At 43.2% G+C, this 142,386-nt stretch overlaps 4 protein-coding genes across 17 annotated transcripts; 3 read left to right on the forward strand and 1 right to left on the reverse strand.

The window, feature by feature from the left end:
* Positions 1–3,065: 3,065 nt before the first annotated feature.
* Positions 3,066–22,407, forward strand: RABEPK (Rab9 effector protein with kelch motifs). 3 transcript variants are annotated; one of them, XM_032865846.1, is made up of 8 exons: positions 3,066–3,099; positions 5,542–5,602; positions 8,465–8,622; positions 11,856–12,008; positions 16,256–16,417; positions 19,031–19,180; positions 21,435–21,584; positions 22,069–22,407. In XM_032865846.1, exons 2-8 carry the CDS (start codon positions 5,550–5,552, stop codon positions 22,359–22,361), a joined length of 1,119 nt encoding a protein of 372 aa, XP_032721737.1. In that variant the 5' UTR covers positions 3,066–3,099; positions 5,542–5,549; the 3' UTR covers positions 22,362–22,407. The 3 variants fall into 3 exon arrangements, with proteins under 3 accessions (XP_032721737.1, XP_032721738.1, XP_032721739.1); XM_032865847.1 differs by lacking the exon at positions 21,435–21,584; XM_032865848.1 differs by lacking the exon at positions 16,256–16,417.
* A 2,264-nt stretch (positions 22,408–24,671) lies between these two features.
* Positions 24,672–29,387, reverse strand: HSPA5 (heat shock protein family A (Hsp70) member 5). The gene is made up of 9 exons (XM_032865850.1): positions 29,296–29,387; positions 28,995–29,214; positions 28,659–28,890; positions 28,096–28,233; positions 27,458–27,570; positions 26,979–27,369; positions 26,566–26,803; positions 26,048–26,215; positions 24,672–25,589 (listed from the first exon to the last, which is right to left on the reverse strand). Exons 2-9 carry the CDS (start codon positions 29,114–29,116, stop codon positions 25,027–25,029), a joined length of 1,965 nt encoding a protein of 654 aa, XP_032721741.1. The 5' UTR covers positions 29,117–29,214; positions 29,296–29,387; the 3' UTR covers positions 24,672–25,026.
* A 347-nt stretch (positions 29,388–29,734) lies between these two features.
* Positions 29,735–36,664, forward strand: LOC116872581 (hypoxanthine-guanine phosphoribosyltransferase-like). Of its 2 annotated transcripts, none has more exons than XM_032865851.1 (2): positions 29,735–30,102; positions 35,199–36,664. In XM_032865851.1, exon 2 carries the CDS (start codon positions 35,291–35,293, stop codon positions 35,969–35,971), a length of 681 nt encoding a protein of 226 aa, XP_032721742.1. In that variant the 5' UTR covers positions 29,735–30,102; positions 35,199–35,290; the 3' UTR covers positions 35,972–36,664. The 2 variants fall into 2 exon arrangements, with proteins under 2 accessions (XP_032721742.1, XP_032721743.1); XM_032865852.1 differs by lacking the exon at positions 29,735–30,102 and adding an exon at positions 33,665–33,687.
* Positions 36,665–40,720: 4,056 nt separating this feature from the next.
* Positions 40,721–120,450, forward strand: GAPVD1 (GTPase activating protein and VPS9 domains 1). Of its 11 annotated transcripts, none has more exons than XM_032865853.1 (27): positions 40,721–40,822; positions 72,277–72,494; positions 73,794–74,637; positions 77,764–77,850; positions 79,243–79,377; positions 79,523–79,712; positions 81,695–81,775; positions 83,311–83,471; positions 86,237–86,366; positions 88,223–88,348; positions 90,351–90,524; positions 92,148–92,288; positions 93,374–93,508; positions 93,979–94,098; positions 98,846–98,923; positions 99,050–99,420; positions 100,782–100,869; positions 101,851–101,931; positions 105,344–105,466; positions 107,225–107,354; positions 108,307–108,416; positions 108,687–108,846; positions 109,720–109,907; positions 110,524–110,737; positions 112,679–112,751; positions 114,058–114,255; positions 115,463–120,450. In XM_032865853.1, the coding sequence occupies exons 2-27, from the start codon at positions 72,310–72,312 to the stop codon at positions 115,601–115,603; spliced, it is 4,464 nt and encodes a 1,487-aa protein (XP_032721744.1). In that variant the 5' UTR covers positions 40,721–40,822; positions 72,277–72,309; the 3' UTR covers positions 115,604–120,450. The 11 variants fall into 11 exon arrangements, with proteins under 11 accessions (XP_032721744.1, XP_032721745.1, XP_032721750.1 ...); XM_032865854.1 differs by having other exon boundaries at positions 86,237–86,303; XM_032865859.1 differs by having other exon boundaries at positions 86,237–86,303; positions 88,259–88,348.
* Positions 120,451–142,386: the final 21,936 nt, after the last annotated feature.

The following is a 142,386-nucleotide window of genomic DNA, read 5'->3' on the forward strand; positions in this document are numbered from 1 at the left end:
AAGATAAGAATAACACCTTATAGGCTTGTACTAAGGTTTAATAGAGTTAGTGTTATATAGAAAGGGCTTAATGATATTATGTACAGAGTGAGTGCAACGTGAATGTTAGCTCTTAGTATTATGTGGATAGGAAAGGCCTTTCTGAAGAGGTAACATTTAAGATTTTAGGAGGGAAAAAGTGTAAGGATGACATGTTCAGAATTTCTTGGAGAAAGAATTCCAAATGAGGAAAAGATGCTATTGTTTTTGGCTTTTTAAAATTATTAATACAGTCCTCTTTAGAAAGCTGGCAATTCACTTTTTAGCTTTGTGAACCTCAGTAAGTGAAAATTAATCCTACTTAAGATACCTTCTCAGAACTGGGAAGGAAGATAAGTAAGGAGATGGACATGACTGTTCTTTACAAATTATAATATGGTTGAAAGAGAGATGACATCAGCATCATTGCTTTCCTTGCTGATAAGTCAGTGAACAGGTAGCTAATGAAAGTGGATGGTATCACAGGTGGCAGTTCTCACATTACCAAATCATCTGGTAAACTCCCCCCTGTAGCCCCACCCCATTCAGTAAACCTCACTCTTGATATACACAGCAGAGAGAAATAAGGAAGCATCCTTCAGAGTGTTGGGTGACCTCTTAGAAGAGGTGATAGACACATTGGTCATTTATTTTGGAAACTGTGCAGAAATTGCTGACTGGAATGTATTCTTAGTTTTCCTTTGGCAAAGGAGGAAATCTAGGCTCCTGGTTTTGCCATTTATGTAGGCTAATCAGTTTAAATTCTCTGGGCCTCCATTTCCATTTTAAAAACAGATCTCAAAAGTTCCTTCCAGGGCGCCTGGGTGGCTCAGTGGGTTAAGCCGCTGCCTTCGGCTCAGGTCATGATCTCAGGGTCCTGGGATCGAGTCCCGCATCGGGCTCTCTGCTCAGCAGGGAGCCTGCTTCCCTTCCTCTCTCTCTGCCTGCCTCTCTGCCTACTTGTGATCTCTGTCTGTCAAATAAACAAATAAAATCTTAAAAAAAAAAAAAAAGTTCCTTACAGCAATTTCTGAATGTAATTTCTAGTATAAAGCATAGAGCTCACAAAGAAAAGTGGTCGCTACTTTGCCCACAAACCTTTTCCAGTTTTTCTTATGTGCAACCCCAGTTTGGCACCCTAAAATGGAGCTAGCCAAAAGACACAGGATGCAACAGAGCATTCTGCAGCTCTGAGCAAAAATCTCCATCTAGATGTGCATGAACATGTGGCAGAGCCAATCTAGTCCTAGTTTTCTTTCCTTTAGGAGAGCAGAATTACTGAGTTACTGACTACTTTTTTTTTTAAGATTTTATTTATTTGAGAGAGGGACAAAGAAAGATAACAAGAGGGAGCACAAGTGGGGAGAAGAGGGAGAAGCAGGCTCCCTGCTGAGAAGGGAGCCTGACACAACAATGGTCCATCCCAGGACCCAGGGATCATGTCCCGAGCCGAAGACAGATGCTTAACTGACTGAGCCACCCAGTTGCCCCCAGAATTACTGGATATTCCTAAAATCCTCTGTGGCAGACAGCATTGGAGATTTTTCCATTAATATGGGAACTCATGAAGACTTCAGGTGTTGGAATCAGGATATTTGAGCTGTGAGAAGAGCAGCAGACCTCAAATTCCACTTTGTCAATAAATTCCTGTTATAATTTCAAAGAATTGGTATTCGAGGTATTACCATCCCCATTTTAGAGATGAGGAAACTGGGGCTCAGAGAAGTTAGTGGACTTGCCAAATGTCAGGGTCACATGGTAAATGCTAGAGCCTGGATTTGAACCCAAGCATGTCAGTCTGGTGGCCACTAGGGTACTATAGCTCTACTCTTGAGGAGCTCCTGTGGTCTCTTTCCTTAGCTTTTCTTCTATTTCCTAGAACACAGCAACTGGTTTCAGTCTTACTAAATGATTGTGGGGCTCCTGGAACATAGACATAGGTGAGCCACGTCTCCATTTTTTGGGAAAGCTGCAGGGGAACTATGGTTATGGAGACCAGAGGTAAGGCAAATGAGCAGTCAGGACTGGTGTCTAAACTTCATTTATAGCTAAGAATAGCATTACACTTGGGGCACCTGGGTGGCTCAGTGGGTTAAAGCCTCTGCCTTTGGCTCAGGTCATGATCCCAGGACCCTGGGATGGAGCCCAACATGGGGCTCTCTGCTCATCAGGGAGCCTGCTTCCCCTTCTCTCTGTCTCTGCCTGCCTCTCTGCCTAGTTGTGATCTCTGTCAAGTAAATAAATAAAATCTTAAAAAAAAAAAAAAAGCATTACACTCTACAGAAGACCAACTCTGTGCTGGCCACTGGGCACTGAGCCCTTTGTATTCATTAGCTCATGTATTCTGCCCCATAACCTTGTGACAGAAATCTTAATAGCTCCATTTTCCCAGATGGGTGACACTGAGGCCCAGAGAAAAGTAACTTCCCCAAGAATACTCTCATTGATGAACTTTGTATTCCTTGCACTTTTTGCACATGTACCTAGTTATTTGTTTTTCTGTCTCTCTGTTAGTCTGTAAACTCCAGGAGTCCAGAGGCCACATTTGGTTCAGTATAGTGCCTGCCATAGTCACTAACGTTAATTATGGAGTCGGCTGTTTAAGGCACCAAAGGTTGAAGTGGCCTAAGGACCACGCAGGGAGATTTCACACCTAGAAAAGCATCTTTAACTCTCCCTTTCAAAAACCGTTTCCAGCAGCCGCTGTAACTAAAAACATCCTAGCCCTGCTGCTAAAGGAATTTGGGTCTTCCAAGTGGATGCCCAGCCCCCGGCATTTCGCTTGTAAATCGTTTCCAAGTAGCCCTGGCTTATTTACACTGCCGGGGAGGAACGGCCCCAGGGACGGCCAGCCACTTCAGTTCCCGAGACTCGCTCGGCCTGGTCGACACTCGGGAAGGGCGAGGAGGAGCTCTCCTGGTACGGTTCACAAGGGCGCGCCCTGGAGGCCGGGTCCTGGGAGCCGAGAGCTGGAGAGCGGTTGGCCGCTGGGCTCTTCCGGGTCTGGGGGAGGGGCGAAGTTGGAAGCCCCGCCCACATTAAGGGCGGAGCCACAACCGGGACCGTCCTTAGCTGCCGCAGGTAATGCGGTCAGGGTCTGGGATTCTCCGGGCGGTGGGTCTCAAGCTATCCTGGGCGGGGGAGGTCCCATCCTCTAGGGTAGTGGGCCCGGGCCTGGTGGAGAGCCCTGGGGAGGGTGCGATTGGACTCCGGCCCGGCGACAATGACGGAAGGGAACCAGCCTGTGCTCTCTCGATCCAGACTCCTGTCCTCTATCGCTGCCACGCGGGGATGAGACTGGGGGATGGGACTGGCAGGGGTGGCTGTAGGAAGTCCCCGCCCATTCGAAGTTTACCCCACTGGGTCTTGCGGACCGTGGCCAGGGGCTTAGGCCAAAGGATGAATTTATCCATTTATCTCCCAGGAATCTCATCCATTTTCTTCACTCATCCCTCAGTTCTACTCTAAGCCGAGTCCATTGGTAGGTTCTCTGGATGAATCTGAGAGGCCCAGTTCTGTTGGAATTTAGTGCAGAATCTAAACTAGAGACCTTTAGGGGCACCTGGGTGGCTCAGTGGGTTAAAGCCTCTGCCTTCGGCTCAGGTCATGATCCCAGGGTCCTGGGATCGAGCCCCACGTCGGGCTCTCTGCTCAGCAGGGAGCCTGCTTCCTCCTCTCTCTTTGCCTGCCTCTCTGCCTACTTGTGATCTCTGTCTGTCAAATAAATAAATAAAACCTTTAAAAAAAAAAACCCTTTAAAAAAAATAAATAAAAATAAACTAGAGACCTTTAAATAGATAATTACCTTCAGGGTGATCCCTGCAATGATGGTGGCCGGATAACCTGCAGAGGGAGAAGGAAGTAACTTGAGGATGTAAATGGAAAGCAACAAATCAGGGAAGGTTACACCGAGAAGGGGGGTGGGGAGGTACGTTTGACCTGAGCTTTGGAGGTTCATTGGGATTTTCCTAGTTGACACGATTGGAAGAGACATTTCAGGTAGGGGAGGTAGCACAAGATACAAGATATGGGGGTGCCTGGGTGGCTCAGTGGGTTAAGCCTCTGCCTTCTGCTCAGGTCATGATCTCAGGGTCCTGGGATGGAGCTTCGCATTCCACCCCCCCAATCCGGCTGTCTGCTCAGCAGGAAGCCTGCTTCCCCCTCTTTCTCTCTGCCTGCCTCTCTGCCTACTTGTGATCTCTCTCCCTGTCAAATAAATAAATAAAATCTTAAAAAAAAGATACAAGATATGAAAGGGACCGCCATGTTAGAAACAACACATACAACAATAGGGCACTATAGCAAGAAGTGTGGAGCTGAGTTCCTGAGAAGAAGGTTGAGTCCAGAAGGCTTTGAAATCCACGCTGAGGCCAGGATTTATCCCAGAGTTCAGTATTTCCCAGCCTTTTAAAATATTTTGTTTGGGGTGTCTGGGTGGTATAGTCTGTTAAGCCTCCAACTCTTGGTTTCCAGCTGGGGTGGTGATCTCTGGAGTGATGGGATCCAGCCCCCCACCTTCAGGTTACACACTGAGTTGGCTTGGGACTTCTCCCTATTCCTCTGCTCCCCTCCCCAAATAAATAAATCTTTAAAATGTAAATAAAATAAAATAAAATATTTTATCTTTTGGAGTGCCTCGCTCGCTCAGTTGGAAGAACATGTGACTCTTGATCTCCGGATTATGAGTTCGAGTCCCATGTATGACATTGAGATTATTAAAAGAAATAAACCTTAAAAAAATAAATAAAACTAAATATTTTATCTTTTCATGAGTGTGAATATTTTATGGCCCCTGAAAAAAAATTTTTGTAAGATTTTACTTACTTGACAGAGAGAGCACGAATATACCAGTAGGGGGACCAACAGGAAGAGGGAGAAGCGCACAAGGAGGGGGAACAGTAGGTAGAGGGAGAAGCAGGCTCCCCACTAAGCAGAGAGCGCAATGCAGGGCTCGATCCCATGACCCTGGGATCATGACCTGAGCTGAAGGCAGATACTTAACCAACTGACCCACCCAGGTGTCCCCCTGAAAATTCTTTTGTATATGCCCCTTCTCCATGAAAATCACAGATACACAGAAAACTTTAACCAAAAACCTTGTATAATTGTGTTAATAAAGTTGTATTATATTTGCCTCCCGAATATAACTTTATATCAAAGGGTTGGTAATGCTTATTCAAATTAATCAGGCCCTAGGAATTGGCACATCAAAAGGAAAGTTTTTTTTGTTTTGGGGTGTTTTTTTCAGATTTTATTTGTTTATTTGACAGAGAGGTCACACGTAGGGAGAGGCAGGCAGAGAGAGAGGGAGATGCGGGATCCCCGCTGAGCAGAGAGCCCGATGTGGGGCTCCATCCCAGGACCCTGAGATCATGACCTGAGCCGAAGGCAGAGGCTTAACCCGCTGAGCCACCCAGGTGCCCAAAAGGAAAGTTTTTAAGGAAGAAACTGACCTGATTTGTTCTGTGTTTTAGGTGGAAGATAATCTAAAATGTCTAAAAAGTGCCTTTCTTTCTTATGCAGAGGACACCATGAAGCTGCTGCCAGTCTTGGAGCCTGGAGACAAGCCCAGGAAAGCAACATGGTCTGTAAGGAAGGATTCAGACAGAGAAAAACAAGAGTTTTTGTTTCATGTTAAGTTGTTTACTTTCATATTTGATCATCTATGAAAAACGGGAGAGATGAAACTGTCTGTAGTTGCTGGTAATTAGACTCAAACTGTCTGGAAAGGTCTTCAGAGGAAAGATAGTGGGGTAATAATTATTGCAGAGCAGATATTGATTTTATTAAAATCCATTTTCTAGGAAGAGTAAGGCACTGACCATCTGGCAGTCTCAGCTCCAACACTGTGTCTTGCCTCAAGCTGTGACTCACTTTTCAGATTTTTAGGGAAGTGGATTGGGATGACACCGGCCTTACTGTTTCTCGGCTGCTGGCTTAACCAACCCTTTATTTAGCTAAGACTGGCCCGCAGGGGCAGCTGCCGTGTAGGTGCTGAAGGTACAGAGGCGAATAGTCTCCACATCCTAGGGGCTGCCTGGCGCAGGTGATGGTGAGGAAATGTGGTCAGCACTGAAGCAGGGCTCACAGAAGTCTGTAGTGGGGAGGCAGTGCTTCTGTAGGACCTTGCTTCCAGGTCGGCTTCCCAGTGTCTACTGGGAGAGCAAGCCAACATACATCTGATCCTGGCATTCCCTGGTTTAAAACCCTTCATGCCTCTCTGATCTCTCTCTCTCTTTTTTTTTTTTTTTAATTTTATTCATTCATTTGAGAGAGACAGAGTGTGAATGCACCAGCAGGGAGGGGCAGAAGAAGAAGCAGACTCCCTACTGAGCAGGGAGCCCAAGGCAGGGCTCAAACCCAGGATCCTGAGATCATCACCCAGGTCAAAGGCAGATACTTAACCCACTGAGCCACCCAGGCACCCCTTGTGCCTCTTTGATCTTAAGATAAAAACCAGAGTCCTTCAAATGGCCCATTGGACCTTGCATGATCTGTCCCTGCCTGTCTTTCCAATCTCACGTACCCTAACTCATCCTTTGTTCTCTTTCTCTTCTTTAACACGCCTTGCACTGCAAACTCTGATACTGGCCTCTACCTGGGTCACTCTTTCCCTCCATCTTTCATCCCTCTCTTTGTCCAGCTAACTTCTACTCATTTCTCAGTTCAAATGATGCTTCTTCAGGAAGCCTTCTCTGACCACCTCCTTCTCCCACCTTTCCTTATACAGGTTAAGGCCCCCTTATGATGTGTCGTCATACAATAAATATATTCCTTGTACTCTTTTATAGCACAATTAAAATAAAATGGATATTTGTGAAATTACCCATTTAATATTTCTCTTCCCAACTAATCCATAAGGGCTCTGAAGACAGGAATTTTTTGTCTTATTCTCCAGGCATCTGGGTGGCTGTGTACACTTGGATAAGTTATTTAATCTTTCGATGTCTTGGGCCCTCAGCTGTAAAAGGCAGATGATGATAATTGTACTGTCCTCCACCTGGGTGGCTCAGTCGGTTAAGCCGCTGCCTTCTGCTCAGGTCATGATCCCAGGGTTCTGGGATTGAGTCCCACATTGGTCTCTTAGCTCAGCAGGGAGCCTGCTTCTCTCTCTGCCTCTGCCTGCCACTTTGCCTGCTTGTACTCTCTCTCTCTGTCTTTGACAAATAAATAAATACATAAAATCTTAAAAAAAAAATAGTACTGTCCTCAAAGGGGTTTTGTGCAGATTAAGGGAAACCAGGGTTGTCAGGAAGTTAGCCTCAGGCATGATACATTGTTGGTAATCATTCAGGTGATAATAGGAGGTGTGAATCTGGTTATTAGAAGAGAGATCTGGAAAAGAAATGGAGACTTGGAAATCACTGATGAATATATAGGTGGGTGGTAACTGAGACCATCAGTGCCGATGAACTTGATAAGGTTAGCAAACGGAGACTGAGAAGCAAAGAGAATCCAAGGGTACTAAGCCTCAGGAGACAGCTCGTGGGGAAGATTCAGAGCACAAAAACAAAAGAGCAGCCAGAAAGATGGGTAGAGAACAAAAAGAAGAGATGTGGGGAACCAGGTAAAGAGAAAGGTACAAGAAGGAGGGAAGAATCAGGACCATCAGATGCCAGAGAGGTCAAATGAGACAGGGCCTGAGAAACAGCTGCAGAATTTTCTTTTCCAACCAGGAAGTTTGAAGTATGTTTTCACAGTCATGTTCAGAATAACTTTAGAGAATGAGATGGATGGGTCCCGTATTTGATTTTTTTTGAGTCCTAGCTCTGGCTTCTATCAGGTCAAGCTTTATGAATAGTCGGGGAAAGCTCTTAAAATCAGCACATTCTGGAGGATATTACTTGACAATGCGTTGTGGGCTTGTGGATAAAGAGCTAGGGCTGTAGGTTCCTATGTGAGTGAGTGCACCTGAAGCTCTAGCCACCATTCATTGAGACCCTCCCTACACGGGTTACAAGACCTTATCTTACCCTTCCCAGGTAAGAACTATTGCCATCCTCATTTTACAAATGAGGAAACTAAGGAGGATTTAGAAAGGTTAAATGACTTCCGAAGGGTCACACGTCTCAAAAGCATCTGACCTGGGGCTTGAACCCAGTCTGCCTGAATTCATAAACCATGCTCACGACTCCCATCTCATGCCAGGACACACCACTGAACTTTTCTGGCTTTCAGTTTCCCTGTCTACCCAGTGGGGACAGTTACTAGTCCAGGGCATCCCCATTAGGCTAACGTGAGATGAAGTAGTGACAAAACTGAAAAGTCCAAGGTTATGTGCAAATGCAAGGTACTGTGATTAATCAGGGAAAAGTGTGTGTGTGTGTGTGTGTGTGTGTGTGTGTGTGTGTGTGTGTATTAGAGCCCTCATCCTGGGGGAGTATTTCACTGGAGTGGAAAAAACACGCTGCTGCCCAGGTCTCCTGAATACATCCTCCTTTGGCAGGTACACCTTGACCCCGCCTGGAGAGAGCCCCTGTGCTCGGGTTGGCCACAGCTGTTCTTATTTACCTCCAGTTGGTGACGCCAAGAGTGGGAAGGTCTTCATTGTTGGGGGAGCAGATCCACACAGGAGCTTCTCAGATGTGCACATCTTGGACCTGGGTAAGACCAGCACCTGTGGGGCGGGTGTCCTGTAGCCAAAGAGCAGAGCTTGTGCTACACTGGCCATGACCAGAGCATTTGTCAGAACACCGGTTCCCACCAGAGAGCAGGGTTGTCCTCTGAGGAAATGAACATCCCTGAGAATTCCCTAAGGTCTCAGCAGATCTCTGGAACACATCCACCCAACCAGTAGCTTCTTTTTTTGGGGGGGGGGGTGCACAGTGTCTGTTTAGAGCCCTAAACATTCAACCATTCCCTCATCAAATAGTCCTCTGGGAGACATAGATGGATCTACCTCGTCTTCCATCCACATATCCAATTAATCACCAAGTCTCAAGTGTCTCTATCTTCATCCGTGTCTGTCCATTTCCCATACTACTACTGCAGTCCGAGCATTATTATTTCTCCACTAAACATTCCAACAGCCTTTTCTCTGGTCTCCCTGTTTCCAAGTTTACCCCTTTACAGTGCATTTTCTATACCTAGCCAGAGAGTACTATCTAAAATACAAATCTGACCATGTCCCTCCCATGTTTCAAGCTTTCCCAGCTCATTTCTTGGCTCTCCCAAACCTGCATTTGCTACACTGAGTATCCTCCAGTTCCTTGGACTTGTCTAAATCTCTGGTCTCCAAGGCTTTGCACATATTGTTTCCTCTGCTTGGAAGGCTCTTCCCTTTCCCTATCACGTAGCTACTATTCATCTTTAAGATCTCAGATTAACTATCACTTCCATCAGGAAGATTTCCCTGCTGCTTCTGGACTAGTTTAGGCATTTCTACTCGTATCTCTCCTCTTAACACTAGTCTCAGTTCCTCATTGCTGGCCGCCAAATATCTGGGGATCTTCCCCCACATGAAGCAATTCTGCAACACCTGCTGAGTGTCCCACAACTCGGTTCACTTCTGACACAATCCACCTGGACTTAACATCAGATCCCTCAGGTGAAGGGCCCAGTCCTATATGACTCTCTCACCCCTTCCCCACTCCAGACACTAACTGTAAGTTCAGGTTGCTGCCTGTGCTTCTGACCTACCAACTTTAAATCAAAGATTCCCATGATCCCCTCCTCGGGTTCCATTAATTTGCTAGAGTGGCTCACAGAACTTGGGAAAATCGTTTACTTACTAGATCACTGGTTTATTATAAAAGGATATAACTCAGCAACAGCCAGATGGAAGAGATGCATAGGGCAAGGAACGGGGGAAGGGCACGGAGCTTCCAGATGCTCTACAGGTGCACGGTCTCCCAGCACCTCCTTGTGTTTACCAACCTGGATGCTCTCCAAACCCCTTCTTCTGGGTTTTTCTGGAGGCTTCTTTACACAGGCATGATTGATTCAATTACTGGCCACTGGTGATTGATTCAACCTCTATCCCCTCTACCTTTCCTAGAGGTGGGGGTGGGAGGCTGGGGCTGAAAATTCCAAACTTCTAATCATATGGTTAGTTCCCTTGACAACCAGTCCCCATCGTTAGGGCTTTCCAGAAGTCACCTCATAAACGTAAATCCAGGTTCTTGTTACATAAGACACCTTTTCAATCTTATAGTTTTGGAAATTCCAAGGGTCTTAAGAGCTCTGTGCCTGGAAGTGACAAAGATCCCATATGTATTGCTTAATATAAATCACAATGTGACAGCCCACCTTCTGTATTTCCACAGTATTCTGTGCTTTCCCATTCTTCTCCCCCTTCACAGCTCTTATCCCATGTGATTGCTTTTTTGTCTGTCTTCCCCACAAGAGTATAAGTTCCTTGGAAACAAGGAACATAGTTATATTATCCAGCATTGTATCCCAAGCCACTATCGTAGTGTCTGGCACAGAGTAGGTGCTTTTTTAAAAATTCAATTTTTTTGTTTTTGTTGTTAGAGAGAGAGTGAGGGCACAAATGGGAGTGGGGTACAGAAAGAGAGGGATAGGGAGAGATTCTTTAAACAGGCTCCATGCTCTGAGTGCAGAACCCCACTTGGGGCTGGGTCTCCTGTCCCTGAGATCATGACCTGAGCCGAAATCAAGAGTCAGACACTTAACCGACTGAGCTACTCAGGCCCCCCAGAGTAGGTACTTTTTAAGTATTTGGGTGGATAGATGAATGGATGGATGAATGAATGAATGAAGAAGGAATGAATGGTAGCCACCCTGGGCTACACGCAATAGGCAGAAGAAAACCAGTGGCCCACATACAAGTTTGTTAGGTCCATGTCACATGGCTGTTATTATTTTGATCTAAGTTGTTCACCAACCAAATGTGCAAAGGTCTACATATAAAAATGGAAATGGTTTGGCTTCTGATAATTTTGGGAGATCTGACATCAGTAGCCCTGCATGTCTACATGGCAACAGTAGAGATGCCCCTCTCAGGGGGGTTCTCATCCCCCAATTTGCCACCTTCCCTCCTATGTAGACATCTGAATTACACCAGGCACTAGGAAATCAAAGGCAAGTGAAATCTCTTCCTGCCCTCAAGAAACTCACTGTTTAGATCACATACAGTTTTGGTGGGACTTAGTACTAGCTTTGTGACCCTGGCTAAGCTGTCTAAACCATTTGGGCTTCAGTGCCCTGTAAAATGGGGATAATGGCTTACTGCCCTTGGCAGTTGTGAGCTTGTTTTAGCCAGAAATCGTTTAGTTGAAGGTAACAGAAATTCTCTTAAACTGGCAGAAAAATAAGGAAGAATCTAAACATAGGAAATACAGCCTATCCTCAGGAGAGAGCAGAAAAAGGAATTGGAAAGCCATCAAAACCCATCTACTTTCTCCCTCACTCTCTCTGGGGAGATCTACTTCTTTATGTTGGTGTTTCTTTTCTCTTCTCAGGACTTTGACTTTAGCTCTTTCTCCACACATGATAGAAGAAATTCAGAAATCTGTTTGAATTCCAGCTTCTCTGGAGGGAGGTTCTGATTGACCTATTTTGGGTCAAGTGACTACCTTTGAACCAATCAGCTGAAGCCAGAAAGTCAAGGTTTTGTAATACAAACAGGTCTTCTGGGATCTCTACCCTGGTGGTTGGGAGAATGGGGACAGTTTCCCTAGAGAAGGGTTTCTGGACTAGGCAGATTACCCCTGAAGTTTCTATTATAGGACTTTTTAGAATTTGACCATATTCTCCTGCAAGTGACCTGATAATTGTTCACTTACGCTTTTGACCATTTTCCCCTCCCTCAAGTCTGCCAACCGATAGAAGCAGTTGGCAGCTCCAATGCAGGGGCTGAGTGAAATGTCTTCTAGGAACATACCGGTGGGATTTGGCCGCTGTGGAGGGCCTCTTGCCCCGTTATGAGCATGCCAGCTTCGTTCCCTCTTGTGCACCTCATACCATCTGGGTGTTTGGAGGTGCTGACCAGTCAGGAAATCGCAATTGCCTGCAAGTTCTTAATTCTGGTAAGTAGCCAAAAGTTATTTTTATTTACCTAAATAAAGAAGTAATTCCGATTCCATTTCCTGGAGCAAAACTCATTTGGATTGTCCTGAATAATTCATTTAACTTTGCTTACCTCATAGAAAATCGGAATTTTCATTTTTTGTATTTTTTTCTTAAAGATTTTACTTATTTATTTGAGAGAGAAAGCGAGAGAGCATCAGAGGGGATGAGGGCTAGAGAGAGAGGGAGAAACAGACTCCCTGCTGAGCAGGGAGCCGGATGCAGGCAGGGCTCGATCCCAGGACCCTGGGACCATGACCTGAGCTGAACGCAGACACTTAACTGACTGAGCCACCCAGGTGCCTGAAAATAGGAATTTTAACATCTAGCAGAATCTGAAAATAACAGAATTACATCCCCCCTACCCCGCCTCATACCATGTACAACCATCAAGTTCTTAAAAGCCAAAACTGGAAGAAACTTCCGAGAACAGCTCTGCCAAGTGGGCAGCCAGGTCAAGGGGAAGTGAGTTTCCTAAAGTCACCAGGGAGTCAGTGACTGAGCCAGCCTAGAACCTGTCACCTAGATCAGGGGGTCTCAAATGGGGGTGACTGTGTCCCCCAGGGGACATTTGGCCAAGTCTGGACACATTTTTGGTGATCAAACTTGGGGTGTGGGGGATTGCTACTGGCATCTAGTGGGCAGAAGCCAGAGATGCTGCTATCCATCCTGTAATCCACAGGACAGCACCCCATTATGCCGAGTTATCTAGACTCAAATGCCAATTGTGCCAAAGTTAAGAAGCCCTGACAGATCCTCCTTTTATGTTTCTTTTAGCCAAATAGTGCAAAGTTCCTGCCCCGCCTCACTGGCAGTTTTATCACAGACAAAACAGTTTAGGAACATCTCTTCTGAGAGAATGTTCCTGAACTTCCCAGGGGAGGTGGACTTGTCTTTTTGTTAAAAATTGTAGTTTAAAAAAAATTGTAGTTAAAAATTTTGGGTTGTTTTCTTTTCATAAACATAATTCATTGTAAAATATTTGAAAAAAAGTATAAAGCGGACAGAAGACATCCACGATTCTATGACATTCAGGGTACTGATAACCTCTCTCTGTGCTTCCTTTCTTTTATTTCTCTGCATTTTTGTAAGCCTGAGTTCATACTATTTCAATTCTACACTATGGTACCTTTTTCCTTTTCATTTCATAGTTACTGTAGAAATAGTTTCCTATTAACTTTGCTTTAACATCACTTTTAATGGCTGCATGATCCTCCATTTTGTGACAACACTAAGTTTGTTTTCAGATTTTTACCATTGTAAATAACAAGGTGTGAACATCTTTGTTCAGAAGTGATTGACAATTATTTGCTTAGAATTCATGCCCAGGGGGCGCCTGGGTGGCTCAGTGGGTTAAAGCCTCTGCCTTCGGCTCAGGTCATGATCCCGGGGTTCTGGGATCGAGCCCCACATCGGGCTCTCTGCTCGGTGAGGAGCCTGCTTCCTCCTCTCTCTCTGCCTGCTTCTCTGCCTACTTGGGATTTCTATCTGTCAAATAAATAAATAAAATATTTAAAAAAAAAAAAAGCATTCATGCCCAGAATAAAAAAGACCGAAGTAAAACACTGTGAACTTAAAGGCTTTTGATCCATGCTACCGACTTGCTGTCCAGAGTTTTCCAACTGCTGCTCTCTCCAGCTCTGATTAATAGTGCATTTTCACTCCTGACTGGCATTGAAATTATCTTTTATTTTTAAGATTTTATTTATTTATTTTTCGTGGGACTTGAACTCACAACCTGGGCCTTGAACATGGGGATTAAACTCACATGGGCTTGAACTCACAGCCCTGAGGCTTGAACTCACAACCATGAGCTCAAGACCTGTGCTGAAATCAAGAGTTTGTTGCTTAACCAACTGAGCCATCCAGGCGCCCCAGGATTTTTTTTTTTTTTTTGGATTTTGTTTTTAAGTAATCTCTGTGCCTAGTGTGGGGCTTGAACTCATAATCCTGAGATCAAGAGTTGGACATTCTGCCAGTGAGCCAGCCAGGCACCCCTGAATTTATCTTTTTATTTTAAAAATATTTTATTTATTTATTTGACAGAGTGACAGAGAGAGAGACATCGCAAGTAGGCAGAGAGTCAGGCAGAGAGAGAGAGGGGGAAGCAGGCTCCCCGCCGAGCAGAGAGCTCGATGAGGGGCTCTATTCCAAGACCCTGAGATCATGACCTGAGCCAAAGGCAGAGGCTTTAACCCACTGAGCCACCCAGATGCCCCGGCAAGAGACTTTTATCTAATTATTTAAATATGCATTTTGTTAACAATGAGCAACCTGAACATTTTTCACATGACAGTCCACTCTTGCCCAGTGCTCTGTCAATAAGATGCTTGCTTGCAGACAGTTTGTCTTCTGTTCCATTGGGATAGTCATAGGTCTTACCTTGTTAAGTTTGGCCAGGATGTAAATTCACTCGGTATCTGGAACACAATTAATGCTCGGTAATTACAATGATTGATGTAGCTATGGCTTAGCAGATGGAATCTGGATTCCCAGCCTTTTGATTTTCAATGATGGTATCCATTTGAATAAAATAAAGAGAATTTAGAAAGCCTCTGTCAGAGGAGTTGATTTTCTACCAGATCCCTTTCCTCTTCTAGAAAGTATAAGTTGACACGATGTCCCAAAAATATGAAAAATGTGAGTCATTAGCTCAAAGGTTTAGGAGTCCTTTGTGGTTATTTGTGCTGGTGTTTTGATGTGGGAGCAACACAATGCCAGGATTTTCTGATCCCAGAGGATGTGTACCTTCTAACTCCCCCTAAGATCCAAAAGCTCTCCAAGATCCATAACTCTCAAGATAATTACATTTTGCTTTAGATAGAGGCTGAGACTTGTTTCATCTCCAGGTTTGTGTTTGAGTTCCATACATATTACAGATGCTTCCTGTGGCACTTTGGGTGCTGAATGAAGACCTTGACAGGGGCACCTGGGTGGCTCTGTCAGTTGAGCATCTGTGTTTGGCTCAGGTCATGATCTCAGCGTCCTGGGATCGAGACCCATGTCAGGCTCCCTGCTCAGCGGGGAACCTGCTTCTCCTTCCCTCTCTCTGCCCCATCTTCCCACTGGTTCTCTCTCAAATAAAAATCTTTAAAAAACAACAAAAAGACCTTTACAAAAGGTATAGAATTTCCTAGGCAAGAAATAATTCCTGGGGTGTTGTGGTGGCACGAGCATGGGACTTTTGACAGATCTGAGTTCAAACTTCTGCTCTGCTACTCACAAGCGCTCTTACCTGGGGGGAAGGGTTTAAATTTTCTGAGCTTCAGTTCCATCGCCTACAAAATGAGGCCGCTTTCCAGCCACCTTCTAGAACTGAGTGGGGATGACAGACAAAATGCTAAGGACAAGGTTTCTGCACAAGGAAGGGGCTCAATCAATGCATCTGTTTCTATAAAACTCATGCTGCATTCTAAAAAGAGAGAAGCTTCTTTGGATCTCCCCCAGGTGGTTCAATTTTATTCTCAAGTCAGAAGAGTGAAAAATACATCGACCTTGGTATTACTGAGTGGAATCTGAATCCCAACTCAGACATTTATTAGCTTTATTTTATTTTATTGTAGATTTTATTTTTTAAGTAAATCTCCACATCTAATGCGCATCTCATATTCACAACCCCAAGATCAAGAGTTGCACACTCCACTGACTGAGGCAGCCAGGCGCCCCTAGCCATGTCACTTTAAACAAATGACTTCATCTGTCTCTGCTTCAATTCCCTTATCTGAAAAATGGAGAAACTAATATTTACTTAGTACGGACTATTTAGAAGGAGCTATTATTATTACTACTGACACTGTGATTGCTTTATCTATTTTCTTTTAATGGCCACATAGTCTGGGAAATTTGGCACATTTGGTTCTAGCCATTAGTGGAGAGAATTTTAGCAGGTGTTGAGCTGCTCTGAATGGGCCCAGGGTAGTCAGCAAAGGAGAAGAGCGTTCAGAGAGGATGTTTGAAGGAAGATGTCTAAAACCAAATTGACCTCATTCTTAATTTTCAGTCTTGGGGGATTTGACTCTATCTGAGAAAATTCTCAGTATCCCCTGTTACCCCTCCTTGATTTCCTTGGCACGAGAACCCCGCCTAGACTTCTGCTGTCCACCTTGGGGGTGGGGGTGTGGAAGGTAACTGTGCCTAGCCTCAGAGTCAAGATATGAGGTCCGTCAGCCTGGATATTTTAGGTGCCTGCCTTTTCTCTCCGGACCAGAAACGAGGACTTGGACCGTGCCTGAGGTGACCAGTCCTCCGCCTTCCCCAAGAACATTCCACACATCCTCTGCAGCCATTGGAAACCAGCTGTATGTCTTTGGGGGCGGAGAGAGAGGTGCCCAGCCCGTGCAGGATGTGAAGCTGCATGTGTTTGACGCAAGTATGGACTGGCGGGTCCCCTAGGGCTGCCACGTACCAGGTCAGAGCCACCCCAGCCTACAGCTTACCTGATGTAGGAGGCAGAGGTTAGAAAATGACACTTTGTCTGAGTGTCTCACTTCTAGATGTCTTCGACGTGTCCCTTACCACAGCAACATGTGCATTTAAAAAGGTATAAATGACCAATTTAAAATATTTAAACAGTGTAATTTATAAAGCAAAAAAAAAGCGAAAGTTTCCTCTTTAGCCTTTTCCTTTCTACTCCCCAAACAGAGGGAAACACTCTTAGCAGCTCCCGACGTCTCCTCCTAGACTTGCCTATGCCTTTATAAATCAGACATATGTGGGTAAATGGACATTTATGACTTTTCTGCGAATTTTGAAATGATACAGAAACCTTGGAACACACACAGGGGATCAGATTATAAATACATTTCTGCGGCTTACGTTTGCAGGGGTGAGGCTCAACCTCTGTATGTGAAAGCATGCATTTTTGAGGCTGCTGAACCTGGACTCAGGACCAGACCTGACACACACTTCCTATATTACTTCTTAATCTCTCTAGGTCTTAGTTTACTGATCTGTAAATAGAGATAGCAATAGGGCCTACTAAAAAGAGCTGGGAAGATTAAATGAGATAATGTGATATGGTGCATAGTAGAGTGGCTGGCGTACAGGGAGCCCTTCAGGAAGATGAACCGTGATGATCCCTTCATTTAATCACACACATGGATGTCTTCTAAGTCAATACCAGTTTCCTTGCAGAGCCTATCCTGTGGGTAGGCTCTGCGTTCATTTTCCTACTGATTGACTTTTTGCTGACAGTGTGACAGCGAGCATATACATTAATTTTTGTGTATGTTACCAACATTTAGTAGACGCTGAGGAGTGGAGTTCCTGGGTGAAAAAGATGTAAGCATTTGGAATTATGAGACCTCTTGCCAGATTTTTACGTAAGGAGCATTTATTTGCATTTCTTCCTCTTACTAGTAGGCATTGATGAATAAAAATTTACAAATAACGTGACCAAAATAGTTTTCATGTGTGTTTTTCAAGAGAGACGCAGCCTTTTTTGAGAAGATGGAATAAGCAAAATTTCAAACTTCCAAAGTAAAATTGGAAGAATGAAGACACATCACAGTATATGACTTTTCTGTTTGCAAATCTTTTAAGGAAGTTTTTAAAGTTTTTAACTAATGTTGGTTTTGAATACATGAAACTCTAAGGATTGAGGAAAAAATGTACACATATATATATGCTTTATATATATTTGTATATATAAAATACTATCACTCCCAAATTATTCACTTCTCAGTGTGTTTACAGTCTTTTTTTTTTTTTTTAAACAGCAGAGATGGGGCACCTGGCTGGCTTAGTCACTAGAGCATGGGACTGGTTGGGCGTAGAGTCTACTTAATAAAAATAAATAAAATTAAAAAATAGCAGAGATAATTCTACATGTAATATTTGTATCCTATATTTTTCATTTAAGCACTTTCCCTGTGATTGGGAGGTTTTCACCATTTTTATTTATTTGTTTGTTTTTAAGATTTTATTTATTTATTTGACAGAGATCACAAGTAGGCAGAGAGGCAGGCAGAGAGAGAGGAGGAAGCAGGCGTCCTGGGGCTCCATCCCAGGACCCAGGGATCATGACCTGAGCTGAAGGAAGAGGCTTTAACCCACAAAGCCACCCAGGTGCCCCTTTTTGTTTGTTTTAAGTAGGCTCCACACCCAGGGTTGGCCTTGAACTGATTCTGAGATTAAGAGTCTCGTGCTCTACTGACTGAGCCAGCTACATGCCTCAGTCTTCAACATTTTTAATAAATACATACTGTTCTGCATGACTGTAGTAATAACCTGTTGAGGCACTGAAGCTATTTTCAGTTCTCCTCTCTTACAAACAATGCTATGATGAATGTGTTTGTGCATAAACCTTTTTTAGATTATTTCAAACTGTATTCCTTCAAACAGTGGGGCTCCATGAACAACCTTTAGACATGCCACCCATAGCAATTCTAACACAAACTCTCATGCACTGAGTACTTCCTCTGAGCCTATGCCTTATGTACATCATCTCATTTAATCCATACTTTAACCCTGAGAGCTAGGTAGTATGCTTACCCCCATTTTACAACTGTGAAAACTAGAGCTTAGGGAATTCGCTGGTATAAGGCCACAAAGTTGTTCAATGAAATGAGCCAGTTTTAACTCCATACCTCGTGTTCTGACTCCTACTCTATACTGACACTTTAGCAGGCCCTGCTACATTTGAAAGTAGTCTTTTTTTACCCCCATGCTTCCAGCAAATCAGTCAAAGATATACTGTGAAGGCCTGTCATGGAAGAAGCAGTCTCATTCTTTTGAACTCTGGAGCAGTTCCAGGCCAAAGCAAAGAATAGTTTCCCAATGCCCAGTAGAAGGGGCAGGCATGTTAGGTAGTGAATTCTCCAGCCCCGGAAGTGTTCAGGCAGAGGTTGTATAGGCTGTGGGAGAAGGGAGGCTTGGCTTGGGTTGGCATGTTGAAGTGAATGACCCCAAGGTCTCTTTGCTGGGAAGTGAAGCTTCTTCTTCCTAGCTTTTTCATCTGATGTCCGTGAATTTACTTTTCTAGACACTATGACCTGGTCACAGCCAGAAACACTTGGAAAACCTCCATCCCCCCGGCATGGTCATGTGATGGTGGCTGCAGGGACAAAGCTCTTTATCCATGGAGGCTTGGCAGGGGACAGATTCTATGATGATCTCCATTGCATTGATATAAGTAAGTAGGGTAGAGTGCATGGGGGTTTGTCTTCTTAAAATTAAATAAAATATGCTTTGATAGAATATAGCGCTGTTCTTAAATGTGGGTAACCGGCCAGCTAGCAGAATCTTGGCTAGATTTCTGTCAATTGTGGCCTGAATAATAATAAATAATAAAACCAATGAAAGCAATCCCTTTCTGAGTACTTGCTATGTACCCAGCCATTAATTATCTCTTATGCTTCCAACAACCCTGCTCCTTCATTAAAATTCATTATTCTTTGTATTCCCTGTCTGGCATTAACCATTAACCCTGTGCCCATGAGGGGCATGGACAACTTCGAATGTGTCTGGAGGTAGCCATGCTAAATAGTTAAAAACACCAGGAAGAGGGGGCACCTAGGTGGCCCAGTCCATTAAGCATCTGCCTTTGGGTCAGGTCATGCATGATCTCTGGATCCTGGGATCGAGTCCCACATTGGGCTCCCTGCTCAAGGAGGGAAGCCTGCTTCTCCCTCCGTGCTCTCCCTTTCTCTCTCCTTCTTAAATAAATCTTACACACACACACACACACAGAAGAAATAGAAGAAAGGGAGAACATGAGAATTGTCTCTAGGGGTCTGAAGGGCTGATGTGTCCTAGAGATCTTGGACTTATTCTGGGTCATTCTTTCAGACTATGAGCTTCCTTAGGGCAGGGGCTATGTCTCTTTTGTTCCCCAGTATATTTCCAGCACTTAACACAGTGTCTGGTAGATTGAGGGTGATGAGTGCATGCCTTGGATGGACAAACAAATGAATATCTTTTGTGTTACTGTAGAATACAAGAATTAGAACAGTGGGCAGAAGGCAGGAGAACTGCTATGCAGTGTTTTGGACTATCTTGCCCAATAAAGGATTCTCTAGGTTGGTGACACCTGAGGCTAGGTGACACTGGTTGGGATTCTTATTCTGGTTAGGCTGGGTGATTCTCCCTTCCAACTCTGAGATGCTGGGCCCCTGCCTTGAATTGACAGATGGAAAAATATCTTCACAGAGGTGTTCCTTGCAGCAGTCAACTGAGGCTTTATTTTTAAATTATTTGTTTTTTAAGACTTTATTTGACAAAGAGAGAGAAAAAATGAGTGGGGGAGGGGGGAAGAGGAGGGCAGACAGAGAGGGAGATATAGGCTCCCTGCTGAGCAGGGAACCAGACACGGGGCTTGATTCCAGGTCCCTGGGATCATGACCTGAGCCAAAGGCAGAACCGACTGGGCCACCCGGGCACCCCTCAACGGGGGTTTTAATGTGTATTTATTTTATTTTTAAAATATTTTATTTATTTATTTGACAGACAGCGATCACAAGTAGGCAGAGAAGCAGGCAGAGAGAGAGGAGGAAGCAGGCTCCCTGCTTAGCAGAGAGCCCAATGCGGGGCTTGATCCCAGGACCCTGGGACCGTGACCTGAGCTGAAGGCAGAAGCTTTAATCCACTGATCCACCCAGGTGCTCCTTAATGTGTATTTTAAAAAAGAAAGTCCTACTCGCTTGTGCTGAGGAACTGCTTCCTGGCAATTTCTCTTCCTTTCCTACCATGGTAATTCTGTAAACCTAAAATGCAAGAATATTGTGCCTCATTTCAATGCCTGTTTGAAAAGATGCAAATATCCTTGCCAAAATAGGTTGGGAGCAGGTGCTTGAGGCAGCACGTTACAGTGTTGAGAACACAGGTTCTAGCATCAGACCTGAGTAGACACACATTCTAGCTGTGCCTCTTGCTAGCTGTGAGGTCTTGGACAAGTGTCTCCGTCTTTGATTCTGTTTTTTCACCATTAAAAAGAGAGTAGGCAAATGTAATATCAGTTTCAGAGGACTGTTGTGAGCAAGCAAAATGTTTAAAGTGCCTAGCCAGCACTCCCAACTTTGCTTTCTAAGGAAGTGCTAGTATTTAAAACGTGCACCCACGTGGAACTTGACTCCTTCTGGGCTCCAAATTAGTAAGTGGTGACACTCACCAAAGATCATATCCTGTTATTCGGTAAGCTCCAAAGACCACTTATGTCAGACCACTTATCTGAGATACTTGCTAAAACCAGGGAGTACTGAGCTCCTCCTCCCTCCCTGGACACCCAAAGAGAATTTGAAGGTCCCTCAAGTAATTTCTGCGCCCATTAAACCTTGCTGTATTACCTCTCAGAGTGCTGAGTGGATCGGTTTGTGCACTGCAGGAGTCTGACAGGGAAGGTGGAATCCATCTTCTAGGTCATGTTGTACCCACTTGCTTTCTCTTGGCAGGTGACATGCAGTGGCAGAAGCTAAGTCCCACTGGGGTACCTCCTACAGGCTGTGCTGCCCACTCAGCTGTGGCTGTGGGGAAACGCCTGTATATCTTCGGAGGGATGACTCCCACAGGAGCGCTGGGTACAATGTACCAGTATCACATAGGTGAGCAGGTGTTCACTGTGGGTCTTTAAACAAATGTTTAAGCAAATGTGACCGTTCTTTGAAAAGTACCAAGGTGCTTTGTTTTTACCCTCCACATCTAAATCCAAAGGAACAAAGGCCAAACTTCAGGGAATGATGTCATTAAAACAGCAGCCATTATTTTTTTGTTTTTTGTTTTAAGATTTATTTAGTTTAGAGAGAGAGAGAGAGACAGCATGAAGGGGAGGGGCAGAGGGAGAGGGATTATCGCAAGCCCACTCTACACTGAGCACAGAGTCGGACATGGGGCTCAATCTCACAACCCTGAGATTAGGACCTGAGCCAAAACCAGGATTCCAAGACACCTAACCAACTGCACCACCCAGGCGCTGTAGATTTTTCTGTTGCTTCCTATTTCTGTTAGGGCTGATATAGCAAATCACTGAGCATTTCTGGAAATTTCTTAACACAGAGCCTTTGTATGTTTGTCTTTTCTCTAACATAGAAAAGCAGCATTGGACCTTGCTTAAATTTGATACTTTTCTACCCCCTGGACGACTGGATCATTCCATGTGTGTCATTCCGTGGCCAGTGATGTGTACTTCTGAGAAAGAAGATTCAAATTCTGTCACTCTAAACTGTGATACTGAGAAAGGGGATTCCAACAACAAAGGAGTGACCAAAGGTGGTGACTCACATGAGGAAAGTCAGACTGACATACTGCTCTGTTTTGTGTTCGGCGGGATGAACACAGAAGGGGAAATCTATAATGACTGTATTGTGACTGTAGTTGACTAATACATGCCACATTTTTATTAAATGACAGACTTTCAGAGAAGTTAAATGAAACTTTAGCTGTTTTATACCTCCAAAATATTTTTTGCACACTATATCCCTCTTGCTCTCACCTACGCAGTAGGTGAGGAAATGGGATAGCCCAAGTGCAAAAACCTCTATTAAAAGGGTTTTACCAGCAATATAGCTTAAGTAAATGTGATTGGAGTATTGATTACAAAGGAGCACCCGGCTGGCTTAGTCAGTAGAACATGCGACGCTTGATCTCAGGGTTGTAAATTCATACCCCATGCGTGTAGAGATTACATAAAAATAAAATCTTTAAAAAGAAAATTGACCACAAAGATATTGAAGAATAAGGCTGTATAAATCAGGGAATGGACATTTACAGGTTGAAGTCTTATCTTTCTAGTATTCAGAGCTGCTCTCCAGAAAGAGGTGCAGCCTGTTGTGGTATTTGGTACTGAGAGCCACTGGGGACAGGGATGAAGAATGGTCCTCGTCTTTCCCAACCGCCGGCTAACACCACAGCACACAGCACTGCAGATCACTTTTCTTTTTTTTTTTTTAAGATTTATTTATTTATTTATTTGACAGAGATCACAAGTAGGCAGAGAGGCAGGCAGAGAGAGAGGGGGGAAAGCAGGATCCCCGCTGAGCAGAGACCGATGTAGGGCCCAATCCCAGGACCCTGAGATCATGACAGGATCCGAAGGCAGAGGCTTAACCCACTGAGCCACCCAGGCGCCCCCTGCAGATCATTTTAAGGTTTGTGTGGAATTTGGCCTGAAGACCTTCCGTATTCCGCTTTAGGCTTGTCCAAATGCTTCCGGGGCACTGTAGCAGGTTCTGGGCCTCAGAATAAAATAATCACGCACGCCCTCAGGTTTCATTTCTGCCACAGTTAGCCAATTAACCTTTCAGCTGGTTGCCCACCTATAAAATACTTATCCTTGAGCAGTATTGATTTCTTATTAGCACCAGAGAGCCTGCCCTTTATGGATCACACAAATTATTCATTTAGATCATTTGTTTCCTCAGGGAGCCAAAGTAATCTTGAACCTCTCTTGATACAAATGACTGCCTTTGATCCACAACTGTAGTAGGGCTTCAAATGGTTTCAGGATCACCATCCTAGATCCCACTCCAGACCACTAATGAGAAATTTCAGAGGGAGATTCTGACGTAGCAGAAGTTTTAAAATACACCTTTGTATCTCCTAAAGTTATGAACTAAGTCCAGGTGTATAAAGTTAACACCCATGATCCGTCACTCATACCAAGTCTTAGAATAGCAGCTGCAAAGCATTGGTAATAAAAAGCCACTAGAAAGTTTTAAAGGGGAGATCGGAAATTTCAACTACATTCAAGACAACTCCACCCTTGGGCACTGTAAAAATGACCCTTGCCTAGGTAAGAATGTTTACCTTTTCTGTCCCTTTTTAAATTTTTTTTTTTAAAGATTTTATTTATTTATTTGACAGACAGAGATCACAAGCAGGCAGAGAGGCAGGCAGAGAGAGAGGAAGCAGGCTCCTTGCTGAGCAGAGAGCCCGATGCGGGGCTCGATCCCAGGACCCTGAGATCATGATCCAAGCCGAAGGCAGAGGCCTTAACCCACTGAGCCACCCAGGCGCCCCTTTAAATTTTTTTAAGATTTTATTTATTCAACAGAGAGGGAGACTGCTTGTGTGAGCACAAGGTGGGGGGAGCAGAGGGAGGTGGAGAAGCCGACTCTCTGGTGGACAGAGCCTGATCTGGGGTTTAATCCCAGGACCTCAGGATCATGACCTGAGGCGAAGGCAGAGCCCAACTGACTGAGCCACCAGGGCGCCCCTCTTTTAAGATTTTCTATTGTGGGAGTGGGGGTAGGAGGGGTGGTCTGGGGAAGGGGCAGATAGCAAGGAAGATCTCAAGCAGTGTGCTGAGCTGGGAGCTGAAAGGGGCTCAACCTCGTGAGCCCGAGATCATAGCCTGACCCAAAACCAAGAGTAGATTGCTTAGCTCACTGTACCACCCAAGTGTCCCTCCCTACTGCCCTCCCTCTTTTTTTTAAAGATCTGAGGAAGAGGGAAGGGGGGAAGGGGGAAAAAGGTGGAGAAGGAGAGGGACAACCCAACCCCATAACAGAGATCATGACCTGAGCAAGTCAAGTCAGACGCTCAACCGAGACATCCAGGTGTCCCCCACCCCTTTCTTAAACTAGGTTAACGTTAGGCAAATTCCCTGAAAGTGTTAAGACCCCAACCCCCCTCCACACAAGTGAGAATTTAACCTTGAAACAAATGACTTAATTAGAAGCTTATCACAAAAATTAGACCAGTGTAAATAACAAACATTTATTGGTGTCACTTATGGTAGAAAAAGTTCCTACACCAGATGCGCATGACCCAATTGTTAAATAGAACATTTCCAAGGTGAACACACGCCCTAACCCAGCTTTTTTTACCCACGTTTTAAGATCGCCAATTCTTCCGTTCCCCCCACCCCAAGACATGTGAGCAACTGCTAATGAAAAGCAGTAAACAGCCACTTGGGCTATATCATTTTCAACTCCACTCCAAGGTGAAGATTCCAATTACATTCGAGACTTAAGTTCTCTCAATTTTCTCCTAACGAAAGTTCCTGAGTCCAGTATTTACAATATTTAAGCACTAGCAGAGCAGTGTCTACAACTCATCTTTGTCTGCTGGTTCCTCATCACCAGTTGGGGGAGGGCCTGCACTTCCATAGAGTTTGCTGATAATTGGCTGAACAATTTCTTCTAGTTCCTTCTTTTTAGCTTTGAAATCTTCAATGTCAGCATCTTGGTGACTTTCTAGCCATTCAATCTTTTCCTCTACGGCTTTTTCCATGGTCTCCTTATCTTCCGAGGAGAGTTTACCTCCCAGCTTTTCTTTATCTCCAATCTGATTCTTTAGAGAATAGGCATAGCTTTCCAATTCATTTCTGGTGTCAATGCGCTCCTTGAGCTTTTTGTCTTCCTCGGCAAACTTCTCAGCATCATTAACCATCCTTTCAATTTCTTCAGGTGTCAGGCGATTTTGGTCATTGGTAATTGTAATCTTGTTTTTGTTGCCTGTACCCTTGTCTTCGGCTGTCACTCGAAGAATGCCATTCACATCTATCTCAAAGGTAACTTCAATCTGTGGGACCCCACGGGGAGCAGGAGGAATTCCAGTCAGATCAAAAGTTCCCAGAAGGTGATTGTCTTTTGTAAGGGGTCGTTCACCTAGAAGTTATACCAAAAAAAAAAACCCAAAAACCAAAAAACAAAAACTTGTTAGTTGTTACCGACAAACATTAGGGGATCTGGATCCTTGTATTTCAGTCTGTTAGAGCCTACAGTGGCAAGGGCAAGCTTATCAAGCTAGAAGTGGGTCAGTATTGATCTATAAGGAGTAGCAAGCGGGACTATTAAGTTACTACTAACTTTTAATTGAATTTCATCTACAGCATTATCAACATTTCTAGAAGCCAGCTCAGAAGTTATTTTTAAAGGCAAAGCGTGCCAGATAGCAAGGTAAGAACTAGATTTTGGGGCTGACTCTACCAAACTCAACACTAGTCATATTAGGGACCCTGTCTGAAAATAGCAAATATTTCTTTCCTTTCTCATTTCAATAGAATATATTAAGAAAACATCCTTCTCAAAAACATACTAGGTCATTCACGAACGTAGGGTATTACCTTCATAGACCTTGATTGTAACGGTTGGTTGGTTATCAGAAGCTGTAGAAAAGATCTGAGACTTCTTGGTGGGCACCACAGTGTTCCTTGGAATCAGTTTGGTCATGACACCTCCCACAGTCTCAATACCAAGTGTAAGGGGACACACATCAAGCAGTACCAGATCACCTGCAAAGGTCAAGTTAACCAAAGTTAAATTCCAATTCAAGAGTCCAAGAGCACTACTAAGCAGTCTCCTCTGGAACTGTGTAACTTTATCTTCTCCAACTTGCCATTTAATGTGAGGTTCTAATGCAGAATCATTTTAGAAGCACTGAATTCAATATAGCCGCTAATGATCTTGAAACTGAGCCAGGTCTTGTCCTCACTCTATCCTTTACTAGCTGTGAGACCCTGTTGCTCATGTTCTAGTACCTTGTAAAGCAAAAGATAGTTACACTCTTCCCATCAAGCTATTGAAGTACCTATCAAGCTATTGAAGTGAAAGTACTATGGAAGATGCTGTGACAGGGACATACCTGTATCTTGATCACCAGAGAGTACACCAGCCTGGACAGCAGCACCATATGCTACAGCCTCATCTGGGTTGATGCCACGGGATGGCTCCTTGCCATTGAAGAACTCTTTAACCAGTTGTTGAATCTTTGGGATTCGAGTAGAGCCACCAACAAGAACAATTTCATCAATATCAGACTTCTTTAAGTCCGAATCCTCCAGCACCTTCTGGACAGGCTTCATGGTAGAACGGAACAGGTCCTGGAATAGAGAACACAATTACTGTGATGATGCCTATTGTACCTAGATATTGTCTACATACCTAAATACAGTACCCTAAACACAAAGTCTAACTAGATCCCATTAGCAAAGCAAAAAAAACCCAAAAAAACAAAAACAAGACACCCCAAAACAAAACAAAACCCCAAGAACATACCATATTTAGCTCTTCAAATTTGGCCCGTGTCAGAGTCTCAGAGAAGTCTTCTCCTTCATAGAAAGACTCAATTTCAATTCTTGCTTGATGTTGAGAAGACAGGGCCCGTTTGGCCTTTTCTACCTCCCGCCGGAGTTTCTGCACAGCTCTGTTATCTTTTCTAACATCTTTGCCAGTCTTCTTTTTGTAGAGTTTGATGAAGTGTTCCATGACACGTTGGTCAAAGTCTTCTCCACCCAGATGAGTATCTCCATTAGTAGCTACGACTTCGAAGACACCATTATCAATGGTGAGAAGAGACACATCGAAAGTTCCACCACCCAGGTCAAACACCAGGATATTCTTCTCCCCTTCCCTCTTATCCAAGCCATAAGCAATAGCAGCTGCTGTACTGTTAAGAGAAAGAGAAAGAAAAAAAAAATTTAGTTAAGTTTACATTCCCCCGATTTGGAAAATATGCCTTTTGAATTAACACTCACGGCTCATTAATGATCCTCATGACATTCAATCCAGCAATAGTCCCAGCATCTTTGGTTGCCTGTCGTTGGGCATCATTGAAATAGGCTGGTACAGTAACAACTGCATGGGTCACCTAAAAGAATAACAAAAGGTAAGTTAGTGTATTTTATCACACAGTTTACCTCTTATATAAGTTGCACTCAAAACATCACTTTAGGGGCGCCTGGATGGCTGGTTAAGCCTCTGCCTTTGGCTCAGGTCATGATCTCAGGGTCCTGGGATCGGGCCCCACATCAGGATCTCTGCTCACCCGCTTCCCCCGCCTACCCCCCTGCCTACTTGTGATCTCTTTCTGTCAAATAAATAAAATCTTAACAAAACAAAACAAAAGAACACCACTTTAGTTTCTAAGACAATTTGTTTGTTAGGTGTGTATAATAATATGTAATTTTATACCCACGGATTTGCAAGCATTACATGGTAATACATGAAAAGTCCTTGATATTTTGTTTGGCCCACAGTAAAACATCCAAGTAATTAAAACTGATATACATAGATGTCATTCAGATTCAAAATTATTAAAACAATGAAGGCATCTACACAATAAATCAAGAATAGTAAAAATAGAATTACTTGACACCGTTCTAGAAACAGTTACCTTCTTTCCCAAGTAAGCCTCTGCAGTTTCCTTCATTTTGGTGAGAACCATGGCAGAAATTTCTTCAGGAGCAAATGTCTTTGTTTGCCCACCTCCAATATCAACTTGAATGTATGGTTTAGTCTTCTTCTCAACCACCTATTTTACAGAACGATCATTACTTCCAGGCACAGAAGCAAGAACATTGAAACTTAAAAAGAGGGCTGTCTGAGTCCCACTTCCTCCCCCATGGTTTGGTTTACTTTGGTCGCCTGGAACCGCATATTGACTAGAAATAGGTTAAGGAATATGGGTGCCTGACGAAGACAAGCCTCCTCAATTTTAATCAGGCTCTTAATCCTAAACGATGGAGACAGGGCAGTTAACGTGTGAAAGGTTTCTGCCGGCCAAGCTTTCTTCGAGCAAGTTTTGTAACTTACCAAGATTACTCAATAAAAGTTACTACAAACACACTATGTCTGTGCCCTTCCTGTTGTCTCCACCATTTTCCAGCAACTTCTTAATCTTAAACACTCCGACCACAGCCGCCCACCTCCGTTCGGGTGAGGAAAACCCCATCGCACCTTGAACGGCAGGAACTTGATGTCCTGCTGCACGGACGGGTCGTTCCACGTGCGGCCGATGAGCCGCTTGGCGTCGAAGACCGTGTTCTCGGGGTTGGAGGTGAGCTGGTTCTTGGCTGCGTCGCCGATCAGACGCTCCCCTTCCGGAGTGAAGGCCACATAAGACGGCGTGATGCGGTTGCCCTGATCGTTGGCGATGATTTCCACGCGGCCGTTCTTGAACACCCCGACGCTGGCAGAGAAAAATCACCAAGAACGCCTGGAATCAGCACCGTGATTCTCACAGTGGCCCAGGAGGCCACGCCCCATACCCCCCTTTCCAGAAACCCCACTCACCAGGAGTAGGTGGTCCCTAGGTCGATGCCCACTACCGTGCCCACGTCCTCCTTCTTGTCCTCCTCCTCGGCCCGCGCCGCGCCGAGCAGCAGCAGCACCGCAGCCACCAGGGACAGCTTCATCTTGCCGGCGCCGTAGGCCAGTCGGTCAGCAGGCTGGCAGGACGTCACAGGCAATCCAGCCACAGGCCACAACACCCGAGCGCACCGAGGTTACTGATCTGAAGGTACAGGGCCCGGGGTCAGCAGGCAAAGCAGACAAGGCGAAGGGCAGGTCCGGAAAGACAGGCCGCGGCGCTTACCTCTCAGACTCACAAAAAAACCCCAAGTTGATGAGCCTGTGATGTCTCAGCCAGCGTCGACCGCGCCGTCGCCGAGGCCGCTTATATACCCTCCCCCCAGCCCCGTCGTGGAGGCCACCGATTGGCGAAGGCCCTGCTCGTTGGAGGCCGCTGATTGGTCCAGGCCACCAAGCTGGCCGCCGCCGATTCGAAGCGGCCTCCTCCGCAACAAACGTCACCGCTCCGCCCCCTCGGCGGACTCATTGGCTGCTGGCCGCACCCGACAGCCACCAATGGGAGGCAACATCCGCTCCAGGCGCAGGCCCCACTGGTTCAGCAGCTGCCGATCCCTCATGCGACCTCTCACCCGGAGGCCGTTTCCGCAGGTAACGGCAGAAGTCCCGCCTTCTACGCTGGGCCCTGGGGGGCAGAGGCTAGTGTGCTGTGCGTGATTCCCTCGAGGCGGTGGGATTTGGCTCTTTTGCTTCTGGTTCTCCCCTGTCTGCTTGTCCCTCCTCCGTCCTTCATCTTGAAGCGGGAAGCGGCTCTTCCTGTTCCCAGCTTCCAACCCGTCCCAGGCAGGCAGGTCTCAGCGTAGATGCTGTGATCACCTCAGAAGAAATTTCTTTGCCCTTTATAGCCGCTACGGTTCTGGGGTGTCGGAGCCTCAGGGCTCTTTGTTGTTCTCCAGCCCGCAGCCCTCGAGCTGGGTCCTGGCCGGAGCACCGCTCGGCCGCAGATCGTGGCTCCTAGCCATTCTGTCGGCCCTGCTCTCCCTAGCCACCTATCTTTATTTATACTAGGCTGTCCACATTGCCCTACCCCACGGTAAGTCACAGGCCTGGCCAAAGTAACTGCCTCCTCGCCCCGAGTCCCCACCCCGGTGTGGCAGCCCTTTCCTGAAGAGCTTACTAATGCCATCGCTCCCACCTTGGGATGTACCATTTTTCTAGCTCTCCTTCTCTGCTCATCTTTTTTTTCTTTTTTTTTTTTCCTTTGTGGCCCCGATTATCATTATCATTTATCATTTGATTATCATTTGCAAGGTCTTCCCCGTCCTTTATTCTTGATACCTTTCTAACTTCACTCTTCCTGGAAAAGGTCAGAGTGTGCTTGAACCCATTTGATAGACAAAGACTTTTTGAGATTGCCCTTACTCTTGTATAACAACCTGTAGCAAAAAATAATAGAGGCTGCTGTTTACTGTAGACTTACTATGTGCCAACCATTGTTTGGTTTCCTATGCCATTCGGCCCTTACAGTTTAATACTTGAATTTCCCGTTTTCCACATGAGAAAATCGGGACTGAAATATTAAATAAGTAGCTTAAAGTCATAGAGCTGGTGAGTGATGCACTTAGAATTGATATCCAAGTCAGCTTGGCTTCTTAGCCAATGCTCTCAGTTTTGTTTTTTTTTTTTTAATCACTTAGTTCATTCAACAAATCTTTTTGGAGGACCTGCTATGGACTGATACAAAATATTTTGAGAGCTTACAAAAATGCATGGGACTTTATCATAGGAACTGATGACTCCAGTATTTTTCCACTAAATGTATTCTTGAGATTCTTGGTATTCATCATACCTTGTCCAAATAGGACTGAAACATCTTACACAGGGTTTACTAAGATGTTCAGCTTAGGAGTCAGTACTCAAGAATTTTTCCTTTCTCCTTCACTGCTTCTCAGAGGTTATGCTGGTGACTCAGGATTGACTATTGAAGTTGCATCACCCGTCTTACAACAGGGCTTGTAATACTGCCGTAATACTGACCCTCTGTAGGTTGCATCAGTCCATTATTAAGATAGAAATTACCATCCAGCCACTTTACAGCTTCATATCATTTCAAACAAACTTTGTATACGTAACATCTATTTCCCTTAAAAGCAAAGCTCTCAGTTTCAGCCTTGTCATTGATAGATGGAGTAATCTTTTGCAACTCTTTTTCCTAAGATTTAGATAAGTGGTATTTGGCTAACTCCCAAAGGGAATGAGTATATTGGTGGTTGTAATATCTTTTTAAAACCAAGTGTATTAGGTATATGTTACTGTATAACCCAAAGTGTGGTCTTTTATGGATTGAATAGAAAAATGCATAGATAAATCTAGTTTCCTGAATGTTAAATGCCAATAATAGTATTGGTGCCAAGTTATCAGTACTTAACTAAGCACTAGACACTTTGCTAAACACTTTATGTGCATTATCTTTCAACTTTTATGAAAGCGTTTTTTTAAACCCTTATTTTAGAGCTAAGGAATGTGGAGAAGCCCCAAGAGGTGAAGAAACTTGCCCAGGAGATTACACAGCTAAAATAGAGAGCCAGGATTTGAGCCTTGGCAATTTGATTTTTAATTTCTGTGGTTTAGATTATTATCCTGAGCTTTGGGTTTATAAGATTGATACCTCATTTAGGGTATAGAGTAGTTACATAGTTTACAAATATTTTGATGAGTGTATCCCATCAAAATCTACAATCTACAAAATCAAAATCTACAATCTACAAAAATCTACAAATGTAGATTTTTATCCAGTAATTTAAACCAGCTCGTTTGACTTAACGCTCTTATGGGTAAGAAAATAGATTTCTATTTCCCATCTGATCTCAGCTAAGCAGAGTTAGGACTGATCAGGATTGGATGTCATTTAGCTCTTAAATCTTCCTTTCTGAAAGGGAATTATAGGCATACAACAGGAAGGAAAAGGAAAAGACGTATGTAATTGACAAATTGAATGTTTAGAACCTGATAACAGAATTTTCCACATCCTCTGTTGGGGAGAACATTCAGCTAAAAGATAAGGTACATGACCTTGGGGAACAAACCTACCAGAGCCTCAGTATTTTTATCTGTTGTATGTCAGGGATTTCTGTCCTATTGGCTTTAGCAGCTTGTTTCAAGGATCAGATAAGATACTGTATATAAAAGTCTGTGGGAAGTTGTAGGGTAATAGGAACGCTATTAATCATGTGACTATACTATGAGAAGAAATTTTAGAAGCTCTTCAAGAAACCCATCTAGTGAGAATGAATTTTCAAGATTTCTTTCAATGGGAAATAATGTGTGGTAATTATGTTGAATTTGACATATTTTTGGAAATATTTTTTAAGTGCTCTAATTACTCTCTTATATGGTTAGATAGATGTCTTTTTTATTAAGAGACTCAGCCCTTAGAACCCTGAGCCTCCCTTTTCTTAGAGCATTTACTTCAAGAAAACTCTGATTGTAGGAGTGCCTGGCTGGCTCAGTCAGTAGAACATGTAGCTCTTGATCTTGGGGTTGTAATGTGAGATCTTGGAGTCCCACACTGGGTGTAGAGGTTACTTTAAAAAAATAAAATCTTAAAAAAAAAAAAAAAGAAAAGAGAGACTGGCCCTTAACTTTTATTAAACAAGTGAGGAGTAAAACAAAAGTATCTTCCTGACACCTGAGCCAGGAACAGTACTAGGTATAAATCATGTAGCTTTTTTGTGTTTATGTGAGCTTTTGAAAGTGCAATGTGTTATGCAATTAGTTTTCTTTGTCTTGACTTTTTTTTTTTTTAAGGATTTTATTTATTTGACAGAGAAAGGGAGCACAAGCAGGGGGAGCTGCAGAGAGAGAGGGAGAAGCAGGCTCCCCACTGAGCAGAGAGCCCAACTAGGGGCTTTTAGGAACCCGGGATCATGATCTGAGCTGAAGGCAGACGCTTAATCGACTGAGCCACAGAGGTGACCCTTGACTTTTTAAAAGAGAATTTTCTGATTAATAGGGAACCCTCCCCACACACAAATGAGAAGCTACAAATAGTGCATCTTCTTCCCTTTTTTTTTTTTTTTTTAAGATTTTATTTATTTATTTGTCAGAGAGAGTGAGCCCAGGCAGAGTGGCAGGCAGAGGCAGAGGGAGAAGCAGGCTCCCTGCTGAGCAAGGAGCCCAATGTGGGACTCGATCCCAGGATGCTGGGATCATGACCCGAGCCAGAGGCAGCAGCTTAACCAACTGAGCCACCCAGACATCCCAATAGTGCATCTTCTTTACTCCCCCTGCTCCCCTGGTGGAAGACATTTAGGAAGGCATGCTGTGTCAGTGTGATTGAGAGAAAAGCACATGAGGTTTGGAAGCATAAAAACTAGTTATAGTTCTAACACTGAACGAGCTATGATTAGGGCAAGTCACTTAATCTCTCTGAGGCTCTGTTAAGTAGTGTGTGAAATGTATACAATTTTGCTTCCTCACAAGGCTGTTGTTATGATAAAGGTATTTTATTGTTTTTTTTTTTTATTTTTTATGGTTTTTTTTTTTTTTTAAGATTTTTATTTGAGGGAAAGCAGGCCAAGCGGTGGGAGAGGCAGAGGGAGAAGCAGACTCCCCTGTGAGCAGGGAGCCCGACGTGGGGCTCCATCCCACGACCCTGGGACCATGACCTGAGCGGAAGGTAGATGCTTAACAAACTGAGCCACCCAGGCGTGCCTGTATTTGATTGACTGAAGCCTTTTCATTTTACAGAGAAAATATTTTAATTTTTCTTCTGTTTTAAATTTTCTGTTGAAGTAAAATAAGCTACTAAGTATAAAGAGCTACCTCTATAGAACCTGAATGATATTTGAGTGACAATATGTATCCTAAATATCTAAATTTTTAAAATAGGGGTGTCTGCCTGGCTCAGTCAGAGGAGTGTGCAACTTCAAGCCCCACGTTAGCTGTAGCAATTACTTAAATAAATAAATGCTTAAAAATAAATTAAAATAGGAAATTATGTATGTGGTTCAAAATCCAAAGGGTACAATGTATAATATACAATGAAAATAAGTCTGCCTGCCACGCTACCCCAGCCTTACTTCTCTACTGGTAAATATAACCACCATCACCACTTTCTTGTGTAGCCTAGAGAGGTTTTATTCATATTCATATGCAGTGTGTGTGTGTGTGTGTGTGTGTGTGTGTATTCCTAATTTAAAAATAGTGATGGAGAATGCTACATACATGGTTCTGTTTTCATCCAGTTAACTATATTTCTTGGAGATTGTCACAAATCCACTGCCTCTTTTTTTTTTTTTTTTTAATGGCAATAGTAGCTACCCTTAATTGGATATTTACTATGTGCTGGATGTTTTACATATCTTAACTTTTTTTTATTATAAATTGCAATGTGAATACAGAAAAGTACATGAAATGCAAGTATACAGTTTAATGAATAGTCATTAATAATATTTGTTATTTAATATGACCATAATTTTAAATATTATGCTATAACATATATAATAAATGCTATAATTATAGAATTATAAACATAAAAATAATTTTATAATTTAATCAATAAGATAAATCCCTAGGTATTCAATGTCCAAATTAAGAGAAAGAATGTTGTCAGCACCAAGAAGTCCTCACTTTTTCACCCCAGCTGATCCTAATTCCTCTTCCATAAAAAAAGTTAACTTTTCTTTATTGTTCCAGTCTTTAGAATTTTACCATTTATCATATTAGCTTCTGTCTTAATGAATTACTATAGCTTGATATCCAGTAGAACATGTTCTTCCACCTTACGAGTGTCTTTTGCTTTTCTTGGTACTTGTATTTCCATATAAACTTTAGAATTAGCTTGTCAAGTTGGCAAAACAAACCTATTATATATTGTTAAGTAAGAAAAGTAAGTTATTTAACAGTATGATAATACTATGCCATTATTTTTAAATACGCTTTACAAGGTCTTAAATCTCAATTTCTATATTCTAGAATTTTTAAAAAATTGCATGAATTTAGTATTTAATATTTATTGGAAATGAATAATTTTGTTTTGAAATGATAAATTATGTTACTTCAAGATGATGAAATGTGGCTATTAAAATTTTTGATACCTATGATTTTCAAAGAGTAAATTTTAAGTATGTTACTTTTTTGTCTACATTTTCTTGTTATTTAAAAAAAAAAATCCTGTTTATCTATCAGGAATTTACTGAGCTTGAAAAACCTTTGAGAACTAAAACTAAAAGTAATACAGAAGAGAACTGCCCTCAGTCCACGCACCAGCCAGCTCCGTTATGGCAACCCGAAGCCCCAGCATTGTGATTAGTGATGATGAACCAGGTTATGACCTAGATTTATTTTGTATACCTAATCATTACGCTCAGGATTTGGAAAAGGTGTTTATTCCTCATGGATTAATTATGGACAGGACGGAACGGCTTGCACGAGATGTGATGAAGGACATGGGAAGCCATCACATCGTAGCCCTCTGTGTGCTCAAGGGGGGATATAAATTCTTTGCTGACCTGCTGGATTACATTAAAGCACTGAACCGAAATAGTGATAGATCCATTCCTATGACTGTAGACTTTATTAGACTGAAAAGCTACTGTAATGACCAGTCAACAAGGGACATAAAAGTAATTGGTGGAGATGATCTTTCAACTTTAACTGGAAAGAATGTCTTGATTGTTGAAGATATAATTGAAACAGGCAAAACAATGCAAACCTTGCTTTCCTTGGTCCAGCAGTATAATCCAAAGATGGTCAAGGTTGCAAGTTTGCTGGTGAAAAGGACTCCTCAAAGTATCGGATACAGACCAGACTTTGTTGGATTTGAAATTCCAGACAAGTTTGTTGTAGGATATGCCCTTGACTATAATGAATATTTCAGGGATTTGAATCATGTTTGTGTCATTAGTGAAAGTGGAAAAGCAAAATACAAAGCCCAAGATGAGAGTTCTGGAAGCATCTAGAGTCCCATTTAAATCAATAGTAAAATGGTTAAATGTTCTAGTTCTGTGGCCAGCTGCTTAGAGGGGCTTCTTGCATGTATCTTCTAAGAATTTTATCTGTTTGGTATGTTTGTTAGAAAAGTCATTTGCTGCATTCCTAAAGTCTTTATTTGCACTATGAGCCTCTAGAGTATCAGTTCCGTTTGGGTGGATTGTTTAATTTACGAATGAAAAATCTCTTCAACCACACCACTGTTGGATGAAAATATTGAAATTGTATTTGTCGGAAACATTTAAAGAGAAGATATATTCATTTTTAATTGGCATTTTAATTTTTATGTATTCAGGAAAAAAACAGAAGTAATTGAATATTGTTGATTATGCCACTGTGTTTAAAGAAGCAGTCAGTTTTTGTATCAATGATAGCATTTAAGAGGCATTGTTTTGTTGGATAAACCATGTGTCCTTGAATTATTTTAGTGTTTCAGTAGTATTAACTGTATTTTTCTGCTTGTTCAGATTATTTCTGGTGAATCTTTGTCAACAGTTTATTTTAAATACAAATCAGTAAATTCCAAAATACCTAAAACAATAAAAGTAATACGAGAGAACATCAAAGGTCAGTGAAAGATAAGTTTAAGATACATTACATTGGGGTGCCTGGGTGGCTCAGTTGCTAAAGGGTCTGCCTTCAGCTCAGGTCATGATCTCAGGGTCCTGGGATCGAGTCCCATGTTGGGCTCTCCACTTACTGGTGACTCTGCTTCTCCCTCTGTGACCTCTATTGCTTTCACTGTCTCTCAAATGAATGAATAAAATCTTATAAAAAAAGATATAATTACATAAAGATATTTCATACGTTATAGTCATAGGTTAAAACGAATACAAGTAATATACCAAAATGTGATGTTGTGTTAACATGACAGCTCCCATCAGTCTGGACATGCCTGATACTGATAGAAAGATAAGGTATTTTTTTGTTTTGCTTTGTTTTGTTAAGGCTTGAACTCATGACCCTGAGATCAAGAGTCGGGCACTTACCAGCTAAGCCACCAAGAACACCTCGGAAGGATGAGGTTTATAGTAGATTTCACTGTGCTGAAGTACAAGTTGCCTAATTTATGACTCTGTTCTACAGGCGTCTTTTTCCTCATTTTCAGTATTCTCAAGTTTCAGGCTTTTATCTGTTGCCCTCAACTTAGCCAATAATTAAACATTCTTTAGCAAATGTTACAAAATCATATTGACTGAATTGCCTGGGCCTTGGAAGAATCCCCAGGTGAATGAGGGGCCCTAAATCATAATCTCCATCAACTTCATAGTATCTCCACCTCTGAGTGCTGCTACTATTTCTGAGCCTGCCAGTGGGGGCCAGTGTAGGACAACCAAGGGCCCAGAATATGGAGTAAGGTTATGCTTGTAGTCTTGTCCTTTGCTTGCAACTGGGCTGTTCCAAAGGGCAAAAAGCATTTTATAAAGAAATACTATCTGCCACCTGTGTCAAATAGCTTCCCTGAATGTGTTTCTGGATTTTTTTGTTGTCGTTTTACAGATTGCCAGAGCTTAAAAAAAAAAAAAGTTTTCCCTTAAATATTTTTTGAACTATGTTAAAAAAAAAATCGTTAGTTCACATTTTATCTTTTTGTTATTCAGAATGTACAGTCAACCTAAATGTCAAACTCAATAGGGGATGCCAGATCAACTATGGTAGGTGATACTATGGAAATAGTGTGCAAAGTTTCAAAGCTGAGGTAGATTTTTATGTAGTGATATGGAATGAAGCTCAATTTATTTTTAAATGAAAAGAACAGAATGGTATGTACAATGTGATCCTATTTGTGTTAAACCCCTCCCCCACAGTCTAGACAGATACCTACCACTGACAAGAGTGTCTCCCTCTGGGTGGAATTGGACAGGAATCAAGAGGATTTTCTTGACTTCATTGTATACATCTTTTAAGGTCAAGAATTTCTGTATTACTTGTTTGAAAATGAATTTTAGAAAAGAAATTTAGTGAATGTAATGGTTCAGTTAGCTTTTAGCATTGAATTTTTTTTTTTTTAAAGAGTTGTACTTATTTTGAAAGAGAGAGAGCATGAGCAGGGGGGAGGGGCAGAGGGAGAAGAAGATCCCACTGAGCAGGGAGCTCGATTTGGGGCTCCATCCCAGGACACTGAGACTATGACGAGAGCCAAAGGCAGATGCTCAACCAACAGAGCCACCGAGGCACTCCAGGAACTTTTTTTTTTTTAAATTCTGAGTTTGTCAGTGCGCTCTGATTCTGCAGCAAAGTAGTTTTATGGAGAGTATGGAGTTAGAAATCTGAAAAACAGAGCTCTAATCAAGATCAGTATGAATTTTGTAACTACGGATATGTAACTTCATGTCCGTGTATACCAGGGAAGGCTGAGAGGCGTAGTGGAAAGAGCTTTAGCCAGGGTTCACTCTTTATTCATCCCATTCATTAAAAAAAGGAACGAAAATATGTATTACATCATAGGTGGTATGTCAGGTTCCAGAGGGACAGTGGTAAATAAGATGGGGTTCTGTGCCCTCCGAGGTCACTTTATTGATTTTGAGCATCTGTTCACCTCTTGAGTTCATTTCTCCATGCGTTAAAGGTGTCGAGAATACCACCTGCCACATATTCCACAAGAATTACTGTTGTAGAGGCACCTGGGTGGCTCAGTCGGTTAAATATCTGCCTTTGGCTCAGGTCATGATCCCAGGGTCCTGGGATCAGGCCCCATATCCCGCTCCCTGCTCAGCCAGAAATCTGCTGCTTCCTCTCCCTTGGCTCCTCCCCCCGCTCATGCTCACCATCTTTCTCCCTCTCTCTCTCTTTCTGTCTCTCAAATAAATAAAATCCTTTTTTAAAAAAAGAATTGCTGTTGTAGTGATCCATTGTTCTAATGTGGGGGTTGTGTTCCTGGGGTGTGCTGTGGGGGGAAAAAGTGGAAAACTGCCTATTTAGTTCAACCTCTTGATTTACAGATGGCAGAGTAGGGTTCAGAATGATTGACCATCCCAGTGCTCTTTCTACAACCCTCAGGAGCTTTTTGCAACTTTTAGGGTCCTTTCTTCCTCTCTCCCATGGCAAGTGTGCTCCAAGCCCATCTAGAGTACTCAGTGTTAAGTGAAAGCAAACCTTGAATGTGTTCAAGTTTTGCTCAGGCTGGGTTTTTCCTTAGCAATCCTGACATGCCATCTTCCTTATTAAAATCCAGCCATCCAGTAACTCCCAACTATCATATCTTACAGTCATGGCCCCTCAACTCGATGAAAACTTTCTCAGGGGTTCTCATAGAGCTTTCTACCTTAGCTTATTATTATGATCCTTAATCTGTGTGAGTTATCCTCATGGTCCTTTGGGCAATGCTTTAAAACAGAGCTTGTAAGTAGTCTTTCAACTGAATTCCTCAACCAGTTGAATGACAATATGATAGTCATAATACCTGACCAGCTAACTGTAGAATGCTATCATGCTAAGAAAATGAGGCAATAAATAGCAAATTTTGACAATTTTTAAGTGTAATACATCAAGGAGGATGACTAAATGAAAGCAATGTAGGAGCTGATTCACATTTGAAATAGCTGGAAAACTGAATATTACTTTTTTTTTTTTTTCCGGTTTGGAGAGCCCCAGTGATGGAGGATATAATCGTTGTTTTCAGTTTTTTGAAAGGCTGTAAAATGGAAAACATTGTATATTGTTCCAGACATCAGAACTTCTAGCACTGGAAGGAGGTAAAAGGGAAGCCGATTTCACCCAAGGCAGAACTTTCTAACCTTTAGAGCTGTCCATCAGTGGAGCGGGCTATCTCACTTGAGATAGCTCCCTGAAATTGGAACTGTGGAAATAGAAGTTGGAAGAGGGGGCGCCTGGGTGGCTCAGACGTTAAGTGTCTGCGCTCTGGTGGGGTCATGATCTCCCGGGGCTGGGATGGAGCTACAGTTCCGGCTCCTGGCTCAGGGGGGAGTCCATTTCTCTTTCTGCCTCTGGCCCCTGCTCCTGCTCTCTCTCTCTCAAATGAATAAATAAAATCTTAAAAAAAAAAAAAAAAAGAGAGAAAGTTGGAAGATCATTACATGGAATGTACAAGAGCGAATTCCTGCCTGGGCAGGAGTTAGACTAATACCCTATAACGTGTCTTCCAATTCTAAAGTTTCTATGACTGTTCAGCTCTGTTAACTTGACGTTTGACTATACCTGAGTTATTTTTGTAAAATAAAATTTTATCAGATAAATCAGCCAACTTAAAAAACTGTATGGTCAAATTCACAGTAAGTAAAAGGATAAAACGAGGACTGGGAAATCAAGTTTAAGACTGAAAATCCCGATACCATTGAAGGCCACTTACAAAACTTTTAACAGAAAGGTGGAGGTGCTGTGTCTGTGCGTGCGCGCGCGCGTGAGTCGAGTCATGTGTCCGGGGCAAGTGACACTTGTAACCGAAGATGTTAATGTTCTAAATTCTTTTCTTTACACGGACTTGCACAGGCGTGTTTTTCACACCCAGCAGCAACCTGCGCAGAAGCAAGGTCGCGGGTCAGTTGAGGAACGGTTTTCCGGAAGGCGCTTCGCGGTACCGCAGACGCCCCCGAACGCTCCAGCGGGTGGCTGACGGTGCGGGCTAAAACCGAAGGGCCGCTTTGGCCGCCCGGGCGAACCACCAGTCCCAGGGGCCCCCGCGGCGCTGCGCACGCGCCATGGCGTGGCGGCAGCGCCGCCGCAGGACGCAGGGAAGCCAGCTAGCGAGCAGTGGCGGCGGCGGCGGCAGCGGCGGTGGCAGTTCGCGGCGACGGCGGCGATTCCGAGGCCGAGTGGCGGTGCGGCGAGACCTGGGTGCCCTCCTTCGTGTGATCCCCGTGGTGAGTGCGCGTCTCCGGTTAAGTCGCGCGGAGTGCGCGGCTCGCTGCCTGGCGGCCGGGCTGGTCTGGCCTAGGGCCGCAGCCTGCGCCTAATGGCCGGGCCACCCAGTGCAGATGACCCCTGGGCCCTGGCCCCTTCCCTCCCGTGTCGGTGGAAGTAGGGTTAGGGGGACACACGGTTAGGCCCAGGGGACAGATGTGGCGGCGCCCGCGGGCCAGGGCGGCCTGGGGCAGACGAGAGGGAGGGACGCGTGGGGGATGGGATGGGAACGGACCGAAGAACGGCGAGGCGGCTTCAGGTGGAGAACTGAGCACAGGAGGCGAGAGGGAGGTGGAATATCTTCTGAGTGACGCTAGTGAAGGTGTCATGCTTCGGGGATTCCTGACAAGCTGGACTCCTGGGTCTGGGGGCAGCCCAGCTTCGAAAAACACACACCCAGTATACTTGGCATCTTTCTACCTGCTGTTGAATGTCTTGGAATTGAGAGACTGGTGGTTGCTTCCATCTCCTTTTTCTTCAACTTCACCTTTTATTGACTGTCAAATTTAAATGGGTGCTGGCTGGGCAAACCATAGAAATAAACAGTGTTCTGTGTATAAGTCTGTGGGAAAACAGGCATGGTGATATGTTCAGATGAGAGCTAGGCCAAGGGAGGAATCTTTATTTTAAAATTTGTGACAGAAGTCAGTTTGAGCACAGCTTTGAACTAGAAAGGATTTTAACCTGGGATTTCACCATTTGGTGGATTTTTATAGGGGATTTTTGAACTAGAATGGGGATAAAATCACATCTATTTTTATTACCTGGGAACTAATTTTTAGTTCTTTCAATTATGAATGTAGGCAACAAACCACAGTGGAATTAGCAATGCCTGTGACTTTGTCACCAATAAAAATTATAAATTTTTTGTATCATGTTTACACTTTTTGCAGATCTCTCAATATCTTTTATGCTTATATATTTTTCGAATTTATAGCATTATTAGATACATTGTTAGATCTTGTTATTTAATGTGATGATAAAGCCACACATATATTAACAAGTCATGATTTTTAAATAACAGTTCCATATAATTGGTTTCTTTCATGATTTCATATATTTAGTTGTTTAAAAGCAATCTGAGGGGTGCCTGGTTGGCTGAGTTGGTAGAGTGTGCAACTCTTGATCTCAGGGCTGTGAGTTCAGGCCCCACATTGGGTGTTGAGATTATAATCAAATCAATAAAATCAAAATCAAAATCTGAGAGTCCATAGGCTTCATCAGACTACCAAAAAGATCCGTGGTACAAAAAAGATGAAGAACTCCTGAGGTAGAAGTAAGTGTTTGTTGATCTATAAATTGGACTGAAAGATATTTGAATCTTTTTTTTTTTTTTAAAGAAAGAAGACAAAGCAGATAGGATTATAGCATAGATAAAGAGGGAATTTTATACACAGAAGTGAAAGAAGATTTGGCTGAGTCAGAGTAATAATTTTGAAAGATAGACTGTAGATACTTCATTCAGGGTCCTGGGGAATCAGCAAAATAGTCTGAGGAAAAAAGGGAAGTGAATACTTTGGCTCTTAGATGTTTGTAGGAAGGCACCGCCTAGTTCTAAGTGGTTGAAGCCTTCTAAGCTCTTGTGTAAGCCTGTGAAAAGAAATTTTAATGTGTGCTGGTTTTCTTCAAATCATATAGGTAGTGTGACTTTTAAAGAGAGAGATACTCTTTTTTTTTTTTTTTTAAGATTTTATTCATCTGAGGGGGAGAGAGACAAAAATGAGTTTGGGGGAGGGGCAGAGGAAGAAGCAGACTTCCCTTTGCGCAGGGACTTGGGCGGAAGTGGGGCTCCATGTGGGGGTTGATCCCAGGACCTGGGGATCATGACCTGAGCCACCCAGGTGCCAAAGAGGGGGATATTCTAATTATTTTTAATCTTTAAGAAAAAAACACATGATCTCTCTTCAGATATATTTTCCTGTTGCTGCTATTCTTTTCTTTTTTTTTTTTTTTTAAGATTTTATTTATTTATTTGACAGAAATCACAAGTAGGCAGAGAGGCAGGCAGAGAGAGAGGAGGAAGCAGGGTCTCCGCAGAGCAGAGAGCCCGATGCGGGGCTCGATCCCAGGACCCTGGGACCATGACCCACTTTAACCCACTGAGCCACCCAGGCGCCCCTCTGCTATTCTTTTCATATATGATAGAAAGTAAACGTGCAGGTGATAGAGTTGGGAGAATTGGTAAATCGTTTTCTCAAAATTCAATTTTGAATTCTTACAGTTCAGTTTCATTTTAGCATCAGACTTCTCACTGACGGATCACTGTTGACATTTCTTTAGAATGTGTGGGACTTGAAATTTGCAACTGTTTGTAAAACACCTGTCAATACCTTGTGTGAGATTTTTTTTCCTCTAAAATAATAGCAATAGTGGGAAAACCATTGCAGCAAACTTTTTTTTCCCTGGAAAAAATAAAGCAGGGTATGGAAAAGTGAAGAAGAGTATTTTATGAAAAGATATTGGAGCTGAAATAGTTTATTCTGAATTGAACTCACCATATGACAAAATCAGTGCCAGGGAGAGATATTGCCTGGTACTTTCTGTGTCCTTATGCTGCCTCCCTTATCATTCTTTGTTCCCTGCCCCTTTATTTTTTTTAATAGCATGTATCTGTCTGATACCATATTATTTGTAAATTAGTTTTTAAAATTTTTGCCTCCCCATTAGAATGTTAGGTCTGTGAGAATAGTGACTTTGTCTTTGGCACAGTGCTGGAATAGTGGCTGGCACATAACAGGTACTCAGTAAATACATGATGAATGAGTAAATGAGTTAATTTATAAGACCTAGGTTATTTATTTCTAGGAATAAAATACCTATTTTAAAAATCTTACAGATAGGGGTGCCTGGGTGGCTCAGTGGGTTAATCCTGTGCCTTCTGCTCAGGTCATGATCTCAGGGTCCTGGGATTGAGCCCCTCAACGGGCTCTCTGCTCGGCGGGGAGCCTCTTTCCCTCTCTCTCTTTGCCTGCCTCTCTGCCTACTTGTGATCTCTCTCTGTCCAATAAATAAATAAAATCTTAAAAAAAAAAGTCTTACAGATAGTATTATGTATGCCGGTTGAATCTGAACCTTTTCATCTTACATTTTTTTGTTTTGTTTTGTTTTTAAGATTTTATTTATTTATTGACAGATAGAGATCACAAGTAGGCAGAGAGGCAGGCAGAGCGAGAGAGAGGAGGAAGCAGGCTCCCCGCTGAGCAGAGAGCCTGACGTGGGGCTCGATCCCAGGACCCTGGGATCATGACCTGAACCGAAGGCAGAGGCTTCAACCCACTGAGCCACCCAGGCGCCCCTTATCTTACATTTTTTTTTTTTTTAAAGATTTTATTTATTTATTTGACAGAGAGAGACCACAAGCAGGCAGAGAGGCAGGCAGAGAGAGAGGAGGAAGCAGGCTCCCCGCAGAGCAGAGAGCCCGATGTGGGGCTCGATCCCAGGACCCCGGGACCATGACCTGAGCCGAAGGCAGAGGCTTTAACCCACTGAGCCACCCAGGCGCCCCTATCTTACATTTTTTAAAAGGCAAATTATTTCCCAAACATCATGCCGTGCTTTCATGGGCGTTTGGTTTCACGTGGCAACTGATCATTTTTAGTACATGCTGCCATGTAGGTTTGATTATCCTGAATGTCTTACAGTGATGTGATAAAAGGAAGGGTCTGTGGATGAAGTTCTTATTTTGTTAAGATTTTTTTACTTTGTGATCCTAGGTTGGTATAAATGACACTGAATTTTTTTTTTTTGACACTGAATTTTTAACATGAGATTGATAAAAAAATTTTTTAATGTCTGACAGTATCAAAGTTAGTGAAGATGTCACTGAAAATGGTAATTTAGAAACTGCTGTGGGATAGTTTCTATGTAGGACAGATTCTAAACAATGTAGGCTTTCAAATTGGTACAGCTGCCTTGAGAGACAACATTTGCAGTTATTTAGTAAAGTTGAAAATGGGCATACCCTACCTCATAATTTCACAGTTTCTGGAAGGCAATAAGAATGGGTGGAGGTGGTGCAAAGGGGATACCGTAAGTTTTCTTTAAATACTAAAAGCAATTATGATGATAACAGTTAATTCTAATACAGGTGCTAAGTCATCTTTGCACCTATCCCTATTTTCTGTTGATTTTGTTTTGAATCCATAACTTTTTTTTTTTTAAGATTTTATTTATTTATTTGACAGAGAACACAAGTAGGCAGAGAGGCAGGCAGAGAGAGAGGAAGGGAGGCAGGCTTCCCGCTGAGCAGAGAACCCTATGCGGGGCTCCATCCCAGGACCCTGGGATCATGACCTGAGCCAAAGGCAGAGATTTTAACCCACTGAGCCACCCCGGAGCCCCCATAACTTTTTTTTTAAAGTAATTTCTACACCCACGTGGGGCTTGAGCTCTCGACCCCGAGATCAGGAATTGCATGCTCTTCTGTCTGAGCCAGCCAGGCACCCTTGAATCTATAACTTTTAAGTATTGTTTCCCAACTCTTTGAAAAATTATAAGCCTACAGAAGAGTTGCAACAGTAGTATAATAATACCTTTGTACTCCTTACCTAGATTCCATAGTTGTTAACGTTTTGCTATGCTTGCTTTATGCACTAGTAGACACATTTCTCCCTGAACCACTTGCAAGTTAGATATAGATACCATCAGGACACTTTACCCTCTAAATATGGGTATGTATTTCCCAAGAACAAACACTTTCTTCCACATAATTGCAATTCAGTTGTCAGCCTCAAGAAATTTAACATGGATATAATATTATTCTTTAACATATAGTACCTATTCAGATTTCCCCAATTGTCCCAATACTGTCCCTAGATCCTTGGTTTTGTGTTTGATCCAAGATGCATTTAAGGGGCTTGCATTGCATTTAGTTGCCTGCTTGAATCTGGACTGGTTTTCCAGCCTTTTGGAGGGGGCGGGATGGAGGATGTATTTCATGGCAGTCAGTATCCAAACGAGTTGTTTTGTAGGATGCCCCTCAATTTGGATTTGTCTGAATGTCTCTGCATGATCAGATTCAGGTTAAACATTTTTGGTTGGAACGCTGTGTAGTTGATTTTAGGTCTCAAGTGTGTCACATCAGAGGCACTAGAGGTCAATTTCATTATTGATGTAAATTTGGTCATTTGACTAAAGTAGTATCTACTAGCTTTATATTGTAAAGGGGCCCTTTTCCCTTTAATTAATAAGTAATCAATAAAGTGATTTTTTTTTTTAAGATTTATTTTTCTAGAGAGAGAATGTGTTCACTTGTGTGAATGGGAGGAGGGGGTGAGGGAGGTATCTCAAGCAGACTCCCCCACTAAGCATGGAGCCCAACACAGGCCTCAATCCCACAACCTCAAGATCAATACCTAAGCCAAAATCAAGAATTTGATGCTCAACCAACCAAGCCACCCAGGTGCCCCCTTTTATTATTATTTTTTAATGTAAAAAAAATATTTTTTTCCCTTTCTTTTAAAAGATTTCATTTATTTGAGAGAGAGAGAGAGAGAGACAGAACATGAGCAGCAGGGAGGAGGGAGAGGGAGAAGCAGGCCACCGCTGAGCAAAGAGTCTGATGCGGGGCTCAGTCCCAGGACCCCGGAATCATGACCTGAGCCGAAGGCAGACACTCACCTGACTGAGCCACCCAGGCGTCCCCACATTATGTTTGTTTTGAACAGTACTAATTTAAGGGCACCTGGATGGCCCAGTTGGTTAAGTGTCCAGCTCTTTGTTTTGGCTCAGGTCATGATATCAGGGTTAGGAGATCCAGCTGAGTGATGGGGTCATGCTCAGTATGGAGTCTGCTTGAGTTTCTCTCTCCCTCTGCTCCCCCCCCACCCCGTGCTTGCTTCTGCTCGCTCTCTCTCAAATAAATAAATCTTTGAAAAAAAACAGCACTGGTTTAACAAAATAGACTTTCAAACCTGCACACAGAGTAATATATGCAGTATGTGTTGGGGCTATACTCAGAATTTTACACTCAGTATTTATTCATTTCTCACTCTTCAGCCTGTCTTCTAGATCAAAATATCAAACATACCAAATATTTTTATATCAAAATATGAAAGTTTCAGAGTCTAATGTGAAATTGTTTACAGAGCACTAATGAATGTTTGAGTGACCGCTGTGCGCACGGCATTCTATCCATAAAGTAACTTGTTCTGGGGCGTGTGGGTGGCTCAGTCGGTTAGGTCTCCAACTCTTGTTTTCAGCTCACGTCATGATCTCGGTGATGGGATCAAGTCCATGTTGGGCTCTGTGCTCAGTGTGGAGTCCGCTTCAGATTCTTTCTCCCTCTCCTTCTCCCTCTCCTCTGCCTCCCTCCACCCCCTCTCCTTTCTAAAGGAAATAAAGAAAATGAGGAAAAAGTACGTTGTTCTGCTATACTTCAGCAGCTGAAGGGACGCATATTCTGTGTCTGGCTAATATGCATTCTGCTCCTGCATTGTGCCTTGCACCGTGCTAGACGCTTTACTTTCACTGACTTGCAAAATCCACACAACTACCCTATGAAGTAGGTTCTGCTTCAAGAAGAAACTGAAACACATAGAGGTTAAGTAACTTGCCAAACTCCTACGGTCTGTGGAAGGTGGGATTCCGGCCAAAACCACCACACATTCCTGGGGCTTGATCTCACAACCCTGAGACCATGACCCGAGCCAAAACCAAGAGTCTGAGGCTAAACCAACTGTGCCACCCACGCGCCCCTGGAGTGATTATTTTAAAACTTTATCTGACTCCATGGGGTGCCTGGGTGGCTCAGAGGGTTAAGCCTCTGCCTTCAGCTCAGGTCATAGTCCCAGGGTCCTGGGATCAAGCCCTGCATCGGGTTCTCTGCTCAGCAGGAAGCCTGCTTCTCTTTTTCTGCCTGCTGCTCTGCCTCCTTGTGATCTCTCTCTCTGTGTCAAATAAATAAATAAAAATAAAATCTTAAAAAAAAAAAAACTTCATCAGACTCCTGAATTGTTTATATAGACGTACCAGGATAAAGGGTAAAGAAGATTTAGATTGGAGATACTACCACGGAATGGGAGAGTGGAAGATCAGGGAATGCTGTTTGAAGGAGGTGGCATTTGAGGTGGCCTAACAAGCACAGATGTAACTGGCTACAGGGCTGTTGGAGAAAGGCTCCAGGTAAAGAATAAGCAGAGCAAAGAAGAGGAATTTGTAAGTTAGATAGAATAGCCAAGTCTTTTTTACTTTTTCTTTCTTTCTTTTTTTTTTTTTTTTTTAAATTCTGGCTAGTATGTTAGGTCTCTGAAATGGAAAAATGGGAGGAAGGATTGTAAGGGTAGCTTGGGATGAAGAAATACTGAAAAATTGAGGCCGCCCAGGTCATAGTATGTGATCATTTGCCTGCAGGTGTATCACTCCCTTCCTAGTGCTCACTACAGTGAAATTGCTCACAGGGAACCTGAAGTCAGTGTTCTGAAGAAGAGCCAGAGAGTCAGCGTGGGGAAATGAAGAATGTGGGCTGTGAAGCCAAACAAACGTAGTTTTAGAATTCTCTGCCTCATGACAGCTGAATGGCTAGGCAGGAAGTTATTTGACTTTTCTAAACCTGATGCCTCGTCTGTAAAGTGGGGGGTCATAGGACTGACTAATGACAGGAGCATATGAAAACTTCGGGAACATGCCTTTCGTTCAGTGATTGCTAGTTATCTTTTGGTGCTCCAGCTCTCTTGCATTCTGTTTTGCCTTGGTACCACATCCTTGACTTTAAAACAAGCCTTGGGGCGCCTGGGTGTCTTGGGGTCGAGCACCGCCTGCATCGGGTTCTCTGCTCAACAGGGAGCCTGCTTCCTCCTCTCTCTCTGCCTGCCTCTCTGCCTACTTGTGATCTCTGTCAAATGAATAAATAAAAATCCTTAAACAAAACAAAACAAGCCTTAGTCTTCTGGTGCCTTCTTGGCCACTATCACAATGTTGTCACTTCTCACTTCACCCAGTTGGTTCTGCTGTGAGTTTGTGAGCTGCTTTCCAGTGATGACCCAGAGCGCTTCCCACCTTATAAGGTGATGCTGCCTCATAATGGCATTTGGAAAAATTACCCCTAATTATTGTAGAAAATTGGAGAGGGAAAGTGGATATATTCCTAATAGTTAGACATTTTCCCTTTATTTAAAAAAGAATTTTTATTTTTAATTTTTTTAGGATTGATTGTGTGGAGTTGGTTACACATTACTTTAGGATTCTTCAAGGTAAAGTATGATTTTTTTTCTTTTAATTTTTAATTTTTTTTGTAAAAGCCTGAAATAAGTGGAATCCCTCCTACTTGCTATGGAAAGACCAGTACTTGAAAGAAATTTTCTCAAATGGTTAATTCACTTTTTTTCCCTTCAACTTCTGTTTTTTTGCTATAATTCCTTCCCTGGAGTTAATCTTTACATAGGCATGAAGGATTTTAGTTAGGTATTTTTTCACTACAAACTGCCTAAACTTGTGTTTGTGGCTTTTGCTCCTTAAGTAATCCTAATTAAGGTATTTTCATTTTTAAAGAAACTAGGACGAGTAATTTCTGTATCATGTATATATTTTATTTTTTTATTTTTTTTAAAGATTTATTTATTTATTTGACAGAGATCACGAGTAGGCAGAGAGAGGCAGGCAGAGAGAGAGGAGGAAACGGGATCCCTGCTGAGCAGAGAGCCCCATGATGCAGGCTCCATCCCAGGGCCCCAGGACCACGACCCGGACCAAAGGCAGAGGCTTTAACCCACTGAGCCACCCAGGCGCCCCTCCTGTATACATTTTAGAAGAGGCTTCAGGTACTGGGATATTTGGTTTTTTGTTTTTATTTTTGTTTTTTTCTTTTTAAAAAAATTTTTAAAAAAGATTTTATTTTTTAAAGATTTTATTTATTCGAGAGTAGAGATCACAAGTAGGCAGAGAGGCAGGCAGAGAGAAGGGGGGAAGAAGGCTCCCTGCTGAGCAGGGAGTCTGATGCAGGGCTTGATCCCAGGACCCTGGGATCATGACCTGAGCCTAAGGCAGAGGCTTTAACCCACTGAGCCACCCAGGCGCCCCAAAGCTTTTATTTATTTTTATTTGAGAGAGAGTGTGAGAGAGAGCATGAGAGGGGAGAAGGTTAGAGGGAGAGGCAGACTCCCCATGGAGCTGGGATCCCCGATGTGGGACTCGATCTTGGGGCTCCAGGATTGTGACCTGACCTGAAGGCAGTTGTATAACCAACTGAGCCACCCAGGCACCCTTTCTTTTTTTTTTTCACATTTTAACTAGGCTTCACACCCAATGTGGGGCTTGAACTCAAAATGCTGAGATCCAGAATTGTGTCGTCTACAGACTGAGCCAGCGAGGCTCCTCTCTTGTTTTTAAATTATAGTTAATTAAAATTTCTTTCTTTATACTTACTATATTTTTCTCATTTTTTGGAATATGTTTCAATATGTATTGTGACTTTGTAAAAAACATTTTTAGTAGGGGAGTTTTTCATTGTTTCTAAGCTGAAACCCAGTTTTTTGTTTTCTTTTTTTAAGTTTATTTAAGTAATGTGTACACCCATTGTGGGGCTCAAACTCCTCCCCCTGAGATGAGAAATTGCATGTTCTTCCAGCTGAGCCAGCCAGACTCTGAAACCCAGTTTTGAACTATTTGTTGATACTTCAAGTTGTCATATTTAATATGTATAAATGAATGGTTGAGCGTATGTTTAAAAGAAAAGCATAGCTTAATGCTAACAGTATAATTATGTATATATTTATATATATTTTATATATATGTGTATATATATATATATATATATATATACACACACACATATATATATCAGGCCAAAATTATCTTTGTATACACCTTTTTTGTATGCCATTTTTAAAATGTAAGGCTTTAAGCCCACTGTTGTAACTGTAAAAGCAGGCAAGATGTCTGCTCATTAATTTGTCTGTCCGAGAGGGTGCTTGCATGGTCTTGCTCCATTGTAATGCCAGTACACCCACGCTAGAGTCTAGCGGGAAGCATGTTGTCAAACATGTTCGTTCTTCCTTTTTTTTCTACTTACTAATTATGTTTTCAGTTTATTTTCGATGAGTCTTTGAAAGAATTAAAAATTGGAAAATTTAAAGGACAAAAGAATTAGTTAAGGGATATTAGCCTTTTTCTCTTTTTACAGAATCACAGTCAGATTATCTTCCTAAGCTGTCTTAATTTTATCCAAATACGTATATTTTTAAAGTTTTTAGGACTTAGGCTAAACTCATCTTTTTTTTTTTTTTAAGGTTTTATTTATTTGAGAGAGAACGAGCAGGGGGAGAAGAGGAGGGAGTGAGAGAAAGGGAGACGCAGACTCCCCCTGTGCAGAGAGCCCAATGCAGGGCTTGATATCAGGCCCCTGGGGTCATGACCTGAACGAAGGCAGACACTTAACTGAGCCACACAGGTGCCCTTAAATGCATCTATTTTTAACACCCTCCGAACTGTCTCCTTTCATTTTCTAATGCAAAACTTTAACCCCCGCTGTCAATTTTACTTCCATTATTTATAAATCATAATACCTGACAAAAATACATTAGATCTAAAAGTCACAAGGCAGAATTGCAGAATGTTTACAAATACAGATTTCTGTATCGAAAAGCTTAAGAAAGAGTAGGTGAATTCTTTTTGCAGAATTATTTCATCTTTAGGACCTCCTTTAGAACCCAAGGAGTCTTTGAGTCCTCTAAAACCAAGTGTTTTTTAATATCTAACTATTCAGGGTTGTAATGGGCCAACTTGAATTCTGATTTTCTGTTCCATCATTAATAACTAGCAGTTATTGAGTTCTTTCTCTTTTTGTAAGCATTATGTAAACTAGTTAAAATTACGAATTTCATAATTCTATGGAGTCATCTTAACAGTTGATTTCTTTTTGAAAAACTATTTAAACTGGGGCACCTGGGTGGCTTCCTTCAGCTCAGGTCATGATCCCAGGGTCCTAGGATCAAGGCCCACATGGAGGGGGGGGTGCTCAAAGAGTTTCCTTTAAGGTAAAACACAGTCAGTGATAATAATGCTGCTTGAAGATTGGTAATATTTATAATTTTATCAGATGCCATTCTGGTAAATGTGATGAAATGAACATGACAGGCTGCTGTTTATGTATCTTCCCTAATTTTTAGGGTGGACTCTTGAAACTCTTGGATCTTGAAACAGGCTTTACCAGTATTACAGCTCAGCAGAAAAAATGCAGCTGAAGCTCAAAGTTCTCTTTCTGTTCTTCTGTTTGGTGGTTTTGTATTCTCACTGTATCCATGGGGGGAGCTGTGTTTATCCAGGGGACTAAAGCTTCCTCAAAGCTTGTAAGGTGGTGAAATCTTTCTCTCAAAATTTCTCAGAGGGTTCTAAGGATTTTAGGTTTTTTAAGAATCATTTGGTTTGGGGCGCCTGGGTGGCTCAGTGGGTTGGGCCTCTGCCTTCAGCTCGGGTCATGATCTCAGGGTCCTGGGATCAAGCCCCGCATCGGGCTCTCTGCTCAGTGGGGAGCCTGCTTCCCCCTCTCTCTCTGCCTGCTTCTCTATCTACTTGATATCTCTCTCTATATATCAAATAAATAAAATCTTTAAAAAAAAAAAAAGAATCATTTGGTTTATCTTAAGCTCCCGGTTTGTATATGTCTTAGTGAGTTGTCATTAGAGATTATTGAATAGGAGGAAATTAGATTTGGTGGTATTTAATTTCAGACTATTAAAGTGATGGAGATTTATCTAATTGTGAAAGTTCCTGATACCCATTTCTAGATTGGGTACATATTTTTGTATTTATTGCCTCCGGGAAATCGAAGGACATCATTGCAGTTCTGCTTATTGGTGTGTAGCTTGTTATTGTTGAACTGTGTCCAGAAGTACTATCCTTTTTGTTGCACTTGAAAACTTTCACTTTAAAAAAAAAAAGATTGTATTTATTTATTTGACAGATAGACAGCGAGAGAGGGAACGCATGCAGGGGGAGTGGGAGAAGAAGAAGCAGGCTTCCCGCTGAGCAGGCAGCCTGATGTGGGGCTGGATCCCGGGAGGATCATGACCGGAACTGAAGGCAGACACTTAATGACTGAGCCACCCAGGCACCCCTCACAGCGTTAATATATAATTGTTTACAGAAGTCGGTCCCTAGTGTTTAAGTAATTGCACTACTTACTGCCAAATTTTTATTATGTTCTCTCTCTTTTTTTTTAAGATATTTATTTATTTATTTATTTATTTGACATAGATCACAGTAGGCAGAGAGGCAGGCAGAGATAGAGAGGGGGGAAGCAGGCTCCCTGCTGAGCAGAGAGCCTGATGCGAGAATCAATCCCAGGACCCTGACCTGAGCCGAAGGCAGAGGCTTAACCCACTGAGCCACGCAGGCGCCCTATGTTCTCATTTTTAGAAATTACTGAAGTCGTGTTCTTTGTTTAAACAAAACAAAACAAAACTGGGGTTAAGTGTCCATCTCAGTTTTGGCTCAGGTTGTGATCTTGGGGTTGTGGGATCAAGCCCTGCTTTGGGCTCTGTGCTTAGCATGAAGTTTGCTTAGAATTCTCTCTCCCTCTCCTGCCTCTCCTCCCCCAACTTGCCTGGGCATGGGTTGCCCTGAGCCAAAGGTAGAGGCTTTAACCCACTGAGCCACCCAGGTGCCCCTCTAAAATAAATCTTAAACAAACAAACAAACAAACAAAAACTAAAAACAATGCAGAAAAGGGGCCCTTGGCTCTCTCAGCCAGAAGAGCATGTGGCTTATTATCATGGGGTTGTGAGTTCGAGCCCCATGTTGGGTATAGAGAGTACTAACGAAAATAAATATAAACTTAAAAAAGAAATGCATGGGGCGCCTGGGTGGCTCAGTGGGTTAAAGCCTCTGCCTTCGGCTCAGGTCATGATCCCAGGGTCCTGGGATCGAGCCCCGAATCGGGCTCTCTGCTCTGCGGGGAGCCTGCTTCCTCCTCTTTCTCTCTCTCTGCCTGCCTCTCTGCCTACTTGTGATCTCTGTCAAATTAAAAAAAAAAAATGCAAAAATTGAAAGCTTTTCTTCCCCACGTATACATACACATACTATATGTTTTGGAATTTTTTCTTTTTCTTTTTTTTTTCCAGAAATTATAGTTAACACTTGTGCTTGCATAGTGCTTTACAGATATTAACTTGTTGCTGTTGTTTTGTGGGGGGAGGGAGAGTGGGAAAGAGTGAGAGAGAATTCTTTTTTTTTTTTTTTTTAAAGATTTTATTCATTTATTTGACAGAGAGAGATCACAAGCAGGCAGAGAGGCAAGCAGAGAGAGAGGAGGAAGCAGGCTCCCTGCTGAGCAGAGAGCCCGATGCGGGGCTCGATCCCAGGACCCTGAGATCATGACCTGAGCCGAAGGCAGCGGCTTAACCCACTGAGCCACCCAGGCGCCCCGTGAGAGAGAATTCTAAGCATGTCCCATGCCCAGTGCACAGCTTGATGCAGGGCTCGACAATCTCACAACCCTCAGATCATGACCTAAGTCAAAATCAAGAGTTGGGTGCTTAACTGACTGAGCCACCCAGGCACCCTGAGATATATTAACTTGTTAAATCTTCACCACCCAAGAACATACCTTACGAATTGGATTCTCTTTTATATACACTTGAAGATGCAAAAACTGAGGCAAGGAGAAGTAATTACCAAAGGTTGCACAGCTAGTGAGTGGCAAAGCTGAGATTTGAGTCCAGGTAATTTTGCTTGAGTGTTGTGTTTTAGATGTGTCTGGGGTCTTACCATGCATAGTGTTCTGCACTGTGCTTTTTTCATGTAATAGTAGGTAATGGACCTCTGTACCTCTGTCTCCTTAGCAATTGTGTAGTATTCGATGGCAGAGGTGTACCATAACTTACTTAGTGTCTTTCGAACCTAATCTTGTTTAATATTGCTGGTTACATTAGTAATGGTTTCAAGTAATACTTTAAAAAGTCAAGGTTTTTGAACTGGAACAAGTAAGGATACATTAGTATTTACTAAGTAATGTATATTTGCTGTCCAGGTATTTTGATATTCTCTCATTGGAGTTACATAATAAAATCCAAGCTTAACCCATAAGCTGTTGGGTATGCATGAATTTCATTATTTTTGCGGTCAGTCTGTCTTCTTTAGTTGTGGAAGATTTGTAGTGTATTGGGGGTAGAATTGACATCTGTTTGGGTTTTATTTACTTTGGCAGGATCTTGAATTTTGGTGTCATAACAATTAGTCTGACATAGTGTTAACTTGAGATGTAGATGCACTCTGGCTTTATAGTACTTGTATTTCAAGGTAGGGTGCATTTCTGTTCCTTGTGCCAGGAAGAGTTGGTACTAAGTCCATTTTTTTTCCTACAATGTTTTACCCTTATTTCAAATATACCAACTGAAGATGTTGACGTATCATCGTTTCCTTTTTTTCCTTAGTGGTAGTTATTTTTTAAGTGTGAGGAAATCTTTTTTTTTTTTTTTAATGTATTTTATTTATTTATTTGACAGAGAGAGAGAGAGATCACAAGTAGGCAGAGAGGCAGGCAGAGAGAGAGGGGGAAGCAGGCTCCCTGCTGAGCAGAGAGCCCGATGTGGGGCTCGATCCCAGGACCCTGGGATCATGACCTGAGCTGAAGGCAGAGGCTTGACCCACTGAGCCACCTAGGCGCCCAGGAAATATCTTTTTAGTACAGTAATAATTATTTCAGGTATACCTGTTAGAAAAATAGTAGATATTTTCAGCTTAAATTTAGTTACTGTTCTTTAATCAGTTTGGAACTGGTTAGAGGTTGCTTGGCTGATTCCTAACTAGCTCATTGCTCGTTATCATTCAGTCCTTTATTGATTAACTTTTTATAAATGTAGACATTAAATCAGACTGCTAAACACCAGTTTGTCTGCTAAGCAGTGGGGGTACCAAGATGACTATCTTCCTACTTCAGGTAACGGAATTTTGTTGAGAAAACAACATTTTGTTGCTAACAGTATAAATGCTGTGATAGAGATGAGGCCAAATGAGAAAGTATGAGAATGGTAAGGAAAGGCTCCTCGGTTTGAGCCAGGCTCTGATGCCTAAGTGAGATTTAACTGGCCAATGACAAAAGTGGGCAAAGGATTCTAAATAGAGGGTATATAGAAATCTGATTTGTGGAAACTGTTCAAAATTGTTATTATCACGTACAGTGTGAGAACACGGGCCCCTCAAGGGCAGACCTTACCCGTCCTGTTCATGAGTGCCTAGCGCATTGTTAGATGATTAACAAACATTTGTTGAATGAATGCGTGAGGGAATTGTAGTAAGCTTACTGTGCTTGTCTGTCCATTTTTTGGAAAGAAATGAGTTCATTATTTTTAATACCTAATGATTTTTAGGTCATATAATTAACAAAACATAAATAATAAACTGTTACTGCACTGAAGGAGGTTAAGTCTTGTAAGGGGACATGCTTAGACAAATCCTTGTAATTCAAGATGGTTATTTATATTTATAAAAAATATTTGCAAGGGATATCTATCTCATATGGATTGGTTGGATTCCTGAAAAGTGGTGGGTAGTTAAAATAATCCTCAAATTTAAAATACTTGATTGATAAAATGTAGGCAGTAACATTGTGGCAGGTAGGTCATTAGTAATTGGCAGTCATGTCCTTTTTTTGCCATATCAGGTTAATATGAATATTATGTAAGCACTGTTGTTCCTATGTAATGAACAACAGAAAAAGTAACTGGCATTTCTGTCAGGGTGTAGGCATCAGTATCTAAAAATGTTTCCCGTGCTTACTCCTTGAGTAACATCATAATTTTTCCCAAATCTGCATCCTACTTGTACTGTTATTTGTCTTTTTTTGTGGACACAATTTGAAAATATTTTTCAAGAAGCTTTATGTTGGGCCATCTGGGTGGCTCAGTCAGTTAAGCCTGTGCCTTTGGCTCAGGTCATGATCCCGGGGTCCAGCCTCGGGCTCCCTCCTCAGCAGAAGTCTGCTTCTCCTTCTCCCTCTGCTGCTCCCCTTGCTTGTTCTTTCTCATCTGCTCTCTCTCCTGCTCTCTGTCAAATAAATAAATAAAAATCTTAAAAAAAAAAACCAAGAAGCTCTATGTTATTACCATAATGAAGGGCTAACACCTCAAAAGCAACTTAAATATAGTAAAAACAAAGCAACGTTATGAAACCTAGCTAGCTACTACTTGCAGAAGTTGCTGGGTTTGGGGCGCCTGGGTGGCTCAGTCAGTTAAGTGTCCAGCTCTTGGTTTTGGCTCAGGTTATGGTTTCAAGGTCTTGAGATCAAGCCCCTCTTGGGGTTTTGTGCTGAATGTGGAGGCTGCTTAAGATTCTCTCTCTCTCCCTCTGCCCCTCTCCCTGCTTGCACTCTCTGTCTCTCTGAATAAATAAATAAATAAATATATTTTTTTAAAAAGCTGCTGGGTTTGAAGCCTGCTATTCTTTAATTAAAAGAAGAGATTAGCCAAGTGTTAGAGAAGTGTTGAAGACAAATTGGCACCTTGCTTAGATTTTCTCCATGATGTAAATAGAAGGACTGAAAGAGACTTGAAAATGGGGTAACTTTTGGGATGCTCGGGTGCCTCATTCAGTCACGTATCCTACTTTTTATCTCTGCTCATGTCTTGATCCAAGGGTCGTGAGTTCAGGCCACACGCTGGGCTCCAAAAAACGATAAAGAAAAGAAAGCGGAGTAACTTTTCTACTTCATGGTTCATTATTATTTAGTGTCTAAAGGAGGAAGGGACTCACTCTGTTGGTGGGAGTAGTTCCCCTAGAGCTTCACAGAGGGAAGAGATTTGGGGGCTGGGCCTTGAAGGATAAATCTGAGTTCATTTGAACATAAGGAAGCTGTGGGCCTTTTGGGGCCTGTATACTAGCATCTGCTCATGTTGGAGACTTTAGGATGTAGTATGGAGCAACAGCTGCTTTTGGGGAAGTGAAGAAATGGTGGGAGATGAGCTGGAAAATGTAAAAAGAGGGATTTAAGGAATTAATCTCCAGTAACTTTTTCTAAACTTTGTTTTATCATATCTTGCATAGAATTTGAGGGAATGTAGGTTATTTATTTAGTCTTGAAGTCCAACTAAACCTGACTTTGTCAGACAGTTTGAAACTTCCAAAGAGAGGGGGACTCGTCCAGATACTGACCCTCATATTAATAGTTTTCCGAAGATTGGGGTGATTACAAGTGGCTTTGACTGTGAATTATGCACTCAGATGGCATAGTGGTAAAAGCTCGGTGAGCCACATGTACCTGGATTCTACTCTCAGCTTTGCCAGTTACTAACTTGACCTGGGCAGGTCCTTTAATTTCCTCTGCCCTCACCTGTGAAATGTCGATAAGAATACCTTTCTGGGTGCCTGGGTAGCTCAGTCGGTTAAGCGACTGCCTTCAGCTCAGGTCATGATCCTGGAGTCCCGGGATCGAGTCCCACATTGGGCTACCAGCTCCGTGGGGAGTCTGCTTCTCTCTCTGACCTTCTCCTCGCTCTTGCTCTCTCTCACTGTCTCTCTCTCAAATAAATAAATAAAATATTTAAAAAAAAAAAAAAGAATACCTGCCTTTCAGGGGTGTTACACAGATGAGAATATCCGTGTTCAAGCCCCTGATTGGTGCCTAGTTCATGACTAGCCTGAAATGTGTGGTAGCTCTTCTTTTCTTTTCTTACCTTCTTTCTTTCTTTACTTTTTTTTTTTTTAAAGATTTTATTGATTTATTTGTCAGAGAGAGAGAGAGAGAGCACATGCAGGGGGAGTGGGAGCAGCAAGCAGAGGGGGGAAGCAGGCTCCCTGCTGAGCAAGGAGCCCGATGCAGCACTCCATCCCAGGACCCTGAGATCATGACCTGAGCCAAAGGCAGACACTTAACCAAATGAGCCACCCAGGCGCCCCAGTTATTGTTCTTTTAATTTCCTAAGCATGGATATATTTTACTACCACCAGTTAAAATTCTCCTCAAGTTCAGCCATTATTATTTATAATGCCTTTTAAGAGAGTTTGCTATTAAATGGAAACTAATGTATAAACAGACTTTTCTTAAACATTCTGGCTAGGAAGTGTATTTGCCTCGGTTCACTTGACCAGGAATTAGTACAAAATGTAATGTGCCTGTGGAACTTTTGTTATGAAGTATCCGTGTTTCATTTCTGATCACAGTAAATGGAGGAAGAGCACGTTTTTAGTATGATAGTTTTTAAACACTAAAATATGTTGGGGCACCTGGCTGGCTCTGTTGGAAGAGCAAGCAGCTCTTGATCTCGGGGTTGTAAGTTCAAGCCACACGCTGGGTGTAAAGATTACTTAAAAATAAAATCTTAAAAAAAATGAACACTATAATGTGTTACCAGCTGTTAACCGATTCTGGAACATCATATGATAGCTGGTAATCCTTTTTCTAGATGGTGGTTGTTGCAGATTGTGATAAATTACTGTGTTCAAACGTTTTCTCAAGTTAGTATACTCTTTTTTTTTTTTTAACTGAATAAAAGTTGCTAAATTGAATTCTTGGACTTTGAAGTGTATTACTTGTGTAATTTTTTTAATTATACTTTATTTATTTTTAGAACAGGTTAAGATTTACAGAAAAATTGAGAGGATAACACAAGGAGTTCCTATATATACCCAGCACCAAGTTGCCCTTAATACTAACATCTTACATTAACATGGTATATTTGTTACAATTAGTGAACCACTGTTGACACATGATTGTTAACTAAAGCTCATGTTGTTTAGATTTCCTTGGTTTTCACCTGATGTCCTCTTTCTGTTCTAGGATCCCATATTATATTTAGTTGTCATTACCTCTGTAATTTTTAATCAGATCATTTTAAATTAGGCACATTAACATATTTGCAAAGCATGCTTTGTTCGCAAATTTTAAAGCCACACTTGTGTGTGGAATTTATGTTGCTAAAAATGCTCTTAGGCTGAAGATTGTTGGCCTTTAGTTTCACTTTTAATAAGCCTTTTACAAGTGTAGTTTCTACAGTCTTAGCAAGTAGTCTAACCTGTTTAGTTAAGACTTTAATGCTTCCCACTTAGTTTCATGGAGAGGTTCATTTTGGTCAGTTCTCTTTGCGACGGACATGGAGCTGTGTCCCCTCGAAATGATAGACATCACCTTTTAATTGACAAGAAGAACGACGCCTTACACTGTGTAGTCATTTACACTTTCCAGTCACTTCATATGAACTATACAACTTAGCATATGAGATGACAAGGACACTCCAGTTTTGGAGATGAGGAAACAGAAACTTAGGTGAAGTGACTAAGTTGCCAATAGATAACACTGACAGTAGGTGTCGAAGCCCAGCCTTAAATGCCTCAGATCTTCTGACCCCAGTTTTGGTATCCTTTTTGCTATGTCGTTTGATGTAGTCTCTAAAATGAGAAAGTAGCAGGTAGTCTTCTCTCGTGTAATATGGACTGTCTCACAAAGTTATTCCTGGATTTATTAGATTAATTTATTTACTTGAAGTCTAGCTGTTTAAAAGTGTAGAACCATTAGATACCTATCATTATCTTGGGATCCCTTTAATTAGAAATTTTCAGCAGAGAAAAAACATGAAACATGATTCTCATTCCATAAAACATTTGAAGTCATCTTTTCCCTAGTATAGAGTCCTTCTCTTGAGTCACAAGAGCTCATTCAGGCGTAGTTGCTAGCATTTGTAATATGTGCATCCTCCTGAGAGCATATTTCCTAGGTCACACATTTCAGGCTCTTCTTCCTCTCCATGCTCTGCATTGGATTAGGTGTGCTTCTTATCAGGAATTGGCAAACTGCTTCTGTAAAGGGCCAGATAGTAACGATTTTAGGCTTTGGGGGCCGTATGGACTCTGGAAGACTCAGGCAACTATTCAGCTCTGCTGTTGTAGCATGAAAACAGCCATAGATTCTACACAAACCAATAGGCATGGCAGTGTTCCAATACAACTTTATAGAATCAGGCCCCCAGCTGAATTTGGGCCATAAGCTATAGTTACAGTCTGCCAGGCCCAGCTCTATACCATAGACACAGAAACCCATTGTGCTTTACTCCTGCAACTAAAATCTTCCCACTGTTCTCTCACTGATACGTTTTCATAACATGAGTTGAAAAGCTTAACATTTGATTTAATGTGCATGGTTTATAATGAATTTTACTTTTGTAGAAAATGTGGTAAGTGAAACTGAAGTTACAGATTTTCAGAGTCTAATTTTTGACTACAAAAAGAAATGATATCCCTTGGAAAATGCTTGCAAATTTCAGGAAAAAATTCTGTTTGTTATTGTTAGATATGTTAGTGCCTAATATTAATGTAAAATCTTTTATTTTACTTATGTTCTTTTTTGCAGAGCAACTTGTGACAATGCAGTTACCAAATATATATGAGCGCTTCTTTGTGTGCTCGTGGTATTCGGGGATAGGGTTACATCCATCTAAAAGATACTCTCAGCCTTTAGGGGACCTGTCATTTTTGCCGGAAAGACAGGATACAGACATCAAAGATGAAAACAAAAAAGGTTTCAAATTAGTAGTATGGATAAGCAGTGCTTTAAGAGTTCAGAGTTGGAATTTATCACTGGGGCCGTACTATATGGTTGGGAAGGAAGGTTTTATTGAGCCAGGCTTTGGAAATGAGAACAAGTAAGTAAGTAATTAAGATGAGGTCTGATGTAAATAACAATGAATATAATACTAGGGCGCCTGGGTGGCTCATTTGGTTAAACAGCTGCCTTTGGCTCAGGTCATGATCTCGGGGTCTGGGATCGAGTCCCACATCAGGTTCCTTGCTCAGCGGGGAGCCTGCTTCTCCTCCCTCTCTGTTGCTCTTCCTGCTTGTGCTCTCTCACTCTCTTTTTCTGTCAAATAAATAAATAAAATCTTTAAAAAAATAATACTATGAAGGTGAATTAAAAATAAAAATGAAAAGGCGGTTTTAGCTGGAACAAGCGATTTTATATAGGAAAATTGTGTGAGATAGGAGTAGGAGTGTGGGTTAAGGCAAGATTGGTCCTTGAATATTAGGCTAAGGAGTTTGAAAACTGTTTTCTGGGAAGTAAGGAATAAATGAAGAGTTTGAAGACCTTTGTTTTTCCTTTAAGTCTTTCATGAACCTTCCAGGTATTATTGTTAAAGTTTTCAGTATTGTGTTAACATTTTCAGTATTTAGTTAACATTTAATGATGATTTCATGCTGTTCACCTCTTCTTTTCTCATCCACCAAAGACTGTATTCCTGTTCTTCCTATGTTATATCTACTCTGGTTATGAAATCTCTAACTAGAGTATGTTACTGAAATACCTCTTATTCATTCATATATTTATTTACCAAATATGGACTGAATGCTTGTGATTTAACAGGTTTTGTTCTAGTCAGTGCAGATTTGTCAGGGAACAAATTGGGCAAAAATACCTCTTTCTGTGGAGAGGAAACATGAATGTGTGACAGGGTAGGGGCTGACATTTTACATAACGTGTCCAAGAAAGACCTCATTGAAGACGACCACTTTTTTTTTTAATTTTATTTTTTTCAGTGCTCCAAGATTCATTGTTTATGCACCACACCCAGTGCTCCATGCCTTCCTTAATACCCACCACCAGGCTCACCCATCCCCCCACCCCTCTTCCCTTCCAGTACCCTCAGTTTGTCTCTCAGAGTCTACAGTCTCTCATGCTTAGTCTCCCCTTCCAGTTTCCCCCAATTCACTTTTCCTCCTTCTTCTAATGTCCTCCATGTTATTCCTTATGCTCCACAAGTGAAATCTTAAGATAATTGACTTTCTCTGCTTGACTTATTTCACTTAGCATAATCTCCTCCAGTCCCATCCGTATTGATACAAAAGTTGGGTATTCATCCCTTCTGAGGGAGACCTAATATTCCATTGTATATATGCATCATAACTTCTTTATCCATTTGTCAGTTGAAGGGCATCTTGGATCTTTCCACAATTTGGCGACTGTGGCCATTGTTGCTATGAACATTGGGGTTCATATGGCCCTTTTTTTCACTACATCTGTATCTTTGGGGTAAATACCCAGTAGTGCAATTGCAGGGTCATAGGGTAGCTCTATTTTTAATTTCTTAAGGAATCTCCACACTTTTCCAAAGTGGCTGCACCAACTTGCATTCCCACCAACAGTGTAAGAGGGTTCCCCTTTCTCCATATCCTCTCCAACACTTATTGTTTCCTGTCTTGTTAATTTTGGCCATTCTAACTGGTGTAAGGTGGTATCTCAGTGTGATTTTGATTTGAATCTCCCTGATGGCTAGTGATGATGAACATTTTTTCATGCATCTGTTAGCCATTTGTATGTCTTCTATGGAGAAATGTCTGTTCATGTCTTCTCCCCATTTTTTGATGTAATTATCTGTTTTTTGAGTGTTGAGTTTGAGGAGTTCTTTATAGATCTTGGATATCAGCCATTTGTCTGCAGTGTCATTTGTGAATATCTCCTCCCATTCCGTGGGTTACCTCTTTGTTTTGTTGACTGTTTCCTTTTCTGTGCAGAAGGTTTTTATTTTGATGAAGTCCCAAAAGTTGATTTTCGCTTTAGTTTCCTTTGCCTTTGAAGACGTGTCTTGAAAGAAATTGTGGCTGATGTCAAAGAGGTTACTGCCTATGTTCTCCTCTAGGATTTTGATAGATTCCTGCCTCATGTTGAGGTCTTTTATCCATTTATCTTTGTGAATGGTGTAAGAGAATGATCAAGTTTCATTCTTCTATACATAGCTGTCCAATTTTTTCCACTGGATTATTTTTTCCTGCTTTGTCAAAAATTAGTTGAATTGCAGGTCCATATCTGGACTCTCTCTGTTCCACTGGTCCATGTATCTGTTTTGGTGCCAGTACCATGCTGTCTTGGTGATCTCAGCTTTGTAGTAAAGCTTGAAATCAGGCAACGTGATGCCCCCAGCTTTGTTTTTCTTTTTCAATATTTCCTTAACAATTTGGGGTCTTTTCCAATTCCAAACAAATTTTGGGATTATTTGTTCCAGCACTTTGAAAAATGCCGGTGGAATTTTGATCGGGATGGCATTGAAAGTATAGGTTGCTCTGGGCAGTATAGACATTTAACAACGTTTATTGTTCCGATCAATGAGCATGGAATGCTTTTTCATCTTTTTTTCATCTTTTTGTGTCTTTGAGGAAGACCACTCTTGAGTAAAAAGTCCTAAAGGAAGTAAGAGATTTGGGTAGAGAGCAAGTGTGAAGGTACAGAGGTGAAAGTATACCTGGCAAGTCTGAGAACACAGATGGAGCAGTAGGAAAGGGGGGCCAATAATAGAGTGATTATATGCCCTTGTTTGCATCTCTTATCTTGATGACGTATTATTAATAGTGCCCACTTTCACTCCTACCTAGTAGTGTGTTGGTTTGAATGGCAAATTATAAGGTCTTCTGGTTATAGAGGTGAGATCAGAGAGGTAAGGAAGGTGGAGGCAGACCATGGAGAGCTGAGAAAAGAAGCTTTTGGAGGATTTTTGGCACAAGCGTGATATGATTTGACTTGGGCTAATAGGGTCATTCTGGCTGCTGTGTTGAGAGTAGAATGGAAGCAAGGACTGAAGCAAAATTAGGAGGCTGTTGCAATGATCCCAGGTGAGAGATACGGTACTTTGGACCAGGGTGGTAATTAACAATAGAAACGATGGTAAGTAGGTATATTCTGGATATGTTTTGGAGGTAGAGTCATCAGGAGTTGATAATCGGTGTAAGAAAAAGAAGTCGAGAATGATGAAAAAGTTTTTTGCCTGAACAGTTGGAAAGATGGAATTACAATTGACTGAGATGGGGAAGCCTGGGATTTAAAGAGGTTTTTCTTTGGGGGAGTGGAGGGAGATGAGTGCAATTTTGGACATGTTAAGTTAGATGCCAGTTAGACAACCCACAGGAGCTGTTGAGTGGGTAGTTGCAAATTTGGATCTGGCATTTAGGGGAAAGGTAAAGTCTGGAGATACTAATTTGGGAGCTGTCAGCATTTTGATGGTTCTTAAGCCATGAGATGGAATGAGATTGCCTAGTGCTGGGTATAGATAGAAAAGGAAAGGTCTAAAGACTGGGTTTAAGGGTAGGGTACCCCAGTGTTTTGAAGTCAGGGAGATGAGTGGGAAGTAACAAATGAGACTGAGACTGAGTGGAGAAGACAGGAGGAACACTGTGAGGGTGTAATGTCCCAAAGTCAAAGGAAGCGTTTCAAGGATAGTGGTCAGCCATGTTAGATTCTTCTGTTAGGTCAAGAAGAGGAAAAATGATAATGTAGCATTGGATTATAGTGTGCTTATTTGTTTGTATATATATTTTTAAAAATTTATTTGAGAGAGAGCAGGGGAGAGGAACAGAGGGAGAGGAAGAGAGAAACTCAAGCAGAGCAGACTCTACACTGAGCATGTAGCCTGATGTGGGGCTCGATCTCACGACCCGGAGATCCCAACCTGGGCCCAAACCAAGATTTGGGCTCAAGAGGGGATCAGAGGAGAGAAGCTGGAGACAGTGATTATAGACACCTCATTCAAACAATTTTCTTGTAAAGGGAGGGACAAAAATGGAGGTGGAAGTTGAAGGGAAGACGTGACATAGAGAGTTTTCTTTCTTTCTTTTTTTTTTTTAAGATGAAAAATAATAGCATGTTTATTTATTGGTGAGAATGATCCATAGAGAAAGAAATGTGGATGGGAGGGGAATAGGGTAGTTGGGATCTCTACAGTAATGTTCTTAAGTAGATGTGAAGGGAAGAAATCAGCATACAAGTGAGGATTGGCTTTAACCTAGAGAAAGGCAGTTCATTCAAAGTAAAGAAAAAAGTAGAGCACAAGTGTGTGTGTGTGTGTGTGTGTGTGTCCCCGTGTACACACACACGTTTATATACTTGTAGTTATTTACAGTTTACTTGCTCCTGGCTTCTTAGTTGACTAAGCTTTGCAGTGACAGAGGCTGTCTCTGTTTTGTTCTGTCCTGTGTTGTTAGTGCTTGGGTACGGGGAAGACATTCAGAAAATATTTGTTGACTTGAATTAAATTGGAGAAGACAGGGACAGCTGGGTGGCTCAGTGGGTTAAGCCTCTGCCTTCAGCTCGGGTCATGATCCCAGGGTCCTGGGATCGCGTCCCGCATCGGGCTCTCTGCTAAGCTGGGAGCCTGCTTTCTCCCTCTCTCTCCACCTGCTTCTCTGCCTACTTGTGATCTCTGTCTGTCAAATAAATAAATAAAATCTTTTTAAAAATAAGTAAATAAATAAATTGGAGAAGATGGCTTTTAACAGCCTTTCCAATTCTGAGATTCTGTTTTGATGTTAAGATCATAGAGGACGGGCGCCTGGGTGGCTCAGTTGGTTAAGCATCCAACTTTTGATTTGGGCTCAGGTCTTGATCTCAGTGTTGTGAGATCAAGCCCCCCCTGCCAGGTTCCACGCTTAGTGCAGAGTCTGCTTTTCTCTCTCCCTCTGTCCCTCCCCCTGCTAGTGCTCTCTCTCAAAATAAATAAATAAATAAATAAATAAATAAATAAGCAAATAAATAAGTACAATCTTTAAAAAAATAACAGAGGAAATAAAGAATTTAAGCTCAGCTAAGAGGTAAGGTTTGGAGACCCCTGTATTTTAAATGATATTTGAGCATAAACTCAGGTGAAATAGATGTAACTAGAAGCCAGATGAAGTTCTGTAAAACCAGTAGATAAAAGGAACTTTAAGGAATCAGTTATTAACAGAACTGGAAGTTAAGGTAGATGTGACTGACAAAATGTTTAGATTAGTCGATGGAGAGCAAGGGCTGCTTTGGAACCAGAACTGAGTCATTGTGAATTTTGATGTAGCTGCTTGCTAGGTATGTCAACACTTTTCTCAACTGTTAAATGAAGTTAATGAGCACAGTCATCATAGGGTTATAAGGATTCAGTGAGGAAAAAAATAGCAGTACCTGGCATGATAAAGTTCTAAATAAATGTTAGCTTGGTGTGAGTAATGTTAGTGTTAGTTCGATATTGATATTGTCATTGTTACTTTTCAGGAAACTAACTTATTTGCAAATGTTTGTACTTTGCTGTTGTGTTCAGTATGGTGAAATTTCCCCACTTTTAGTTATTACGCCTACATTTTATTTAAGCAGTTTCCCAGTAGCTATAATGATTGTGTTATAATGGTGCCTCAGAAGGGCAGAACAACTTCATAGACTTTGCCTTTTACGTTCTCAAACCCTCTTCTCCAACTGTTGTTTTAAGGAGTGTCTGTTATTTGTGTGTGAGAGTATTATTATTATTTTTTTAAGACTTTATTTATTTGACAGAGAGAGAGAGATCACAAATAGGCAGAGAGGCAGGCAGAGAGAGAGAGAGAAGCAGGCTCCCCGCTGAGCAGAGAACCCAGTGTGGGGCTCGATCCCAGGACCCTGAGATCATGACCTGAGCCGAAGGCAGAGGCTTAACCTACTGAGCCACTCAGGCGCCCTATGTGGGGGTATTATTTTATCAAAATGTATGAGCCAGTAGACTTGGGGCTACCTGAATTGAGTTCATTTAACATGTTTGAGCTCTTAACCTGCCATTAGCTATGTTAGGACACAAAGCTGAATTCTTTCCCTCAGTGTTTACAGTCTAGTTAGAGATACAATATCATTATACTTTGGCATGTGCTACATGCATAAAATGGTACTTAGAATGTGAATTTAATTTAGGTAAACTGTGGATGAAAATATAGGTCAGAGTTAATTTATATTTTTAATCTCTTGGATTTTACCCAGTGGTTTACTGACACTTTTTTTTTAGGGGAGGGCGAGAGAAAGAGGGAGAGTAAGAATTTTAAACAGGTTCCACACCCAGCGTGGAGCTGGACACATGGCTGGATCTCACAATCCTGAGATCATGACCTAAGGTGAAATCAAGAGTCGGATACTGGGGGCGCCTGGGTGCTCAGTCAGTTGGGCGTCTGCTGCCTTCAGCTCAGGTCATGATCTCAGGGTCCTGGGACTGAGCCCTGCATCCTTGGATCCCTGCTCAGTGGGGAGCCTGCTTCTCCCTCTCCTTCTGCCGCTCCTCCTGCTTGTGCTTTCTCACTCTCTCTCTGTCAAGTAAATAAATAAAATCTTTAAAAAGAAAAAGAGAGAGAGAGACACTTAACTGACTGAACCACCCAGGCATCCCTGTATAATCATGTGTTTAAAAGTATTATTTTGTGGGGTATGTTTTTACCTGTTTTTTTGGCAGCACTCAAGACTAATTATAGAAAGAAAAGCATTAAAGCATATGATTCTTGAACTTGATGAAAGGAAAAAAATGCTTAACAAGTTTGTCTAGATTTATTCAAAATATTTTTGAAGATGTTTGGGACTCTTAAAGGGTTTAGAAGGTGAATTCTTGTTTAGACTAGGTGGAGCATTACTTTCACGTGTTAATTTTTTTAAGCGAAGCTATATTTGAAGGTTTTAATTTCTGAATTGTATAAATTGGTTGATATTTTGCTGTGTCATTGGAAACATTTTATATTTCCTATCTTGAACAATATTTCGGTTATAATTAGACTGTGAGCTCCTTGAGATTAGGGAACCTGGCTAGGCTCCAGCCAAGCCCAGTAATATGTTCGTTGAATTAAGTTGTAGTAAAGCAGCAAGAAGGGCACAGTTTGAGAATTTCCAAAAAAAAATTTTTTTTAAAGATTTTATTTATTTATTTGACAGACAGGGATCACAGGCAGGTAGAGAGGCAGGCAGAGAGAGGAAGGGAAGCAGGCTCCCCGCTGAGCAGAGAGCCCAACGTTGGGCTCTATCCCAGGACCCTGGGATCATGACCGGAGCCGAAGGGAGAGGCTTTAACCCACTGAGCCACCCAGGCACCCCTTGCAAAATATTTTTATCTTTTTTTTCATTATGAAAAATTTCTGACGTACTGAAATTATTGAAAGGTAGTATAATGGTTATCGTCTACCCTCCACCCAGATTCAACAGTTGCTTGCATTTTGCTGCATTTTAAAAGTCTCATTTTTTTGCTGAACTTTGTACAAGTAAGTTGCAGATCCTAACACTACTTCTACATACTTGAGCATACGTCTCTTAAAAATATGATATTCTCCTAAGTAACCACAGCATTTGTGAGTCATTCTTGTAGAGATCGGGGTAATAATAATGGTGTACTGGCTCTGTCATCTCTCACTTGTGTGGTCCTGGGCAAATTACTTCATATCCCTGAGCCTCCGTTTCCTTAGCTGCAGAGCACTTATCTCAGAGGAATATAATGAAGATGAAGTGTGTAAAGGCACCATTTTCAGTATTTTCCCATACAGTACTCAACTGTGGTGAATTAATACCACACCCACCCTTATTCCCAGAGTTGGAAACTTTTACCTTTTTTTCCTCCCTCATTTGTTGTTAAAAAAATCTTACATTTCTGTCTTGTAACATTTCTCAAACCTGTCCTGTTCTTTCCATTGCCACCACATTTCCTGCCTGTCAACAATTTTAGTCTCTCTTCTGGTCCCATACTCACCTCCTCATCCTTTCCTTAAGGCTGCCAGAGTTTCTGCTCCCAAATAAAAATGTAATCTTACTCATTTCCTGTTTAAAACGTTTCCCATCACCTACAGTATAAGGTCCAAGTTTCTTAACTCCGTCTTCTGTGTACCTTCTGTCTCTGCAGCCCTATCTCTCATTCTGTACATTCCCTTCCTTCCCCCCCCACTGAACACACAGACACCATCCCCCAAACTGTAGCGAGCCGTGGTAGCTGTCTAAATTGTACTCTTTGTTACATACCTCTGTGCCTTTGCTTGGTTGACTCCCCGTATCTGGAATTCTACCCCGCCCACCATCTTCTTTAGCTCTGGCAAATACTCATTTTCTCAACCCCCTCCCCAGCTTGCCTTTTAAGATGAGGTGCCATACATGTTCCTTCTCTTCCCCCTCCATCTCCATTGTACAGTCTTCTAGCATAATTCCCGTAACATTTTTGGACAGCCATTTGCTTGCATGTCTGCTTCATTCTGCTAGGTTAGAAAGTCCTTAAGGATACACAGGTTTTATCCCTTTTTTTATTCCTGGTACCTAATATGTTGCTTGTACCAGGGGTAAAATAAATATAGATATGGAGTCCGTATTTTATGGTTGAAAAAAATCTGAGGTTCAGAGAATATTCTTTATGTGCCCAAAGTAACAGAACTAATTAATGAAACATTTAGATCTTTAAGAGCCCATTTCATTATTGTTGCCCTTAATTGTAATACTTACAGTTCTTAGTCTGGGTACTTAGAGGCCCCGAGAGGATGTTAGAGTTCCCACATGGAAGTCTATAAAGTCATACGTGAATTTTCGGTAAATTGAATACGATTATATATGTCTGTATGTCACCGATTTTTCTTAATGTACCCACATGGTTTTGTTATTAACAGATCATTTTAGTGGACATACTTATGTCTTTTTTTTTTTTTTTAATTTTTTTATGTACTTGAGAGAGGGATGGGGAGGAGCAGAGGGAGAGGGGTGAGCAGACCCCCACCCTGAGCACAGAGCCTGTCACGGGGCTTGATCCCATGACCTGAGCTGAAATCAAGAGTTGGATGCTCAGTTGGCTGAGCCACCCAGACGCCCATACTTTTATCTTTTGAGAGGAGAGAAGGATGAGGGCCTTCATGATACGGGTGATTTGGAATAAAGGCTTGACAGAGTTTGCTAGGGAATTGATAAGGTATAAGAAAGTTGTTTTTTCAAAAGATATGTTTATTTTATTGTATTTATTTATTTTTTTAAAAGATTTTATTTATTTTATTTATTTGACAGGCAGAGATCACAAGCAGGCAGAGAGGCAGGCAGAGAGAGAGGGGAAGCAGGCTCTCCACTGAGCAGAGAGCCCGATGTGGGACTCGATCCCAGGACCCTGGGATCATGACCTGAGCCGAAGGCAGAGGCTTAACCCACTGGACCACCCAGGCGCCCCGATATGTTTATTTTAGAGAGAGAGCACAGTTGGGAGGAGGGAGAGGGAGTCGCAAGCAGACTCTGAACTGAGTACTGAGTCTGACTTGGGGCTCCATCGCATGATCCTGATACCATGATCTGAGCCAAAACCAAGAGCTGGGTGCTCAACTGATCAACTGACAGCACCACCCAAGTGCCCCAAGAAAGTGGTTTTGAAAGCAGTAAGATTCAGGTTAGATGGTAAAATCTGAAATTTTCTTAGTCTTCAGTAATTCATTAAAATAAGAAAGTTTAAAGATATCTAAAAACAGGAGTGCCTGGGTGGCCCAGTCAGTTAAGCATTTGCCTTCAGCTCAGATCATGTTGGACCTCTTAAAAAAAAAAAAAAAAAAAAAAAAAAAAGTGTGGTCTGGCAGGCATTCTAGGTTCACAGGTATAGCTTAAATAATAATGCTTTAAAATATGTGTGCTATTTCTATCAGTTTGTTTAACTACTAGATAAACAAGATTTGTGTGATTTCATTCATTCCTTTGGCAAATATTTGTTCAATTCTTGCTATGAACCAGGTGCTCTGCTCAGCGCTAAAATTGCAGCTGTGAGTAAATAAAACAGAGAAGCCATACTCCTCCCTGGTGGCCCTTACCTTTTAGTGGGGGAACCATACTCTAACCATAGTGAACATGCAAGTAGGTATCTGTAGTATAATGCTAGACAGAGGCAAGTACTTTTTAAAAAGTCCAGAAAAGGGAATAGGAAGTGATAGTTTCTATTTTAGGAGTTACCTAAGAAGGCCTTTCTAAGTAGCCATTTGAACAGAGAGACCTGAGTTAAGTAAGGGTACTTGCCATGCAAAGATACCTGGAGGAAAGCCTTCCAGACAGAGGGATCATCAAATGCAGGAAGCTTTGAGGAAGGGGCATGCTTGGCCTCTTAAGCAAGGAAGCCAGTGCGTCTGGAGCTATGTGAGCAAGGGTAGAATGGTAGGAGATGAGGTTGGAGAAGTAGCCAGGGGCAGATCATGTAGGACCTTTAGATTTCATTCTAAATGTAATTTCATTCTAAAAATTGGATGGTTTCTAGTAAGGAAATAGGGTGATCTAACTTAAGTTTAAAGGGTACTCTACGCTATGTAGAGAACAGACTCAAGTAGTACAAGAAAGGAAGCAGGGCTATCAGTTATGAAGTGGTGATTATAGACCTTTGGGTGAGAGAGGATGATGGACGTGGTGAGAAGTAGATTGGAGATGTATTTTGAAGATCAAGTCAACAGGTTAAGTTGACTGATGGCAGTGTAAAAGGGAGTAGTCAAAGAAACTCTAGTGCTAATAAATAGATACTGGACTTGAAGGAAATACACAAATTTTTACTGTGGCTGTCTTTGAGCAGTGGCCTTCTTACTAGGAGCTTTTTTTTCCCCCCCTTATCTGTATTTACCAGTTTTTCTATCCTGAACCTGTAATGCTTTTGCAAAAAATATATAGATTATTTTAAAATTAGAGTTAATCATAGTACTAAATGTACCCTAATTCTTAATGTATTCTCTTATCCCTTTTGATTTTGGAAAAACAGTCTAAGTTTTTAAACCTTTTTACTCTTAGTGATCAGCCTTTGTACCTTCTCCACATTTGAAGATGGTGAAGCTGGATATTCATACCTTGGCCCATCACCTTAAGCAGGAACGCTTATATGTGAACTCTGAGAAACAGCTCATTCAGAGGCTCAATGCAGATGTCCTTAAGACAGCCGAAAAGTTGTATCGTACAGCATGGATTGCTAAGCAACAGAGAATTAATTTGGATCGGCTTATCATAACCAGGTAAAAAAAACAGGTTTTGAGGCGTTTAATTTTTTTCTGTGCTGACTATAAATAAATGAATCTATTTCCAACAAAGTGCATGCTTTCAGATAGTTTGAATCAACATTAAGGTGAGTCTTTGCCTATTTTGTCTGTTAATTAAGGCTTTTTTAGAGAATTATAACTTAAGCATTAATATTTTGTACCACACCAGTTAATTTTGTATCTTTGTATGATAACCTTTTATTTTGCTGAGAGTAAATTATCTTGTGTTTTTTTCTAAGTAGGCTCCACACCCAGTGTGGGGCTTGACCTCATGACCCTGAGATCAAGAGTCACATGCTCTACCCACTGAACCAGCCAGGCGCCCCTCTACTTTTCTATTATTATTATTATATTAAGATTAAAAATTTTTTTTTGAGTAATCTCTGTACCCAATATGGGGCTCAAACTCACAACCCTGAGATCAAGGGTCATATGCTACACCAGTTCAGCCAGTCAGGCACCCCTTTTCTCCCGGTATTATTTAATACACAGTTGGCCCTTAAACACTGATTTGACCCTGTGGGTCCACTTACACATGGATTTTTTTTGATAGAGTACTATGTATTTTTCTCTTATGATTTTCTTAATATTTTCTTTTGTGTAGCTTACTTTATTGTAAGAATACTGTATATAATACTTATATGAAATAATCTGTTAATCGAGTATATTATACGTAAGGCTTCTGGTTAACAGAAGTCTATTAGCAGTTAAGTGTTTGGGGAGTCAAAAGTTATGCAAGGATTTTCCACTGCACAGGGAGGTCAGTGCGCCTAATCCCTACATTGTTCAAGGGTCAACTGTGTGCATTTCCATGTTTTAATTCTGTCTATCTTCCTGTATATCTACCTCTCACTTTTAGAAACCTCTTTTTCACTGTGTTAATATCTTATTCTTTTGCTTCAGGAACCAGTTTTTAACTCTAAGAAGAGTGGTGGTGAGGTATAAATTTGAGAAAATGAGGCAGATGCAGAAAAGTATGATTCCATTTATGTGAAGCTGAAAAAAAGCAGGACTGATCTTTCATAACAGAAATCAGAATAATGGGTTTTTTTAATATTTTTTATTGAACCTGATTAACTAGGAGGAATTTGTCCTCCTTTGTACTTTTTGGCTTTCGCCTTTCTTCGCATGTTCAGATGCTGGTCGGCTGGAAGATTTGAGCAGTTCGGAGTGGTCTCATTACTAGGACGATAATCAGTCTACATTTCCATGTTTCAGTGGTACCGTATTATTGTTACCGATTTTTATTGTTTTGCTTGTTTGCTCATTTTTTAGTGCTGAAGCCTCCCCTGCTGAATGTTGCCAACATGCCAAGATTTTGGAAGATACACAGTTTGTTGATGGATACAAGCAATTGGGATTTCAGGAGACTGCTTATGGAGAATTCTTGAGTCGATTAAGGGAAAATCCTCGTCTTATTGCCTCCTCGTTGGTTGCTGGGGAGAAACTGAATCAGGAGAACACACAAAGTGTTATATACACAGTTTTTACCTCCCTTTATGGCAACTGCATCATGCAAGAAGATGAAAGCTACCTCCTTCAGGTTTTGAGATACTTGATTGAATTTGAACTTAAAGAAAGTGACAACCCCAGGCGACTTTTGAGGAGAGGAACCTGTGCCTTCAGCATCTTATTTAAACTTTTTTCTGAAGGACTGTTTTCCGCCAAACTTTTCCTCACAGCCACTTTACATGAGCCAATCATGCAGCTGCTTGTTGAAGATGAAGACCACCTGGAGACAGATCCAAACAAGCTGATCGATAGGTTCTCCCCGTTACAACAGGAAAAGCTCTTCGGAGAAAAAGGCTCAGAGAGATTCAGGCAAAAGGTTCAAGAGATGGTGGATTCCAATGAGGCCAAACTGGTGGCTCTGGTGAACAAGTTTATTGGTTATCTCAAGCAGAACACGTACTGCTTTCCACATAGTTTGAGGTGGATTGTGTCACAGATGTACAAAACCCTCTCCTGTGTGGACAGACTGGAAGTTGGGGAGGTCAGGGCAATGTGTACTGATCTCCTCTTGGCCTGCTTCATTTGTCCTGCAGTTGTCAATCCAGAACAGTATGGAATAATTTCTGATGCTCCTATTAATGAGGTGGCAAGATTTAATCTGATGCAGGTACGCTTTTTAATGTGGCATTCAGTTGAAAGTCAGTTGAGTGAGTAGTGTGGTGTGAACAAAATATGATGGCAATATGTTTACATTCTTACTATTCTGTTTCCTCAAACTGGCTTAAATCTTTCTTTCTTTCTTTCTTTTTTTTTTTAAGATTTTTATTTGTTTATTTGACAGTGACACAGCATGAGAGGGAACACAGGCAGGGGGGGAGTGGGAGAGGGAGAAGCAGGCTTCCCGCCAATCAGGGATCCCAATGTGGGGCTCTGTCCCAGGAGCCTGGGATCATGACCTGAGCAGAAGGCAGACACTTAACCACTGAGCCCACCCAGGTGCCCCTAAATATTTGCTTCTTAAGAAATAAAAGCAGTTATGGGGCACTTGGGTGGCTCAGTCGGTTGAGTGTCCCATTCTTGGTTTCAGCTCAGGTCGTGATCTCAGGGTTGTAGGATGGAGCCCTGCTTTGGTCTCCAAGGTCTAATTCCTCTCTCAGCGGGGCATCTGCTTGAGAGTCTCGCCCTTTGCCATCCCCCCACCCCCTTGTGCTTGCACACACACACACACACTCTCTCTCTCTCTCTCTCTGAAACAAATTTAAAAAAAGAAAGAAAAGCAGTTAAATTGGGATTTAAAAATACCGTAGTCACAAAATATTAGTTATGGGGGCACCTGGGTGTCTCAGTCTGGTAAACATCTGCCTTTGGCTCAGGACATGATCCCTCAGGGTTGTGGGATCAAGCCCCGCATTGGACTTTCTGCTCTGCAGGGAGCCTGCTTCTCGCTGTCCCTCTACCTGCTACTCCACCTGCTTGTGTTTGCGCTCTCTCTCTCTCTCTCTGCCAAACAAATACAGTCCTAAAAATTATATTTTGTTAGTTTTTCCTGTGTAAAGATTTATTTGTTTATTTTAAAGAGAAAGGGAGAGTGGGGGGAGGGGCAGGAGAAGGAGAGAAATCCTCGAGCAGACTCCCCACTGAGCTTGGATCCCAATGTGGGGCCTGATCCCAGGACTCTGAGATCATGACCTGAGCCAAAACCAAAAGTCGGACTCCTAACCGACTGAGCCATCCAAGTGCCCCTTGTGTTAGTTTTTACTCTTTTCTTTTTTTTTTATTTGAGAAAGAGAGTGTGAGAGCACAAGTTGGGGGAGGAACAGAAGAAGAGGGAGAAGCAGACTTCCTGCAGAGCAGGGAGCCTGCTGTGGGGCTGGATCCCGGGACTCTGAGGGCAGACACTTAACCAACTTAACTACCCAGGCACCCCTAGTTGATTAGATTTTCTAGAACAGGGCCACCATCCCTTTACCATGATTTCAAAACCAGGATGATTGAAAATATTTATGCATTATCTTTTATACATTGTTTGGTAGCAAAACATGACCTAAACTAACGTGAGGCTATTTATCACTGCTAGTTATTCCTTTTAGGGCTAATGAATACTCAGGTTTTGCTGCAGAAATGTGAATACATTTGATTACAGGATGCGTCCCTAATATTGCCTATGTTACATGTATGTGCTAATCGACCTTTCTAAAATCTTTAAATTTTGAAATTGAAATTCTTCTGGTCCTCAGAGTTCCAGAACGAGGAGTTTTGGATTTATGTTAGCAGTTTTTTCCCCTCTATCATGAGAACTACTGAAATCTTGTTATTTATTTATTTATTTATTTATTTATTTTTGAGAGGAGGACGGGGGAGGGGCGGAGGGAGGGAGTGAGCAAGAGAATCCTAAGCATGCTCCATGCCCAGTGTAGAGCCTGACATAGGGCTGGATCTCACAACCCTGAGATATGCCCTAAGCCGAAATCAAGAGTCGGATGCTTAACTAACTGAGCCACTCATGCACCTCCATGTTATTATTTCTTTTTTCTTTTTTAAAGATTTTATTTAATTTTATTTGAGAGAGATCATAAGAAGGGAGAAGGCCAGAGGGAAAAACAGACTCCCCACAGAGTTTGAAGCCCAATGCGAGACTTGATCCTGGGACTCTGGAATTATGACCTGAGCCAAGGGCAGTCGCCCACCCAACTGAGTCACCCAGGCGCCCCATGTTATTATTTCTTAAGGGAATCTTTTAATCATATCCTGTCCCCCAGAAATACTGTAAAGAAAAAACTGAGTTTATTTAGAATATATCTTTGGATGATTTTTTTTTTAATGATAAGCTTTTTTTTCCCATGGTCATTTCTGTTATGTTGTTATGTTTAACAATTAACTATATAAAAATCCCTGAAGTAAAACTAAAAGATTTTTATCATCTATGAAACACTAAATTTATTCTTAATATAGTGTAGTTCTAGGTTTTTATTTTTATCATTCCAGTAGAGATTGAATCACTTATTGTCAAAATGAGTAAAAAAAGGGAATTATACCAGATATTAAGATGATACTGTATGGTATTAGCTTTCCCCAAAGTGTCTTTAAAGAGAGTAGATTAGGGTTGCCTGGGTGGCTCAGTCGATAAGCGTCCAACTCTTAATTTTGGCTCAGGTCATTATCTTAGGTTTATGAGATGGAGCCCCATGTTGGGCTCCGTGCTGAGTGGGGAGTCTGCATGAGATTCTCTCTCTCCCTCTGTCCCTTCTGCCTCCTCTGCAATAAATAAATAAATAAATCGTAAGGAAAAAAGTAAGAATAAAGTAACAGTTCTCTTTTACCAGTAAGGAACCTGCTGTGTGAATTAACATTTACTTTCCAAGCAGCTCTGTTCTGTAGGATTTTTTTTAAATCTAGAAAAAAAATTCTACCTTAAGTATTTTGTGAACTCTAAAGGGAAATGTACTTAATATTAACTTCAAGTAATTTGAATCAAGTTTTGCAAGTGAATTTTAAAATATCTAAATGTATGAAAAGTATAATATCAGAAACAAAGGTGTTTTATTTTTATTTTATATCATCAGTGTAATGTTAAAGTAAAATTTTCTTTTGTCTATGACTTTTCATCTAAATATAGTAAAAGCTGATGTAGAGAAGATAGACATTTAATTTGGGACCCTACTTTGCATGCCTGGTCAGGTGGTATAAATATTATTATGAAACAGCTTTTTAGACTAGAATGAAAGCACTTTCATAGAGAAGGATCTGTAAGTACCTATAGCCCACGTCTCCCGACCACTGCTCTGGGTTGCAGGTTGGCCGCCTTTTGCAGCAGTTGGCCATGACCGGCTCTGAAGAGGGAGATCCGCGGACAAAGAGTGGCCTTGGAAAATTTGACAAAGTAAGAATACTATCTCATGTAAAATACTGTTTCTAGAAAATATTCCCGAAGTATTAGTGAACTTAACTGTTGTCTTTATTAAGTCTTGTCCTTTAATTTATTGAGAATAAACTAAATATTCTTTTCAGATATGCTTAGTATAGCTATAGAGAATACAGTGTTGGATTAGTAGCATTTAAAGGAAGATGTCAGTAAAGATTACTAATTCTTACTTATTAAACTGTTGAGGAGATGTCACTCTAATGAGAGCCAAAGAGCTATTAAGATTATTTTATTTTAAAAATTTGATAAGGAGACTGGCTTGCTCAGTTGGTAGAACATGCAATTCTTGATCTCAGGGTTGGAGTTCCAGCCCCACGTAGGATGCAGAGATTACTTTAAATATTTTATTTATTCATTTATTTATTTTAGAGAGAGGGAGCATGCACATGCACGCAGGGGGAGGAGCAGAGAGAGAGGGAGGGGGAAATAATTTCAAGCAGACTCCATGCTAAGTGCAGAGCCCCACATGGGGCTCAATCCTATGACCTCAAGATCCTTACCAGAGCAGAAACGAGGCGTCCAATGAGCTGCCCAGGTTTTCCGGGTGTAGAGATTACTTTAAAAAAAAAAAAGTCTTAAATAAATAAGGTTGCTCAGGTGTTTGAGTGTCTGACTCTTGGATTCTGTTTGGATCATGATCTCAGGGTCCTGAGATTGGCCCAGGTCAGGCTCTGCGCTCAGCTGGGAGTCTGCTTTAGATTCTCTCTTTGTCTCTCTCCTTCTGTCCCTCCCCACTGAGTGCGTGTGTGTGCTCGTGCATACACTCGCTGTCTCTACAATGGTTGAATAAATCTTTAAATAAATAGATAGTTTAGTTTAAAAAAATCACTAAAGCAAATCAGTAATAATTATATAATTTTAAGTGTATTTCATAAATATGTTTTATGGCATTGTTCAGTTAAATTAGATTTTAATCATATTTGAGTAGGCTATATATTCAGCCTTATTTAAAATTCAGAGGTTATATAGTGAAATTCCACTTTACCTCTGATCTCTAACCTTTATTTCCTCCCCAGAAGGTTCTTGATGTTCTCAGTTTTTCATGTTTTCTTCAAGAGGTTTATATGTATACAAGCAAATTCTTACATATGTTTTCCCAGTCACCCCATCCGCCTCTTTTCACAAATGGTAGGGTAGTGTGGACTGTTCTGTTTCATGTTTGTTTCATGTACCAGAATTTCATAGAGACAATTCTGTGTCAATTCAAAAAGAATTTAATTTTTTCATTGTTGGGTTTAATAGAATTTTCAAGAAGAAAAACTTTTTGTGTGCTTATCTACCTTAATTAGAAATTTTGTTCCCTTATTTAAAAGAGGAAATATTTCATTGTCATCTTTTCCTGTTTAACAGAGCTGTGTTGCTGCTTTTCTTGATGTTGTGATTGGGGGCCGTGCAGTGGAGACCCCTCCGATGTCTTCCGTTAATCTTCTGGAAGGATTGAGCAGAACTGTGGTTTATATAACCTATAGTCAGCTTATTACTCTGGTAATGGCTGTATTCTTTAATAGGATTTTCTCAGAAGTCATTTATCTAAGCATGGGCAGAGTCATAGATGAGTACATTGTGTGAGAAATAGATACTGTGTTTGAAAAATTGATCTCACTAGCTAATGTCCTTTTACCTTTGCCAGGTGAATTTTATGAAGAGTGTGATGTCTGGAGATCAATTGAAAGAAGATAGGATGGCTCTTGACAATTTATTGGCAAACCTGCCCCAGGCAAAGCCGGGAAAAAGCAGCAGTTTGGAAATGACCCCATATAATACTCCTCAGCTGTCTCCAGCAACCACTCCAGCAAATAAAAAGAATCGATTGCCTATAGGTAAAGAGCATTTCTCATATTTGGGCTTTCCCTTAAATTTAGTGTTTTTAATTGACCTTTATTACCGCTCAGTGTTTTGGAATATGGTTTTAAATAATTTGGGAAAGCCTTTCTCTTTGCGTTTACTGATACCAATACAATTTTTAAAAAATTGTACCAGTTAGTTAAGGTTTATAAGTAGGTTTTAGCTTTATCTAGATGTACTTTTCACAATTAATTGAGATCATGCCACTACAGTATACTTTGTTCATATTTTAGTAACTTTTTTAGGAAAAATTGGAAGTGTCATTTGAAATATATAGCCCTGTCATTTCTTCGAAGTTCTAAATAATACAAGAAAATAATAACTTAGAGGTTTCTGTTGGTAAATATGAAAATGCAGTTACAATTTTTCCATTGTTGTTATTATTAATAATTTTTGTCAGGGAGCTAAAGTATCTTTGTTATTTTATAAAACAAAGATTTCATTTTATTTTGTCAAGCTTATTTAAGAATTGGGTTTAATTACGTTTTATTCACTTAGTAAACATCTGTTATCTATACACACACACACACTCACACACACACTGAACATTACCATGTACTCTGTACCAGACTCTGGATGAGCACTTTATAGATGTTGTTTCATTTAATTCATGCAAAAAGAGTAGGTATAATCACTGTCCTGAATGGGGTGGGGGTGCACCATGCTAGACACTGGGGATACAAAGACCATTAGGATATGCTGTTGCTCTGGTAGTTGCTGGTAGTCTAACTGAGGAGAATAAGAGGAGTCCAGTTGCCGTCATTATACTGTGTTTGATGGAGATAAGTATGCATGGAGGTTTATGGGGCACCCATGTTGGCTGGGTGGTGATGGTGTCAGGAGAAGATCCTGGAGACAGTGAAGCTTATACTTTTTTCTTGAAGGATGAGTGGGGGTTAGACAAAATAGACCAGAGAGGGAGAGAAAGAGTGTTTAAGCCAAGGGAACAATGTTTTAGTGCCAGTTTTGTAATGAAAATGAGGAGCTCAGCTCCAGTTAGTGAACATGAATAGTTACTTTATTTTACACATTTTGAAGAACGGGATTTCATTTTTAAGCTTCTGTGAGCTGATTTGTTAAGAACCGACAGTTTCTTAAAATTAATCCATCTTACATTTAACATAATATGGAATAGTATCATCAACAAAAATATGGCAACATGTTCTTCAAATCTTTGGCTTTCATCATCCCAAAATACCAGTTTTCAGAATTAAAAATAGAAAAGGATGAAGTTTGACACTCAGTGATTTTTAAGAAATATTTTAAAATTTATTTTAGAGAAAGAGGGAGTGGGAGCACACGAGCAAGGCAGGAGGCAGAGGGAGAGCGAGATAAGCAGAGTCCCCACTGAGTGTGGGGCCTGATATGGGGCTCGATTTTACAACCCTGAGATCATAACCTGAACCGAAATCAAGAGTTGGGCATTTAACCTACTAGCCACCCAGGTGCCCAACACACAGTTATTTTTAATGTTAGAGCTTGTTTGCACTTTTCTCTTTTTTAAAGATTATTTATTTATTTATTTGGGAGAGAGAGAGCATGGGAGGGGACAGGTCAGAGGGAGAAACAAACCCCCCACCAAGCAGGAAGCTTGATGTGGGACTTGATCCCGGGACTCCCAAGATCATGACCTGAGCCGAAGGTAGTTGCTTAACCAACTGAGCCACCCGGTACCCATTGTTTGCACTTTTTTAACATGAAGAATTAAGTGATTTTTAGTAAATCAGAAATTGTTTTTCCCTCCATTCTTCACTCCTGTTTGTTAGTTCTTTCATTTCTTGTCGTCTAGAAGTATCATTAAGTATGGGTATAATGAAAAGTAAATTTCAATTATTTGCCCGCTGTTAGTTCATATAGTCCTATGACCTGGTCATTGAATTTATTTCATATTTTTAAAAAATGTGTCCATTATTTCAGAGGGTTGATTTTCTTTCTGTTTAATGCTTTCGCAACCCAGGACAACAGTTAGCAGCCATCACTGCCTGGGATTCCTCAGCCACCAATCTTACTGCTCAGATTACTCTAGTAACCCCATTTGGTGGGTAATAGGCTGTTCTTCCTCTTCTTATGTAACTTTCATTTAAAAAATAGTATATGAAAATGTGCTCCATGTGCATGTTGCTTTTGCTTTATGTAAATTGCTACATGGATTTTGGTTATTTGCATTTTTTGTGAATTAATTTTAAGGTTTGTTGCTTAAGATTCATGTAGTTATTCATGAAGTGGAACTTAAGTTCCCAGTTCAGGAGAAGACAGTGCGTGAGGGTTTATTTAAAGGTGGGAGTGAGCCTGTGTTCAACTTTTGGAAGTTGAAGTGTGCTCTGGATTTTGAAAGTAAGAGCGATTGATGAACAGATCTACAGCATTGTGTAGGGGACTCTTCATTTTCCCTCTCATTTTTTTAAGATTTATTTACTAGAGAGAGAGAGAGAATGCATGCACACACAGTGGGGAAGGGCAGAGAGGAGAGGGAAAGAATCTCAAGCAGACTTTCCGATGAGCGCGGAAGTTGACGTGGGGCTTAATCCCACAGTCCTGAGATCATGACCTGAGCCAAAACCAAGAAACCAAGAGTCAGCAGCTCAACAAACTGAGCCCCCGGGCTCCCCAAGAGAATTCTTTATATTTGTCTTCAAGTAGGTCAGTTTTCACTCAAAGTGAAGTTGAAAGACATTTGTTATTTATAGTGGTTTTGCTTTATTTCTGTACTTTTATTTTGTACCGAAGTAGAATTTGTATTTGGGATTCCAGTTATACTGAATTTTATTGCCCTCTGAAAGAAATTTGAAACTTACCACAGAAGACTTAAACTCATAGAGAAATTGCCAAACTATCTAAGTCTTTCAGTATCCAAAAGTTCTTGTAAGGTGTGTGGGATGGTTATTTTAGAAAAAAAGTATTACTTGTTTTTACTTACAGGTAAAACTTGTTTAAAAAAAAAAAAACAAACCTTGTTTACTTACAGAAAAGAGCTCCCCCAAATAATTAGATTTTTCATTAATTTAGAATGTTTCTATAAAGCAGAAGGGAAACTTAATATTCAAACATAGGGAAGTCTTTTTTTCTGCATTTTTGGAAAGAGATTGGTACATTTCAGGAAAATCAGCGTGTTTTAAAAAACTGATTGTGATTTTGTCAGTGGTTGTCCAATTAGCATATATTACTTTATATGGCTTTCAGATTTCTATAGAAAATTTTCTGACGCTTATGAGTTCAGTGGCAGTTAAATCATAGGAGAAATAGTTGACGGTATTTTGATAAGAAATAAGGTAGTGCTCTTCTTGTCACCCCAAGTCTTAAACTGAGAGATGTGTTTGCTGTTCCTGCAGGTGCACTTGTCTGTGTGTCACGGTCAGGTGCACATAGACCATTGTTTCTATCAGTTTTGAAGGAGAATCTATGTCACTCATTAGTAGAGTAACTGGGAAGATGTAGGGTTTTTTAAAAATTCATATTCTCCACTCTTTTTTTGTGCATGCGCAAATGTCCTAGAAGATACATTTTTGTATTTACTGTACCATTTTCTTCATCTTGTCTTGTTCTCTAAATTATATTTGAAAATTTTTTTATTAGCAACTCGAAGTAGAAGCCGCACCAATGTGCTAATGGACTTACATATGGACCATGAAGGATCATCTCAAGAAACCATCCAGGAAGTACAGCCAGAAGAGGTGTTGGTCATTTCCTTAGGGACAGGTCCCCAGCTAACTCCAGGGATGATGTCAGAAAATGAGGTATGAATGTATTGTTACGTTTAACTTAGAGCCATCAATATTAAGGAATTAGGTTCTTCTTTTTTTTTTTTTTTCTTTTTTCTTTTTTTCTAATTCATGGTCTCTTGCTTCTATGAGTGCATTAAATGCCAAACTCCCTGTGAACAGTTCTGGGGGCCTTTCACATTAATGCATTGATAGCACAATAATTGGTGATTAGGGCTACACCGAAAGGAATTTTCCTCATAGTCTTGAAGAGACAGGAAGCGAGGAAATTGTAGTATGGAAATTGAAAAGACTTTTCCATTGACCTGTAGGAAATGTTTTTTTGTTTCTTTTCTTTCTGATGATATAGTAGTGGTATTCTTGCTTTAAAGAGCCAGACATTCTTTAGAAATATTCTGTTTTTTTGGTCGGTTAGAAAGAAATGGTAGACAGAATTGAAAAGAAAACTAAGAAAAGAAAATATTTTGAAGAAATGGACTTGGGGTGTGGGCATCACTTTTAAGATATTCGTATACAGAAGAGCTTGGAACAGAGGCAAAAAGAATGAAGAAATCAAAAAGAAGCATCATTTTATACTCAACAGGGACTGCTTATTAGTCAAGAAAACCTATTCATGACCTGGGATAAAGGGACTAGTTACAGTGGTCAATGAAGTGATGATAGTGGTTGGTACAGCTGTGTTTGGAACTGTGGCATGACCCTTAGGAAAGAGTTCTGTCCAAGTCTAGAACTCTGTCCATAGACACACACACACAAATGAACTGGCAAAAACTGTCAGAATCAACTTTTTAGGAACTCTAGAATGTAATAAACTTAAAACATATGGGGAATGTTAGACGAGGAAAAGCAACTGCTGAATTTCAGTTAGGGAGAAGTGGCGTTTTACCTTCCCTGCTCAACCTTCCCTGGGTTCCCAGCTCTGGCAGTCCTGAAGGCAGCAGCCTGCATTCTTGTGCAGGGAAATCTCTTCCTTGTGGTATGAGCCTTTTGTTTGCTGTTAATCTTACTGTTCTCTAGGCCTTTAGATAGATTTTTTTCCTGAAGATTCTTTGTACATTGCTCTCACTATGAGTTTAAGGAGCCAAGTTATCTTAAAAATACAAAATGTAAAATTTTACGTCTGCATTTAATTTCAAGCAGATAGGAAAATAATCCTATTTTTATTTATTTGTTTGAGTGGGAGGGTAGGGGAAGGCGCAAAGGGAGAAAAAGAGAATCTTTTTTTAAAAGATTTTATTTATTTGAGAGACAGAAAGCACAAGCAGGGGGAGGGGAGAAGGGGCAGAGTCAGAGGGAGAAGCAGACTCCCGCTGAACAGGGAGCCTGACATGGGGCTTGATTTTAGCACCCTGAGATCATGACCTGAGCCAAAGGTAGATGCTTAACTGACTGAGCCACCGAGTTGCCCCAGGAGCGAGAGAATCTTAAGCACTTGCCTCTACACCCAGCATAGAGCTGTACGTGGGGCTCCATCGCAGAGCTCAGAGCCCTTGAGATCATGACCTGAGCCAAAATCAAGAGTCAGACACTTAACCCAGTAAGCACCCAGACACCCTCAAATTACTCTGTTTTTAAATGGCTTTTTTAAAAGCATCACATGAGGGGTGCCTGGGTGGCTCAGTGGGTTAAGCTGCTGCCTTCGGCTCAGGTCGTGATCTCAGGGTCCTGGGATCAAGTGCCCCATCAGGCTCTCTGCTCAGCAGGGAGCCTGCTTCCCTCTCTCTCTCTCTCTGCCTGCCTCTCTGCCTACTTGTGATCTCTCTGTCAAATAAATAAATAAAATTTAAAAAAAAATGCGCATCACGTGAATAAAGGTACAGAGCCATTGAAAACCCCTTTAATTTAGTCATTTAATGCAGGGCCAAAACAGCACCTACAGGGTTTGGGGTTTCTTCTTCTTAAGTGAGGAGACTGTTCTTCATGTTCTGCCAACAACCTAGGATCCCAGTGGCTGTGATTTCGAGTTCCAGTGTGCTTAAAACATGCTGTTTGACTTTCAGCAAAGCACGGAGTTCTTCATTAGTTTGGAGATATGTGTTTACAGCTGAGTTATGAGGCTTGTGTGGAGTGACAAAGTAATTCTGTTATTTGGAAGTCATCTAACAAGTAGAAACCTTGTAAAAAGGCCATCCACTCTAAGCTAGAGATGGCTGTGAAGGTACACTTCAGCTCCTGGTATGGATTTTGTGGCTGTGTATATGGTGATTGAGGCAAGGTTCAAACTGGATTGATTGAATTCTGGTGCCTACAAGATACTTTGTTCCTGTTTTCTTCCTGTGAAATCAGCTTATCAACTTTTTAAAAAATGTACTGCAATTTTAATGTCATTTTGCCAGAGAAAGAATGCTTTCTGTGCATCTTTTTAGATTTAATCCTCAATAGCTCCATGGTATGTATACTGTTACCATGACTCTTTTATAGATAAAGAAGCTTAAATCACTTACCCAAGACTACATAGTTGGCACATGGCAGAGCCAGAAGGACCGGCCTGCTGATTCCAAAGCCTTTTGATTCTTAGGATCCTACACATTGCTCACGGATACCTGATTGCCAGAGATTTCAGTCTCTGATACCCGGTGATGGAAGGGCGTAGGTTCACTTTTTTTTTAAATTGTTCTGCTTGATCAGTTAACTACAGTAAAAAACTTGATCAGAATCTTGTGAATGGGTTTTTTGTTAAAAATAAAAATTTAAGGTTAAGAAGAACTTAAATATGCATTTGCTGTGTTCTGTTTTCCTATCAGTAACCTCTCATAAACCAATGGCGTTTTATTTTTCAGGTCCTAAACATGCAACTTTCAGATGGAGGACAAGGAGATGTCCCCGTCGATGAAAACAAACTCCACGGTAAACCTGATAAAACCTTGCGCTTTTCCCTCTGCAGTGATAATCTGGAAGGAATATCTGAAGGTGAAGGGTTACTTCATTCAAAGAGTTAATGTGATTCAAGTAATACTTTCTTTTGTGATCTTTAAAGGAGCCTTATAAATTATAATTATACCATCTGTTCCTCTCCCTGAGGAGAGTAATGAAGTTTTCCTCTAATGATCTTGAACAGTTGGCTATAAGGATTGTTTCTGGAATAAACTAAGATTGCAAGAAAAAAATTTAAAAAGAAAAAGATTGCAAAAGACCTTTGATCATATAAAATGGAGAAGATACAGGTCTTTATTGAGACTTGAATAATGCCAAGTTTCTCTAGTATTAATGTATCCCAAAGCTTATGAAGCTCCTTTAGAGGGATAGAGTGCATGTCTAAATGGGAGAAATGGACTTACTAGTATTTTAGGATGTTGTGTATACCTTAAATGTTCTGTGTTTCTTTATTCACACACACACATCTTTATGAAGCAGGAAGATACAATGGAAATGGGAATAACATTAGAAAATTAAAACTGTAGATTGTGTAGTGAGAATTTGTCATTTCATGTATGAGGACAAACTTTTTTTTTTTTTAAAGATTTTATTTATTTATTTGACAGACAGAGATCACAAGTAGACGGAGAGTCAGGCAGAGAGAGAGAGGGAAGCAAGCAGGCTTCTTGCTGAGCAGAGAGCCCGATGCGGGACTCGATCCCAGGACCCTGAGATCATGACCTGAGCTGAAGGCAGCGGCTTAACCCACTGAGCCACCCAGGCGCCCCGAGGACAAACTTTTTTAATGAAGAAAGTTGAGTTTACTATCATTTTAAGCAAAATATAATTTTTCCTTTTTCTCTGACTTTTTAGAACAGAAGTAATGTACATTCATTCTAGAAAATGCAGAAATGAAATTGAATCATTGTAATTTCACCGTTCTACTTTTTGGGCACTTGAACTTATGACCCTGGGATCACAACCCGAGCTGAGATCAAGAGTTGGATGCCTGAGTCGCCCAGGCACCTGTACCATTGTATTAATAACAGCATTTTGGTTTATTTATAGCAAGAGTAGGTGTATGTTGTTTTGTAACCCTTTTTTGTTTAACAGTCTAGCGGTGACACTTCCCTTTCTTAAATAACTTAGGTTCTTAAAGGTTTTTTTTCTTTAACTTCAAGTGGGCATAATTTATTTAAACATTCTTGTATGATTAAACATAAAGATTGTTTTTACTTTCCAAGCATTATAAAAAGCCCTTCGACAAGCAATGTTAGGTGAGTTTTTGAGTTGTTTCCTAGGATAAATTCCTAGAAGCACAATTGCTGGCTTAAAGGGCATGTGTATTTTTAAGGTACAGATGCAGTATTAAAAGCACCCTGGGACACCTGGGTGGCTCAGTTGGTTAAGCATCCCACTCTTGATTTTGACTCAGGTCATGATTTCAGGGTTGTTAGATTGTGCCCCATATTAGGCTCCATGCTGGGCCTGGAACCTTCTTGAGATTCTCTTTCCCTTTTTCTCTGCCCCTCTCCCACAATGAATAAAAAATATTAAAAAGCACCTTAGTAAAAATGAATACATGAATAAAAGCACCTTGGGGCACCTTCGTGGCTCAGTTGCTTAAGCATCTGGCTCTTGATCTCAGCTGAGGTTATGATTGCGGGGTTGTGGTATCGAGCCCCACATCTGGCTCCGTGCTCAGCGGGAGTCTCCTTGAGATTTTCTCTCTCTCCCTCTGCTTCTCCCTGTGCCCCATGCTCGCATACTTTCTCTCTCTAAAATAAATATATACATAGAAATAAATAAATGCACCTTAATTAGTTTTCAGTCTGTTACCAAGGCTTGAGAAGTTGCATGGTGGCTTGTGACTTTTAAAAAACGTACTCACAGTATAAACATTTCTCTAGGTCCGTCAAATCGCTCTAATTCAGTGTCCTCTCTAGACCTGGAAGGAGAGTCTGTATCAGAACTTGGAGCAGGACCTTCTGGGAGTAATGGAGTTGAAGCTCTCCAGCTATTAGAGCATGAACAAGGTAAAGTGAAGTTGAACACATTTGTTCAAGTAGCAAAGAATTTGCCTGGCTTCAGGATAAACTATATGTTTCCATGTAGGTTGGCTGTGTTTAGTAAAAGAATAAATGTAGGTTGCTTATATAACGACCAGAAAACTTGCATTTATTCATAATTCTTTCAGTTAAAAATGTTTAGTTGGGGGGGTGCCTGGGTGGCTCAGTGGGTTAATAAGCCTCTGTCTTCGGCTCACGTGATGATCCCACGGTCCTGAGATCGAGTCCCGTATCAGGCTCTCTGCTCAGCAGGAAGCCTGCTTCTCCCTCTTTTTCTGCCTGCCTCTCTGCCTACTTGTGATCTCTCTGTCAAATAAATAAATAAAATCTTTAGAAAAAATATTTGGTTGGTAAATGAATTATTTTAGGCTTAAGTTACATAGAATAATTAAAATGAATTGCTTGAATTCTGTCATATTTGGCATTCCAATCCTGTAATACTGAAATTTTAAGGGATACAAAGATAAATACTTGGGGTTAAGGGCCCTTGGAATAGGGAGAGGATGGTAAACAAATGTCTGAAAGTGTTCTAAAAGGGCCTTGGCGATTCTGAGTGGGAGATACAGGTGGTTAGATGTGTAGGAAAAAACTTAGTGGAAGAAAATGCTAGCCTTAAAGCCCGGCTCTCATTGCATTGGCAGAAACTAAAGATGGGGCATTCTAGGTGAAAGAATAGAATAGTACAAGCAGCTCAGGGAAGTGGGAAACCATAGTCCTTAACTCAGGAGCTGCCAAGTAGGGGAATGACGTGGGGTAAGGACTGAAAAGTAGAGGGATCCCTGTTGTGCTTTAGGAAGATGAATTTGAAAAAGTTCTTTGGATTTGTTGATTTAAAGATCACTGGTGGCTTTCAAGGGAGTGTTGATGGCAGATTGCAGATCAGCTGGGTCAGAGGCAATATTCTGAGACCTGAGTGCGCAAAAAATAACCTGGGAAACTGACCATTTCCCATGTCTCATTTCTAGGAATCCTTGTGCAGTTCATTTTCAGAAAGGAAAAGAGCATAGCCAGTTGGGATATGTGTGGCTTGAATAAAAGTAGTAGTATATTTTACTGGACTAGTTTGTCATATAGTTAGGATTAAATTTTCTGCAAATAAGAAAGAAACCTAAAATAATAGCTTAAGACAGAAGTTGAAAGAATATCACTTAACAAGCCCTCTAGGTGATTCTGATATAGGTGGTTGGTGTCTACATTTTGTGAACACAAGGTTAATAAATTGAGACAAATTACAGACTATTTTACTCATTAGTCAAGGGAAGAGAGAAAACTCTAGTATCGGGAATGTATTCAAGGCAAACGAAAAAAATATTTTTCTATCAGTTCATTATTGCCAGAGTAATTGCTGTGTAACCAACCACCTCAAAACTTAGTGACTTAAAACAACAAACATTCATTTGTGCTCTCAGGTCTGTGGGTCAGCTGGGTGGTTCTGATTTTTACTAGACTGACTCATGTATTTGCAGTCACCGGTGCTTGGGAAGGGAGCTCTGCCAGTCTTAGTTGGGGGACAGTTGTTCAGTGAGGAGGTGGCTGCTCTAGGATGACCTTTGCTTTGTTCCCTGTGGTCCCTCATCCACCAGTGGGCTAGCTTAAACTTGTTCTCATGGTAGAACCAAAGGTGAAAAAGGGGGCAGAAGTTTATAAGGGTCTTTTGAGGTCTAGCCTTGGAACTGGCCCACTTCTTTACTCTTTTGGCCAAAGCAAGTAACAAAGCCTGTGCAAATACATGGAGAGGGAAATATATCCCAGTTTTTTATCAGAATCACACTGCCCCAGTTAATCTATCAGAAATGGGGGTCCATATGCTGAGCTTTGTTCAGAGAGGGAAATAGTACATCCGTAGGGAGATAATTCAGGGCCTTGGTATTGCATGCTCAGTGTTCATGAGAAAATATGTATCTTTAAAGTTGATTAAAAAAAAAAGCTGTGCTGCCATTTTTAAAGTGCGTAATTTTATTTTTGATAGCTACAACACAAGATAATCTTGATGATAAGCTAAGGAAGTTTGAAATACGTGACATGATGGGACTGACAGATGACAGAGATATATCAGAAACAGTGAGTGAGACCTGGAGTACAGATGTCTTGGGAAGTGATTTTGACCCTAACATTGATGAAGATCGCTTACAAGAAATTGCAGGTAACTGCTGTTCCTCTGGAAGATTGCTGTTTAGGTATTCATACCCACCTACCCTTCATGGGCAGGGACTTCAGCCTCTGACAGACAGACTGGGAAGCTGAGATAACTCTATGTAACAAGGCACTTTTGTCTTTCTTTCTTTACCTAAATATAGGTAGTGTTTTTCCCTACCTGCATTTAACTCCCCCTTCCCTGCCAAAAAGGAAAAAACAGTCTTCTTGTTTTCAGGGCATAATATACATTCTTAGGATATTCTGTTTGAGACTAAACAGCTTACCTGAAGATGAAAATTCTTATAGATTATAGCCATAAAGTCTTTCAGAATAATATAGTACTGAGATTCTCTAAAACTTGAATTTAGTAGAGCACCTGGCTGGCTCAGTCAGTAGAACATGTGGCTCTTGATCTCAGGGGTGTGAGTTGAAGGCCTGTGTTGGTCATAGAGCTTACTTTTAAAAAGAAAAAAAAGAAAAAAGAAAATAATTTTCTTTTGGAAGGATTAATTCAGTTCCAAAAGAGTGACTATAGTTTTTTCTTTCTTTTTTTTAATGTCAAGTGTATTGAGGTTCAATTTACATACTTGAAAACTCACCGTCTTTAGGATACTGCTGTTCTGTGAGTTCTGAAAGATTTCATACAGTCCTATAAGCAGCATGTTCATTTTCACTTTAAATCATGGAACATTTCAGTCAAATCCAAGAGAGAAGACTGAACTCTATGTACCCGTCATTCAGCTTCAACTAGCACACGTATACACGTGGCCGGTTTTGTCTCATCTCTTTTCCCATTACCCTTTTACCCTATCCCCCTGTTATGTTTAGGCAAGTTCCAGACGTTATTTTATTTGTAATTATTTTATGATATATCTTTAAACGGTAACTTTCACCAGTAATCTTTTGCCAAAAGTTTCCTATGCGCTACAATAGCATAATCAGACGTCGCGGAGCATCCTGAACTTGAGTATTTCTAACGCGGGTGTATAATCACGTTTAATCCTTTCTATTTGTCTTTATAAGTAGTGTAAACAGATTTCTTCATTGGTTTTGCATTACTTTGTTTCAGGGGCCAAAGTAGTATATTTCCTGGCAGAAAGCTGTTTGAGCAATGAGCTGTATTTGCAGTTGAATGCGTGCTACAGAGACGTGTATTTTCCTGAAAATATATTTTTTTTCCTGCAAATATATTTTATTGCTCTAAATATGTGGCTAATGTGCCGGAAGAAAACATATTTGGCCAGTATAACTTTGTGTGGTTAACTATCTCCATTTGAGTGTTTTCAGTCCCTGTGAGGACTATACAGTTTAGGTATTTAGGGACACATGTAAAAATGTGCTACAAAACCCAGATGTAAGCTAGTTGAAATGACTTGACCCTAATGATGGATGTTTTCTCTATGGAGAGTCCAAGGTGAACAGAAGGAAACAGAAAAAGGAGCTTGTGCCCTTGTGACCGAAGTGGGAAATTTGTTTTTAGTGGTGCTGTTGATTGAAATTACACTTACTTGGGCTTCCTTCTGGTGGAGAGAGTAGAGATGACCTTAGTTTAGGGTTTGGCCCTTCTCCATTATCACTGCTCTTTCCATCAGGATCTTCGTTAACCCTTTGCTCCCCACTGGTTATACAGGTGCAGCAGCAGAGAACATGTTAGGCAGTTTACTGTGCCTGCCAGGCTCAGGGTCGGTGCTTCTTGACCCCTGCACTGGTTCTACCATATCAGAGACAACGAGCGAAGCTTGGAGTGTAGAGGTATTGCCAAGTGATTCAGGTTAGTATGCCATCGTTGTTTGCTTTTTGATTTGCACAGAAGTTTTCAATATAAGGTATCTTAATTTCTGTACCATGTACATTTTTGTCAAGTGTGACACAACCATCTTACTAAGAATTTCAGGTGGACAGTTAGGGCATTTTCTGTCCATCAAGAAAAAAATGCAGTGTTGGATGGCATAGGCTAAGGTGGCAGGTGCTTTTTGCCTGTGTGTTCAGTTATTTTTAAGTATTTGGCAGCAACTCACCAGAGTTCTGTGTGGGACGCTCAGTTCAGTATCTCCCACTAACTCATCACAAAATAGGAATAGCAGTACAACTTAAACCCTGAGCGGTTGGATGCTTGGTAAGCATGCCTAGATTCATCCCAGAGAGAGCTTGACCCTTTAAAAGATAGCTAATATATTTTTAAAATGTACTGAAATTGAGACTCTCGAGTCTTGAGAATTATTTTGTACAGGATTATTATAAATGTATATAAAGTGTTTTGTACTTTCTCTTTTCTTAAAAATTACATTTTCTCCTTTTTTTGGTATTCTGATTATGAAGATAAAACTTTGCTTTCAATGAAATGTCAACTACCAGAATGCAAATTTAAGTAACTGTATGTCTGAATAACATTCTATCTGATTTACTTGGCTCAAGAATAATTAAGTGATTCTGATATGCTTTATAGTATTAATGGACTCAGATATGCTGCCCTTTACATAAGGAGACAGTAGGATTAGCTTACTGTCTATTGAGTGCCCATAGAAGTTATTTTTTAGAAAATGTTTGGTTTAATGTTAAGATATTTTGTATTCTCTTATGGAGTTTACTTCTTAACCAATAGCATATTTTATGAGATTAGTGATCTACAGGCAGAGTCTCCACCTTTGCACAACAACTGGCCTATACTGGAATGAAAATCACAACCTCAGCTTCTTTAACACTCGATCTAAGCAACTTTGCTAACTGGCCCAGACTTAGAAATCTGTTTACAATGATTTCATTCACATTCTGGTAGCTTCCCTCATGTGGGTCACAAGCTGAAACTGTGGTGTGCTAACAGAATCACTAATGTAGCACCTCATGTCTTCTGTTTAGAGGCCCCGGATCTAAAGCAGGAGGAGCGTCTACAAGAGCTGGAGAGCTGCTCTGGACTAGGTAGCACGTCTGATGATACAGATGTCAGGGAGGTCAGTTCCCGCCCCAGCACACCAGGCCTCAGTGTTGTGTCGGGTATGTCTGTCTTGTTTTAAGGAATAAGGATTGCAAGGTGTGTTCCCACCTCTCCATTTATAAAATTGATAACAAAGAGATATGTTTTATTTAAGAGTTGAGGAATATTCCAGGAAACAAAATTATTTCCATGGAACCTTAAATCTCTGAGAACTTAACGTGTGGCTTTATAGAGCCTGTTGAAGTAATTGGCAAACAGTCTGTGTGTGTTCCCTAATTCTGTTCTTAGTGGCCTCTGCTACTGTATTTAGATACCACATGATACTTGTGATTGTGTTGTACAAATCAAGGTAAGCATATGTAGGCAGTTGTACAATAAAGGATCTGATACCAAACATCTTGCACGTATAGCACTGGGACATAAAAATTTGGAGAATATTTACATTTCTCCAAACTTCATATACTTTTCGTGTGGTTATTTTGTTCTTCTTGCTGTTTATTTTTTACTTTATTTATTTATTTATTTAAAGGCATAAGTGCAACCTCTGAGGATATTCCCAATAAGATTGAAGACCTGAGATCCGAGTGCAGCTCTGATTTTGGGGGTAAAGATTCTGTCACTAGTCCAGACATGGATGAAGTAACTCATGGTAAGAAGGGGAAAAGAGAACGACTTAAAAATGATCACATTCAAACTGGCAATCTTGTAATTTTGCTGGTGATAATATCAGTTGGTAGAGCACTTTGGGGTATAATTTGGCAGTGCATATGTACGGCCTTGAAAATTCATAAACCAGGGGTGCCTGGTGGCTCAGTTGGTTAAGCATCCAACTCTTGGTCTCAGCTCAGGTTTTGATCTAGGGTCATGAGTTCAGGCCCTAAAAGAAAGGAAATTCACAAACTAAATTTGGTTCAGTTAGCCTACTTTAGGAATCAGTCATCAGGAAACAGTTCCGTGTATGCAGAAGGTCTTACGTTCTTTGTAGCATTTACATTGATGTTCTTCATAGCTTCCCTATTGGCAGAAAATGAGAAACAACCTAAGGATTAAAAAATAGAATTGCTGAGTGAATTTTGATGTACCCACTTATAATTTATGTGGCTGTTTTGTTTTTGTTTTGTGGATGTTTTTTTAAAATCCTTTAAAGCACATGAAATAACTTGAAACTCTAGAAATGCTAGAACATAGTATCTCTTGGGAAATCAATGCTGAAGAATTTCATATGTAATAAAACACTAAAAAACCTATCAGGGGCGCTTGGTGGCTCAGTCGCTTAGTGTCTGCCTTCGGCTCAGGTCATGATCCCAAGGTCCTGGGATGGAGCCCGTTTCCCACTCCTCCTGCTTGTGTTCCTTCTCTTGCTGTGTCTATCAAATGAATAAATAAAATCTTTTTAAAAAATTAAAAAAATAGATAAAAGACCTATCATAGAGAAAGCACAGGAAAGAAATACCAGAATGCTGGCAGTGGTTTTATGTGCTGAGTTTTAGATACTTTTTCTTTCTCATAAAAAATGGGTTTGGTTTTGTTTTGTTTTTTAAAGATTTTATTTATTTATTTGACAGACAGAGATCACAAGCAGGCAGAGAGGCAGGCAGAGAGTGAGATGGGGAAGCAGGCTCCCCGCTGAGCAGAGAGTCCCATGCGGAGCTCCATCCCAGGACCCTGGGATCATGACAGAGGCTTTAACCCACTGAGCCACCCAGGCGACCCTAAAAAATGGTTTTTGTTCTAAACGAAGATTTCTCATCCTCAGCAGTATTAACATTTCCGACCAGGTGGTTCTTTGTTATGGAAACGTTTTCAGTGTCTTATAGGCTGTTTAGTGTCATCTCTGGCCTCTACCAGGAGCATAGCACCCTTCTCCTTCCCCTGCAGTTGTGACAACCAGAAGTGTCTCCAGATACTGGCAAATGATCCCTTGGGGAACAAAATAGTCCCATTTGAGAACCACTGTTCTAAATAAGGAGTTTTCAGAGTTATAGTCTCCATGGACCACTAACCTTAAGACCCTTTTGGGAAGTGAGGTGTAATGAGGTCAAAACTATTTTCTTTCTTTCTTTTTTTTTTTTTAAAGATTTTATTTATTTATTTGACACAGAGAGAGAGAGAGAGAGATCACAAGTAGGCAGAGAGGCAGAGGGTAAGGGAAGCAGGCTCCCTGCTGAGCAGAGAGCCTGACGTGGGGCTCGATCCCAGGACCCTGAGATCATGACATGAGCCGAAGGCAGAGGCTTTAACCCACTGAGCCACCCAGGCACCCCACAAAACCCTTTTCATAGTAGTAAAAGGTTATTGTCCTTTTCATTGTACTGACATTTGCACTGATGGGGCACAAGCAGAGGTGGGTAGATTGGCTGGGGCAGGCCTGAGCATGAAGCAGAGCGAGCGGTCACTATATTCTCTCCCAGTTAAAAAAGAAAGTTTTACATATGAGTATCTTTCATGAAGCAATAAAAATTATTTAATCACCTATGAACTCTGAGTACACATCTGTTTAAAATTCTGGAGAAACAGGAAATAGTCCTAAAGCATTTCTTTCCTTTTTTTTTAGATTTTGTTTTTATTTATTTGACAGAGAACACAAGTAGGCAGAGAGGCAGGCAGAGAGAGGGGGAAGCAGACTCCTCGCTGAGCAGAGAGCCCAATCATGACCCGAGCCGAAGGCAGAGGCTTTAACCCACTGAGCCACCCAGGGGCCCCCACCTAATGCATTTCTGCTGCAGTCTGAAACGCGAAGTATCTCAAGGAGAAACACTTAGATGCTTATTGGAGCTGTGAGCTTAACTAGCTGTTTCTTCTCTTGTTTGTCTTTCATGACACACCATTTTTACTTGAAAGAAGGACTGACAAACTGTAGTTACTCATATTTGGGTATTTGGCAGGCATTTCTTGAAAATTAAACAAGGGAGCCTATCACTTCAAGGAAAACAACTGGCAGTGTTTGTTGCCAGTGATAAAATTCAGGCTTTCAGATAAAAATGACAATTGCAGAAAATTTGTATCCACCTTCATGAGCTTGACAGCTTACTGATATTTAAAGACTTTTCTGATGAGATTGGTGTTTTTTTTCTGATGAGAATGTAATTTTTTGATGTTATATATTGAAGTGTGTCAACATGTGAAGATCTACGTATCTAATTGAATCAGTATTTTCCAGGTGATCAATGCATGATGTTATAGAAATCATTTAAAGTAGAAGACAGACCAATTAATTTTAATGTAACAGAGTAAAAGTTCATTGATTTTGTTTCCGATTCCTAATTGTAGCTAACCTTTAAAAACTACTAATCAAGATTTGGGGTCGTATCATAGAAGAATGTGCACGGTTATCTGAGAAGGCTATTAAAATATCTTCCCTTTTCTAACAATATTAATCTGTGTAAGGCCAGCTTTATATACTTCAGTCAAAATACGTATTGCAACAGATTGAAAGCAGAAGCTCATATGAGAATCCAGCTCTGTTCATTAAAGGAATTTGTAAAAATTTAAAACAGTGTCACTCTACTTGTTATTTTTTTATTTTGAAAAATAGTTATTTTTTCATTTAAAAGGGTTATTTGTATTACCATTTAACAGATGTATTTAAATCAATTAATATATAAATACATATTTGTTTTCAGTTTTAATTTATGATATGGTAAGTATTGGTAGATATAACCAACATGTATAGGCTCTTCAGAGCAGTAATTTTTAAGAATATAGAAGTCTCTTAAGACCAAAATTTTAAAACTGATATTCTAAGCTATCTTTCATAATAATGTACTATTTTTATAATTTGAATAGAGGAAGGTAAATATATAGAACAAAAGAAAAATCAAAAAGCATAAAATCAAAGAACTGCCATTCATTAGCATTAAAGAGTTCAGACTCAAAAAGTTTAGAGTAACAGTTTCTTTTTTTTTTTTAAGAGAGAGCACCCTTGATGGCGGGTGTGGGCTGGGGGTGAGGTGGGGAGGGGCAAAAGGAGAGAGAGAATCTTAAGTGGGGCTCAGTCTCACAACCCTGAAATCATGACCTGAGCTGAAATCAAGAGTTGGATGTTTAACTGACTGAACCCCCCGGGCACCCCTAGAGGAACAGTTTCTTTTATATATCTGAAAGTTTTATCCTCTGCATACTTACCTGTTTTAATATTTCTGATTTTATTTGTGGAGACATATGCTTAGAGGAGTCATTTTTACTCCATAGCTGAGAGTAGTTCAAGTCTGTTTTATGATGTAGTATAGTATTAGTCATTTTTGTTAGAAGTACTTTTATAAATTTCATTTGCCTAGAGCAGTATAAGAATTTCAAATTCGGAGCACCTGGGTGGCTCAGTGGGTTAAAGCCTCTGCCTTTAGCTCAGGTCACGATCTCAGGGTCCTGGAATCGAGCCCCGCATCAGGCTCTTCTGCTCAGCGGGGAGCCTGCTTCCTCCTCTCTCTCTGCCTGCTTCTCTACCTACTTGTTATCTCTGTCAAATAAATAAATAAAATCTTAAAAAAAAAAAAAGAATTTCAAATTCTACAACTTTTTATTTATACTCCTTCTAGGTATATGTGCTGCCGAAGCGAGCACATATACTCCTTCTAGGTAATATTGCCATTATCATTATTATTATTATTATTATTATTATTGTTAAAGATTTTGTTTATTTGAGGGTGAGAAAGAGAGAGCACAAGCAGGGGGAGGGACAAGAGGGTGAAGCAGTTTTGAGTCGGGGCTCAATCCTAGGACCCAGGGATTATGACCTGAGCCAAAGGCAGACGCTTCATTGACTGAGCCACCCAGGCACCCCTGCCCTTATTATTATTATTATTATTTTCCTTATTTTTATAGTTGGAAAGAAGGTGAGCCTCAGGGCAGTTGTGACATTCTGAAAATTTTGATGATCTACATATTTTGGCTCTGCTCTTTGCATTAACTATAACACAATTTGGCCATTAAAACTGATTAACATGCAATGCTAGACCACTTAAGTGTCATTAAAATCCATGTATGTAGGTAAAAACATACCATGAATTTGAAGTAATCAGAATATGATATTTGTTAGATTCTCTTTTTTTCTGACATGCCCCTCAAGTTCTGTTAATCAGAAAAGGAAAATTGGGGGGAGCCCCTGGGTCACTCAGTTGAGCATCCGACTCTTGATTTCAGCCCACATTGTGATCTCAGGGTCGTGAGATCAAGCCCTGCATGGGGCTTGCACTGGGTATCGAGTCTGCTAGGGATTCTCTCCCTCTCTCTCCCCCTCTACCCTTTCCCCACTGTGTGTACTCTCTTAAATAATAAATCTTAAAAGAAAAAAAAAGAAAAGGAAAACTGGAAGAATGCTAGAACCCTTTTCACTGTATAGAAACTCTTACTGAGTGATGAGTTCTGATTTGGTCTTACAGTTTGCCTATTTATTTTAGGCGCCCACCAGCTGACCTCTCCTCCTTCTCAGTCCGAGTCTGTACTTGCCATGTTTGATCCGCTGTCTTCACATGAAGGTAAACTAGTCAAATGAGCTTTTTAACTCTTACCCTGGGCAGGAGAACAGAACCAAAACCCTTTGTTGATGCCTTTGTTGAATCAGTTGTATCTCAGTTGCAAACTTCTTTTCCCCTGTGTTCTAGGAGCTTCTGCTGTGGTAAGGCCAAAGGTTCATTATGCCAGGCCGTCGCATCCACCACCAGATCCCCCAATCCTGGAAGGAGCTGTAGGAGGAAATGAGGCCAGGTTGCCGAACTTTGGTTCCCATATGTTAACTCCAGCTGAAATGGAGGCATTCAAGCAAAGGCATTCTTACCCAGAGAGATTAGTTCGCAGCAGGAGCTCTGATATAGTATCATCTGTCCGGCGACCCATGAGTGACCCCAGCTGGAACCGTCGTCCAGGGAATGAAGAGCGAGAACTCCCTCCAGCCGCAGCCACTGGTGCTACTTCTTTGGTGGCTGCACCTCACTCATCATCTTCATCCCCGAGTAAGGACTCCTCAAGAGGAGAGGTACGGGACACAGGCCATCTAGAAGAATTTTGCTGGTTGTGGTCAGCTTTAAAGTTCTATCTGCCAGGTTCTCTTGATATGTTAGATTAACACGGTATATATAAATCTCAGAGTAAGGATGGACAGCAGTCATGATTAAAGATAATCTGTCAGTCTAGTTTGTCCCCAATGGTAACCCATGGGAAACCTATACTATTTTGGTTTTATAATGTATTTTGCATTTTTATGACACTTTGAACTTTTCTCCAAGCAGTTTTGTATCTAATTTCATTTAAACCTCACAGTTTCCAAGATGAGTAATTAAATGATTTGTCTGAGGTCACTTGATAGGCTAGTAAAGGAACTATAGTCTCAGCTCTTTGATGTGTGATTTTTTTTTTTAAGATTTTATTTATTTGACAGAGATCACAAGTAGGCAGAGAGGCAGGCAGGCAGAGAGAGGGGGGAAGCAGGCTCCCCACCAAGCAGAGAGCCCAACGTGGGGCTCAATTCCAGGACCCTGAGATCATGACCTGAACTGAACGCAGAGGCCCAACCCACTGAGCCACCCAGGCACCCCTGATTTTTTTTTTTTTAAGATTTATTTATTCGACAGAGATAGCACAAGTAGGCAGAACGGCAGGCAGAGGGAGAGGGAAAAGGAGGCACTTCGCTGAGCAGGGAGCCCAACGTGGGACTTCCCAGGACCTGGGGTCATGACCTGCGCCGAAGGCGGACACTTAACCAACTCAGCCACCCAGGCGCCCCTGACATGTGATTTTAATAACTCACTCTAATTGGAGATCAAAACATGAACTGTGAAGTTGTCTGCATCTGGGTTTGAGTCCCAACTCTGCGACAGGCAGGCTATAGAACTTTGGGGCAGATAGGGAGATAGCTTTTTTTAGCCCCTTATTTCACGTCTATAAAAGGACTTAATAGTATTATTTATCTCCTAAGGCTACTGTGAGGTTTAAATGAAATAACATGTATCCTCAGCACTCGGTACTTGGCACACAGTCCATACTCAGTTTTGTTATTACTACTACTGTCTCATCTCTGCTACCCCTCTAGACTTCATGTGATTGAGCTTACTCCTTTCAGAAGTGTTTATTGAGTGCCTACTCTGTGCTAGGCTCTGTGTTAAGGTTTTGGTTTACTTGCGATTTGGTTTAATGTGATAGTACCTACCCTTAAGCAGATCACAGTCTGGTGCCTAAAAGGTATACTTCCATGTTTCAGAAGTTTCCTGTACAGCAATAAGAACAGTTTTTCTTTTAAGACAAGAGTGGTTTTTGATTTTCACAGACAAACTGAAATCCTTTCCCTAGTAATTTATCCTGCTGTCCAACTCCAAATAAAGCATCAAACTTTTTCTACAGACTGAAGAACGCAAAGATAGCGATGATGAGAAATCAGACAGGAACAGACCTTGGTGGAGAAAACGTTTTGTTTCTGCCATGCCTAAAGGTAATTTTATACAATATTAGAATTATACTAGCAACGAGAAGCAAAGCCCCCAAATCTCTTCCAGAGAGCCAGTATGTCACCTCATCTGTGAGGTTTCCTGGGCCTAAGTTTGTAGCCGTTTTGAGAGCATAGAAAATGGTTTCACTCAGGTGAATGCTAAAGGCAGACCTTTAGAAATGATAGTTCTTGTTCTTTGCAGGAAGTGGTAGTGGCTTCATAAATGGAAATCAGGCAGGTCATGGTTGTTTAAATATCATACGCCATTAAGAGTAAACGTGGGACTTTTGACTAATTGCTAATAATTACTGCAGGAAAAAGGGATGCTATTGGTAATTAAACATTGAAAATTCATCCTTTACATTCCTGGAGTAAACTTAACTTTTTGTGTTCATTGAGAATGTTTTTATCTTGAATATTAGTGAGTGTTTATTTTGGAAGGCAGTTGTATAAAATTGTTTGCTTTTTGGGGGGGGGGGGGGCGGTGAATAGCCTGGCATTGTAGCAGTAGATACTGAGATTTGAGTTGGCAAAAGCATCTCTTCCTGCAAGGAGAGATCATCTAGGAGCGAGGCTGGGGACTTCTCCCAAAGGCCTCTTCTCGGCACCGTGGCGCTCGGGAGCTGAGGGGCACTGCTTTCAGCTGCACTCAAGCCCCCTTGATGAGAGGTTGAGCTTTGAATGTGGTGTTTTCCAGCAGAGGTGAAGAGGCCGTGATTTTGACTGAGTCCCAATAGATTCGAATTAAATCATTCTTCCTATGGCCAGTGACCCCAGAGCAGATCCTGAGAGCTTCTTTAAGAACCTTCAGTGCTGTTTTAAGAATGGTTATCCGTTGACACTCAGGATTTCTTAGCTTTTAAACTTTTCACCTTCCTTTCACTTAGAAATGTCGGCACACCAGTTAATATTCCAAAATGACTGCTGTCTTCCGAGTAGTGCAGTATGTTATGTGTCACGCTACTGACTTTATTTAATTTCCAGCTCCTATACCATTTAGAAAGAAAGAAAAACAAGAAAAAGACAAAGATGATGTGGGGCCTGACAGATTCTCAACACTCACAGGTTTGTAGACCGTGGACTTCCTGGCTCCTTCATTCCCAGAGCACATATTTCATAGCACTGTTTCTTGGGCGCCGTAAGCGCTGCCTTTTTAGAAGAGTGTGTCTGTGTGTGTGCAGTGGGGAGTGTGTTCTTCATGGCTCTGTGGCTTCCCGGTGGTGGCCGCAGGGAACCTCCGTGTGCTCTTCCTACAGACTGCCACCGCCATCCTCATCCTCATTATCATAACTTCTGTTTCTGATGAGGCCCCCGCTGCTGAGCCTCTAGGCACACCCTACAACTCGAAGTCCCAGTGGGACCATGCCACACGGTGCCTCTTAGGGAAGTGTGGCGATGGTTTTAGTGCGATGCATGCCCCATCTTTGGATCATTGGTCAGATAGCTTTCTCTCGCATTGGTCATAGAATTCTAAATTTATTCCCTTCTGTAGTTCTTGATTATTCAGGATCACAGTGAAATTCCGTTCTACCTAATCATTTCCTTTTTTTGTGATAAAGTGTTCAAACAGTATCATAAATTTATATACTTCACTAATTTTTTACGGCTTGAATCATTTTAACATTGCTATCTGACCCAAGGAAGACACAACTAGGGATTGGGTTCTTACCTTACTCAGCATTTGTGTTTTTGCGGCTTCTGTTTGGCACATTATGGATGAGTATCCTTACAGGAATGAGTTTGAGAAGTAGTGTTAGTGACCCCACCTTGAGTTGGGTAGCTTTGTACTGTTTCTGATGGCTGTAGAGCATCTAGACTGGAAATTAATTTCTCACCTCTTTTTTTCTTATCTTGATTTTCAACTATGTTATCCTACTACATTAAAATGAAGATTTTTACTAAAAAAATGGTATAGGTTTCCAAAGAACATCCTCCTCAAATAGCTCAGTAGTATAGGTAGAATCCCATTTTAACGCATGTTATTCTGGTATCTGGTTGCATGTATTTGGATATATTTCCATGGTGTCTAGCATACATCCCCGCTTTGTCTGGTGCCGTGACTCTCCTGGAATGAAGGGTTTTGAAGAGCAGGAGCTGTGTCCAGGCCAGCGTTCCCTGCTGAGAGCCGTCAAGCCTATCTTACTCAGTCAGCAAATACTTGTTGAACATCTGACTCATGCCAGGCACTGTGCTAAGTGTTGTGGTAATTCAGTCAAATCACATGACCCCTCTTCTTCAGGAGCCTACGGTCTGATTGAGAAGAGTTGGAAACATATACCACATTCCTAGTGTTTATGAGTTCACCGGTGTTTATGGAGTGAAATACTCTTAAGGAAATCTCGTGTTTTTTAAATGTTAAATTAATAATTGGGGAAGTTATAAATTAATTTTTTGCTTGCGTCTTTGGGCAAACGTTTTTCTTGGTTCTTGGTACCTAATCTAGGAGCTAAGGAGAGTAAGTTTTTTTCATAAGGTATTTATTTCATTTTCTTTGTGTTTGATTCAGGCAATTTAGCTTCCCTACTAGTGCAGAAATTTCTGCCTAGTCCTAATTAATGACTTGTTGGAGATTATCATTAAATCAACTTTTAAGTGATATGAAAGGAAATTTCTTAACAGTCTGTCCATAATGCAGTCACCCTATTCTTTTTTTCATGTTCTTTCCCAATCTTTCCATATCAGTACATGGCTTTCTCATGATTGAATTAGAGTATTGTGTAATTTTATATTCTTCTTTTACTAAATGTTAGTTCATAAACCCTCTCCAGTTTCTAGTAGACATGGTTGGTTTTAATAATTTGTATTGGCTCATAAATAACCTGTCATATGATTTGATAACATTGTGAATGTTTTCTTGCTTTTGGATACTTGAATTGTATCCAGTTTTTTTATGATGAAAATATTGCTCACAGCTTCATATATATAGCATATTTTGTTTTCATTACTTTTCTGGGATAAAATTATTAATGGCTTAGAAATAAAGGTTGTAAGCAACGTTATGGCATTCCCTATGGTTAGCCAAATTTTATTGTTCCTTTTTCAGAACGCTCAGCAGCACTCAAAACCAATAGCAAAAAAGTACTTCCCCTCCAAAGAAAGATTTTCTAATGATAGAAAAGTTTTATCGGTTTACATTTTAAAGATCGGATTTTATTAGGATTCTCTTCTCATGCATTCTAATACCATTACAGCAGAAAGATTAAACTAGTTTGGAAATCCTCTTTCTCTACAGTTTACTGCAGTTTTACAGAGACATGGATACTAAATTTTTTTTCCCCATGGAAACAAAAGAGCCCATGAGCACACTGCTGAACCTCTCTGTACCTGCTTTCCTCATCCATAAATGGAGGTGGTAACAGTACCTCCCTGTAGGGTCGTTGTGATGATTAATTGAGATTGTTCATATAAGGTGCTTAGCACAGTTCCTGGCACGTGGTAAGTGCTCAATAAGTGCTCAGTAAATGTTAGCTGCCATTATTATTAGCTGCTATTAACACACACACACACACACACACACACACACACACACACAAAATCTAGTGGGGGTTTTTTTTTATGTGTTTTTAGACTTTCTGAAAAATGGGATTCTACCAGAATGTGGACACTTGTGGTTACCTTCTTGGTCTACATCTCCCTCAGGAGTTTGCGTTTCACTATAGAACTTGATTTTGTCCCATAGATCTGTAGCATCCCTTTGCCTTGATGACTCTAACATCTTAGACTCCAGGAACATATTTTGAGGCACCAATTTTGCTGACAGGATAATGGTCCTGACAGTAAACAGTGCTACATCTGTGATGGTAGTAAACTTTTTCTCTGTGTACCCTGGGTACAATTCCAGCACTTTCCAGCAGTGGCTAGATTCTTTCGGAGTGCCTCTCACACCGTCGCAGGCACAAAAGTGCACTCTGCTAGCAGGTGCACTGCCACCATGAGATTCAGTAAGACAGAGTACTGATACCTCAAGCTGTCAAATGTGGTGTAGAGAGAGAGTCATACAGGAAGAATGGAGGAAGGCATTTTTTTTTAATAATTATTATTTAAAAGGGTTTAATTCTAAATTTGGTACTTCCCCTCCTTTAGCATAGAGATGTCTGCATACATGAATCTGCATATAAAGATGCATTATTGGAAGTTCCATTAGCATGAACTGATAATAACAGTAACTTGAGCAGAAGTGCTTTAGAAACCCATCACCCATCTAGTCTGCACTGAGCTTCCCAACACTGTCATGCAGAATTTTGGCAATGATGAGAAGGTGGAGCTAATCCTCCCAGTTCCGTGCTTGGGCAAGCCCTGAGACCGCGAAGTGGGATGAGCAGGCAGCTGCATGGTGCCTCTTAACACCGAGATATGTGCTCTTTTTTAAGTCTTAACCTCCTAATCCGCCTTTGGGATTATGCTACTGGTGTCGTACTAACATCAGAATTGCTACAAACCAAGGGGAGCTGATTCTCTCACTCTCCTTTCCCTGCAGATGATCCCAGCCCTAGACTCAGTGCGCAAGCTCAGGTCGCTGAGGATATTCTGGACAAATATAGGAATGCCATTAAGCGAACCAGCCCCAGTGAAGGAGCAATGGCGAGCTATGAAAGTACAGGTGATCATCATGATAAAGATTTGAATGCAGTTGACCCTGAAGTGGGGGGTGTGGGGGTGAGTGGGTAGGGGCACCAACCTCCCACATAGTTAGAAATTTCTGTGTGACTTTTGACTCCCCAAAAACTTAACAACGGATAGCGTGTTGTTGACTGGCAGCCTTAATAACATGAACAGTCAGTTAAGACGTATTTTGCACGTTATATGTTATTATATACTGTGTTCTTACGATAAAGTAAGCTGGAGAAAGGACAACGTTAAGAAAGTCATAAGAGAAAAATACATTGACTGTACTGCATGTTTTTATTGAAAAAAAAAAAAAAATTCCACATAGGAGTGCCTGGTTGGTTCAATCAGAGGAGCAAGTGATTCTTGACCTTGGGATTGTGAGTTCAAGCCCCACGTTGAGTGTAGAAAATACTTAAAAACAAAGTCTTAAAAAAAAAAAAAAAAAGAACAGTGTATAAGTGGACCCACACATTTCAAACCTGTGTTTCCCGGTCAAGTGTTCTACCTTTGGTATCACAGTGAGACATGTTTGGAAGAAGTAGTTTTTTAGTGACTACTTTGAGTAGCTGTCAGAAAAATATGGTGTAATCCCTAAAATAAAGAGGAAAGAAAAGCATATAAAAGCATAAATTGTCTACTGCACGTGTTTCTTTAAAAAAAAATTCTTTTTTTAATTTATTTGACAGAGAGAGAGAGAGATCACAAGCAGGCAGAGAGAGAGGGGGAAGCAGGCTCCCTACCGAGCAGAGAGCTCGATGCAGGCCTCGATCCCAGGACCCTGGGATCATGACCTGAGCTGAAGGCAGAGGCTTAACCCACTGAGCTACCCAGGCGTCCTGCACGTGTTTCTGCTTGTATGTTCGTAGACTGTCCCTGGGAGAATCTGGCCAGTAATGTGAGTTGGCTTCAGGGAGAACTCATAGGGAGCATAAAGGGTAGCCAGAGTAGAGGTGAATTTCCCATACATCTTATTTTGAAAAGTTTCAAAGGACAGAGAGTTGACTAGTACAGTGAAGATCCATGTTCCCTCTACCTGGGACTTTATCAGTTGTTAACATTTGGCTGCATTTTCTCTGTATATTTTTTCCTTTTTTTCCTTGAAGCATTTGAAATGATCTCCTAATAAAGATAGTTGTCCCACGTAAGCACAGTATCTTTATGATAGTAATGAATTTTTATTCCTTTTGATTTTATATATAAGTGTATTCTCTAAATTGGTGAATTAAAAACATAGAAACAGCTGCGGGAACCACAGATCTGTTGTGGCTGCATTTGTGAGTCGGTCCCAGCTCATCGTTTGGGCGGTGGGAACAGCCCTAATAAAGAGCCGGGGGGAGCTGAGGGCAGGGTTCACCTCGGCCGCCAGGTAGCTAAGGGCTGTACAGCAGGCTGCTTTCTCCTGGGGCAGGATTCCATGTCTGTAACACGAGGTGGTTACGTAAGATGATTTGTGAGGCCCCTCTTGGTTCTGTGGTGCAGTGGTTCTGATTAAAGCATTATCTGTTAAGTCACAGACTTTCATCGCCTTGGGTTAACATTGGTAGAGAAGGTAAAAGTCATTCTCTTTGTGACACCTGCCCCCGTGATCTGCTGTTAGCTGGTTTAAGCGAGCTTGCTTGCTCGCTTTTTTTGAAGAACTCTGACTGTAAAGCACAGTGCTAATTTATGGTCGAGTAGCTCTGAACACCTCGTGTGAGACTCTTCCAGGTTAACCCACTTCTGTCCTCTCTTGGGGGGTGGGTTTGCACAGAGGTCATGGGTGACAGCGAGAGCGCCCATGACTCTCCTCGAGAGGAGACGCTGCAGAACATCTCGGCCGACGATCTCCCGGATTCTGCGAGCCAGGCGGCCCACCCCCAGGATTCTGCTTTCTCATACAGGTATTTCTTTGACAGGATTTCGAATTTGAGGCTCTGGGCTTTTCATCACCACCGCAGTCACTTCGAGTCAGATGATTCATTAGGCCACCGGGTGACTGTATAGAGCAGAGAGATAAGGACGGAATGCTGTGTCCGGAAAGGCTGCTTCACTCTGGATGCCGTGTAGCAAAGGCTTTAATTCAGGGATGAAAAAACAACCACCTCATGTGCCCGCAGGGGCCACATCAAGTGATTTAAATGACACAAGTGGTCGTCCCTTTGCCCACACCAAGCTTCCCGGCAATGTGAGAAATGCTGGGGGAGACTGAACGGGTGGCAGGGTCAGCTGCCGTTTCAAATGGTAGAGCGATAGGAAGGTCTTCTTGTCAGGCGGTGAGCTCGTCGTCTGCCGCAGGATCAGCCTTTCTCAAGAGATGTGATGGAGGGCCTTCTTGGAGTGGGTGGTGAGATGGCTCTGGGGACTTCTGTGGCCCCTGCAGACCCCGGCATAAGGCCCCTTTTGCATTCTCCTCATAGTGCCCTCATAGAGACTCAGTATATTTTACAGGTCCACAGTCAGTCAATCATTTGACTGATTGTGGTGACTTTACAGAATGAGCCTTGCCCAGGGCATTTCTGGCCTTGCTCCTTGGGTCACTAGAAAGCCTGTTCCTTTAAGTGAGGAGTCAGTAAATAAAAAATTATCTATTATTTATGACCTCTTGAAACACTTGAGTCCTGAGGTAGGATATTAATTTATATGGTGAGTGTTCATAAAGTGTGGCCGTTCTCTGCATAAAGAAATTAACGTACTTTTGGGGCACCTGGGTGGCTCATTCGGTTGGGTGGCTGTTTTCAGCTTGGGTCGTGATCCTGCCATCCTGGGATCAAGACCCGCTTGTGCTCTCTCTTTCAAATAAAATCTTTAAAAAAAAAAAAGAAGAAATTAATGTACTTTTGACTCATTCTTCAGAGACGCAAAAAAGAAACTGAGACTTGCTCTTTGCTCTGCGGATTCTGTTGCTTTCCCAGTGCTCACCCATTCAACAAGGAACGGTTTACCGGACCATACAGACCCAGAGGGTAGGTTTTTCCTGTATTTATAGGTTGAACCATGTGAAACTGCCTGTATTCAACCTATGTAAGCTATGTAGCAGTTCATGTGGTTCCATTAGTATATTTGTATTAGAACCAGGTAAGGGCACTTTGATTCCTGATGCATCATTAAAGTGAGGGGCAGGGCTGCTTAGCTCTACTGATCCCTGGTAGAGCGGAATGGACATCCCAGAGGCTAAGGGCTGGCGTGCAGTGGAAATTGTCGGCAGTAACAATTCTCTCTCTTTTTTTGTTTAGACAATGAAATTGTATGCTTCTTAAAAGTTCAAATAGCTGAAGCAATTAATTTACAAGATAAGAACTTAATGGCTCAACTTCAAGAAACAATGCGTTGCGTGTGCCGCTTTGATAACAGAACTTGCAGAAAACTGCTGGCCTCTATCGCCGAGGACTACAGGTAACTACCCCAGCTCCTGCACCTGTGACCCGGTGGCAAGGATCTTCTTCCCTGTCTTTATTTCACAAGTGAATCTAGGCTTACGGCAGCATCCTGGGCTGTGTTTACCTGGGTGTAGATTTCCGAGGAACACATTTGGATATTTGTCTGGAAATGTAGTTGTAAATGAGCAGCTCTCACGGAGAAGTGCACTTTCCTTCAGCTTTGCACAGAGGCAGTGTTTGCAGAGGTGAGGCCAGGAGAGCTAGGATATCCTGCTCCTTTTCTTGGGGGTGACCAGAAAAACTACTTCCCTGGAGCAGGAAAACAAGCGTAGACTAAAAATTGCTGCCTCCTGTCTGCTGCCTGCCCTTTGCCAACACTTCAGGAGAAGAACGTCAATGAGATTCCTGGGAGACGATGAGGCCCCCAGGCTTAGGGGATGGGTGCTCTAGTGATCGCTACAATTAGAATTTAAGCAAATTATCGCTGATACGTTTAATAATCTAGTGGCATATTAACCTGTATTTTGTTGTTGTAGTCTTCTGTAGCAATCAGTTTCCTGTGAAGTGTGAGGTCCTGCCAGCAGGGAGACCGTGGGCCAACGTGAAATAGATGAAGGATGCCAGGGGACTTAGTAATATGTCGTGAGTTAGGCAGCTAAGCGTTTAACCCCGTAGGTGTTCTTCTTCACCAACATGCAGAATGGTTCCGTTCCTTGAGCTGCCAGCGTGATTAGCCCTCAAGACAGCTGTCTGCAGCCTGATGTGGCTCATTCATAAAACCAAAGCCTGTGAGGTCCTGTTCTTTCTTTAAGAAAAATTAGGACTCTTCGTCTCTAAGGAAGTGTGCACTGTATGTATGTGATGTCCTGCAAAGCCCGTTTCCTTTTAGGAAAAGGGCGCCCTATATTGCTTATCTCACTCGCTGTCGGCAAGGACTGCAGACCACACAGGCCCACCTGGAGAGGCTGCTTCAGCGGGTGTTGCGGGACAAAGAGGTGGCCAACCGGTACTTCACCACTGTGTGTGTGAGATTGCTGCTTGAGAGCAAAGAAAAGAAGATCCGGGAATTCATTCACGGTAACCGAAGACCTTTCGATTAAGCATCTTTTCAGTCATGTGTTAATGGGAAATTCGGAAATTTTTGTATTGCTGGTTTGAGTAGTTGCATGTCTAAGAGTAGTCCCCTAAATTCCCAGATGTTTTATGGATTCTTAATCATCTTGATGTGGAACCAGTAAATTTCATTTTTACCATGGATCGAATACCTGTAGTTTATACGAAATTGGGAAAATTGGTTAAGGTTTTGGATCCACAAAATTCTTCTCATATTTAAAAATAAAGCGTATCATTAAAGTTTTTTAAATTTTTACTTTTATTTAACATTTATACTTAAAATACCGTTATAATTAATGTACGGTGTCGTATTAGCTTTAGGTATATCGTGTAGTGATTCAGCAAGTATGTCATTTTTATAACAAGCCCCTTGCTCTTCTACTTTTGCATTGTATATTTCTGAACCTTTCTCACGATTTTAATGATTTGGCCACATATTCTTCTAAAATAAACCGTTTCCAGATACTTTTGGCTTTAAGAGAATAGTATCTGCATAGCTAGTTATTAAAATGATTTCTGTAATTTCCTTTTTAAAATGATTCAGATAGTGTATTTAAAAAATTATTATTTTGCATTGGAGACTTTCAGCAACTCACAGCAGCTGATGATAAAACTGCTCAGGTAGAAGATTTTCTGCAGTTCCTCTATGGCGCGATGGCCCAGGACGTCATATGGCAGAACGCGAGCGAGGAGCAGCTTCAGGACGCCCAGCTGGCCATCGAGCGCAGTGTGATGAATCGGATTTTCAAGCTTGCTTTCTACCCGAACCAGGACGGTGACATACTGCGTGACCAGTGAGCACTGCCATGTTTACTACGTCCCCGTAGATCACATAGGGGTATATCAGCCAGTCCTTGTTGTGCTGAGACTTAGTATGTGACCGTGAAGGCAGCACGTGTTACCATTTTTCACCCATCTGATCCCAAGAGCAGAAGGAAGGATAAGGCTCTGTTCAGGGCAGTGGGCATGAGGCCCCTGGGCGTGTCGGTGGCTGGGGCCTGTTTGGACGGTGGGAGCTGTCCGCTGCTCTTCCCCACCAGCGGTGCTCACCTCCTTCCTCTTGCCTCGGGTCTTGACTGCAGCACCTCCTCCCTGACCTTTCCGACCGGGTCCCCTCCCTGGCAGGGCTCTCCTGGGCCTGTGTCCCTGTCGTTAGCACTTGCCACAGTTGGGCTTGTACATTTGGTAGCGTCCGTGGGGCCTCCTCAGCCTGGCACCACTGACATTTGGGGCCAGATAATCCTTTATGTGGGAGGTGGCTGTGTGCCTTGCGGGGTACTTAGCAGCGTCCCCGGTCTGTGCACACCAGGTGCCAGTAGTACCCTCCAGCTGTGAGAACCAGGATGTCTCCAGACACCGCCAGGTGTCCCCCGGGGGGCAGAACCACCGCCTGCTCGATCACCGCTGTGCGCGGCTGTCTGGCGAGCGCCCGCCACCGCCGCCGCCGCATCGGTTGGCGAGAGCAGGAGCGTCCTGCTCACATGCACTGCGCTCTCCCCTCGTCGAGCACAGCGCTTGACTTCTGTATGCGCGATACCTGTTTATTAGGAATGAAAAGCTCTACGTTTGAATATCAAAAAATATCTGGAAATGTATGGTTCTCAGTAAAGCTGATCTTAAAAAATAATCCTAAAAAAAAACCCCGAGAAGAAGTACCTGGAGTGGTAACAGGGGTTATATTTTGGATAATGAGACTGGGGATGATTTCGTATTTTCCATTTTCCCCTTTTTGCATTTTCTGGAGCACTGCTGTACCCTGTTTCTGCCCCCAGCATGTCAAAGTGTCTCCTGTGCCCCTCCCGCCCTACCCCCTCGACGCCCCGCAGTAACACTGGCTTTACTGTGCCAGGGGCTCTCAAGGGGTCCACGTGATAAGACCTTGGGGTGACTCATGAGTGGTTTATAGATGGTTTCTTTCATGGAAATGCTAAGATCTTGCGTGTATGTTCTGTGAATGCATTAGGATTGTTCCAGTCCGCCTCTCCCACTGGTTCATGCTCTCAGAGATACACCCAGGCTTCTGTATTTAATTCACCAACTGGGACCTGTTTTCTCTCCAGAGACCAGTTTTGGGCTTCCAGAATGGGATGAGGAGTTAGGGACATTCACACTGTATTTACTGCAAAGAGGAGCTTTGAAGCAGATTACTCGTATGCTCTCCTCCACAGCACTTCTGCAGGTTTTATAGAGTGGACAGTTAACACAGTGTTTGGAAAGAACAGTAGAAACCAAGAAAACTGGGTTTAGCCCCTCCTCCTAACACCTGTGTGACCTTGGGCAAATCCTTCACCATTTTAAGCCCAATTATTTTTATCTATGAAATGAGAGAGAGTTCGAGTGTTCTCAAGAGCCCCTTCTCTTTCTCAGCTTCTGTGATCTTCGGTTTTTGGCTTTTGATCCCTCTGCTTCCTCGTGCTTTGTACTGATTAGTGTGTCCAGGTGGCTTCTGGGCTGGGGCTCCTCTCCTTTGTGGCTTGGAATGCTGTCCTTGGCTGGGAAGGAAGGACTTCCCTCTTCTTGTCGCCCCTCAGCTCACTTAGCATTTCTAAGCAGAGCCTAAGTGTGAATCTTTTTTTTGACAAGACGGAATACTTACAGCTAAGAGATACTCTCAACTGTAATTGTAATCTGTTATCTTGAAGCAAGTCTAAATGTTTTGAAAAAAAATCAGTTATAACTCTGTGTGCCTTGTTATGTGAAATATGTATTTACATCTGTGTTTTGGGGGTTTGCAGGGTTCTTCATGAACATATTCAGAGACTGTCTAAAGTAGTGACCGCAAATCACAGAGCTCTTCAGATACCAGAGGTAATGTAGGTGTAAAAGGCCTGGGTGGTGCTGGTAGTTGGTCCATATACCCTCTGCATGGGAACAATGTAGTAAATTACAAAACACAGTTTGCATTAGATGTAATTCTAACTATAAAGTTCTCAAAGGTCTAGGATTAAAATTGTCTGGCATGGAATGGCATGTCAGTGGGGAGATGAGGAGGAAGAGGCCGCACTGAGGGCCCCGAAGCCACTTGGCCTCCCGCCACAGTGCTCCCCACGGATGTGTTTTGTTTGTTTGTTTGTTGCAGAGAGAGAGCATGATGGAGCGGGTCTGAAGGAGAGAGAATCTTTTTTTTTCTTTTAAGATTTTATTTATTTATTTGACAGAGATCACAAGCAGGCAGAGAGGCAGGCAGAGAGAGGGGAGGAAGCAGGCTCCCTGCCGAGCAGAGAGCCTGATGCGGGGCTCGATCCCAGGACCCTGGAATCGTGACCTGAGCCGAAGGCAGAGGCTTAACGCACTGAGCCATCCAGGCGCCCCGAGAGAGAGAATCTTAAACAGGCTTCGGACTCAGGTCTTGATCTCACAACCCTGACGTCGTGACCTGAGCCAGAATATGAGTCAGACGCTTAAAACCAACTGAGCCCCTCAGGCGCCCCCTCCATGGATGATTTTGTAGTCCTGTTTCTGCAGAAAAGTCCCATTTGAATAAGGGATCTGGTGACACTCCGCAGTGTCTGACAACTATTATTCTAGGGGAAGAAGTTAAATCTGAATGTGATGTCAAAATTACCTTTTAGTGGTCATCCAATTTTTACAAAATAGTAGGGAAATTTCAGGTATTTGAGCTTTCTGGTTGTTTTATTAAAATCTCCACTAATGAAATATTGATTAGCATGAGTTTTTAAATTATTTTTTGATTTTTTTTTAGTCTGTTATTTTTAGAGCTATTGCAACAAATATACAAATTTTTAAATTTTTTTCTTTCAGAAGTAGCTTGTTTGGGCTTTTAGAATCAGCTACTACGTGTAGAGAATTTCCATTCTAGCTACTTAGGAATTATTTGAAATTTTTTGAATTCTGGATTTGGTGTTATTGTATGTCCTTTCTTCCATTAATGGATATCTGGGTTACTTTATTTGAAAATGCCAAGCAGATTATTTAAAAGTTTAGAAGTTAAGCTTTAATCTCAGTGGGAGAGGAAGGAACAGCAGTCTGGCATTACTGAAGAAAGGAAAAGGCACCAAGCTTGTCCTGCTTCTTGGCACCCAGGTTGCTCTGGTGGCTTCCTGTGGTTGCTGTTGGATTCATGATCTGCCTGTCTGTCTCTGGTCTCACTTAGGTTTATCTTCGGGAAGCCCCTTGGCCGTCTGCACAGTCGGAAATCAGGACAATAAGTGCTTACAAGACCCCCCGGGACAAAGTGCAGTGTATCCTGCGGATGTGCTCCACCATCATGAACCTCCTGAGTCTGGCCAACGAGGACTCCGTCCCTGGAGCAGATGACTTCGTGCCTGTTCTGGTATTTGTGTTGATAAAGGTGGGCCCCTCGCTGTTGTTAATGATAAGGGTTTGTTTGGCATTTCTGAGCAGGCTGGCGCAGGGCTCCCCACGCTCCAGGGACCTCGGCTCCTCCAGTCTCAAGCTCTGTGTTACCCAGAAAGAAAGAGTCTGGTGCGAGGTTTTGTTCTGTCCAGAAGTTACAGTTTTCAGAAGAAAGAACAGGAGGACCAGATTGCCAGATGAACGTTTCTAGCTGTTAGGTGCCTGAGGTTCTTGGTTGGGGCTTGGTTGTAATTACTGAGCGAATGAAGGAAGGAAGAATGAGGGCTCTTATTTTATAATTGTGCCATATTATTTTAAAACATACTGACATCTCTCTCTTTTTTTAAAGATTTATTTATTTGCGGTAGGTGGGGGTGTGAGTGGGGAGCAGCTGAGGGCGAGGATCTCAAGCAGACTCTGCACTGAGCACAGAGCCTGACGTGGGGCTTGATCTCACAGCCCTGCAATCATGACCTGACCCAAAATTAAGAGTTGGACACTCAATTGATGGAGCTGCCCAGGCTCCCCCTATTTGTGGTATTTCTGCAATCAAAACTCTTAGCTCAGGCAGCAGCCCCTGGGGTCCGTGTGCGGTCAGCCTTCGTAACTCCAGCTGCTGGCCTCGCTCTTCTGTCTTCCACATGGGGTGCGTTAGTTCTGTGCAGGGCCCCTTGGAACGTGTTCTGAGGCACAGCCCTTACCTTCTCCCAGCCACTTAAAACACCCGTGTCCGTTCTTTCCACATGAAGACAGTGGGAAAGTGAGAGATGTTCTGTGTTACCTCTGGCAACAGAGGGTATGTTATCTTCTTAGTTTTTTTTCTTTCTTGGCTGATTCTACCCAGACTTAGAAGTCACTTGGCATATAGCATTTTTTCCTTATCTAACATTTTAGAATCCTGGGATGTTGAGTAGTCTGCTGGGATTAGTTCAGCCTCCTTTGGGACCAGTAAGTTTTAGTGACTTACAAGGTTGGAAAGCTCTAGATAGCCCAGCTGGCATTTGAACCTGAGTTACCTTTCTTGTATTCCAGTGTTGCTCTTAGTGACTAGGTGTTTAATCACTTCCAAAGAAGAATTTGGGGATTATTTTCAAAAAGGACTGGCATCTTTCACAGAAAAACATTTGAAGATGTTCACTTAGATGATTTTTGCAGAGCTATACATCTTGAGTATTTGACGCTTTCATTTTTCACTTCTCTAGGCAAATCCGCCCTGCTTGCTATCCACTGTCCAGTATATCAGTAGCTTTTATGCCAGCTGTCTGTCTGGAGAGGAATCCTATTGGTGGATGCAGTTCACAGCAGCAGTGGAATTCATTAAAACTATCGATGACCGAAAGTGACCAAGACCAAGGCCCACCAAGGCCTCAGACTGTTAGACGGGCAAACAGATCTCTTAGAAAATGTACCAGCTGCTTTGAAGGCTGAAGAGTGTTTTTGTATAATATTGTACAGCATTCAGACATTTTAAAACAGATCTTTACTAAACAGATTAATGAGCTAACAAGCAGGTTCTCTTTTCTTTGGGCTCTTTTCCTTTCTGTTGCATATTTGGTTATTTTCTTGTCCCAAGTAGAGAATTAGTACTGCAAAAAGGGACCACATTTTTCAGGTATTTTGAAATATTAAAAAACAGAACAAAATCTAGAAAATTCCTAGATCTCCATTCATGGATACCCATTCTTTCCTTTTATTTAAAAAAATAAAAAGAACAGTACACCTCTTTTTAGATGCTGTCTAATCTTATATGCATCTAATGGAAGGAAGATACCAGTTGCACTGAGAATTATAATGGTGGTGACATTAGTGGCATTATCTATAAATACACTCACTGAGATGAAAAGCTAAGAAGGAAATGTAAATATAATATATATTTATATTTGATGTAATATGGACATCTTCAGATTCTAATAAACAAGGAGTATTGCTGATAGTAGGCTGTGATGTACCCTCTTGTGAAATGGTTTCCTGGACAAAGTTTAAGCTGAGCTTAAAAGCAGCAAACAAATATACAGAAATATTTATTAAAGTGGAAAACAGTTTCTTGAACTTTCTAGGTGTGGAGTTTGATGCACAAGACTGCCTTTGATGAGGGTATAACAATCACTTAGACATTCCTCACCACGGACATCTTTGAGCCCGCAGGAGGAAGGAGGTAGACCCTTTAATCACCACGCATTGCGTACGAAGGAAGAGTAGACACCTAATAGGTTACTGTGGTACTTCTTATCTGAAATACTAGATACAGTGTAGAAACCCCAAACTGAACTCCTTTCAAACCTTTAATTGTAATATATTTTTGATGATTATTCACATTGAATGACAGACCAGGAATTCAGTGAATGTCATTTTTTAAAAAACTGATTTGTATTGTCTGCTCTAGTGATACAGGTTTTACTAGTGATAAACTATTTTAACCAACCATATTATTCTTACGGAAAAAAGTCTATTTTGGCAGGTTTCTGTGCCTTTTATTTCCCTCTTCTGAACAAAAGTCTATGTTTCTGTATTTTGGTTTGATTGTATATTGATAATCAGGAATGGGTTTTGGTGTCTGAGAAATTGGCCATGGAGGCACACCAAAGCTTCAAGCACAAGTCTTGTACATAAGTCACGACTGACTGGTTTCACTTTGTACATTTCCTAAACATGGGGAGCTGCTTTTATAACACACCTGGTCCCATACTTTGAGTCCCTTGTTGCGGCCAGCATTTCGAGGCATTTTTAAGGGAACTGTGACAGACAACTTTGAGCAGATGAATACGGAGGCTGTCTACTTCTCTCCAAGACCTCTGTGTTTAATTGTGCCTGAAGAAGCCAGATTTTCTTTATGCCTCCACCTCTTCTCATTCATTTATTTAAAAATACCAAAATAACAAGTTGCATAGGAGTGTGGGATGTGGTTTCTGCCCTCTAGGGAGAGATCAGAATTCAACTAGTACTACAGAATGCCCTTTGGAATGTTAGGCCAAGCACTCTGTGTGGACTGTCAAACTTGCCTAGGTATTAGGTTGTCAAATCCTATCATAACTACTTTATGAAACAAACAGTCTGACACAATTTCTAAGACCTAGGGGGAGTCCATTTACTTCAGCATTTGATTCAATAAACATTAAGTTGATAGAAGACTTGGAATAGTTGAAATGCATTACTGTGGGATTTCCTAGAGATTATTTTTTCTCCACATGGTTGCTGCACCTCTGCTGTGTTATCACTATGGAAATAAATGCGAAGCTGTGGATGTGGCACAGGGCTCTTTTCTGGGGAGGAGAAGGCGGTGAGTTGGGTTTCGGGTTGCGCTGGAGGCCAGAGGTAAGGGCCAAGCGGTGCCGGAAGCAGTGGCAAGGGTAGAAGCCCACAGACCTGGCGCCAGACGACACCTCAGACAGGCAGGGGTTTGGGTCTCGCCTCAGGTGCTGGCCGGGCAGCGCAGCCCCGCTGTTTAAGGGGCAGTGACGTTTCCCTCTGGAAATCCCATTGGGAGCGCGACAAACCAGCATTCCCCGCTGCCGGTGTGATGGGGCATGACTCACCCCAGTGTTGATCTCTGAGTTGAGGAATCGGTAATGGCCTGGCAGTGGTAGGGCCTGAGACAGGCAGTGATTTGATTTCGCTCCTTCAGGAATGAAGAACAGTAGCTCTTTGGTTCTTACGACACTTCCTCCCAGGACCTATATGAAGGATTTGTGCAAAAGTATAAAATCACCCACAGGAAACATTCAGTAGCCACTGATTATTACGTGGAATTTGCAGCAATAATGAATGTTAAATGGAGAGAGAGTGGCTCAGTTCACTGAAATCTTACACAGTTCGTGTGTTAATATTCCGTTTTTGGAAAACAGTAATAGGAATACAGATTGTCTTTCCTTGTGAAATTATTTTCTTTTTAAACCTGGTAAATGTTTTGTTTTCTTTCTCCACTTTAGTTCACATCTCAGCCGCAGTAATTGCTTTCTTCTGATTTTTCCTTTAAAAACCTGCTGATGGAAGCTTTTTTATACAGACTTTAAATTGCTGTAGTAAGAGAATTAGGCTTTGTGAGGGATTGAAAATAGACGTATTGCATGGTTTTTCTTTTCCTGTTGTGACCTGGAAGCCTTTGCAGACTTTCAGTCGGTGTCTTGCCGAGGTGCGTGAGCAAGAGAACAGACACCGCCGCGGACGGTACCGAGGCTGTGCCGAGACCCTGTAGCCGACTGCGCATGCCTGTCCAGCACCACTGTTGAGTCACGGGCCGTGGGGATTCCAATTTGGGCCAAGTCAAGGTCAACTCCATTTTTAAAATGGGGGAGGCTTTAAAGATTCCTTTCTCTGATGTGATTGGGTGTGGAAAGGGGAAGTCGGACCACACTTGTTCAAAGTGACTAGTAGGTTGCATAGAAATGATAGAAATGTGGGGCTAGCTTCCTTCATGTGTGTCTCAGACTTTTTCTTCCTGCCTCTCCATATCCCTTTTATTTCTTTAAGGAAAAGTCTGTATTTGCCGTCTTTAGTTCTTTTAAGTCTAGTGGATTTATTCTGTATGTAATTGCCATAATTTGCTGTGGGTGGGGATCAGAAACGATCTTATTGAAGCTCACAGAATTTTTAGTAGATGAACAGTGATGACATATTCGAGATATTTTGAATGCCAAAATGCTTGAGAACTTTGCCAGATTAATACTTAATATGTTTTAGAATGTAGGTTACCGAAGAAGTAGGATGACCAGGAATAGCTCTATTACTCCTGAGAACACTCGGAGAAAGGAAAACAGTTTACTTCAGTGTCATGGTTGGTGTGGAGTCACCGTGGAGCTGGTGTGTCCCACAGGCCTACGCTCAGCAAAGGTTAAGCTCAAGAGGGAGGAAGTCCTCTCTACTGGGTTAACAGCAGACAGCGTGGGCAGTGGCCAATTCACCCTGCCAAGCGGATACTCTGTCTTACTTAACGGATTCTTGTGCTTCTCCTGTATTAAAAAGCATCGGACTGCCTCTCCTTGAAACTGATAAAACCTTCTATAAGCCTCAGTTAATGAGCTTGCACAATCTTGTATATGTATAGGAAATTCCTGTCTTCCAATGTGACGACTAATGTATGGTACCATTCTGTAAAGCTGATTAAAAAGGGAGAGCAGTAGAATTCCCTGGATTTTATGTTTCCATTATCTATTTTGTATGCAGAATTAGTTTCTAAAGTTTCTTTGACTTCAAATGTTACTAATTTCTCCATGATGATTCACACTTGTCTTTTTCATTTGAACCTCTAAGGGTATTTGTTAAGTGTGGTCCAGGAGGGAATGCGCGTGAACTCACGGTTACTAACGTGATGGTGAACATTTACTCTTTTCATACAGTTCGTATCTGACCCTTGTGTTTGGTAGCTACTCATCAGCCTTAGTTCTGCGAGCAGAAGTCCCCATTCCGGTATTCACTGAAGCCTTTATTCACCTTTGCGGCTGAGGGGAGGTGCTGTTAGACCAGGAACCCTCGTTACAGGCTGACTCTGCAAGCTTCCATCACTGTCAGGAAGGTGCTTGCCCTATACTGATCACACCTTGTTTAGAAGGAAACATTAAAAATTTCAATGGGGGCTCCATTTGCATCCGGTCTGCTCAGTATTAAAATTAATGCTATCACTTGCCTAAAACTGAAAATTGAATTCAGCTTTTCTTGCCAACTTGGCATTACCTGTGTGCTCGGACTTCTGTTATATTTGTAGCCACTCAACCCCTCTCTCCGAGTAAGTGGCTCCGTACGCTTTCCCGAAGGATGCTGAGCTCTGACACTGTTGAGCTATAGGCTTCCCTGCAGGGCCACCTGTAAGACCTGTCCCGACCCTGAGAAGCGAGATCATTTCTCAGAAGCACCTCTTGGCTATGAATGTGTCCTCTGCCTAGAGATGTAAAGATTCATTGAAGAGCTTTTGCTTCAGTCATTTCATTCCAGAAGAATCGTTTTCCATCTTCTTGGGGGTACCAAAATGCAGTACATAGACTTAAAAAAAAAAAAAAAATTGACCAAAGAGACCAGAAAATCTCTGGCCGTGGGGATCCTGAAAACATCTTCCACATTTGGGAATAACTCTCAGTTCCGAGTCATTGAACCTGTTGTAGATGCTGAACATGAAAACCACAGTAGACTTATTTCTGTTAACTAGGAATTCAGCATATTGCTGGCCAAAAACATTAAATTTTATGTTCCTGTGAAAAGAGTATCTGATGTGATTTTTTTTAAGAAATCTCTATGCTCGACGTGGGGCTTGAACTCACGACCCTGGGATCAAGTGTTCCGTGCTCCACCGACTGAGCCAGCCAGATGCCCCTTCTCATGTGATTTAAAAAAATAGGATATTTTCACCTCAGCTTTCCTTACTCCTCTTAATTTGTAGGTTTGACAAAAGCCACTGATGTTTCTTTGTCGTTCCTGGGGAATTTAGTCAGGGGATCTGCCCTGACTCTCTCTGACCAAATGAATGACAGTCTCTGGGAGTGGGACCCAAAATTATGCTCTACGGAGTTCTGTAAACATTGTCCAAACTTCCCTCTTGAGAATCACCTGGGACTCTTGTTTGTAAATCTGAGTTTATTAAAGATGGAACCAGGAATCTTTACATCTTTGAGTGACCACGTGGCTCTAGCTATCTGGGCTAGAGAGTCAGGAAAAGACTAAACCTAGGAAACCTAGAAGCTACCTTTCAAAGACCTGTATTACAGGTACTTGATCAGTTTTTAAGACCTGAGTCTGAGACAGCTGGCAGTTTGGTTCTCAGAACATCTGGGAATCGTGTGCATTTACCGGGGCAGGTGAGTCAGGACCCCGTCATGACAGGTGGAAGAGACACACCCAGTCACAGTATTTTCTCCAGCAACAGATGAGATGGGGCGTTGAGGCAATCCTGAAGTGTACCAAGGAGGTGATGTCAGTCAAAAGACGACATGGCACAGATATCATTATTCCAGGCAGGTATCGGAGATGGGCCTATTGGTATATGAAGGACGGTCTGGAATTTTATGTGGAAGGGAAAGTAGGCTATGGTGAGCTCACGGATATAGACGACGGAAGGTGACCAGCAACCACAGTCCTAGCTGATTTCTGAGTGACCAAACGAGGGCATGGAATGGACCATTCTTATTTGACCATTGTGTGGTAGTCTCATTTCCAAATCATATATAGTCTTTATAATTTTTAAGGGCAAGAATTAAAAATATTTTCTATAAAAACAAAAGTCCTCCGGGTGACATCCTTACGGAAGTTTGGAGAGCCAGCATTTCACAAGGCATGAACCAGGGGCCCCTCTGCACCACACACCTGGGGATGTCCATAACCTTGTGATCTCACCCCATAACCCCTGAATCAGAATTTCTGGGTCGGGCGAGGGGGGCTCCAGGAATCAGCATTCATAGCAAGTCCTCCATGTGGCTGATGCTCGGTAAAATTTGGGATCCATGGCAAAAAGTGTTCAGTTCTTAAAGGTTTGGCTTCAAGTCCTGCCAGGGTAACAGCTGAGAGGAAGGCAGGCTCTTGTAATGCAGAGGAGCTTTTGCCAGAGGATAGCGCTTTTTATTTGCTGAAGCCCAAGTGTTTTCTTTACTCAAAACCCGTGTGGTTATGTAAAAACCCTCTTCCCCAAATCTCAAATGGCTAAACATACCCAGAGGATCCCAATGTTCAACTCTCGTTACAAAAAAAATACTTGTCTAATCTTCGTCCCTGCCCTCACTTTGAACAGTCTCTTCGTTTCTTTGTGTTTTGTTTCTGTTCGTAACTGGTGTTGCCATGTGAAATGACAGCATCGGCTCCAGCAGCCCCTGCCTTCTGACTGGACTTTTGCTCCCAAAGAGCAGCCTGGGCCTTGCCCCACTGGGAGCGAGAGAACCTTCACTTTCCTCATCCCCCATTTCAGGGCCCCGCGGTCACTTTGTGGCTTCCAAGTCCTGGATTTGTTTTGCTCCCTCCTGCCCACCTCACTTCCTGATCACCAGCAACCCTGTGTCCCTCTTCTGTGGCGACGCTAGTGACGGAAGACGCTGGGGAAGCAAGTGGGGAGTGAGTCCGTGGACGGGGGATGGAGGCAACTGTGTAGGAACAGGACAGATGGCAGAGAGGGAAGGCGAGAAGGACCTTCCAGCATCTCCTCCACCGCAAAGCTGGACCACACCCACCAGCCCAAAGAGGGTTTTCCCCTCCTGGGAAGACTCCTGGCACCTTCTGAAAAGCCAAGGTGCTGAGTGGTGTTCGGTCGTACGTGGTGGTGTGTGGACCAGTACCTGGTCCGGGAGCCTGAAGACGGTTCCGATCTTAGCTTTGCCTCTAACCAGACCCAAGGCAAACCCCGAGTTGGGCTCTGTTACCTCAATGACTCCTCCAGTCTCTGGTTTGGTCACATGTATATTATGATTATATATATAAAATCTTGAAATTAAAAAAAAATCGAAATAGTCCTTCTGTGCTGTCATCTAACTGAGGGATGGAGTTAAAGTGCACAGACGCTGCGGAGGTCACGGAAAGGGGGCAGCCCGGGCTGGGCCCCTAGACATTCCAGACACGCACAGTCAGCCTCTGAGCACAGAAACCACGCGAAAGGAACCCAGTTTTAACTGAAAGGCTCCATTGTGAACCCACATCTATAGTGCCGTGGTCATGAATACTAACGACCACAGAACGGTTTCTGCAGTTTCCCTTTGAACCCTCCCGGATCTGGATACCTCAGTCGGTAAGTGCCCTGTGGTCCTGACCCTGGGGTTCATCTCCACTGCCCCAGCTCCGTGTCTCCCAAACCTCCTGAGGTCTCCTGAGCAACTTCTCCCAAATGTGCCTCCACCACCCAAGCCGCTTTCCCCCACCTCTCTCACGACTGCCTTCCTCTCGCCTTTCTCCTATGTGCCCTTAGAATTAATCAAGTCTGATCAGATCCTCTTCTGCTTAAAACCTCTCTTCTATTTTGGTTCCAACCTACTTTTCAGCCTTATGCCTCTGTCCTTCTTCTCCAGCTCCACCTGGGGCCTTAAAACGCTCACCTCTGCCCCAAACTGTCATGCTTCGCCCACCTGCAGGTGTCCGCCTTTCCTGAGCCCTGCGGTTTCAACCGCTCTCCCTACCACTCCAGCTTCAAAGGGAGGAAGGCAGACTCCCCAGATGCCCCCATCCTTCCCTCCGTCCCCAGGGAGGCCGCATCCCCTGTACACTTCTCTGCAAAGTAGCAACTTCCCTGGAGCCCATGCTGTCCTAGGGGTCTGTCCCACCCCAAATGGCAGGTGTCCCCAAATGTCTGCAGGTGGGGTTGGAGGAGAGGAGAGGCCGTTGCAGCTCCTCGGCAGGGGGATTTCACGGTCTTTCTTTCCCAAATTCAGCCCCTATGGGGACAGAGGCTCTCCCTCCCCCACCTTCACATCCTCTGGGAAGACACCTCGCCCCAAAGCCCTTGGCCTCCACCTCTGTATCCCCAGCTGGTGGAGGAACTGATAAGGAGCCTCACACCCACCGACGTGTGGACACACCCAAGTGTCTGCAAGGCACTTGGACTGTATGCTCAGCTTCCCGGCCAAGGTCAAGGTCTGTGGTCCCTGAAGGATCAGGCCGGGGGGCCCAGGACACCTGGGTTTCCCAACGGCAGCTGGTCCTCAGGTCTGGAGACACCAGGGCACTTAGCTGGGCCTCAATGTCTCCTGCGGCTCACCCCTGGCTGGGCATGGGGTCCCCCGGCTCCAGTCTGCCCGCCACTGGGGTGCTTCCCCTGGGGCTGTCCCAGGGGCGCCAGGGCTGGGGTCATGCCCTTCCTCCCACTTCTTCCCTTCCTGTTCCAAATCCAGGTGCCAGGTGGCTGCCACGCAAAGAATTGGGGTGGGCCCTGCTGGGCCGTGTGGAGCTGAAACAACGGGGGTATGGAGTTACCAGGAAGAGGGAGCCTGGGGATGCCCTGAGGGGCCGAGGATAGGCCACAGCGTCACCTCTCAGGCGTGTGCCCCTACAGGTTACCAAGCACAGGATGGGGATGGAGGGTGTCAGGTACCCTGCTGAGCGCCTGCCCAGCGCACTCACACCCAAGTTCTGCTGTTTGCTTGCACAACCCTCCTCTGGCCCTCGTTCCCTGGGCACTGTTCAGTCCTTCCCTGTGCACTGGGGATGACCATATCTATTAACTCCCAGGTGAGGGGCTACAAAGCAGTGGGCCAACAGTGTCATGCCTGCCTTCCCAGGCTCTTCTGAGGCTTCCCCGGGGGTGGAAGCCATGGGAGAAGGGCTGGGATTTGCTGTTTCCTGGGCTGGTGTTAGGCGGGCCAGTTTCCTCCCAGGCCCCTGCTTTGCTGGTCCTTGGGTGACATCTTGTGGCCAAGGACAGGTACACACCATCGGCTGAAAAGGCTTCCTGGTGCAGGCGCTGTCAGGCCCTTCTGGAGGAGGGGTCAGGATGCCCAGGAGAGCGGCTAGGTTCCTGGACACGGGAAGCACCAACCAGTCCCCTCCATCGGTCCTTTCAGCCACCTCTTTACTGGGACAGTTCTAGACAGATCCCGGGACTCATGCACGCCCCCCACGCTCGATACACACAAATGCCGGGCTGCCTCGTTGCCCGCCCAGTGTTACAGCAAAAAATAACTATTATTCCCAATATTGAAAGGGTTTTTCTTTTCTTTTGAAGTAATCTGTACAACTAATGTGGGGCTCAAATTCACAACCCCGAGATTAAGACTCACACACTCCACCAAATAGCCAGCCAGACACCCCTAGAAGGCGTTTCTATAGCAACCTAAGGGCAAGGTTATTATTCCCATTTCACAGATGGGGCAGCAGCCCTGAGTCACGTAGCCAATGAGGAACCCATTCAGGACCTGCGCCCAGCTCTGACAGGCTTGTAGGCTAGACGACCTCGCTGGACAGTCTAGTTCCCAAACTATGGGGACCCTCGCACCCCACCCTTCAGGAAGGTACTACCAATGTGTCACAGTAGCGCCTTGAGTTCCGGGACTGTTTTCATGTACAGGCACAGTGCTGCTGTACACACGTTATTTCACACGAGCTAGGTAGTACAATGAGCCCCATTTACAGATGGGGAAGCTGAGGCTCAGAGTAGAGAGGTGGTTCAAAGCCATATAGAAAGTGAATGACAGAGCTCGGAGCTGATCCAGGTCTGGCGGATTCCCAAGTCCTTGTTTTCAATTACTGAGGGGTCCTGTCTGCCACTCCGCAAAATATCATCCCGACAGGATTGGGGGCAGGGGACCCTCCTATGGGATGGAAGCAGAGGGAGTTTTGCAAACTGTAGAGGATGGTACCCATGATCGTTCTTTACCATCCTGACCCTGCTGCCGGGTGGCCTCCCCATGCCCAGCATGAAGCCTGGCATCCAGCGGCCACCAGCAGATCGGGCTGAGCCGGGTTCCCTGGAGCTGGGAAAGCCCACCTCCCCACTTGCCCACACACAGCCAAGTCCACTTCCCAGAGTCAAGGCCACGGCAAGGACAGAGGGAGCGTCTCCGCCTCCCCATTTGCCTTGTTCAGAAGAAGGGGTGACCTTCGCCTCCTCCTTTGTTCTAACAGGCTAGCACCTGGACTCACATTCAGGGCCCGCGGGGGAGAGGGCCTGGTTGCTGGGGACCCCTCGCAGACCCCTGAGAAAGCAGCAGGGCGGGCGGAATATAAATGTGGCCGTGAACGCAGAGGAACAGATGAGAGAGAGCCTCCAGGTGACTGGGTGGAGAGGACCCACCGGGGCGGCTGCCTCCTCTCTGTGCACAGATTGAGCCCATGATGAAGATGAATGGAAACCCCTTTGCTGGAAAATGTGGAGGCAATCAAGAATGCTACCTTCGCCGAGGGGCCCTCCCACCAGCTCTGAGCAGGAAAATGTTAGGATTCGGAATTTCAGCAGCGGCCACGTGGTTAGCACGGAAACCAGGCAAAACTCGTGACAAGCAGCCCCAATTACAGGATAAATGATACAGGCCGCCCGTGAGCTTGGCAGGAGTTAGCGGACTCAGACAGCGGCGGCGGGCGGGGACCAGGTGGCCCCCGCAAGCGGATGACAGCTTGCTCCCAAGAAAGGCAGCCCGGATTGGTGACCACGGCTGACCCCTGCCTCGGGGCCCTCGGTGGGGCGGTGTTAATGACCAGAAGACCTTTGAGCCACGGCTGTGGGAATTTTGAAGGCTGGTTTTGAGGGGGAACGTGGGAGATTGTTCTGCGGGTTATCTCGTGTCTGCTGATGAAAACAAACCAAACTTGTCGCTTCCAAATCCCACACAGGGAGGCAGGGCTGATGAGGACACTGTGTCTTCATTTTCCAGGCCGAAAAATCCCAATTTTTCTCACTATGTCCACCGCAGAGCAATACGTGATCATTCGGTCGCATGCAAGGTGGACCAGGAGGAAAGGTTTGTGGAGCGAATTAATATTGTCGACGAAATTGCAGGGGGCATGTTTAACTCACTTCAGGTGCTCTAGAAGATTTGCACAATGGATAAGCTAATTACAAATCATGCCTATTTATTCATTAAAAAGGGCCTGGGGGAAATTCAAAGAGGCAACACTGTCTTAACTTCATTCAATTTGCAGTCTGTGATTAAACGGAACACAGCTGCAAGTCTCCAGAAATGCTGCCTGATACCTGCCTTCTCCCCGTTTCGACTGACCCCTTCTCTGGGGGCCTTTTCCACCCTCAAGCAGGGTTTCATCCTCTTTCTTCAGCCCTTCGGACGCTCGCTGGATACTTGGGACTTTGGGCAAGTCCCTTTGCCAGCCCGCGTCTCAGTTTCCTCATCTGCGAAGTGGGTTCATGACCCTCTGGTTGTCAGGATTCCTGAGGAATCAGGAGGTGATGGATATTCAGGGGCTGTTCCAGAGCGCAGACTGTAGCTGTGTGAGAAGAGCCTCCTTTTCCTTCCCTCTCTGCCTCCGTATACTGGGCTGCTTGCCCTCCCAGTGCTGGATGGAACCGGTCTGACATCTCCCACCCATGACCCTGGGAGTCCAGCTGTCCCTCTGGGGCACGGTGACCACCAACTGTCTCAATTTGCCCAGGACGGAGGGGTTTCCTGGGATGTGGGATTTTGGGGACTAAAACTGAGACAGTTCCAGGCAAACCCAGACAGCTAGTCACTCTTGTGCTCAGAGCCCCACAAAACTCTCCTTATCGGTGTGCCCTAAAATAAGTGAAAACCAGCTAGCTTTATCTTCAGGCCTTGTGAACGTCTGGGAAGCCCAAAGTTTATTTATTATCATTAGTAAATTACGAGAACCAAACAGCCAGTGTTTGCTTAGCATTTTCCAATTCACGAAGTGCTTTTAATTTACGGGATGTGTTTTGGGGCTTCCTTTCCATGTACTCAGCACCCACTCGCTGAACCCCCAGAGTGGATGTGGGAAGTCGGAGTCCAGGGGCTGTGGCACGCTCTTGGCCCTGGTCCTCTGTGAGGCTACGCATCCTCAGAATCCGCAACTGGGCTCTGGGCGCTGTTTCCGTCCCTCCCTCTGCCTGTTTCAGAGGCTTCCGTGTCTTAGAAAGGGTCCCTCGCCACAGAGTAAAAGATTAACCCGCACAGTGTGAGATTACCCTCTCCGTGGATCCCTCCCAGTCAGTTTCATACGGCTCAGCTGGGTACAGTAGTGGTGACGTTCAGACCGCCATGCAGCCGGAGATGCTCCGTTTCTCGGAGCCTCTAGTTTCTCATCTGAGGAATGGGGATATTAGTAGTTTCTACGTCCCAGCCTTGAATGAGATCGTCCATGCATAGCATTTCAGTAATGCCATATGGGGCACAGAGTTGGTGCTCTCTGAATGAGCGTTCCTATTTTTGGCTTGTATCTGAGTGTGTCCTTCGTCTTTCCGAGTTGCCTGTGGTCAGCCACGCGGCAGGCAACCCACAAACGGTGGAATGAAGGAGCGGAAGTAAATGCGCACATTTCCCAAATGACCTTGAACTCACAAAGGCCGTCTCCCCCTCTGCCAACCAAAAGGCTCTTCCTCTCCCCACCCCCTTCCCTTGGAAGCCTCTCAGTAAAACACCCCATTTCCCATGGCTCCCCTCGGGGGACCTGATGGGTTGTGAGACATGTTTCCATCCCCGCTATGGTTTCCAAAACATACAAATCATTCTGGCTGTACTTCTGTGTTTCATTACTAGGGATGCACATTTGAAAACAGAGGGTGAGGTTTAAAAGCAACATGCAATTTTTATTACATATATCTCCAAATCTGCCATTAGGCCCGTCCCCATGGTGTTATTGACCTTGATTCTTTCTCATTTGCATCCTGCATTTTTCATCCTTTGGAATATGGTGTTTTGGGACTTCTCCATCATTAAGTGGATTTACAGCAATTTCCCTGTGTGTTTTCTCCAAGGGATTCTGTTATGAGATGCACATTAAATCTCCATTAATACCTCATTATCCGACTGATAAGATTACCATGATAATGAGGCAGAAATTCTAATTGTTTCACTTCTTATTGTGCCTTCCATTTAATCCTTTACTCTACCTGGAAGTTGGTCACGAGCTGGTGAGCACCAGGCTGAGAAAGACTTTCCAAACAGAGGACCAGAGGCCGGGGTTGTTGTGATCAGTAGTGACTGGGGGAGAGAAAGGAGGTGGGATAGTGTTTAAATTAATCACATTTCCTGGCAAAAAGTTTGGGGGTGGAAAGCCGTCTGAGATGGGCCTAGTTGGCTTATAGAGCTCCTGTCGGAAACACACACACACATGCACACGTGTCCACGTGCACACACGGGCATGTGTACGGATGCATGAGCACGTATTCTCACACACACATTACCACTCACACATGTGCACATAGGACACATGTCTGAACTCCAAGTTCAAGAGAGCCTCACCTCGACTTCATGCTGTTTTCCCACTGGTCTGGACTCTCTTCTAGACCTTTCCTAGCTCTGGAGCTCTCTGTGAACCTGCCTTCCAGATTGATGAACTCATCTAACTGAGGGTCAGAAGCACTGAGCCAGAATACACTGTGGGGGCAAGAACGGAGGGATAGAGAGAGCGGGAGAAGGGACCTCTTCCAGGTGGAGCCTGCGCGGGACTGTCTGGGAGGGCCGCTCCCACCCGGATATCACTGCACGCCCCGACAGCCCCCATGTCCCAAGTGTGCTCATCTGCTCCAGGTCAACTCCCGCCATCTGTTGGGGCGGGAATTCCCCCGAGACTGTCCTAGCGACACTGTCCCCCAGCTGCCCGCCACCCAGAAACTCCCCAAGTGGGGTTGCTTGGACTTTCGAGGACACCGGCTCTTCCTGGCCTTTATCCTGCCCTTGTGCTTGGAGAGCTGACTCCAACCCCCACAGGAGACCTCCCTTGAGGCAGAAAGAGCATTTCCAAAGATTCTGCAGAGATTGGGAAGGATGTTGGCTGCAGGCTTGGAGGGTCTGTGGCTGGAGAAATGGCCTGTCGGTGGGCCCAGCTCTTTGGGCATCTGGAGGCCTGGCCGGTCCTGGAAGGCAGGGAGCCGACCCGCTTGCACAGCCAGGACGGGCAGCACGGCTGCGGGGGCCACACTGTAATGACGTGTCCTAGGCTGGACCAGATCAGATGGCCCTCGGGGTCCCGATTTCCAAGGCAGTTGTAGAGCCACAGATGGCCGAACTGGAAAGCCTTCCTGGGATCAACTCGACCCCGCCTTCTAGGGGTTGTGAATAATGCTGCTGTGAGTATGTCCGAACATGTCTTCAAGTCCCCGCTTTACGTCCTGTTGAGCAGCCCCCAAAGCGAGCTTGTGGGGTCATATGGCAATTCCCTGTTTCATTATTTGAAGAGCTTTTCCACCTTCCCCAAAGTGGCTGTACCGTTGTACGCTTCCACCAGCGACCCACAGGTGTCCCAGATTCTCTGCTTCCTGAACAACACTTGTTATTTTCTGGGGTATTTTGTGTATTTTAAACAATAGCTGTTCTAATGGGTGTGGAGTGGTATCTCACCACAGTTTTGATTTGCATTTCCCTAATGATTAATGGTGTTGAGAACCTTCTCACGTGCTTACCGGCGGGTGTCTGTCTTCTTGGGAGAATTGTCTGTTCAAGTCCTTTGCCCATTTTTGAATCGGGTGTTTGGTTTTTGTTGTTGAGTTTGATTTTAAATATATATATATATATATATATATATAAAGATATATATATATATGTATTCATCCATATACATTTGAGATTAATTCCTTGTCAGATATGTGACTTGCGAATGAATGTCTTCTCCCGCTCTGTAGGCTGTCATTTCACTTTCTAATGCCTCTGTGCTGAGAATGTATTTCTTCTATTTCTTTATTTTATTTTATAGATTTTATTTATTTATTTATTTGACAGAGAGAGAGAGAGAGAGAGAGTACAAGCAGGGGGAGCTGCAGAGGGAGAGGGAGAAGCAGGCTCCCCAGTGAGCGGGGAGCCTGATGTGGGGCTTGATCCCAGGACCCCGGGATCATGACCTGCACCGAAGGCAGTCGCTTAACTGACTAAGCCACCCAGGAGCCTTTTTATTTTTTTTTTAATTTTTATTATTATTATTTTTTAAGTAATCTCTACACCCAGCATGGGGCTAGAACTCATGACCCGGAGATCAAGAGTCACATGCTTCCCTGACAGAGCCAGCCAGGTGCCCCTCCCAGGATGTATTTCTATCCCTCCCCCAGAGTTGGAGGGTTTTTCTGTTTGCTTCCCCCAACAGCAGTGGGTCTGGAGGCTTTTCCTGCTCTGTTCTCAGCTACTTAAGGCTCTTGTTTCATAGGGGAGAGGGTGGAAAAGGCTTTATGCCTTTCCCATGGGGACTGGCGATCTAGGAGCCCTCTTGCCCTGCCCCTGATCTTTCCTGCGAGCGTAGATGAGGTGCTTGGAGGTGAGCCTGTGAGTGGGTAAGAACTCCCCTTTGTCTGTAGCTCCTGGGGATTCTACACCGCACACTGGCTCACACTTCACCTTCAGCAAGTTACCCAAATTTTAAAGTGAATTAAAAAAAAAAAAAAGATAAATCTATTTATTTAAGGGGATTAGAGGGGCAAAGGGTGACAGAGAGATTCCCAAGCAGACGTCCCACTGAGCAAGCAGTATGACTCGGGGCTCGATCTCACAACCCTGAGACCATGAACTGAGCCGAAACCGAGTCAGATGCTTAACCTACCGAGCTTAGAGAAGCCTTGATTTTGTTCATTACCCACCTTTATAGAAGCTGTGAGTCTTCTGTTGGGCTCTCCCTAAGTACCCTCAGTGTGCCAGGCTCTGCCGGGCCCAAAAGGGGGCAACACAGGAGCAGGCCCTACCCTCAGGGGACACACAGCTGTCCTGCTGGATCTTGTCGGAGCCTCTCAGCGGTCGGAAGCTTGGGCAGCTTCCTGTCCCTACTGCACCATGGCAAGACAGAGCTTTGGAGGGGGAGGCCGGCCCCCCAGAGCTAGGGAGGTAGTTCGGGTCCTGGTCCAGCTGGCCACCGAGTCCTGCCCGGGGCTGGCGTCCGGGCTTCGGTCCCTGGACCCGGGCTTTCCCTCCTCTGAGTCTCAGTTTCCTCCTCTGTAAAATGGGAGTAGTTTATCCCCACCTTGCAGGGGCTTGTGAGGGGTCCACAGGGCCAGGCCCCTAACAAGGGCCGAGCTAGGTGGGAGGAGGCTGCTTTGCCCGGAGGCTGCTGTGCTGAGAGATCAGACCCTCCGGGCAGTGTCTGCCGTTGCCCACCGTGCTCCACCCAGACCCGGCTCCGAACCCACAGCCTGGCCGTCTGCCTTGTGAATGAACTGAGACCAGCCTGCTGTGAGTTTAACAACGGGACCCTCCAGGCAAGATTTGGGGCCGCGCAGCGCCTGGGTAGCAAATCTAGGCTCTCAGCCACTATTAGGTAGCAAATCTAGGCTCTCAGCCACTATTAGTAATTTGTCTCTCATCCTCTGCCCCACCGTGTTGAAGTCCTGACCCCCATAACCTCAGAATGTGACTTGATTTGGGGACAGGGTCTTTACATTGGTAATCAAGATAAAATCTTTAATCTCCTTTTATGAATGTGGGAAGGTGGAAGGGGAGGTGCAGATGCTGATGGCAGGGCTGGGAGAGGGAGGGCTGGGGGTACTGAGAGGCAGGGGTGGCTTAGAGAGCCCCGCAACCAGGCCCGAGGCCCTGCGGCCCTGACCACTCTTCCTAGAAAAAGCCTGATCTCGAGGGATCTCAGATGATCTACAGGTCGCCTGGAGAGCCCTGGGATGAGAAGCACCAGGGCGCCCTGGGGACCAGAGGCCCCTTGTCCCAGGCTGGTCCACCAGGGGTCTGGCTCACACCACATACCACACAAACCCCAATGCTTTCACTCCCCTTCGTCCTCCCTCCCAGAGTCACAGCGCAAGGGGCCTCACCTCAAGTTAGAATACTTGATAGCCTCTGTAAAGACCCTGTCCTCGAATAAGGAACCATTAGTCGTTGGGCCCTAATCCAATCTGGTGGAGCTCGGTGTCCTCACAGAAAGGGGGATTTGGACACTGAGAGCACACGAGGAGACGAGGTGTTTCTACAGCTGAGGGCCACAGAGATTGCCAGCGACCACCAGAAGCTGGGGAGAGGTCCCCCTTGCCCCCAGCCGCCAGAAGGAATCAGTCTGGCTCACACCCCGAGCTCAGCCTTCTGGCCTCCAGAACCAGCGCTGGGACAGTAAGTTTCAGCGGTTTCCCATCCTCTTTGTGGTACTTACCACAGCCACGGAAACCGCACTGCCTGACCTGGGGAGAGCTTGGGGGCCAGGCCGACCCTGGGTCCTGGCCCCCTTTACTTCCCGGTGTGCCTTGGACAAGTTACTCACTTCCCTGGGCCTGGCTCTCCTCATCTGTGCTGAGGCGGGGAGCGTCCCCGCCCAGCCACCCCGCCAGGCTATTCCCAATGTCACTGCACCACGTGCCCTCAAGTTTGGAGCGGAAGTGTCCCCCTTCTGCTTAGCCTGGGCCCTGCTGACCTTTAGCCGCCACCAGACGCCGCTGTCCACCCCTTCCAGGCCTCAGCCACGGCGCAGGGCCCAGGCTGCGGTGGTGGCGGCGGTGGTGCTGGGGCCAGGGCTGGAGCTATGCTCGCCAAGATCTGAGTCAGGTGTAGCGAGGCCCCAACACCTGCTTTGTTGTCATTTGTTTGTTTTTGTTTTTTTATAGGGGGGCTCTGTTCCCCCAAACCAGATACTTCCCAAAAGAGCAAGTCTGGAAGCTGGAAACATTTTTGTGGATGAGTCTTCCTGCCCCCTTGTGTACAGGTAGGGAAACGGATACAGAAAACGCAGGGCTTGGCTGAAGGTCCTACAGAGGTGGGGGGCAGGGGGGACAGCAGGTATGGCTGGCAGGGTGGGCGGGGGACCTTGGTGGCATGGGGCCGTGTGGCATGAGTTTCCTCATGCAGATAATGTTATCTCTCTGCCTCCTCTCCCGGAGCTGCCCCCCTGCTGCCCTTCTCCGCTCTAGGAGCAGACAGAACTTGCCTCGTCCGTCTCTCACCACTCAGCCCTGGCATAGGGGTCCCTGGAGTCCATCAGGGTCCCTCCTGAACCGCCCAGAGTGCTACAGGCTAAGAGGTTTATATATAGTTAGGCCTGACACAATGTGAAAGGACCTGGGAAAGTGACCCTCAAGGAGAAATCAGAGGGTCCCGAAGGACCCCGGCCAGCCCATCTGAAGCCCGGTCAGCAGCAGCTGCTGGCTGCCAAGGGGGCACTCAGGGACAAGTCTACACGGGGCTGCTGCTAATGGGGGGCTCCACTCTGGGGGTCTGTGGCTGCAGGGTACACAGGGCACACAAAGTCCCCTTCATTCATATAGGGGTGATGTTTATTTCCCTTCCGCCTGTGAGCGGATAGTGCTTTAGGCAGGGAAACCCACACTCGGAATCAGTGTCCATGCTAAGCAGAACGAGGGGCTCCTCCTCCTACGATGGTGGGGGGCCTGCTGCAAGCTCCTTGGGGAGCGGTTGTCTGGGGGGCTCAGGAGACATGTGCGACAGTCTGTGGAAGGGAGAGGCTCTCCCGGTCCCTGGCGTCTAGTTTAGGAAAGGGGGTTGGATGGTTGGCAGAACCCCGAAGGTGGATGGGAAGGTATGTTACTGGCCCTGCCAACTGAGCATAAACTGCTTCGATCAGAGAAGGAGCCAGATGTCCCGAGCGGCTCCAGCAAAGAACCACATCTGGAACGGCAGCTGCAGTTGGAGGCACCACCTGAGCGAGTTTACGATGCCTCCTGCCGTCCCGAGAGCTCCATCTGTCCTAGGTGAGTGGAAGGGGGGACGTGGTGGGGATAAGCACGCCGGCTTCGTGCGCGCCTCCCGGGCAGGACCCGGTCCCTGCTGTCCTTCCGGGAATGCGGTTCGCCTCCGCTTTACCATTTGGCGGGGTGGGGGGTTTCCAGGTGGCCCTGCCTCCCACGAGAGCCCTGGCTGCCCAGGTAAGGAGCCGCCCACGGCTGAAGGTGCCCATTCCAGCTGTGCATTCCCAAACTGGAAAAACATCCCTGAGCTCTGTCCAGGGACCCACTGGGTCCCCGTGAGCTGGAGCTCAGCCAAGTGACCCTAATGACCTGATGTGATTTTCTACAATATTCTCAACATATGGCCACACATGCTTGGACATGTCTCCCCTTGAATGGCGGGGGGACTTGTGGCTGCTTCAAGTGACACTATGTGACCTCTGAGGCCAGGTTACACAAGGTGAGGCACTTCCTACCTGGTTTGTTGGTCTACTTGCTCAGGGAACCTACAGATCGCCACCAGTCCCAGCTGAGCCCCGCCTGCCGGTCATCCTTGCCAGGGGACCAGATATGTGAGAGACCTCCAGACCAGCTCCTCGCCAGCTGAGTACCCCTAAGTGACTTCGGCTGACAGCACGAGGAGTGAGACTCTCTCCCTGAGCCCCATCTGCCCCTTGGCCTGGAGGTTAACAAACAGAAGAAAATGGCTATGGTTTGTTACACAGCCGTGGATCTCCAGATTTCCTCCAGAAGCCCGTGCTCTGAGTGGACCACGGTGGACTTTTAGGTCTTCTGGAGTTAATGTCAGCCCCAAACCAGCACCCAATAATCCCTAAATTATTTCCTATTTCTTCTCCCAGGCACACTCTGATAAGTGGCCTCAGGGCCCTTTGGTGCAAAAACAGGAGGAAATGTTATACTGTACACTTTTGGCTGTGTAGCTGGGTCCTTCCTCAAGCGGTTCCTGCCTCTGTCCTTCAGGGGGCCCTGCTGGACCCACGACCCACCCAGTCCGAGGGTCACGGTTCTCCATTTTGTTGCTTCAGTTAGACTTCTTTTACCAGACCTGCAGCTTTTCTGCTTAAGGAAATCAAGATTTTATTAGGTTGCCCACTTTTTTCAGTCTTGGAGGCATCGTGATCGATCGATTGATCAATTAATTAATGAATGTCACTGTCCACCCCAGGTATTAAATAATAAGTTCACTTCAGCATTCGAGACTCCTCTTAAATCTTTCGAATAATTTCTTCTACACTAAAGAAATCCTGGCATCTCAGCTTTCCTCAGTATAGTCTCCCTTCGGGGTCCAGGTTTATGTGAACAAACTGAGCGAGCTTTCCCAGCCTCTTCTAGCTGCTTGAGCTAACACAAGGAGCCCAGGGTCTCCGCTGAGCGCACCCACCCACATCAATAAATTTGCCCAGACCCAACATCATGTCCCTTCCATTAGGACGCACCACACTTTGGGGGCCATTGCCATACACATTTCCCTGTTGACGTGAGCCCACAACATCTTGTGAGGTACTGGTGTGCCCCCATGCCTCCCTATGGGTCACACCTTGGACCCGACCCCCTGAAACTTGCCGGGTCTTGAGTCTGGTTCTACATCGAGAAGCATCTAGAAGTAAGGGGTGGAGGGAGATTGTCTTGAGGAAGATCTCACCTCCTCAGGAGAGGCCGCTAGGGTTTCTCCAGGTGTAGAGAGAACGCGTGGCTCTTTACTCAAACCTTGCTCTAGAAAGCTCGGAGTTCATCTTCGTTTCTCTGTTTTCTGGTGCACTTAGAAGCCACCGAGAAGTCCCATGTTCCCTCCCTTTATTTCCACTGACACAGGCCATGCCCGCATCTGCCATGGTCACCCCACCATAGGCCTTGACTGTAGAATCTAGAGGTGAGCATTTAAGGGACTTCCCCACTCTTGCATGGCACGGACCCTCAGAGTCCTCTGCACACCCCGGAATGCATTTAATGCCACCACATCTCCTCAGAGCAGAGAACCAATGCCAGAGTCCCATCCTGAAGGTTCTCTGTTCTGGAAGTGTGGCCACGGCCAGTAACTACCACGCCGGGGTTGGTCGCGAAGGGAAGTCACTGTGACTGTTATGGGACAGGGACTTATTATGCTTATATTAGTCCTGGCGTGACTGTGAGACGGGGTGACTGGGGACACGAAGGTCCAGAGGGATCCTTGGGGTCTGAGAAGGAGCCTTTCCCTGGGGCAGCCCGCGAAGCCAGGTGTGTCCATGGTCTCTGGGAGCGGCTGTTCCTGGGGGTTCTGGGCCTGGGGCCGCTGTTCTCATATGAATGTGAGGCCTTCTTGAGCAGACAAGGGAGACTGCACTGCTTTTGCTAACTTCTCCAGTTATTACCCGCACTGTTTAGACACAAGGACAAGTCTCCGAGAAGGGCACAAGGCTGCTGGTGGCAGGGCCAGATTTCACGGGCAGCTCGGTCTGATTCCAGGGACCAATAAACACAGGAAGCCGTGTGCTGAGTAAGAAGAAAGGAAATCAAGGGAAGACTCCTGTGAGTTACTCATTTTTTTAAAAATTTTTTTAAAAGATATTTATTTGTTTGAGAGAGAGAGAGAGAGTGAGAGAGAGAGTGAGAGAGAGCATGAGAGGGGAAAAGGTCAGAGGGAGAAGCAGACTTCTCATGGAGCTGGGAGCCCGATGCGGGACTCGATTCTGGGACTCCGGGATCCTGACCCAAGCCGAAGGCAGTCGCTTAATCAACTGAGCCACCCAGGTGCCCTGAGTTACTAATTTTTAAATTGTTTTTTATTAAGCGCATGCTGCCCTTACACCAGGGCAGGCCCAGGGCTCGCTATGGCAGTACTTCTGCTGCTGTTTGCCTTTCTTGAAACGGGAGAGAGTGGGCCTCCCAGGACCCAGCCCAGGGGCCACCTTGGAGTCTGAGAGGGCTCCTCAGGGCAAGCGTCCCCCTCACAGGGGTCATAAGGACGCTTCTGGAACAGCGTCCCTGGGCTCAAATCCCAGCTCCACCCTCCACCACTTACTCGTGCTGTGACCTTGGGCAAGTTATCTCTCTTGGCCTCAGTTACCCCATCTGTAAGATGGGTTAATAGTACCTACCTCACAGGGCTGTTACGAAGTTTAAATAAATTAATATTTGTAAAGAACATAGAACAGTGACTGGCACATACTAAGTCCTACATCAGCAAGTGCTTAAACACCCACACAAATACACATACACACGTGACTGTCAGAAAATGAGAGTAATTTGAGCAGTGCCTATCAAACTTTTTTAAAAAAAGATTTTATTTATTTATTTGACAGAGAGAGATCACAAGTAGGCAGAGAGGCAGGCAGAGAGAGAGGGAAGCAGGCTTCCCGCTGAGCAGAGAGCCCAATGGGGGGCTCGATCCCAGGACCCTGAGATCATGACCCGAGCCGAAGGCAGAGGCTTGACCCACTGAGCCACCCAGACGCCCCGCCTATTAAACTTTTAAATGAGCAACAATGCCGCTTTGTGGAATCAATCACAGACACACTCATACAAATTTGTGATGAATATCAAAGAGTGTTGACTGCAGCATAATTTGTGAGGACAAAAACCCAAATAACCTCCCCAAACCGGGAAACAACACAGATGTTTATCCAAAGGACGGAGGTTAAATAAGAGAACGTACATCCCCAGGTGGGCACCACCCACGGGGGAAAAGAATACATTCCATATATTCTGTTGAGTCATCTGAAATTGCTAACATTTGGCCATTTTTGAGTTACACGAAGCAGTAACACGACAATTTCAGATGCTTCAAGCTGAGAGGAGGCCCTTGTCCGAGAGCAGACGGAGCTGCCGTAACACACAGACCCGCACACCTTTGCTGCCGGGAGTCCCAGGTTGTGGAGGGACGTGAGATGAGTAAAGGCGGAGAGGGGCTCGCCTCCCCGTGGTGCTTCGGGGCCCCGGGCTCGGGAAGGATCTGGCCTCTTCAGCAGGTGTGTCTCCGAGGCCGTGGTGTTACCGTTTCCCAGCAGGAAGGGGAAGGGCACGCAGGAGCCTGGGACGCAGGCCTACAAGGGTCACCCTCAATAAATTTCAGCGTGGCGGGCTACCTCCCGGAGGCCCCCAGTGCGACTGAGTTCCAGTGGTGCCCCAGGGAAACTTGGCTGGTGACTGTGGCAGAGGGTACCTCCGCACATACATCGGGCTGTTGACATCCCCCCCCATCCCTGAAGTCGGGCAGAACTTCCGACATGCCCCAGAATCGTTTTCTGTCAGTCTCGACGATTGCACTTGGAACCCAACCACATGTTTCAGGAACCCAGGCCACCCGGAGAGGCTACGAGTCGGGGCTTCAGCGGGCAGGCCTAACGGGACCCCCGGGGGACGTCCAGCATCCACTGCCCGACGTGTGAGTGAGCGAGTGACCCTCTGATGATTCCAGCCCTAGCCTTTGAGTTTTCCAGCCCAGGCTCTAGACACTGGGCAGCAAGATCACTCACACCTGCATCCTGCTTTCCTGACCCGCGGAAGTCCTGAGAAGTAACAATGATCCCTGCTTTAAGCTACTAGACTTGGGGTCAGTTTGTTACAGAGCAATAAATGACCGGGACAGTCATGCCCTGTTTGTGGGTTGTTTCCCTTTCTTTACCTTCTTTCTCCACTTCCCTTCTGGCTTTGCCTGGGTCACCTCGCAGACCGTGCACCTGCCTTCCAGTTCCCGTCTCAGGCTCTGTTTCTGCAGGAACCCCAGCAAAGGGACACATGATTGCAAAAGGATACGGGCAGGGAAGTGACCCACGGAAAATTATTGAGTGGTTTTCTGGATGGGTTTGAGAACCAGAAACTTGGCTTTTTATTCAATAGGTCTGAATTATTTACATTTTAAATAATTCTTTATTGTGATTTTTAAAAAAACAAAAATTGCCCATAAAATCAGAGTCAGGTCTCAGGAGACCAATGGAAAGAGTGAGTTGACCTGAGGAAAAGGGCAGCTTCTGACTTCAGTGCATGCCTGGCAGCAGAGCCCGATGGGGCCGCCCCCCTCCCTCCCCCTCCTTCTCTTCTCCTCCTCCTCTATGCTTTTCAGAAATCAAGAAGGTCGTGGTATAGACACATAACATACAATTTACTGTTCAGCTGTTTCAAGTGCACAGTTCAGGGCAAGAAGCACATTCACACTGTCGTGTGACCCTCACCACCACTCGTTCGCAGAACTTCTCGTCTCCCCGTGCTGAGACTCGTACCCCTGAAACACTGCCTCCCCATTCCCTCCTCCCCCAGGCCTTGGCAGCCACCCTCCTACTTTCTGTCTCCGTGACCTCGACTGCTCCGCGGACCTCATCGAAGGGGACTCACACACTGCCTACCCTTTTGTGTCTGGCTTATTCCACGTGGGGTGGTGTTTTCCGAAGTGGTCCCAGGATCACTCTCATGGTCATAGCCACTGATGGCCACGCTCCCCGGCACGAGACCTGCACCCGCCCTGCACAGGTCTGTGGCTGGCGGACGTGTCCTGCGGACGTGGCTGGCCCAGACACTCTGTTCCGGACCAGCTCATGGCGCCTCCCCTTCCCCAGTTCCGAACAGAATCGCCGGGCGAGGGTTAATCAACATTCAGTCATGTTTCCAAGTTTAAATGGAGCATTTGTTTAATTATGTGTAAGTAGCAATACATTGTGGCCATTATCTAAATCACTATTTTATTTCCTGGATGTGGTTTCATAATGCAGGGTTTCTGCTGCAGCCTAGCATCATTAACAGAGAAGAGTTAATGAATATAAAAGCGTAAAGGCTAATTACACTTTAATTTACAATCATGGTCTCATTTTGGGACCACATGAAATCTGTTTTGAAAACAATTAAAAAAAAAAAAACCCGCTCTTGCCCTGGTAAGTGGAGGGACCCCGGCCAGGAGCCCGGCTCTGTCTGCCACGTCGTGGCTGAGCAGTGTTGGCTGGCACGGATCCCCTCTCTAGCGCCATTACTCATTACCGAGAGGCTGCTGAGGCCAAGTTCAGCACCCTATGACTCTGTCTTTTGTTTCCAGCAATTTTCCTCTTGCCTTCAGTGTCTGCCCTTGTGGCTGCTGGGGAGAGCTGGGGGAGCCCCAGCTGGAGCTCCGGTGGTCTGGCCACGCTGCTCTGACGTGGCCTCACATGGAGGCCACTGCTCAGAATTACCTTATTTTTAAAGGTGGTGGTGATGGAAAGTTCATGGACCAAGTTTACTAAGTTCCTACTGGATGCATATTAGCTATTCCTTGAAATTGCTGATCAATAGGAGTTGGTTTCCCTGAAATTTGAATTAGTCCCTCTGAAATGCTTAATGGGATGATAGAATAATTATAAATTTTGGGGGGTATAATGAAGGCATTGTAATTATGCAGGAGAAGGTTTTCATCTTAGTAAATGAAAAGAAGTTTGGGAGTGAAAGGCTGTGATGTATACCACTTACTTCCAAAGGGCTCAGGGGAAAAAATTCACATGTACAATAAATATATATAACATTAACATTAATATTATATAGAATAATATTAATTATATATTAATATTAACATATAATATTAATATTATAGTAAAATATCTTCATATTACATATATAAAGAGAGAGAAAGAGAGAGACAGGTAAACCGAAGCATGAATCATTGTTGAATCCAGATAGAGGGTACATGAATGTTTGTTGTACAATTCTTTTGACTTCCCCTATGTTTTGAAAGGTCTTATAATAAAAACTGGGAGGAAAAAACATCATCCCTCTGGCTGCCACAATCTATTTTACCTTCCTGTTAAATAAACTCCTTTTCCCCCAGCGGAGGTCAAAGTTCTCTTTAATTACGCCTCGACTTTGTCTACATAGTTTTGCTTAATGGATTTCTGAGGTCTGGAATAATAATGAATCAGATAATCCAATATTAATTAATCAAATAAATATGCACAAAACCGAAAAGCAAAATAAAGCCACAGAGGGGTTAGTCAGCCGTGGGGCCCACTGGCCTCTTTTCCTTCTGAAACCCTCAATGCAGGTTCCCCTTGTTGAGAACAATCAGTTAAGAAAATACCAGCACCTACTGCCCCCTGACGGCATGGGGGGCTGGGGAGGATGCAGTAAAGGGAACTTATCAGCCAGGGCCATTGGGTTGGTGCAGTGTAGGCAGCTGCCATCTCTGGGAAATCATCCCCAGGAGACACTGGGGGAGGGCTGTTTGCTGTGGCATCATTTAGGTTAAAAATAACAGTAGCGACAACCAAAATAGAAAAATCTGAAAAGAAACATCAAAATTTCTTTACAGGGGGCCTGGGTGGCTCAGTCGGTTGAGTAGCTGGCTGACTCTTGATTTTGGCTCAGGTCGTGATCTCAGGGTCATGGATAGAACCCCACATGGGACTCCTGGCTCAGTGGGGAGTCTGTTTGGGATTCTTTCTATCCCTCTCCTTTTGCCCCTCCCCCTACTCGCTCGCTCTCTCTCTCTCTCTCTCTCAAATAAGTAAATAAATTTTTTAAAAAATTTGTTTACAATTCAACAGTAAGGTGCACTTTAATAATTTCTGTAGGTCTCAACAGGTTTTACAACACCAACTTGAAAATCCATGGGCTATGCTCCCCAGGCATGGTGGGCAAGCTGACCGGCCTCCCTGTGACCCCGCCCCCGTGGCCATTGCTGATTGGACCAGGACAGGCACTGGTACCCAAGCCAGGCCAATCAGAATATCTTCCCCAGGAATCTGGAAAGGGGACCACGGAATCCCAGACTCAGTGTGAACCTGGGAGCTGTCCGGGGCCATCTGCTGCTGCCAGTGGCTGAGGACCCGACGGCCACGACAAGTAGGAAGCAGACACATGGAGAGAAGCAGGAGACAGAGGGAGAGCCCTGCAGACACCTGGTAACCTTTCCCGGTCCTGGGTCCAGGCTTTGGATTTTAGAGACTCTCCTGTAGCATTTTATTAAATTCTTTTTTGCCATGTTTAACATGGCTTGAGTTTCTTTTGCAACCA

This window comes from Lontra canadensis, unplaced genomic scaffold, assembly GCF_010015895.1.
Source record: "Lontra canadensis isolate GAN:19392208 unplaced genomic scaffold, GSC_riverotter_1.0 scaffold30, whole genome shotgun sequence".
Classification (NCBI taxonomy): Eukaryota; Metazoa; Chordata; class Mammalia; order Carnivora; family Mustelidae; genus Lontra; species Lontra canadensis.

Bases quoted from the DNA above. Each gene is read 5' to 3' on its own strand.
- RABEPK (XM_032865846.1), top strand. From the start codon at position 5,550: ATGAAGCTGCTGCCAGTCTTGGAGCCTGGAGACAAGCCCAGGAAAGCA. The intron at 8,623-11,855 runs GTAAGACCAGCA...AATGTCTTCTAG, and splicing joins TGTGCACATCTTGGACCTGG to GAACATACCGGTGGGATTTG. The intron at 19,181-21,434 runs GTAAGTAGGGTA...TTCTCTTGGCAG, and splicing joins TCTCCATTGCATTGATATAA to GTGACATGCAGTGGCAGAAG.
- HSPA5 (XM_032865850.1), bottom strand. From the start codon at position 29,116: ATGAAGCTGTCCCTGGTGGCTGCGGTGCTGCTGCTGCTCGGCGCGGCG. The intron at 28,234-28,658 runs GTGCGATGGGGT...TCTGTAAAATAG, and splicing joins TCAAGTTCCTGCCGTTCAAG to GTGGTTGAGAAGAAGACTAA. The intron at 25,590-26,047 runs GTAATACCCTAC...TATAACTTCTAG, and splicing joins TACAATCAAGGTCTATGAAG to GTGAACGACCCCTTACAAAA.
- LOC116872581 (XM_032865851.1), top strand. From the start codon at position 35,291: ATGGCAACCCGAAGCCCCAGCATTGTGATTAGTGATGATGAACCAGGT.
- GAPVD1 (XM_032865853.1), top strand. From the start codon at position 72,310: ATGGTGAAGCTGGATATTCATACCTTGGCCCATCACCTTAAGCAGGAA. The intron at 92,289-93,373 runs GTTAGTATGCCA...TCTTCTGTTTAG, and splicing joins GGTATTGCCAAGTGATTCAG to AGGCCCCGGATCTAAAGCAG. The intron at 93,509-93,978 runs GTATGTCTGTCT...ATTTATTTAAAG, and splicing joins AGGCCTCAGTGTTGTGTCGG to GCATAAGTGCAACCTCTGAG.